The 144,179-nt window shown below is 42.1% G+C and overlaps 1 protein-coding gene across 1 annotated transcript; it reads right to left on the bottom strand.

Moving 5' to 3' along the window:
* Positions 1-84,013: 84,013 nt before the first annotated feature.
* Positions 84,014-137,692, bottom strand: LOC142210797 (potassium voltage-gated channel subfamily A member 7-like). Its single transcript, XM_075280220.1, has 2 exons — positions 136,647-137,692; positions 84,014-87,232 (listed from the first exon to the last, which is right to left on the bottom strand). The coding sequence occupies exons 1-2, from the start codon at positions 137,232-137,234 to the stop codon at positions 86,363-86,365; spliced, it is 1,458 nt and encodes a 485-aa protein (XP_075136321.1). The 5' UTR covers positions 137,235-137,692; the 3' UTR covers positions 84,014-86,362.
* Between the last annotated feature and the right edge of the window lie 6,487 nt (positions 137,693-144,179).

The following is a 144,179-nucleotide window of genomic DNA, read 5'->3' as shown; positions in this document are numbered from 1 at the left end:
ACAGGAGAAACATCACCCGTGTCATTCTCTCGGAAGTACAGATCAAGAGCGGAAGATACTGCCAGCGAAGTCGGGGTGTCCTGGAGGAGCGACTCATTAAGACGCCACTGCCAGGCCCGAGGTCGCGCAACAGGGGACGCTAGCACAGCATGGACCATCGCATGATCAGAAAAAGTGATGGGGTCTATCGACGAACCTCGCAGCAGGGGAACGTCAGAATGTCGAACAAAAAAGTAGTCTAATCTGGAGTAAACGTCATGGGGATGAGAGTAAAAAGAGTAGTCCCTAGCATCCGGATGTACCGTGCGCCACACGTCAATCAGTTGGTGGGAGTGAAGGAGCCTGCACACCCGGCAAAGCGCCCGGGCGGGCAAGTAAGACACACCTCTAGAGACGTCAACAGACGGGTCAAGGGCAAGGTTGAAGTCCCCTCCCACCAAGAGAGTGCCCTCAGCAAAGTCCGACAGCTTGTCAAGAATACAGTCAAGGGAACCAACCTGGTCAGAGTTAGGAAGATAGATATTAGCTAATGTGAACAAGGTGCCAGCCAACTCCCCCTTAACAAACAGGAATCTACCCGAGTCATCTGACACTGCAGCCCGGAACTTCCAGGACACTGAGCTACCAATAAGAATGCTGACCCCCCTAGACTTAGACTCAGAAAAACAGCTGTGGTAAACGTCAGGAAAGTGTCGGGAGGAAAGGGAGGGCGCCGAGCCTTCTCGGAAATGCGTCTCCTGCACAAACGCTACGGTAGACTTTTTGCTCCACAGCAACCGCAAGAGGGAGGAACGCTTTTCGGGAGTATTGAGCCCGTTCGCGTTGATGGAGGAAAAAACCAGGGAGTCCATGGTCTGGACCCAGGGCCCCCCGCCAAGGAAAGAGCAGAACGGGAGAAAGGGGGGGGAAGGGAAAGGGAGGGGAGGAGGGGGAAGAAAGGGGAGAAGAGGAAGGAGGGAGATAGAAGAGGGCAAGAACAAAGGGGGGGGGGGCAAAGAAAGCAAAGAAAACAAATACGATTAACAAAAACAACTAAACAAAACAAAACAAAGCCGAGCTCAGCTAGTCCAAGCTCGGAAAACACCAAACAGTGGGACAATCCCACTAGTGCAGGTCTCAAAGGCACACCGCAGTATACGCTCAGAGAGCCGCAAAGCCTAACTAACTGGGGGAGAGGTAGCTCAAAAACCAGAACAACCCATTCCCACAACGGCAAAAGCATAACAAAAGAAGAGAAAGAGATTGAAGGGGCCGAGGCCAAGAAAAACCCGGCATGACCGACGGTACCTTCAAGCTCACCAGTCCTCAGACCCCAGACCCATCGGAGCACCCAGCGAACGATATCTATATCCCTAGGTGCCCCGACCGGACCAGAGAGAGGAGGGGGGCGAACCACACCACGAGCGAGTAGCAAAGACCGCGGTCCGAGCCACCCACCCGTAGGGCACAAAACTTATCAGTCACTAAGAAGAGAGAAGGCACTGAAAAAACAGAGCAACAAGAGTGGCATCAAGGCGACAGTATACAAGTAATAACTGGCCGCGACGGGCCCGTCAAAGTCCTAAACAGCCGGCAAGGATACAGATGTGCGGAGAGGGTCCGCAGCAGAGTCCACAGCGCGCCGCCCCTGCCGCGGCAATGGAGGGGAAGACGGACCAGCAGTCGGAGGAGGAGGCGGGTAGTCCAACCAGTCCGGCAGGGTCAGACTCGGAACATCCAAGAAGTCGGCCAGTGCCTCCGCCTGATCCGGGGAATGTAGATTAACCCCTTAGCGACCCTTGACGTAACTGTACGTCATGGGTCGCATGGGGATGTATAGAGCGAGCTCACACGCTGAGCTCGCTCCATACACGGCAGATGCCAGCTGTATCATACAGCCAGGACCTGCCAATAACAGCAGCGGTCGGTGCCCGAGCCGATCGCTGCTGTTAACCCTTTACACACTGCGGTCAAACGCGACCGCAGCGTGTAAACAGCGCAGGCGGCATGGGCGCCGCCATGTTTCCCCGATCGCCGCCCTCCTGAACGTCACATGAGGGCGGTGATCGGTTGCTATGACAGCCGGAAGCCTATTGAAGGCTTCCAGGCTTGTCTCTGCCCGAGATCTATTAGACGATGCCAGAGGCATCGTCTAATAGAAGTGCTGGGATTCTGCTATTCACTGCAGTACTGTAGTATTGCAGTGAATAGTATGAGCGATCAGACCCCCTAGGTTTCAAGGTACCTAAGGGGTCTGATCATAAATGTAACAGAAGAAAAAAAAAAGTTTTTAAAAGTATTAAAAAAATAAAAAAAAATATAAAAGTTCAAATCACCCCCCTTTCCCTAGATTAGCTATAAAAGTAATTAAAGAACATTAAACATAAACATATTAGGTATCCCCGCGCTCCAAAATGCCCGAACTATTAGAATATTAAAACATTTATCCCGTACTGCGAACGGCGTAGCGGCAAAAAAAATAAAAACAGCCAAAAAGCGTTTTTTTCAACACTTTGCCTCCTATAAAAAATTGAATAAAAAGTGATCAAACCATCAGATCTTTCCCCAAATGGTATCAATAGAAACGTCATCTTGTCCCGCATAAAAAGACACCACAACCAGCTCCATACATGGAAATATGAAAAAGTTACAGGTGTTAGAACATGATGACACAAAAATTTTTTTCTATTTTGCAAAGTTTATCATTTTTTTAAAAGTATCAAAACATTTCAAATACTATATAAATTTGGTATCACCGCGTTCGTACTGACACGTAGAACACAGGTAACATGTCATTTGTACCAAACAGTGAACGCTGTAAAAATTAAACCCATAAGAAAATGGCGCAAATGCATTTTTTCTCCAATTGCACCTCATTCTGAATTTTTTTCCAGCTTCCCAGTACATTGCACAGCATATTGAATGATGCCATTACAAAGTACAATTTGTCCCGCAAACAATAAGCCATCATGTGACTCTGTGAACTGAAAAATGAAAAAGTTATGGCTCTTGAAATGTGAGGAGGGAAAAACAAAAATGCGAAACCAAAAAATGGCCTGGTCCTTAAGGGGTTAAAGACAGCACCGTTCCGGCGGACCTGTAGGTGGAAGGGGTGGCCCCATCGATAGGTAGCTCCTGAGTCCAGTATCGAGCGAAGAGTGGGCTTGAGGAGGCGCCGCATGGCCAAGGTACGTCGGGAGACATCTGGGAGAAGGGTAATCGAGCCGTCTAGGAACGGGACCGGACCATGGTGCCAGGCAGCCTGAAGAATATCCTCTTTCTCTTTATAGAAGTGGACGCGACAAAGGACATCCTTCGGATCCGAAGAAGAGGCCCGCCTAGGCCCCAACACACGGTGGATCCTGTCGATGTTAACCTCAGTGTCCATTGGCCTGGCGAGGACTGTGTTAAAGACCGAGACAGCGATGGAACGAAGCTCCCCTGTAGAAACCGCATCAGGGATGCCCCGCAACTTAATATTGTTCCGGCGACCCCTATTCTCTTGATCATCCACCTGCAGCAGCAAATGACGATTGAACTTGCGTTGAGTAGACAAAGTGTTCTCAACCTCCAGGAGGCGCTGATCAATGGAATCCGTACGGAGCTGCTGAGAAGAAACTTGAGTAGATAGCGAATGCAGCTCTCCCTTAAGACCAGATAACAGTTTATCCTGCCTCTCCTCCACTCTACGGACCATGGCCTCCATGTCCAGTTTAGTAGGCATGGCACGGAGCAACTCCCAGATGTCAGATAGCTTAGGGCGTTTAGGTTTCCCCCGGGACGGAGAAGCGGACGAAGAAGAATCAGAGAAGTCAGGGTCCATAGAAGCCCGCAGGGCAGCAGGAGTAGCTGAATAGTCCATGTCACCTTCAACATTTTGGGAAGGCTGTGAGGAGTGACCCCGGGGGGGAAGAGGTAGCAATGTCCCTGGAGAGGCAGAGAGGGATGGAGGCGCAGGGGAGGAGGCCATGGAAATTTGTGGGGAAACAGAAAGAGGCAGGAGAGGAGGCACAGCATGTAGGGCTGTAGGGTCAGCCTGACCAGGATCCAAGGTCTGGAGGAGGGGAGGCCTGGAGGTCAGAGAGGGGGATGCCATGTCAGGGCCAGTGGAGAGAGGAAGAGCAGCCCCAGGGGGTAGGAATATCTTATCTTATCTTATCTTATCTTAAAATGGGGGTCACCTGATTTCGGCAACCAATGACTTTTTTCGATTTTTTTCAATGCCCCCATTGTCGTAGTTCCTGTCGCAACTCCCCTGCGCTGTTATTGGTGCAAAAAAAAAGCGCAAGGGAAGGTGGGAGGGGAATCAAATTTTTTTGGAGTTTTCCACATGGTGTCCGTATGGAATCGAACATCTCGAACAGCCTGATATCCGATCGAACATGTGTTCGATAGAACACTGTTCGCTCATCTCTACTAAGGAATAATCTAGGAATAAATAACCAAGCCAGTACAACTCCTCCAAAAGGAAGATAGACCTAAACGTAGAAATGAGCCCTTATCCCATTAAAAGGGTTTGCCGTCCGCAAATTGATTTTTCTTACTGATCCACAGGTTTGGTCATCAGTATTTGATCTGCGGGGGTCTAACACATGAACCTTTTACAGATCTGATGCTGTAGCAGTCTCTGTGTGCTGAAAGTAACTAGTAGATGGGGAGCTGAAACAGCTGAACTATGCGGAGTGCTGGTGTCTGACCCTCTCAAATCACTCACTATAATATACAACAGTATAAAAATCTATTTGGGCCTGAAAAATCCATTTAAAATACTAATTTCATACATATTTTTACCCCCCCCCCCCAATTTGCTTATTTTACAGAATTATAATTCAATACCTATATAGCATAATACAGTATCACAAGGAGTAAGAATTTGGTGGCACCAAGAATGCCTACAATTAGGATCCTTTGTGCCACTTTGCAAGAACTGTATATACAAATCTACCATATGCCTACTGTTACATTTGGCATTAGTACCTGCCATGAGCATATCAGACCTCAAAAGGAGCCATAGAGAATAAGTAAATAATTGAATTATTTATGATGACTAGATTATGACTTTCCCACCAAGGACTTTCCTACATAAGCCCCAATATGTTGTCAGCTAACGGTGAAGGCTGAGCATGACGTTTCAGTATTATCTAAGTGTTTAAGAGGAAACCTGCATGGATTTGATGCAAAGTGGAAGAAAACTCAGTAGATAACTGAAAAATGATAACTGAGTACTTTGTGAATTATGGGACCTTTCTAATACATGACCAACCTTGAAGCTATGTGATGTCTGGAGCAGTGCAAGGCCATAATAGGAGCCTGTAAAGTTCTTACCACTGAATTGCTCCAAATCCAGGCAGGTGCGTGCATCAATAACCTCCTGAGATAAACAGGTCAATGGAATTTGTCAAGCCAGTATTCTTAATGGAGCTTCTCATTTACAAGTAATCACATTAGTGTATATTATCAATTAATACCTGATGAATTATCAGACTACGATGACGCAACTGCCTGCCTCACTGAAAGATAGCACTGTAGATATATCAGCTCCTTTCGTCACTGAATTAACCTGATATTTATTGGTATGACATTTAAACGGTTGCCCCCCCCCCCATCCCTCAGCGACTTGGCTTCTCGATGGTGAATTTAATATGCAGACAGACAGCAGTGGCTCACAGGCCTCTAAACTGCACTCAGACTCAATTAGCGAGAGAGTTCCGACGTTTGATCTGGTCCCATGCACCACTCGACCTTGGGTGAGCAGATAACCCCACAGTACATTCTTATACCTTCTTCTCTCATCCGCATAACACTCAAATGAGTATTGATTATTTCTTCTGGAAAGCCCCTCCCTTAGGTTACTTGTTGAATCCGATATCGGCACCCTCTCCTGGTATGACCATGCTCCAGTAATGGTGACCGTGTTCCCTACACCAACACCTACACGGCGATGTCATTGGCACATTAGTGAATCTTTAATTAAGAACCCCTCCACTTTGACTGTGTTGAAATCCCATTTGGCAGCATATTTCCAGGATAATGTCGTTTCTGTAGCTTCTGATGCGGTCCTATGGGAGTTCCACAAGGTTATGCAGGGATTTTGTATTGCATTGGCCTCTCAGCTTAATAAAAACAGGCAACTGCAGACACATTGGTTGCTGAACCAAATCCCACCCCTCTCATACAAAATGACTGAATGCCCCTTCCTGGGGGTTCTTCACCAATTGGTGTCAGCTCGTGTGGACCTCTGAGATTTGGAGATTCACCATGTACAACACCACCTCTTATATACTCACCAATGCTTCTATGAGAGAGGCAATAAAGCTCACATGCTGCTGGCAAGGAGCCTTAAGAATCGCCACGAGACTTCTACATCCCATACTGTACGTCACTCTTCTGTCCACTTGCAACATCACTCAGAGGCCATTGCATCACTTTCCAATTTTACTGTTCCAAATTATACAACTTATTCTCCCCTGGTGTGTCGGAGCACACTGATAGACACCCCTAACTCATGCACTACCTTTGTGACTGTCATTTGCTGTGGCAACCACCAGAAGCCCTGCCTTCCCTTAATGCCCCTGTCACAAGTGAGGAATTAGAGAATGTATTGAAGAAATGCCCAACTGGTAAGGCCCTGGGCTCTGACTATTACAAAACTTTTCCTGGCAAACTGTTGGGCTACCCCCTGGATTTGTTTAATTCATTCCTATCGGGTTCCCCAAACCACCACTCCATGCTACACTGACACATTACTCTGGTCCCTAAACTGGGTAAAGACCTCCAGAACTGTTGTAGCTACCACCCTATTACCCTGCTAAACACTGACCTGAAGCTCTTCACCAAAATACTGGCTAATCGACTGAATACTTGGCTTCCTTCGCTTATCCACAAGGACCAGGTGGGTTTTGTCCTCAGTTGTCGGGGAAATTACAATACCAGAAGGACTCCTGCCCTGCTCTTAAGTTTAGCCAAGAAGGCCTTTGATCGCCTTGACTGGTCATTCTCACTCCTCCTTAGCTCCTTTCCCCATTTATAACAGAACAAGACAAGGCTTTCCCCTCTCACCTCTTATTTTTGCTTTTTCCATCGAACTCCATGCAGCTATGATCCGATGGGACTCTAATATTAATGGAATCAGTGTTCAGGAAAGGGAATTTAAGATTTCCCTCTCTGCAGATGATGCAGAGTCTGTAGTAGCTTTCTCAGAACATAAGATTAACATCTTACAAAACTGAAGCACTGCCCCTCAACATTCCCCACGACCTCCAAGCTCTCCTCTGTGGTAACTATAATTTTCATTGGAAAACTACCTTCATCCATTATCTTGGGATCCATATCATCTCCATGTATGCAACCCTATACTGTGAACTATCCGCGGCTTTTCTGCAAACTCAGGACCCTCCAGGTCCTTTGACTACCTCACCTCTACCTTGAATCTCCCGAACAACGGAATGGCTTCATTATCAGCAGGTTGTTCACTTTGTACGTTCCCTATGTGGCTCCTTAGTAGTCTCTCTTCCCACTTTATTTGAGAAGATTTCTTGAGATGGTACCACCACTAAGGGCCTTATCTCCACTATTTATCAGATACACTCTTCTCCAGAAGGCTGCATACCCCCTATTCACAGTTACATGTCTGAGTGGGAGGAAGCAGTGGGCAGACTGATCTCTTTGTGGCAGGTTGTGTGGTCCCGTGCCATGAAGTCTTCTATTTGCGTGGCTTGGGTTGCCCGGTTTAGACCAATGGTTCTCAACCTGCAGTATATGTAGCGCTGGGGGTACTCCGTGCAGTCTCAAGCGATACGTGCTGTAGTTGAGAAGCACTGCTCGGGAAGTTGCAGATTTAGTGAGTGCCTCTGGGGAACTAGTGCCACCCAAACCACCGACAATCTTTAAATATTGATGCAAAGCAGAGGAAAATGTCTGAAGACATCAAGTCAGGGTTAAGAGGGCAAATCTCCTCTACAGCAGCAAATAGACTGTGCTGAATAAACAGATAACTTCTGAGCTATAATTTGATGAGTGAAAAGCTGGTTGGAAGTTAAAAAATCCTATCACAGATGACCCCATAATCAAAAGGATTTACTGGGCAAGCTACTGTTTGTGTGCCAATTCTTCTTCACAACTTGAGATTGGGAGAAGCATCTGTCACGTGACGGACACCATGATGTTTATTAGGGATACTTGATTGGAACTTTTGAAAAGACTGAGAAACACTGCTCTTGACAACCCCTGTCAATATGCCTGTAGTATATATCAAAGTAGAGCGTCCTCTCACTCAGGATCCGTCTATACCATGCTTACCAACATTTAAAAAACCAAACTACTGGACATTTAATCCTACTCATTGCTATTCTGACTCACAGTCTCTTTTAAGGTAAATTAGTATTAAATATTAAGAGACACCATAAAGCCTATTGCTTTGGTGGACTAAGTACATCTTCAGTCATCCACGTGCCATGCAGTACTACTTTCCTGTGCAGTATTATCAGTGTGTGGCTAGAGGTTTTCAATGTTCCGATGCTCACTTGCCATAGGAGTGCAATTCTAACAAGATATTAGGGCTTGATATTTATTTACTATCACATTATTATAGGTATATCATAAGCTCCCTAAATATTTCATAACCCTTTTTAACATTCATTTTGGATTGGCTTCCACATACTGGGCATGTTTGCTCTAGTTTTACAGCGTACGAAAATATCAGTACTTTAACTAATCAATTAACACAGTGCATTGCATAAATAACCAGGAAATTACTATCTAATCCCTTAAATAAAGGTAGAAGATAAAAAATGAAATCAGAGAAGTTATTGAAGAAAACAACCGTATAAAATATGGAGAAATCGAGATGAGAAGACGCACATGCTCAGCTTTAGGGAAGTTCTGCTCAATTATGTACTATAAAATCCCACGAAAAATTAGACGTGGTGCAAAAGACAACAACAGCTGATGTGGTGGAAGGTGAAAGAGCATTTATTATCCAATGCCTAAGGATATGTAACTCATGTAGCACACCAAATATAAGCTTAGAAAATAAATGGACAGGACGTAGATGTTGTTTTTGGTCATTTGGATCCATAGAAGACTTCCATGTACTTGATCAAAAAGAGAATTGGGTCTGACCTTACAGGGTTTATCGGACTTTGAGACAATTACCTTGACAGTTACAATCTCGCTTGTAGGTACGAAAAGGTTTAATGGATAAAATACATCACTTTTTATAGATGCAGAATACTTAGCAGTTATATTTCTTATCAGAGACAAGATGATCAGTGATTACACCTTGAGCAACAAGTTTCTACTGAGCAAGTTCAGTACTTGCACTCCTATGTGGTATATCTATTTCATAGGCTGTCAGGCATATTAGGTGGCAATCTTACTTGGCAGGGCTCTTTCTGTATACAGCCCCTTGCAATCTGTCATTCAAAATGAAGTACATATGTTCTCTCAGTGCGATTTGTTAGCCACATACTGGGGAGTTTCATCAAATCCCCGACACCAAATAGTCACAAATTGGTTATTTGCAACTATTTAGTGTCACTTGCATCTAAAATAGTTACAAATGGTATCTTTGTTCATGCCACTTTTATGGCCCATGCCATATTCATTATCATTTATGCCAAATTTTGTGACTTTGAACCTAGTTGGCTTCTCAGTCGCCCAATGTATCTACAGAATATAAAAATAAACTAGGTAGTTTCTTAATGTACCCAGTATATTATACTGTATACTGATACATAGCCTGGTAACAATACTGTTCAATGAGTATGAAGTACATTGAGTGTGCTTGGCTCAGGCACCCTTCGGGGATTCACCTGTTCACCAGTCCAAGCCTGTGCAGATATATACTGTAGCACCCATAAGACTGCCATGGACAAAAACAGTTTGCCTCCAGTTTTATATGGCACAAATCAATTTATTGTCACAGAGTTATGTTCAGGTATTCTTTCCTTGAAAAATATATCCTATGGAAGGCAAATATGGGAGCTCCTATAATTGTGACTTATAAACCCATACGACTTCAGTGTGCCTCTGTACAGATTTTGTGTGCATAGACCTAAAGTGTTGGGCTCAGGATTACACTCTCATGTAATTTTCAGTTCGCTGTTCTAACATATATATATGGGCAGCCAAACAGAAACCAAATCCCTTATGTCCAAATAGTCCATTCTTACAGAACAACAGTTTTTTTCCCTGTGGAAACTTGGGATTTAACCAGAATCTTCTCTTCTCATCTGTTTTAATAATTTTTATTAAAACAATTTTACAATAAATTGAACCCAGTAACTTCAGAGGACTGCAAAGAAATAACCGCAATGAAGAACAAAAAATACAGACGGTAAAATGTGGACACATTTATCACTACAGATGTAGCATACATGGATAGTAACCATTCCCTCTTATGTGACAAGCCGTATGGTTTAACTCTATTACTCACGTACACCATTTTACCATATGAATATAGAATTATTATATACAAAAAAGATTTGCCGCTTTGTTAATACATTACATAATTTAATTGTACAGATCCTGAATTACAGCCTGTATTACACGTTAAGGCAGGGTTCACATTACCATTGAATCTCGTTATGAAGGTGTCCGTTAAAAAAAAACAAAAAAAAACAGACACCTATCATAACAGACATTAACGGACACTAACTGATGTTAATGTGTCTGTTTTTTTAACTGATCCATTTAATGGATCAATTTAAAAAAAAACACACACTAGCATCAGTCAGTGTCCGTTTTTTTATATACTGTTTTTTTTGTTTTGTTTCTGCTCATGTGCAGAAAAAAATAGACACAAAATAACGAACAGTAACTGATGGCTTCAATGTTAAAAAAATAACGGACACTTGCCGTCCATTTTTTCAAATGGACACAAAACGGACTTCTAACAGATTGGGTGTAAACAGACACTAACAGACACAAGATAAAATCCCATTGAAACGAATGGAAATTTTAGCAGATTTCTGGCTGTTCAGCTAGTGTCCATTCTCCAAGACGAGACTGTTACATGTGAATGGAGACCTAGGGATTTATTCTTTTATAGGACCTCCGTTAGCAACTACTATCAGCTATTACATTGACTAAATATTTAATTGGAGGAATGGGTACACAAAGGAGTATGGGCTGCTAATTTAGCCATACTAAAATCCATTTCAACCAGCATTATATTTATATTGTCCTTCTTTTAGATATCAGTAAAGACATTAGTCTATTGGTTGCTAAATTTGGAAATATATTATCTTTTCCAGTTTAGTAAAATATATACCCTATCACCTTTGGTATAAGGGGTTAGATACATCTTGAAATATTGAAGATTACTCTTTTTTCTGGGTGAACAAGTGGGAAAAATAAATAAGACAACAATTTTCACCTCTTAGGATTAATACCCAGTAATTCTAACTCAATAGAGTGTAGGGTATGTAGTGAGTTCATTTATTTTATTTTTTGATACCCGGGGATAACATTTTATTAATATATTAATAAAAGTTACATTTTATGCCTTTTTTGGAGAACACAGTTCAATAATTGGTTGATTCAAGTGGAAGTTTTTTAAATGGTAGAATCCCTTTAAAATCTTGTAACAAACAATAGCTATGGACACTGCTGATCGTCACCAACGGTAGTGTGAACACCCCCTAAAGGTGCATTCACAATTCTGTGTACTTTAAAACTGAAATTTCCCAGCATTCCATGCTAACTGAGGGGGCTTTCCCACCTGCGCTCGTTCTCCGGTTTGCGCATTCCACCAGGTTTCCTCAATGGATTCCCCGCGGACAAGCAGAAGACACACATAGGCAGTCACCTTTACAAACCTATTCAAGTGAAAGGGTTTTAAAACTCACCGCCGGGTTTCCTTCCCCTGTCCGGTTTCGCCACTGCTGAAGACAAAAACCGGTGGAATGCACAAACTGGACATCGGGTGTAAGTGTGCATTGCCCCTTAATCAGCAAAGATCGGACACTACATATTAAGAACAAAAGGGTTTCATCTCATGTATGCTATGTGTTTACTTACAACACCAAGCAAGGGCATCTGATAGGTAAATTGGCTCTCCATATTGGGTCCACTATGGGACATTATACTGTGTGAAGGGGCCTCTATGGGACATTATACTGTATGCAGGGGCTGTTATGGGATATTATACTGTGTGCAGGGCTCCGAGGAGACATTAAACTGTATAAAGTGACCACAATGGGACAGTATACTGTGTGAAGGGCCACTGTGGGACATTATAATGTGTAGAAATGGGGCAATATACCTTGAGGAGGCCAGAAAGGAGAGCGCTATTGCGAGCACCGATTTCAGGTTTTTTTTTTTTTGCTGTGGTGCACATGAATTTCTCTAAAAGGTCCCCACTGAGTCTTTGTCGTCCAATGGTCCCACACAAAACTGGAGCCAGCCATGGACTTAGCCTTACTTGGTCCCAATATACATGACCTTGCTGTTTTGTGGTAGGATACTGTATTCCAATATCTCCAACTTAAAGAGGACCTTTCATGACCTCGGGCCCATGCGGTTTTATATACCGCTAGAAAGCTGACAGTGCGCTGAATTCAGTGCACTGTCGACTCTCTAGCAGTATACAAAACTGCATGTGCCCCAGGACATGAAAGGTCCTCTTTCTAATAGAATGATAACAATAGGCTAAGCTGTGAGCATGGAGTTCATGCGGTAGTACTCAGCACCCCTATAGTTACCTAGTATAGAGCTATAGGCACTCATGTCAAGCACTTCATGGTCCATATATTTTCATGGGCGGAACATCATAGCTCTGATCCACCAAAAGGCTATATGAGTAAGACCTAGCTTTTTTAATTGAGCACTCCCTGATCATGGTTGTTACACAGTGCGCAGGCTTACTTTGTTGACAGTCCCCTGTTTTTGTCAGCTATTCTGCTGTACAAAAATCTCATGGCATCATATTCATAGAGCCTACATTGTATAAGATTTTACCATGTTTATTAATATACTGTTAATCAAATTATTATTCTGCAATTATTAAGAAACAATGACATTATATAATGGAGACATTACATAGGGACCTAAAATCCTGCAGTTGTTAAACTTTTATGTTTCAGGATGACACACATTATCAGAGTATTGTGCAAGATGGTGAAATTGACTTTGCATGATGTATTGTGTGATGATTTGATTATTGTCCACACTGCATTGCAGCAATTCTTCACACTTTAGGAAATAATCCTTTAAATAAAGGTTGAATTTAAGAGGTGAAAGAGGAGACACTGTGAAAAAAAAATCTGAAATGCAAGGAATAAAATGACTTAAAAATATATATATTACATAAATCATCTGGCCGAGGGTTACATTTAGGTGCAACAGTGAACCCTACTGGTGGACTGTGCTACTAATGAACCAGGTCATGTATACTGTATATATTGCAGAATGTAACTCCCATGCCAGTCATTCCCACTTCTAACTGCAAATTCAATTCAGAATACCATAATTCACAAACACCCGACAAAATTGTGGAAACCATGTCTTATCATTTTAAAGGTTTTTCAACAGTTTTTAATAGCACCCAAATGATAAATTGGTAAATAACAAAATACCCTACTATTGGAACATTGATAAACCTGGGGGAACTTGGCAGCAAGTGGCCAATTCATCCAAGAATTCTCAAAAGTTCTCAAATCACTGGTTTTAATGTATGGGTTGCTTCAGTTTTGGGTTCCTATAAGTCCATACTCAAGATGAGCAACTCAAATAGGCACAAATCGAACTTACAATGAATTTCAAAATGGTGTGAGTCACTGACTAATGTGAGTAGTTCACAGGCTCTAGGAGTGAGTGCTGCTGCAGCTACGCCATTCTTAGTATTTTATGAATTACTTTTCTTTATTATGACACATTATTTACAAATCAAAACAAAAAAAAAAATCACAAAAATGGTGTAGGATACAGTACTAGGAGAGCCATGTCCACATTTTCAGGGCAACTGGGGTACTTTTGATTCAAATCAGACCCTAAATGAATTTCAGGAAATCTCTAGCCCACACCATGGAGCTTTAGTCTCCCCATTTCTTCCATAGTGTACCTTGATATGATATCTCTGACTTATCTTGCAGTGGAACGTGCTTCAATGGATGTACAGTATGGGCCCATTGCATACCTCCCAACCATCCTGGATTCAGAAGGACAGTCCCGGATTCCGCCTCCTGGCCTGCTGTCCCAGTCGGTGTTAGATATGTCCCAGCTTCAGCTCATCTTCGTCTGGAGGGTGCAGATGAGTTGAATACAATGGTGAAGCAGAAGCCGTCCACTCCCTGCTTTACTATTCAGCCCCTGTGTGCTCTAGGAGCTGTATCTGAGATGACGTCATTCCTCCATCTCCTACGGTAGCAGAGATATCAGACAGAGCAGCAAGGATACAAGGAGAGGTGAGTATCAGTGGGGGTTTTTTTAAGTTAAACTGTGGGGGTCAATGAATGGGGACATTAAACTGGGGCCAGTTGGAGGGAGGTATGCCATTGATTCCTAAAGGTGCTGTATTACAAATTTGTTAACGCACTTGAATGTGCTTTGGCCCCATTTAAGGGAATTGTCTAGAATTTTTTTAAAAAAATGGTGTGAAATTGGCAGGAAATGGTATGGAATAACAAGCTACCTATTAGATCCCCTGCCATTTCACCACCACCATTCCCTAAACACCGCTGGTGTTTATTCCCTGTTTCTGCAGGACCAATGTCACAATGACACACATCATCGCTGCAACCAACCACTGGTGAACCACAGCAGAGTACTGGCCTGGAATCTTGATCAGCAGTGAAACAAGTTAGGATGAGGCCCCACATTGCAGAAACACAGCTTTTTTGTTGCAGATTTTGCTGTGTTTTATTTGAGCCACAGCCAAGAATGACTACAAAAGGAATGGGAAATATATAGGAAGTTCTTATTCCTCTACTTACTGCTCAATGCACAGCAAAAACTACAGCAAAACAAGCTGACTTTCCCCAACATGGGACCTCAGCCTTACAGAGTGTTGACCTGCAATGATCAGAAGCTGTAGGGCTTATTCTCTTATACATGGCTATATGCTGTCCATGGTCTCCACAACCCACGAACCGAACAAATTGCCATGCTTTAGAATTTCTTTGATTCATGAAAAAATGGACAGCATGTGACAACCATGTGCCGCCTATGATTTTCCCAGACCTGTACACGTTGAACAGATGTTTGCAAGTACCCATTTAATATCAATAGCACTGTGTGCTATCCACAAGGAACATCACACATGACATATGATAATAGCTTACAAATAGTATGTAATATAATATTGTGATACAATAGAAAATAACAGCTGTGAGGCCAACAAGATATAAATATTAATAGTTCTGGAATATAATGTAATTCCTAGTGATGGCGAAGTAATAGGTACCCTTCTGGTGAATTTAGATAAAAAACCTATATATATAAGGCCCTAGGAGACTGTGCTTTACTTAACTGTCAGTAGCTTCATTTACGCCTAAAGGCTCATTCACATCTGCACCCGGGAGTCTGTTCTGCACGTTTCCTTTTCCTGCACAAAACAGGGCAGGAGACAGAAACCTGCAGGCATCTTTTCAAACCCATTCATTTGAATGGGATTGAAAAGTGTCTGGCCGTGAGCGCCGATGAGCGTTTTATGCTCTCCGCGGCTAAGCCGTTTTTTTTAAACCCGACACAGAGTCGGACATGCAGTACTCTGTGTCCGGTTTTAAAAAAATGGTTTTGCCGCGGAGAGCATAAAACGCTCACCGGCGCTCACAGCCGGACTCGGCATGGCAGGTTTCCGTCTTCTGCATGCTGTTTTGGGGTACATGTTACTTTTTGATCACTTTTTATAGTATATTTTGTAAGGAGAGATGGCGAAAAATCATTGCTTTTGACTTTTTTTGCCTTTTTTTCTGATATTCACTGTGTAGGTGAAACATTGTTTTATAATAAAACATAGCAAACATACCAAATTTATTAAAAATAAATAATCTTGTCCTGTTTTCTCCATTCATGGTTATTACAACAAATGGGTTAAGCATTTTCTCATTGAGCCTGGCGTTTAAGTAATTTCCTATAGCGTTTGGTTCTTATTTATGCCACAGCCCAGATGGAGGGAACCGAAGTTTGGAAGTAGTAGTGGCGATACCTGTGTCACTGGATAGGCCAAGTGCCCTCACCCAATCTCCGCCAATACACCTCTTAGGCCAGACATCGAAGAGGGGGGCTTGTGTGCTACTGGATGGTGGTGGTATTAGTATCCCTGGGGCGCTTCCAGTTGGAGAGGGGTCCTCTCTTACCCTGAGCCAGTGTGATGGCTTTTGGAAGGACCTTGATGGTACTAGTAGGAACAACTCAGGAGGCAGTGACACAGTGAAACAGAATAACTTACTGTGGTAAACTGTAAACTCTGAACCTGTGCAACTTCCCAATGGGGGTAGTAGTCTCTCAACAAAAGTGGAACACTCTTACCAACAAAGTAGTGAAATCTCAAAGGGCAGTATGGGAATGAATCATTTTACCAGGAGTCAGAATGGTAGGCTTGGCACTGGAATAGCCCTATACCTTTCCCTAACGCCCCATAAAAAAGACTCCCGCCCTTACAAGGGCAGTCTCACAGCTGTCCCTGAAAAAGCCCTAATGTGTCACATTCTGACACATTTCAACCCATATCAATGCTGCTCCTTAGGGGATTATCTGGAGAGTACAATGGTAAATACACAGTAGTTCATACAGGGGAGCAGGCAAGCTATGTTCATCTCACAGTGGTGAGACAAGCACTGAGTAAAAAATAAAAAGAGCTTACAGGGCACAGGCAAAAACACCAGGCTCCACGCCTTTTCAGACACTTAATATCACAATGGACCATGGGACCGATGCGTGTTAATAGACTACTGACCAATCTATACACAAATAGCCAGCACCGCACCCCATGAAAACCGGGCAGCATCAGCCAATATCATTAATAAAAATGAAAAGAAACAAATGTACAAATATTTCAATGTACACAGCTCCGTACACTGAAATATAAAAAAAAAGTTACAGGGGTCAGAATATGTTGATTGAAAGTTTTTTTTTTCTCCTTCAATATTTAGAATTTTTGTAACATTATTAAAAAATAAAAAAAACTATATTAATTTGGTATCACTGTGATCATACTGACCTCCAGAATAAAGCTACCATAGCCATAAAAATAAAAGACATAAGAAAATGGCGGTACTGCAATTTTTTTTCTCAATTCCACCTCATTCTGAATTTTTTTTCAGGCTTCCTGTTACATTGTACAAAATAATAAATGGCTCCATTTTGAAGTACAACTTGTCACGCAAAAACCAACCCCTCAAGACTACATCAACAGAAAAACAAGAAAGTTATGGCTTTTGGAATGTAGGGACTAAAAAATGAAGACACAAAAATGAAAAATGTCTGCATCTACTGAGGGTTAAATGGAATTCCATGTCCTCCTTACGCTGGGTTCACACCAGCGTTCGGCACTCGGCATGCAGAAGACAGAAACCTGCCATGCCGAGTCCGGCTGTGAGCGCCGGAGAGCGTTTTATGCGAAACCGTTTTTTTTAAAACCGGACACAGAGTACGGCATGTCCGACTCTGTGTCAGGTTTAAAAAAAAAAAACGGTTTCGCTGTGGAGAGCATAAAACGCTCACCGGCGCTTACGGTCGGACACTTTTCAATCCCATTCAAATGAATGGGTTTGAAAAGATGCCGGCAGATTTCCGTCTCCTGCCCTGTTTTGTGCAGGAAACAGAAACCTGCAGAACGGACCCCCAGGCGCAGATGTGAACGTGTCCTTAGGCGTAAATGAAGCTACTGACAGTTAAGTAAAGCACAGTCTCTTAGGGCCTTATATATATAGGTTTTTTTTTAATCTAAATTCACCAGAAGGGTACCTATTACTTCACCATCACTAGGAATTACATTATATTCCAGTACTATTAATATTTATATCTTGTTGGCCTCACAGCTATTATTTCCTATTGTATCACAATATTATATTACATACTATATGTAAGCTATTATCATATGTCATGTGTCATTTATATGACACTATATTATGTCATTTTGTATGACATTATTATTGCATTTTTATTTCATCCATTTCTCACCATTTCAAACCATACCCATTTGTGGAGGTCAGGTCTGTCTATGTGATGGGGGGAAGGTGTTGCAAATTATGAAACCTTTGCATTGGGCTCACCCATGTATTTAAACGGTGTATTGAACAACAAAAACATAAAAACTAGGGGATAAATGCTTAGTATTCTGTCCTGATAGTTGGTAGTTTTCTACATAAGAACATGTATGAATGTTTTGATTCTGTCATGCACTGCCACCAAGTGGTGACTTTCAGAATTATTTTGTAAATTTAACTAGGTTTGCCTCAGAGCTGAATACAAATCGGTTGAGGCCTATGGGCAAGAAGATTTCCACAGAGCTTCTCCTGGGTAATGGTGTCATATAATATGGTATAATAATGGACGTCACACCACAATGTGCAAACGATTTGTCTTTTTATTTATCACAAGTGCAATGGTGACGTTTTTATTCAGATTAGTGACAAAGAAGCACCATAACAAGAATGTTAATGTCAGATAATATGCTACTTTACTTTGTATCCATATTTGGCATTTTTGTGGGCCCAAGTCTGGGACATCCACAGAGGTAAGCCCTACACAATGAGCAGAACGCTTCACGCAATGACCTCATATGGTATCGCATGTATCACTGTTCTCTTTCACTATACTATTGAAAAATGTCTACTGCATTGCCAGGATCAGGGGATAATCATACTCATTAGGGAGAGTGTGCATATACACAGGCGTACAGAGACTGACAAGCCATTTCTGCTCTGCTGGAGATTCTGGGTAAAATATGCAAATCTATTCTCCAGGATGAACAGTGCCTCTGTTTGCTGCCCTCTAGGGGCAGCCCCCTTAACACCATGCATGATTCGTTTAATGACCCTAATAACATAATGCGGGGATTATTGCCAAACTAGTATTTCAATTCCAAAAGGAACAGATTCCCAGCTATGGACAGTGCTGTTTCAATCTGTTGAATCTCCTCAGCATAGCTCAGGGATACTAGTTTGGCAGAGTGAGAGACTATTGACCAAGATCAGGGGATAATCATACTCATTAGGGAGAGTTTGCACCTACATAATGGTTTGGCAATAATCCCCACATTATGTTATTAGGCTCATTAAACGAGTCATGTATGATGTTAAGGGGGCAGCAAACAGAGGCACTGTTCTCCTAATTACATCCTGGAGAATAAATTTGCATATTTTACCCATAATCCCCAGCGGAACAGAAATGACTTGTAAGTCTTTGTACGCCTGTGTAGGTGCACACTCTCCCTAATGAGTACGATTATCCCCTGACCCTGGTCTATAGTCTCTCACTCTGCCAAACTAGTATCCCTACGCTATGCTGAAGAGATTCAACAGATCGAAACCGTGCTGTCCATAGCTGGGAATCTGTTCCTTTTGGAATATAAAAAACTAAAAATTTTATAGTCTTCAGTAGTTGATACCTTTTTAATGGCTAACTAATAATGATGACAGATTACAACGTTTCAGAACGTCTAGGCTCCTTTCTCAAGTAAATTTAAAACCATTTCTGAAGGATGCAAATTTATATACAAAAAAGGTAAAAAGGATAGAATTCCAGGAGGAAGGGGGTAGGGGTTTGTTAGTAATTGGTAGAAACAATGTAAACACTTACAGGTCCTTATCAGTTCTCAGGGTCTCAAGTCAGTGATTTCTGTACAAAGACATAAAACCATGTGACAAATTTAGCCCCCTCTCCAGTGTTTGAAGCAGGGTCATAAATTTACACTCATAAATGCGTCGTTCTCTCTTTGATTTGAAATTTCCTACCCACTGGCTAACACAGTACGAGAACAAACATTTTCCTTATACCTTTTGGAATAGAAATACTAGTTTGACAATAACCTCCGCATTATGTTATTAGACTCATTAAACGAGTCATACATGATATTAGGTGAGCTGGCCCTAGAGAGCAGCAAACAGAGGCACTGTTCTCCTAATTACATCCTGGAGAATAGATTTTACCTCTACTGCATTGCCAGAATTCATATGGTATTGCATGTATCACTGTTCTCATTCACTACGCTACTGTAAGATGTCTACTACATTGCCATAGTATTAACTGTATCACATCTATTTGTGGGGACTGGGATTATAGGCAACTCATATTATCTGACATTAACATTCTTGTTACCGTGCTTCTTTGTCACTACTCTCCGGGCTGTATGTGTGTAACTGGAAGTCCTACATACTATATACTTACCTTATTGAGCTATGCATTTGTTTCATCAATTTCAACTATAATACACACATATACCTATGGAATTCTGTGACAGATGGTAACATACCAATTTGATTTCACATTTTCTAACTTTCTTCATATACTTCAGATGCATATCGGTTATACATTGCAATGTACAAGTAACTTTCATTGTTCTGTTAGTTACACCTTTTGTGATGTTTAACTTGACTGCAATGGATAGATACTTTCACCGTAAACTGTTATAATATGCATACCTCCAGACCCTGATCCACACGGATTTTCTTGCATTAAACACGTTTCAGCATTGTGAGCTACATCCTGTAACCGTTTATCATGCCTTCGGGAAGAGGATGTTATATTCTATCAGGAACATTGCAGCTGAGGAGACACAGGAAGGATTGCTAATGTAGATCACACCTTATACTGGCAATTCCCTAATACCATTGTTTTACCTTATAGCTTCCTCATGCCTCCTGAGGAAGCCGTCTGGCGAAACGCGTTGAGGCGACCCTCCGGGTACCCGCAATTGTGGTGCATCTCTTCAGGGCAGGTGTTGCAGATATGGCTGCAGGTATTTAACCCTTTAGTATTTTGAATCTATGTCTGTTATGCTGGCTTTTTTTGACTAGGCATGTATACTCTTACACCACTTATGGGCATGGCATTCAAAAAGATATAGTGTGTACATGTATTCACTCCTTGTTATTTGGCTTAGATACCATTTGGTATTATTTACTCTTTGTTACTTGTTGTGGATTAAAAATCCTTTGCGATTGAAGGAGTTTGATATATGTCCAGGTGCTTGTCTCTGGAGCTAGCTATATATTCATTTACTAATTATCCATTCTACACCCATCTGTCCAGTATTTTACTGGTCGACTTTGTGTGTGTATAGAATTTTTGTACCTGTTATGCCTATCATGTCTGCAAAAATATACATTCTATGATAACTTGTGCATGATATTTATCTATATTTTCACCTGCCTTATATGTTTTTCTAGTGTTGTGTTGTCCGGATCATGTTCTTTACCATCTGCTGTTATTTTATGATATCTGACTAAATAAATATTTTGTATTTTACCTATTACTGTTTAATTATTCATGGCCACACATCTTTGGTTGTTGTGTTGTTTCCTACACCTGTTTGTAATGTCACTTACTTTGTATCTCTCATGTAGAGTCTGAGGTAGCGGTCCCACGTTTTGAATTCCGAAATCTCCAGAAAGGGATTTTTATGCTTTATTTGGAATGCCAACGATCATTGTATCCCTAGTATCGCCCAGTGTTGGCGGGGAGGGGGATGGGGGGCTTCATATGTCCTTTATATGGGCATGTCATAATAACCATAAAAAATCATCACTAGTATAAAGTTATTGTCCAAAAATCTGAGACTACATGCAGGCTGAGCTTCTGATTTTTGGTTTTTGTTACAGAGTTATTTAGTGTAGCTTTTTCTATGGATGCTAGCATTTGTGGCACATTTTATAAGGATTGTTTGATTTCCTCTGTTGGCAGGAAAATATTCTTGTCTTACATGAACAATTTTCCCTTGCCATTAAAGAAAAAATCCCAGTAATACTTTTGAAAGATGGATATAACACAAAGCAGAACTCCATAGTGTATACACTTAATGCTATTAATACCAGCTATGTATGCATTATATCATGATTTCATCTGTACCACTGTCAGGAGCAGTAAAGTCTGACATGTACAGACATGTTCACATTTCAAACAGTTTAATATATAAAATTGTTTTAGTAAGTCCAGCATAGGTTTTTTTTTTTTTATTTGAAGGGGATATTCTGGGAATACGGGGCACATGGATAGGACATCAATTTTAGATTGGCAGAGATGACCCCCACTGATCAGTTGTTTCTGAGAACTGGAGTGGTTGTTGGACTTGAATGGGAGTTAGTTTGACAGCCGTCATAGTACGCTCTGCAGCTACTACTCAAAGTACAGAGCACTGCAGCTGACTACAGCATGGGGAACAGCTGATTTCCAGGGGTCCCAACATTAAGAACTCCACTAACCTAACATTGATGTTGTATCCTATCTATACTGTAGATAAGAGTTCAATTTAACCGCTTTATGACGGCTGACTGTACATAAACGTCCTCACGGCATGGGCTCTGTGCCATGGGGATGTTTATAAACGGACCCTTCTAAAATGGGGACCCTCCCCAAGGGTCGGGAGCTCCATAGACCAAGCGCTAATAGCTGCTGGGGTCCACGGAGACATGATTGGGACCTGATAGATTCAGGTCCCGATCATTTAGCGGCCATATCAGGGAAAGTTTGTTGCATTAACAAGCGTTCCCTGGCATGAGATGCCACCCGCGGGCCCCAGTGCTGAAACACCGATGAGCGCATCCCCATTGCTGCCCAGAGCTCTTTCCTGCGCCGCCTCCTTCTTCTGCAGCAACTCCGCCTCTTCTGGCTTCTCTTGCTCTTGTAGTTCGATACAGGAGCATAGAGAGGCCACCCCAAAATGGCCGCCGGCCAGCTCCTGTATTGAACTGCAAGAGCGGCTACCCCAAAATGGCCGCCGGCCAGCTCCTGTATTGAACTGCAAGAGCGGCTACCCCAAAATGGCCACCGGCCAGCTCCTGTATTGAACTGCAAGAGCGGCTAACCAAAAATGGCCATTTTTGGGTAGCCGCTCTTGCCGTTCAATACAGGAGCCGGCATTTTGGGGTGGCCTCTCTATGCTCCTGTATCGAACTACAAGAGCAAGAGAAGCCAGAAGAGGCGGAGTTGCTGCAGAAGAAGGAGGCGGTGCAGGAAAGAGCTCTCGGGCAGCAAAGGGGATGCACTCATTGGCCTTTCAGCGCTGGGGCCCACCCTCATTGCTGCGGAGAGCTCATTTGCATACCGGTTAAAAACGGTATTTCTACGGAACAGCGCGGTGGAGACCACGTTTAAAGGTAGGAGACGAATAGCCTTTCTTAAGGCTATTCCGATGTGGTAATTAGAAAAAAAAGTAATTTAATGGTAGAATTTTAACTTTCATAAAAGTTAGTCAATATGTTAAAAACACCCAAAAATGTTATTACAAAATATATATCATACCGCAAACATCAAGCCCTCATGTGACCACATCACCAGAAAAATTTTAAAAAATGATAGCTTGTACAATGTGAAGACAAAACCCCCCTCAAAATCACCAAATCATTAGAACACAATTGGCTGTGGCAGGAAGGGAATGTATAAGCTGTGCGAGCGTATATTGGGGTACAAACCAGATTTAGAGCTTACGAGGGAAAATAAACCAGAACTACCCCCCTCAAACATAGGAGCTACTGGGGTCAATTCATGTGAATCCCATGCTCACTTTGCGGAAAAAATCGCAGCGCGCACACACTGTGATTTCCAAAACCGTGGCGGTTTTGAAAATCGCAGCATGTCAATTATATTTACGGAAACGCTAGAAGCTTTCCCATAGATATAATTGTAACAGAAAGTCCGCAGAGGAAAGCTTCATGAACTTTCTGTTCAAAGCGCTGAGGGAAGAACCACAATGCATTCACGCCACGGTTGTTCCCGCAGCTCTTTAGCACGGCAGTTCCTGCCCGTGGGGCCTTAGCCTCAACCAAGCAAAACAGTGAGTTTTTGTCTGCGGATTTTGATGCTTTTCCGCACCGTTTCTGCAGAGTTTCCGCAACACATTTATCATGCTGTGTTTTTCACACTCTCCATGGAAATCTATGGAGGGAAAAACTCAGCGTTTCCGCAACTATAATTGACATGCTGTGTTTTTCAAAAACACGAACGTTTTTGAAAAACGCAGCTTTTCCACCGCTTTTTTTCCCCCGCAATGTGGGGCTAGGATTAGACAAAATTTGCATTCACTATGCTGGTACTGTAAAACACAGCATTTTTTTCCCGCCGCGTTTGCCCAAAAACGTTGCATTTCTGCCCAGTAGGGCCTTAGCCTTAAAGGCTTATGCCACCAAGAATATGTATCAATGAAAGTTTGACTGCTGAAGGTTGAGGTTTGCTAGAGTCTTGCAACCTGGACCTTGCAAACCCTTTAGTTTAGACAGGGATCCTTGGGATTTACTTATTACAACCTCATACATATTGGGAGATTCAGGGGTATAGCTATACTGGAGTGGAGAGACTAGACACTGGGTTGCATACATATTGGGAAACTAGACCCATTTACTGACAATGATATAATCTGATTTAAAGTATTGTCATTGTGTTTCTTATGTAATACAAATTCCTGCAGGATGAGAGGGTCTAAGCACTAACATATTACAAATCACACTGTATAGCAAAGACCAGAATAGATGTGTGAATCGCGTGGTGACAGTGTAGGATATTACCATACATCAATCAGTTGTAAGTGCTGTAACTGAAGCTGCTGCATGGAACATTCCTTCAAATGAATCCAAAGAAAAATTATTACAGGGTCGAAAACCCATAGCAGCTATTACGTATTTGGGGTTCTACAATGAATGACTGACATGCATTCATAAGCCAAGACAAATGACTTAAAGTACTCATATGGTTTTCCTACTTTTCATATTTATGGTCTATCATAAGAACTGTAAGTTAAGGCAGTTTAAGTAACTAAATCCCTCCAAGTTAAAGGGGTTGTGCCGTTATGGATACTTATCCCCTATCCACAGGACAAGAGATTACTTCACAGTAAGAACAGTGAGGCTCTGGAACTCTCTGCCCCAGGAAGTGGTGATGGCGGATTCATTAAACAAGTTCAAAGAGGGCCTGGATGTCTTTCTTGAAGAGAAAAATATAACGGGTTATGGACTCTAGTTTTTAAGGACACGTTGATCCAGGGTTTTTATACTGACTGCCAGATTTGGAGTCGGGAAGGAATTTTTTCCTCTGAAATAGGGCAATTGGCATGAGCCTCATGGGGTTTTTTGCCTTCCCCTGGATCAACACTGTAGGGATTGTAGGGTTATAGGTTGGACTTGATGGACTGATGTCTTTATCGAACCTCATCAACTATGTAACTATGTATCTATGTAACTGTCCAATCATTGGGGACCCAATCACCGGGTCTTCCAGTGATCAGGACGATGGGGGATCAAAACTTCCCCTAAAGCTTCCTTTTGAATGGAGTGCTAATGCACTTGTGTGAACAGCGCTCTATTCACTGCCATGGGGCCGACGAGCCTGTAATCTCCGGCAGTACCCATAGCCCCATGGAAGCGAATGCCCATGAAAGATCACTGGTGCTCCAATCACAAGGGGGATTTAGGGGGACTTTTGGCCCCCATCCTCCTGATCACTGGGGAACCTCGGCGATCTGGCTGTCAGACCTTTATCTCCTATCCACAGGACAGGGGATATGTGTCCATAACTAGAGATGAGCGAACAGTAAAATGTTCGAGGTTCGATATTCATTTTGAGTAGCCCCTCAATATTCGACTACTCGAATCGAATATTGAACCCCATTATAGTCTATGGGGGGAAAATGCTCGTTTCAGGGGTAGGCAACGTTCGATCAAATTATACTTACCAAGTCCACGAGTGAGGGTCGGGCTGGATCTTCCGAGAAGTCTTCTCCGTGCAGTGTCCCCGCGGCGTCTTCCGGCTCTTCATTCACTCTGCCAGGCATCGGGCCTGGGCAGAGCCGACTGCGCATGCCCACACTACAAGCGGACATGCGCAGTCGGCTCTGCCCAGGCCCGATGCCTGGCAGAGTGAATGAAGAGCCGGAAGATGCCGCGGGGAAGCTGCACGGAGAATACTTCTAAAGGTAGGAGAAGAACCAGCATTGATTGGCCGACTGTATAGCATTCAGCCAATCAATGCTGGTTCTGCATCGAACTTTTACATTCGAATAGCGAGTGGTACTCGATCGAGTACGAGTATTTCGAATACCGTAGTATTCGATCGAATACCTACTTGATCGAGTACTACTCGCTCATCTCTATCCATAACGGCACAACCCCTTTAAGTCTGTTTAAGAAACTTAAATAGAGTAAGTTGCACACAGTTAGTTATTTCTCCATTCAGTCTTTTTCTGGATTTTGCCACAAATCGGCTTGCAGAACAGGGTTCAAGCCCAGAAGCTTGCTGTTTTATGCCTTGTAAGATATTGGCGGAGTGGTCACGATTAGAATGAACATTTACGGAACATGTAGGTTAAAACATAAAATTTCATTTTTTTTAACTTCATCCAGCAGCTGGATGGTTACAAATATCAAAGACATGGCAGCTTACTAGATGCTGTACACTCTAGGTGGTGCTATTTACTTGAACATTAAACAGGACCTTTCATGTACTTTAAGATGTACTTTATATACTGCTGAAAAGCCGACTGTGCACTAAATTCAGCGCACTTTCAGTTTTTTAGGTATGCGCCCCAGTGCCAGAGATATTGGTGCACGTATTTTCCGCTAACAATATCAGTGCACTGTCAGAGGGGCCGTACTCACAGCTCAGCGTCATCAATGGGCGTGAAGAACACCGCCTGACAGTACAAGTCTATAGAAGTGTACCGCCATCTGTATGTCATCAGAGAATCTACATCTGCATTCTGCTTGTCCACATGTGATTAGTTAAAATAATGGCAACCTCTTATCTGTCAAGAGCTGTAAGTAAGCTGTAGTGACTGACAGCCTGTGAGTCAGAGCTGATCATGGACTGCGTAAAAGGGACTGACTTTTTCAAAAAACATCTTACAGTGTGAACACAAGGGGCTGACTTTTTTCAGGGTCATGTTTTTTTTTGGCTCCTGGAGGTCTTAAAAATGTAAAAATATATAAAATATAAAAATACAAAAAATAGTTTAGAAGTTAGTTTTGCTAGTGAAGACATCTGTGTGTTGCAGCTTGGCTAGCTTGTTATGGTTCACTTCATAAGTTTACATACCTCTGCACTTTAGCCATGTTCATTAACACTCTAAAAAACTCATAAAACTTAATCCTATTCCACATTATCTCGCTCATGCCTGTTTAGCATTATCTCTGGGACAACACCTTGGGATTAAAAGGGTCTTTGTACCCCAAAATGAATGCTTTGAGAAGTGTAGTTTTATGGTGTCACTCCTCATCTCTAGGAAGTGGTATGGAAGTGGTGAACTAACGCTAAAATCCTACTACTTAGTGTATTTTGTGATCACTTAATGACAGATTTGCAGTCTTGGAAAGTTGAGTGATCATATTGGCTTCCATTCTGCTTTGTATGTCAAGTGCTCTTTAACCATCTAATATCTAACTGGAATATGTCTCCTTTAACCAACTTTTATTGTCTAAGGAGGCAGACCTGCTCACTGCCTTTCTCCACTTTCAGGCTCACTTTCCCTGCCTCTTTTGGGTCTGTACCAAGGGTGAGAATTTACCATGCTGTTAAATTTAGAAGGGGCTGAGCCTAGAGACAGGACTTGTTTACGATGGGAATGGTAACCTAGCCCATGGTTACAAAGCACACACCTGTCACTCCTTCTACTGGAGCCATGGGAAGGAGGGGGAGTCAGGGGGCAGCTCATTGCTTACTAGAGTCCCTGTGCTGGAGCAAGTCTGTGGCAAAATATCACAAGCATTCTGTTTCTTATCACTCAGTAGGGCATTGCTTTAATTGACTACAGGCTTTGGATGTTTCAAGGTCTGACCACTGTTTTTAAATAATAATGCGGTAAAGTTTTACTAGTGCTAAATCAATAGGCGTAACTATACCCAGCGAAACGTAGCTAGGGACAGCTACACCAGTAGGGACAGCTTACTATATCCCACTAAGTGCTACTAACTTCTCCTATACATCCTATACATCCCACTATTTGTAGCGTGTCTCTCTCCAGAGCGCTGGTTATTGATGAGAGAAAGTGAGTTTGAATTCTTCCCAATAACAAACATACATTGTTGCCAATAATCAGACCTTATTGAATATATTGCGGACGATGGGAAAGCTGGCACAATCCAGCTCTGTGACTTATCTTTGCGCCGTAGTCCCTCAAAGAATCCCGAGATTTCGGCTGCTTTTGCAAACACACATCATTTTTCTGTTAAAACTTAGGGCAGAGCATTTTCCAGGGCGTTTGTTAGCAGTGGGTCTGTGTTTGTATTGAAGTACAGTTGAGGACTGGGGGTGCAAACTCGATTTTGACAACAGTGGGCAAATTATTTTACCTCTGGCTTTGATCAATCTTTATTGAAATTTTTATCAGAGGCGAATCAGCAAGAAAATGGTCGTTTAGTACTTTTGATTTTTTTTCCCCTTCATGTTCACTATACAGGAAAATTATTTTCACAATGTTTTCAGACACAGGGATACCTAATGTGTATGCGGTTCACAGTAATTTTCTACTTTTATATGAATTCTAGGGAAAGGGGGATGATTTTTAATTCTATATATGTATATTTTTTGTTACACTTTATTTATTAGACCCCCTAATTCTTACAATACAAATGAATGTCTGACAAGCCTAGGAGCCTTCATTAGTCTTCCGGCTATTATGGCAACCGACCCCACATCTCATTCTGATTACTGGCAATCCTACCCAAAATGGCATCACTCACCTCAGAAAAATGGCACTTTGGTCAGCTTTGATCAAGGTGTCAGGGGCCTTAATGCCCACAATCAGTCCTGGCACTGATCTCAGGCATTATTGCCAGGTCTCTGCTGTATAATATTTAAAAGGGTTAATATATAGAGACTATGCCTCTTATAATTGCGGATCCCTTTGAATAGACCACATCTCCAGACTCGATCAAGCAGATGACTTGCAAGGGACTTCAGAAATGAGAATCTGCCAGCTTGCGCCATGTCATTAAGGAGCATGACAACACCACTGAGTGTCACAGGAAGAGTATGACTGTCAGAAAAGAGAAGGGTGTAGCCAACACAACTACCCAACAAGTGTGCATGCAAACTGCCGCTGAGATGTTAAGCATACATTTCCTTATAATGCCAGGACAATCCTGAGAAACATTCCACAAATGGGGTGGATCATATGTAAATACCACCGAAAGAGGGCATTCTTGTGGCATTCCCAGTCCTAATTTTGGTCAATAAAATTTCTGAAAATATGGCAGAGATGTAGCTAATGGTTCAGCATGGGTGGGGGACACATCCAACTGGGCCTCCCAGCTCAGGTATGCAGATCTTATTACTACACAGCCCTCATATCTCAGCAGATCATTGAGGTGAATAGAGTGCAGGAAATATTTAGTGACTTACAGGTGACGCTTCTGAGTGTAATCGTGCACATTTTCTATTCAGATCCCAATGACCACTTATTCCAGCTGTGACTTGTTTCTGTAAAGTTTGTCACACAAACATCTTTGGCTCACTTTCTACCTGATCCACATTTTGCTGCAATAGTTCCAGGTGCATCTTTAAATGAATAATTTCCTTGTATTCCCCTTAAGGCTGAGGCCCCGGAAATGCAGCTTTTTTTTGTTGCAGATTTTACTGAGGTTTTTGGAGCCAATGCCAGGATTGGACTGAGCAGAAGGTAGAAGTATAAGAACTTCCTATATATGTCCTATTCCTTTCGTAGCCATTCTTGGCTTTGGCTCTAAAACCGCAGCAAAATCTGCAACAAAAAAAGTGACGTTTCCACAACATGGGGCCTCAGCCTAAGGCCGGGTTCATATCTGCGCCCCAGCCTTCATTATGCAGGTGTCCATTTCCTGGCCGAAACTGGACAGGAGACGGAAACCAGCAGTAAAGTGTTTGTGCAAGTAAAGTTTTGTGCTCTCTGCGGCGAAACCGTAGGACATGCTGGACTTTGTGTCCAGTGTAAAAAAAAAACGGTTTCGCTGCGGAGAGCACAAAATGCTCCCTGGCACTCACTGCCGGACACTGTCTGTCGGGTTTGCGTCTTCTGTCTGCAGAAGATGGAAACCCAACAGACGGAGATCGGGCGCAGATGTGAACAAGCCCTTAAAGGGATCCTATCATAGAAACCCTTTTTTTTTTTATCAGTAACACGTCGGAATAGCCTTAAGAAAAGCTATTCTTCTCTTACCTTTCGTTGTCTTCTCCATGCCACCGTTCCATAGGAATCCCAAGTCTTGTCGGTACGCAAATGAGTTCTCTCAGCACTGTGGGCAGGCCCCAGCGCTCAAACAGCACTTGGGGCATCCCCAATGCTGCGAGAGAACTCTCTCCAGCACCGCCTTCATCTTCGTCAGCAGCGTCTTCTTCATCCTCTTCTTCCGGTGCAGGTTTCCAACACTGCACATGCCCACAGGCCACGAGAAAATGGGCGCTTGCACAGTATTGTAAGCTGCCATTTTCTCGTATATGTAATACATCACTTGCAATATGCCACCTAAAGAGGACCTTTCATCAGATCGGGCATATGCAGTTTTATATACTGCTGGAAAGCTGACAGTGTGCTGAATTCAGCGCACTATCGGCTTTCCCGATCTGTGCCCGGTGTAAAGCGCTATCGGTCACTGGTACCGTAGCGCTTTAGTGTCAGAAGGGCATTTCTGACAGTTAGCCAGGGATGCCCTTTTGCCCAGCAGCGCCTATCGCGCTGTACTGTGGAGCGGAGAGGAACGCCCCTCTCCCCTCTGCTCACACAGCTCATCCATAGACGAGTATTATCAGGAGCGGGAGGGGGGAGTTCCTCCCCGCTCCACAGTACAGCGCGATAGGCGCTGCTGGGCAGAAGGGCGTCCCTGGCTAAGTGTCAGAAACGCCCTTCTGACTGTAAAGCCCTAAGGAACCGGGACCGATAGCGCTTTACACCGGGCACAGATCAGGAAAGCCGATAGTGCGCTGAATTCAGCGCACTGTCAGCTTTCCAGCAGTATATAAAACTGCATGTGCCCGATCTGATGAAAGGTCCTCTTTAACACATACCATATACAGTATAAGATAAGATAATCCTTTAATAGTCCCACAGTGGGGAAATTTCAGTATGTTACTGCAGCATAGTAATACAGATACATGATAATACACAGTAATATATTACAGAAGTAGTAGACACACAAATGCTGAGAAAGATATACTAGGAGTCCATATCAGCTAGGGAACAGAGAAGAAAGAAGGAGGACATTCATAGTCATTTAGTTCTCTGTACGGAGTGATCTTCGCTTGGTCTGATGTAGATTATACAGCCTGATCGCGGTTGGAAGGAAGGACTTGCGATAGCGCTCCTTCTCACACTTGGGGTGAAGCAGACGGTCACTTACAGTGCTGCCAAGTCCCATCAAGGTCTCATACATGGGGTGGGATTTGTTCTCCCGCATGGAGGTCACCACGGAAAGTATCCTTCTGTCACCCACCACCTGTACTGGGTCCAGGGGGCTCCCCAGGACAGAGCTGGCCCTCCTGATCAGCCTGTCAAGTCTATTTCTGTCCCTGGTTGATATACTGCTCCCCCAGCAGGCCACTCTGATGAAGATGGCTGAAGCAACCACCGAGTTGAAAAAGGCCCTAAGAAGTGTCCCCTGGACTCCGAAGGCCCTCAGCCTCCTGAGCAGGTAGAGTCTGCTGTGGCCCTTTCTGTGCAGCGCCTCCAGGTGATCAGCCCAGTCTAGTTTATTATTGAGGATCACGCCCAGATACTTATAGGTCCTGACTATCTCAATGCATGTCCCCTGGATCTCCACCGGGATCGGAGCACTCCTCCGTTTCCCAAAGTCCACCACCATCTCCTTGGTCTTCCCAGCATTAATCCTGAGGTGGTTCTGCTGGCACCATTCAACAAAATCCCGGTTTAAGTCTCTATATTCCCTATCGTCGCCATCAGTGATAAGGCCGACTATAGCAGAGTCATCGGAGTACTTCTGTAAGTAACAGCTGGGGGAGTTGTGCCTAAAGTCAGCAGTGTACAGTGTGAAGAGAAATGGGGCAAGAACTGTACCTTGCGGTGCCCCCGTACTACAGATCACAGTGTCAGACACACAGTCCTGGGCTATATAATATAATATAATATAATACAATATAATATAATATGTCACTTACAGTATGACATTTATAACATACCACTTATAATATAATGCATTACTTATAAGTGGAATATCGTAAGAAGCATGTTATATGCAGCATATTATAACATACCACTTATATTAAAAAATGCCACTTATAAAATGTAACTTCTAATATAAAGTGTCACTTATGCCATCTATAATATGCACAAAACAAGTGAATGAGCGGCTCACTAATGGACATATTAAAATCAGAATCTTTATTGGTATGCATTAAAAGAACTCCAAGCACATTAGGTGACCAAAAAATGCAGTGTCCCATCTATTGACATTCTTAACTGCATACATTACAGGCCACTAATGTGTAGGATACACGTAGGGAGACTAACGAACAGGGCAGGGACACCATAGGGAAAGTGGCACTTAGACCAGCTCTATAACTCTCACTCGCTGGATATTGTTTAAATGCCCTCCTCTTCCCAAAATTGTATCACTAAACGCTACCTGTCCGAAAGCTAAAGGCTAGCTTCTTGCCTATGATTCATTTATTGCTTGTACTGCTTGACGCGTTTCAACTCAGGGCATAATATTTTCAGTAGCCCATAGTCTCATCAGAGTCATTTCTAGCATCAAGTCTACCCACAAGTTTGAAAATTGCTGGTGCAGATCCTCCTGCTCCCTATAACGGCACTAATGCTCGGCCGAGTCTATTGGACTCGGCATGCCCCCATGCCTCTTATTTTACAGTCCTATGAAAAAGTTTGGGCACCCCTATTAATCTTAATCATTTTTAGTTCTAAATATTTTGGTGTTTGCAACAGCTATTTCCGTTTGATATATCTAATAACTGATGGATACAGTAATATTTCAGGATTGAAATGAGGTTTATTGTACTAACAGAAAATGTGCAATATGCATTAAACCAAAATTTGACCGGTGCAAAAGTATGGGTACCTCAACAGAAAAGTGACATTAATATTTAGTAGATCCGCCTTTTGCAAAGATAACAGCCTCTAGTCGCTTCCTGTAGCTTTTAATCAGTTCCTGGATCCTGGATGAAGGTATTTTGGACCATTCCTCTTTACAAAACAATTCAAGTTCAGTTAAGTTTGATGGTCGCCGAGCATGGACAGCCCGCTTTCAAATCTGAAAACAAAGATTGTTCAACATAGTTGTTCAGGAGAAGGATACAAAAAGTTGTCTCAGAGATTTAACCTGTCAGCTTCCACTGTGAGGAACATAGTAAGGAAATGGAAGACCACAGGGACAGTTCTTGTAAAGCCCAGAAGTGGCAGGCCAAGAAAAATATCAGAAAGGCAGAGAAGAAGAATGGTGAGAACAGTCAAGGACAATCTACAGACCACCTCCAAAGAGCTGCAGCATCATCTTGCTGCAGATGGTGTCACTATGCATCGGTCAACAATACAGCGCACTTTGCACAAGGAGAAGCTGTATGGGAGAGTGATGAGAAAGAAGCCGTTTCTGCAAGCACGCCACAAACAGAGTCGCCTGAGGTATGCAAAAGCACATTTGGACAAGCCAGCTTCATTTTGGAAGAAGGTCCTGTGGACTGATGAAACAAAGATTGAGTTGTGTGGTCATACAAAAAGGCTTTATGCATGGTGTCCAAGAAAACCAGAATTCCAAGAAAAACACTTGCTACCCACTGTAAAATTTGGTGGAGGTTCCATCATGCTTTGGGGCTGTGTGGCCAATGCCGGCACCAGGAATCTTGTTAAAGTTGAGGGTTGCATGGATTCCACTCAGTATCAGCAGATTCTTGAGAATAATGTTCAAGAATCAGTGACGAAGTTGAAGTTATGCCGGGGATGGATATTTCAGCAAGACAATGATCCAAAACACCGCTCCAAATCGACTCAGGCATTCATGCAGAGGAACAATTACAGTGTTCTGGAATGGCCATCCCAGTCCCCAGACCTGAATATCATTGAACATCTGTGGGATGATTTGAAGCGGGCTGTCCATGCTCGGCGACCATCAAACTTAACTGAACTTGAATTGTTTTGTAAAGAGGAATGGTCCAAAATACCTTCATCCAGGAACTGATTAAAAGCTACAGGAAGCGACTAGAGGATGTTATCTTTGCAAAAGGAGGATCTACTAAATAATAATGTCACTTTTCTGTTGAGGTGCCCATACTTTTGCACCGGTCAAATATTGGTTTAATGCATATTGCACATTTTCTGTTAGTACAATAAACCTCATTTCAATCCTGAAATATTACTGTGTCCATCAGTTATTAGATATATCAAACTGAAATGGCTGTTGCAAACACCAAAATATTTAGAACTAAAAATGAGTAAGATTAATAGGGGTGCCCAAACTTTTTCATAGGACTGTAACTGTATTGGTGCCCTGAAGATTCCAATACAATTGAAGGGGCCACACATTGTTTGCAGTGGCCCTGCGGTGAGCCCAAAAATCAGTGGGCAACTGCTGCTTAATAGCTAGGCCCTGGAAAATGGTCAAGATTAGCAGTGAAAGGGTAAAATGTAGTCTAGAAATGAGAAGGAACCCATACTAGGAACCAGGAATTAGAGGGAAAGCCATGCTAGAGACCAAGAATGTGAGAGGGAGCCATGTTGGGGACCAGGATTAAGAGAGGAGCCATGATAAGGAACAGCGATGATAGGGGGAGCTATGCTCAGGACAAAGAGAGTGGAACCATGTTTAGAACAATATAGAGATGTCACCATGGGAACAAAGAAAAAGGCGGGGGGGGGGGGGGGTCACTTGTACAGTACCATATCTGTTTTATTAGTCCTTGTCTAGGCCTGGTTCTGTGTGATATGACACATAAAATACATAACTTTGGGCTCTTCATTATTTGTGCTGTGTAAAGGTTTATATTATTGGTGCAAGTTCCTAGGCAGAGAAATAGCAGTCCTTAAGAATCTGTAATCTACTCCCAGCCAATTTCCAGTAAAGATAACTAGCCTTCTAGTGTCCTGCTGAGGATTCAGCCTGTTTTCTGACTTGTCCAAAGAACCTACTAAAGCATCTCCTTTTGTCCTGTCTGCCTGTGTTTGAGCACTGCTTCTATACTGTAGCAACTTTCTGCTGCATGCCCTAACCTCTGTCTGTATAACTATTATGAAGAAACTCTGCCTGCACTGACCTCCGCCTATACCTCGACTATACACTTGTATTTTCCCTCAATGACAGACACTAATGTCTCTTGACATTACCTATACTTCTAGAGGTAGTCACCTATTGTTTTCCTGCAGTGAAGAGCACATTCCTCTATAAGGGTTAATGGGTGAAATTCAGAGGACCACTTAAATAATGTCCCTAAGTCAAAGCCAAAAATCAAACCAGTTAGGCAACACAGTAGGTCCACATCTACAATGTATTACACCACTGCAACACTATCACATTTTTTTAAGCACTAACAACTAGTTAGATATTTTTTGGTAGATCCTGATTAGGGTAAGTTCACATTACCGTCATTACAGTCCGTTGCTTTTATCCATCATTGGATGCGAGTAAGAAATTTAAATGGCAATAGAATGATTGTTACAGACATAACCACCTCTGCATTCATTGTAATGTAAAAACCATGATCACTATTCCTATTATTGTAGCTTATCCCATTTAACGGGAGTTCACATTACTGTTACTAATGTCCGTTGCTGTCTTCCAAAATAGGATGATTGCAACGGACATTAAACTGTCACAAAGAACGATCACAGACTGATTCTGTGTCTGTTCCCATTGACACTAATGTAAACAACATGATGGAATAATAATAATAAAAAAAAAAATTATTTATATAGCGCCAACATATTCCGCAGCGCTGTACAATTTGTATGGTTCAAATACAGACAGAAAGATACATAACAAAGAAAGTCATTTCACACAATGGGACTGAGGGCCCTGCCCGCGAGAGCTTACAATCTATGAGGTAGAGGGGGTGACACAAGAGGTAGCAGGGGCGGCATTGCTGATACAGAGGTCAGACACTTTTGTAATAGAGGTGACTGTCATTACATAAACATAAGACTTTATGAGACGTCGACAGTCGTGTCCTTTAACATGTGGATGGAGCTTGGACCTATAAAGTTAGCATGAGATGACATCATATCATGTGGAGAAATGTGGGAGCGGGGACAGAGGAGGGTTAAGGGTTTACGTTAGACATTGTGATAGGCTTGTCTGAAAAGATGTCTCTTTAGTTTGCGTTTGAAACTGTAGAAATTGGGAGTTAATCTGATTGTCCGGGTAGAGCATTCCAGAGAAGTGGTGCAGCTCGGGAGAAGTCTTGTATACGAGCGTGGGAGGTTCTGATAATAGAGGATGTAAGTGTTAGGTCATTGAGTGAGCGGAGAGCATGGGTTGGGCAGTAGACAGAGATGAGGGAGGAAGTGTATGGATGTGCGGCATTATGGAGAGCCTTGTGGATGAGAGTGATAACTTTATATTTTATTCTATAATGAATAGGCAGCCAATGTAGCGACTGGCACAGACCAGAGGCATCACTGTTGCGTCTAGCCTGATAGATGAGCCTGGCCACTGCATTCAGAATAGATTGTAGAGGGGAGAGTTTAGTGAGGGGAAGACCGATTAGTAAGGAGTTACAGTAGTCAAGGCAAGAATGAATCAGAGAAACAATAAGTGTCTTTAGTGTATCTCTGGTAAGGAAAGGGCGTATTCTGGAGATATTTTTGAGGTGGAGGTGACATGAACGTGCGAGTGATTCAACATGAGGGGTGAAGGAAAGGTCTGCGGCAAACATGACCCCGAGGCAGCGGGCCTGCTGCCTAGGAGTTATAGTAAGGCCTGAGACTACAATGGATATATCAGGGACAGATCTATTAGATGGTGGAAACAGTAGTAGTTCGGTCTTAAAGAGATTTAGTTTCAGATAGAGTGAGGACATGATATTTGAGACAGCAGAAAGACAGTCGCTGGTGCTCTGTATTAGTGCAGGGGTGATGTCCCGGGAAGATGTGTATAATTGGGTGTCATCAGCATAAAGATGGTACCTGAAGCCAAATCTGGCAATGGTTTGTCCAATGGGGGCTGTGTAGAGAGAGAAGAGCAGGGGGCCTAGGACCGAGCCCTGAGGAACCCCGACAGCAAGGGAAAGAGGGGAAGAAACAGAGCCCGCAAATGATACATTGAAAGTGCGGTCTGAGAGAGAAGAGGAGAACCAGGAGAGCGCAGTGTCCATGAGGCCGACTGAGCGGAGCATAGTGAGGAGGAGATGATGGTCAACAGTGTCAAAAGCTGCAGAGAGGTCCAAAAGAATAAGAAGAGAGAAGTCACCATTGGATTTAGCCATTAGGAGATCATTGGAGATCAGATGGAAGCTATCTTCTGTCATATTTGTTTACTTTTGTAATGGAACATAAAGTCCTGCATGCATAACTTTATCTTCCGTAAAAAAAACTAAACAAACTTGAAGAAAGGTAGCGATCCTTACATTTGTGATTTACTGCTTTCAAAAATGTCTTTATTCTCAGAAAGTACAACACTGCAGCTAATGGCAAGGCTGTCCATACCAGGAGTAGTGTTGCTGTAGCCATCCACATTCTTATTTTTAGTACTTGTACAAATGTTTACTCCTCTCCCTCCTTTTGTCTGCTCCCTACCCTGTTTTTTTTTTTTTTTGCAATCATTCAATCATTTAATTGCACACTGCTTAATTATAATAGTGATTGCTAACAATTCTGGCACCATATGTTTGGTTTTTTTGTTTTTTTTTAACTATTTAAAACTATTGTGAGAAGGTGAAGGTCTTTAACTTATGTATGGTTCAGGACAGGTCTTGAGTAGGCCTCAGCTCCAGGTGTGAGTCATTGGCTCATTACTGGGCCAGAAAGAGGCTGCAGACTCTGCACGCCAATGAAAATCCATGGAGTAAATGGAGGTGTGTGGGTCTGTTCTATAATCCTGAGTCCGGTGAGACTAAGGGAGCTTTCACATCATGTTTTCACATCAGTTTAACTGATCAGTTAAACGGATCCGTTATTTTAATCAAAAATTGGTACAAACTGATGTCAATTCAGGCATCAAAAACACTGATCCGTTAACAGATGTGCATCTGTTTAAATCAGTTTGCATCAGTTTTTTGCTAAAAAAAAAAAATCTGTTTTTTTATGTTTACCTTGTGAAACACTAATTAAGGTTTGTTGATAGAAAGAGGAGCTGTCCCCCAAGCACTACAAGTCACAGCACAAATAACTAAAAAAGAAGTGTTCAGACTTTTGCTTGGGGGGACAGCTCCTCTGCCACCCCCCACATGTGCTTCACATAGTACCATTAGTGGTAGCACATGTGGGGGAGGAACAGCCAAGTGTGCTGCTCCTAATGGCTGCTACCCCTTCCCCCACACCTGGCCCAGCACTAGATATTCTGTAATTGTGATCCCCTTAGAGCAGTCTTTCTCAAAGTGGGCGATAACGCCCCCTTGTGGGCGCTGGAGGCCTATAGGGGGGCAGTAAGGGGCACAGAGAAGATTGGGGGGTGTTGAAGCGGTTTAGGGGGGCAATGGCTAATTTAAAGGGGTTGTCCCATCACAAGGATCCTATCTATACTGCTTGTTAATGTGGATTTAATACTTTTCCTAAATACACTGCTTCAGCAAAACTGCTTTGTTTGTCCACTATCTTACTTTATTCACTTCATTATGGACACTAGCACCTGGCCCCCTGCTCATTGCTGAGGGAACCACATGACGTAGCTCCCTGCTGTGTGGGGGGAGAGGGGGGGGGGCTGAGTGTATGGAGCCAGCCTGTGTCTGCACCACACATACACATCACATACACATCACCTAGCTCCCTGCTGTGAGATAGAGGGGGTGGGGGGGTGGAATAAGTGCTGCTATCTTATATAAAGCAGTCTAAATCCTACTGGGCTAAAGGACCTGGTCTCTCTGTTCACTAGGATAAAGCTTTATTATATAGAGCAGGCTGCTAGTGGGCAGAGGAGCCAGGTCCTTTAGGAAACTCTGTACAAGGTAAATCCAAGTCTACAGGACCTTTTGATGACATCACAGGCCCTTCAGTCAACCCATAGGATCACGCTATGTGGTGGGCGGAGCTACATGCTAATTTGGGGGCGGGGCTAATTGACGCGAGCAAACAGGAAGAAAGAAGATTTTTAGGCAGCTTAGAAGGCAGATCAAGCTTCATGAGGCTACCCCTTTAAAATTGATTTTATTTTGCTTTTAACACAAACTTTACCGCTCCTTTACGCTTAATGCGTGTTTCCTCGTGTAACGCCATCTGGGGGACTAGACAGTAACTATTTCCTGTCCAAAAGTTGTCAAACTGTACCATAGATGGCGGTAAGCTCCAATGCGAAGCGAGAAGTTTCTAGTCCATTCTCGAAAGTACTAGGCCCGCCCGCTGCCTCATATAAAAGCGCACGCGCCATCATGTCACAGCTAGTCATGTCATTCGACGATATTACGAAAACAAGTGAATTTAGCCGCTAAAAAAATTTGGGGGGCGCTAGAAAATAATTAATTCTCGAAGTGGGCGGTAGACAAAATAAGTTTGAGAACCTCTGCCTTAGAGTAATGTCTGCAACACACACACACTTGTGCTTCACAACACCATCAGGGATAGCACATGTGGAGGGAGGCAGCCATTAGGGATTTATTGTCTCCCCATTATGTGCTACCCCCTAGAGCCTGCTACCCCCTGCCATATGTAATCCCCATTACAGAAAGGGCTGCTGCTGCCCCTTCCCCATTTCTCACCACTTTTTAGGCTCCTGAATGCCTACAGCATCATGTCCATGCTTCTCTTCACTGGCACTTCACTGCTAGCTTGTCCCGGCTCCTGGATGGGGTGGGGGACGGGGGGTCGTGGGAAGTGAAGTGAAGAAAGCATGGGTATGATACTGCAGACAATTACACTATCAGAGGTGGAGGAAGGAGGGCAGCACAATGATATTATCACTCTTGCTGGGAACAGGGAAGGGAGGAAGGGATTGGACTTACTTTACCCTGAACTCCAACTTCTTCTTCCCATGAGACCCTGCAGTTTCTGCCTGCAGATAAGGGGCGGGGTTATGGTAATGAGGGAGGAGCTCCTATTCAGTGAATGAAGTGAGAGGCTCTAACGGACTGTAGTAAACGGATGCACAGTGCTAGCATCCGCTCACATAGGAAACTAAGGGGAAAGGACACTGAACCGTCACGGATCCGTTATGTTTAAAGGACAGAAAAGCGGAGTAGTACACGCTTTTCTGTCCATTTGAAATAACGGAGAGGGATATTTTCAAGTCACAACGGAGTATTTTTTTTTTCATTGGAGTCAATGGGTCCACTGACTGATGTTTTTATAAGGTAAAAAAAACTGTAAAAACGTGTCAGTCAGGCGGACCTACAAAACGTGATGTGAAAGCACCCTAAGTTGTGCTTATTTTGTTTATGTGGCTGGTTATAAGCCATATGTATAGTTAGGTTAACTTTACTGTTTAATAGTTCACAAAAGAGAAAAAATGGGGGCACTCACCCAGGCACTTTTCATAAAAGAATTTCTTTATTCACCGTTCTTAAAAGCATAGGAAGAGATTGACGTTTACATCAGGGCATTCAGAAGAAAAGGCAACAGCCGTTTCGCGCAAACAGCGCTTTTTCAAGCCATATTGATGTGAACTATTTTGCAAGTACTTCTCTGGGTGTGAGTACCTCCCTAAAAAAGGCACAGACAGGTATATCCTGCACTTCCTCCTATATATATATATATATATATATATATAAAAAATGTCAAGTCTTTTGAGCTATATACGCAGTGCCACTGTTATTTCTCTTTTGGTAAATTAACCCCTTAAGGACCAGGCCATTTTTTGGTTTCGCATTTTCGTTTTTCCCTCCTCACATTTCAAGAGCCATAACTTTTTCATTTTTCAGTTCACAGAGTCACATGATGGCTTATTGTTTGCGGAACAAATTGTACTTTGTAATGGCATCATTCAATATGCTGTGCAATGTACTGGGAAGCTGGAAAAAAATTCAGAATGAGGTGCAATTGAAGAAAAAATGCATTTGCGCCATTTTCTTATGGGTTTAATTTTTACAGCGTTCACTGTTTGGTACAAATGACATGTTACCTGTGTTCTACGTGTCAGTACAAACGCGATGATACCAAATTTATATAGTATTTGAAATGTTTTGATACTTTTAAAAAAATGATAAACTTTGCAAAATAGAAAAAAAAATTTGTGTCATCATGTTCTAACACCTGTAACTTTTTCATATTTCCATGTATGGAGCTGGTTGTGGTGTCTTTTTATGCGGGACAAGATGACGTTTCTATTGATACCATTTGGGGAAAGATCTGATGGTTTGATCACTTTTTATTCAATTTTTTATAGGAGGCAAAGTGTTGAAAAAAACGCTTTTTGGCTGTTTTTATTTTTTTTGCCGCTACGCCGTTCGCAGTACGGGATAAATGTTTTAATATTCTAATAGTTCGGGCATTTTGGAGCGCGGGGATACCTAATATGTTTATGTTTAATGTTCTTTAATTACTTTTATAGCTAATCTAGGGAAAGGGGGGTGATTTGAACTTTTATATTTTTTTTATTTTTTTAATACTTTTAAAAACTTTTTTTTTTCTTCTGTTACATTTATGATCAGACCCCTTAGGTACCTTGAAACCTAGGGGGTCTGATCGCTCATACTATTCACTGCAATACTACAGTATTGCAGTGAATAGGAAAATCGCAGCACTTCTATTAGACGATGCCTCTGGCATCGTCTAATAGATCTTGTGCAGAGACAAGCCTGGAAGCCTTCAATAGGCTTCCGGCTGTCATAGCAACCGATCACCGCCCTCTTGTGACGTTCAGGAGGGCGGCGATCGGGGAAACATGGCGGTGCCCATGCCGCCTGCGCTGTTTACACGCTGCGGTCGCGTTTGACCGCAGTGTGTAAAGGGTTAACAGCAGCGATCGGCTCGGGCACCGACCGCTGCTGTTATTGGCAGGTCCTGGCTGTATTATACAGCCGGCATCTGCCGTGTATGGAGCGAGCTCAGCGTGTGAGCTCGCTCCATACATCCCCATGCGACCCATGACGTACAGTTACGTCAAGGGTCGCTAAGGGGTTAACTTTACTGTTTAGTTAGTCGCTCAGACGAACAGGTTTTTATTTGTTTGTTTTTTTTGCCTGAAGTTAAGGCTGTATTTTATTTTGCCCATTTTGTGCCTGATTTTGTGTCCCTGTCTTACTGTTTGAGTATGCACCACTGCTTCTACCAAGCTTCCTTCCCCACACTATATAAAAACAAAGAAAAATAGCAAAGCAGTAAAAGCAATAAATGGATGACTGTGAGTATTTTTAGACTAGAGCTGCATCAGTCAGATATATTGGGTACCCAAAAAAAACCTTAACAAACTTAACAAGATTTGCAGTCTGCGTCACACTGTGTATTTGCTGGAAAAAAAAAAACACTTCAATAAGAGTATTTTTTTTTAGATTAGTGCAGGCTGTAATACTGTATATATGAGCAGCAACAAAAAAAAAAAAAACGCTTAAACAAATATTTTTTCAGATTAGTACTCCATCATGTGTTTGTTGAGCAGAAAAAAGACATTCCATAAAAAGAGATTTCTTTTTTCAAATTATTGTAGACTGTATATTGGGTGAACAACAGAAAAATGCTTAAATAATGGATTTTTTTTTAATTAGACTTGTGTAGGTGGAATCAGCATTTTGCTGTTAGAACAGAAGTTTGTATGTATATACTGAAAGAAAAAAATTAACTCTTGCCCAAAAAATTTTTTCACTAGCAGAACTGTCAGTAAAAAGTACAGCAACACAGATATGCTTCATCACTCCTATCTATTTCAATCTGTCTAAATATTCCTATTCCTAACCGTTGTTTGAAATTGTAAGCTTTTCATAATTGAGTGTACCAGAACTTTGTATGATGCAGTGGGATGAAACACAGACCCTTCCCTATCCCTACCATTACTGTAATGCCTTGTATTCAAGGCCAGAGAATTTTATATAGTTGACATGATATCAGCACTGTAAGGTGTCCAACTACCACTGTCTATTAGCTAAGAGGCTGTCAAATGCTGCTAGAATATTATAGTGACTCATACACACATCTCTTCTGTAATTCCAGCTCAATAAATTTGGTGGTGGTCATTTTAGTTAATCTGAGATGAATCGGCATTTGTTTGGTTTCATTAAAGACCATACAATTTGGAATATTCGTGACAAATCAGTTTCACCCATCTCTGCTATTCACTGGTTATGTTTGGTATTGCAGCTTAGTCCCATTCACTTCAAAGTAGCTGAGCTGTAATGCAAGGCTTAGCCCATGGACAATGCAGGATGACCACTTGAGTTTTACATATATATTAATGAAGAATGGTATACATATGTGGTTATGTGTTGATACTTATTTACTATGCATTGTATGTAGCCCAAGTCTGTCTCTTCAGCTTTATTTCAGGGGTTGCCCCAATTAAACTACTTCTTCTGCTTCCAAATTTCGGCATCTATAAAACTCCAGAGAGAAGTTCACTGAACCACCTAGAACAGCTGTTCTCCTTCGTCTTGTTGACAAGACATGAAGCATGGTGAATATTACTGAAACAAGCAGGTGCCCAGCAAGATGAAGTACTGTGTATGTAACTGAAGAGCCAGAGTCGTGTGTGCAATCATATGCTGAGTGTCAAGTGATCACACTCGCTGTCATGTCACTGCCATCAAGCTTGAACCCCTCTGTAAGGTAAGATGGGAATTCGTCTTCAGTCATTTGTCATTTAATATAGGGATTCCCTTGCAGAGTTCTCAAAAAAACTTGTGTACCACATAAGAAAACACCCTTTCTTGGAAAACTTTTTGCTTGTCTTTTCTCAGTACTAAATGTATGCAATCACAAGGCTCACTGAGAATTACTATGAATGACTTTGCTATATAAATAGAAATAGAAAACTTTTAATAGAACCTAAAGAGGAGTTGTAAAGAGTTAGAAAAACAAAACTGCTTACTTCCAGAAACTGTGCCACACCTGCCCATAGGTTGAGTCTGGTATTACAGCTCAGCTCCATTGAAATGAATGGGGTTAAACTGTAGTACCCCCACATGACTTGTTGACATGGTTGGCACTGTTTTTGTTAAAGTGATACTGAAAAAAACCTTTAACTTGAGTTATGATCTTGACAGACACTTAAAACTAGCAACCCATACATAGGCTATTGTTAGGACATTTGTAGTAGCATACCATCCAGCTTTTTAGATGGTAAAAGAAGCACATTTATGATTCTACAAATGAAAACTGGTATAAATATCACAATACAGAAAGTTATGACGCTGCAAAAAATCAAGTTAAAGGGATATTCCCAACTTAAAGGGGTTGACCACTTTCAGACTAATATTGACAAACAAGTGTACAATAAAAAGATATACAGTTTTCCAATATACTTTCTGCATCAATTTCTCCCGTTTTCTAGATCTCTGCTTGCTGTCATTCATTCTGTTACTTCTAGAGGATAAAACTCTGACCATGGTCATGTGATTTACGGTCCATGGTCATGTGATGTACACAGGTGCACAGCTGATTACCAGGCTGATGTCTGATTACTGGGCTGTGACTATAACGAGCGGCACCTGTGTGCTCATCACATGACCATGGACCGTATATCACATGACCATGGTCAGAGTTTTATCCTCTAGAAGTAACAGAATGAATGACAGCAAGAAGAGATCTAGAAAACCGTGAGGAATTGATACAGAAAGTATATTGGAAAATTGTATATCTTTTTATTGTACAATTGTTTGTCAATATTGGTCTGAAAGTAGCCAACCCCTTTAAGGATTCTATCAAAACTGCTAGCTTATTTATATTCTAGAGTTTTCCTTAATAGTGTTGAGCGAATAGTAGATACGAATACCTCGCTCTCATAGGAATGCGTGTTAGTGGACGACAAATCTTTGCAGCACTTAAGACTTGGTGCTCGGCCGCTTCCACGCATTCCTATGGGAGCGAGGTATTTGACGAATAGCTTCGAATACTATTCACTCAACACTAATCCTTAATATATTGCTTTAGAAATGTTGCTTCATTTACCTATGTTAGGCCATTCCTCCCCTTTGATCTAGCAGTATAGGTTGGATGATGTGACTCACTGCTCTCTGAAGGGGAAAAGGAGCTGAGTGCTCAGGATCAGACTTGCTTTCATTGCTGTTATCTCATGCTCTGCAGTCTGGGCAATCAGGTCAGCTAATTAGTTTGTTGATAAAGGCTCGGACAATGTCAATTATCTCTGTATATAAACACAAAGTACAAAACCTATGTAATATAAAAAGATCTCTCAACCTGTGTAATGTAATATACATTTACTGTGCATATTTGATATGCATTATTATACATTTCTACTTATTATAATAAATAATCTTTAATGGTAAAGGAAATGTCTATCCATCTGACAGTCAAAGCCCGCCCAACAGCTTGTTGAAAAATATAGGGAGTGAGAAGAATGGAAAGCATGCAAACTGGTGAGAGAGGTGGATTAGAAAACCACCTTAAAGAGGTCCTTTCAACCAACATTGTCCACTTCTTTATATCATTTGATAGGTTGCTCCACTGATTCAGGCAAAGTTGGAAGTTTTTTTTCTCTAGAATCCGCCATCTTCAAGCAATCAGTGATGTTAATTTTGGTGCCTGATATACTTATTTAGGATCTGTACTGTCAGGAAGGAGCAGACAAGGGTTGTGATTCTGGTTGTGATTCTCCTGCTAACAACTTGAATTGTACGTCTGTATCCCTCCATGTAGAATCCACTAATATATTTTATACTGTACATACCATGTTTCCCCCAAAATAAGACAGTCCCTTATATTAATTGTTGCTCCTAAATATGCGTTAGGTATTATTTTCAGGGTATGTCTTAATTTTTCATGCTTTCCCCCTCCAACACTAAACATTAGCATTATCTCTTTAAATAAACAAGCCGCGCAAAGAACGTATAAAAGAAAGAAAAAAGAAAAACCCACAATGGTCACAGAAATAACTTGAATCTGACAATAGTAATGAATAAAAATTCTTTGAAAATGAACAAATGAAAGCCAGACATTTCTTTTCAACCATGCTGCAACAGGTTAAAAAAAAAAAATAAAATAATAAAAATAAAAATAAAACTCATGAAACAGGCCTGGACAGAAATGATGGTTCCCTTAACTTAATATTTTGTTGCACAACCTTTTGAGGCAATCACTGTGATCAAACAATTCCTGTAACTGTCAATGAGACTTCTGCACCTCTCAACAGGTATTTTGGCCCACTCCTCATGAGCAAACTGCTCCAGTTGTCTCGGGTTTGGAGGGTGCCTTTTCCAGAAGGCATATTTCAGCTCCTTCCAAAGATGCTCAATAGGATTTAGGTCAGGGCTCATAAAGGGCCACTACAGAATAGTCCAATGTTTTCCTCTTAGCCAATCTTGGGTATTTTTAGCTGAGTGTTTTGAGTTATTACCCTGTTGCAAGACCTATGACCTGCACTGAGACCAAGCTTTCTGACACTGGGCAGCACATTTCTCTCTAGAATCCCTTGATAGTCTTCAGATTTCATTGTATCCTGCAAAGATTCAAGACACCGTGTGCCAGCAGCCCCAGAACATAACAGAAGCTCCTCCATGTTTCACAGTAGGGATAGTGTTCTTTTCAAGATATGCTTCATTTTTTCCATCTGTGAACATAGAGCTGATGTGCCTTGCCAAAAAGTTCAATTTTTGTCTCATCTGTCCATAGGACTTTCTTCCAGAAGCTTTGTGGCTTGTCAATAATTTTTATTTATTATTACTCTTGTCAGATTCAAGTGATTTCTGTGATCATTGTGGGTTTTTCTTTCATTAAACGAGGGGTACCAACAATTTTGTCGACGTGTGTATGTTCTTTGGTACCAGTAAGAAATTGTTTATTTAGTCAGATAACGTTAATGTTTAGCGGGAGGCAGAGCAGGAAAAGTGAGGCAGCGTTGGGATGACTCTTAGCAATGTCTGCTAGACCACTAGGTCTTATTTTCAGGGGAGGCCTTATATTTCTTAATAGGTATTATATTTAGGGGATGTCTTACTTTTGGGGAAAACGATATGTATGATAGTATAGTCAGTAAAGAAAGTATTGTTATAGGATAGCCTTTATTATCCTTTTTGCAATCCTTTTGTATTTCTATTTACAATTCGAGGGTTGAGGGGTATGCTTGCACACAGCCGCCAAAGGAAGCGCTTTCCCCTGGTGTATTCTCAATCTCAATGGGCACTGGCTGCTACATTTTCTCTTATAACAAACAACACTTAGCATAAAACATAACTTTTAATGTCAAATATGGTCAGCTAAAATCTTTCAACGGTATAGCTAGGGCTAAGATTAGAATACATAACTCAATAAGAAAAGTAGGGAACACTATAGAGATATAGCTTTTTGCAATGTTCCTAGATACTGCAGGGTAGTTCAGCTTAGGGGAGTGATAATCACAACTTAACAGGTGATGGTTAGCATTAAATAGGTGCCTAGATGATGATAGTCTCACTGATACTGTAGCTGATAACAATGTTGTATAGAATAAATACCTTCTTCCCCCCTACTGTTTTGATGCTGTTCACACTGCCCTAAAGCGTCCACTCAATAGCAAAGTTAACCTGACACCTAAACATATAACTAGTGTCCCTGTCCATTTGATAAATATGCCATTCTATAGGGTTCACACTAGATATGCTGTAAATAATTAATCTCTCTACGCGTTTCGATTACATATTCTCATCAGGAGAGGATAAGGAAAAATAATAAAGAAGATGTTGCGGTAAAGACCGCATTTCCCGGTTCCCCGATGGTGGGAGCCAGTACTCAGTGTCAGACGCTGACCGCTCTCATGCTGGGGTTTAAATAGAGCCCTAGCACTCTCACGGGCACGCCCACCATGCGTCATGCGGACCTCCACCAATGAGCTTGCAGAGTGTCCAAACAGGGGAAACTCCACTTCCGTGGGCGTGTACATACTCCCGCGGCGCTCTGTTATCCAGCACTTATACTATACTATGACAGGAGGAAACCAGAACGTACGTAATTTCTCATATTTATGCAGGCAGAGTATCGGACTGGGGCTACAGTAAGTCCTATTACTGGTGACATCAAGTGGGCATCGGGCTTACAATATCTGATTTTAGTCTCGCATCATTGGATCATTTAGACCCTAATAACATATCAGAGACATAGTTTATATCTCCAAGATACGATACCACATTTAGGACTGGAGGAGGTTATCGATCTATTATTAAGCCGTTCGACACCTACATTGTGATCTTACATCCTGATCACAGTCCCTATCCTGCAGTGACCAATCCTACAGGAAAAATGCAACCCCCCCACTGCCAGTGTGAATAGTGCTTATAATGATGCTTTGAAAAAACTCAATCAATCAAGCTAGGTACCTAGTAGTCATGTATGGTTCTAACTTCTGATATATGTGTGAACAATGTTCAACACGAACACCTCTAAGATGACCATATATAACTAGGGTGTTCACATTAACACTTGTAGCTGGTTAGAGATGAATATATCCCTGGTCAATGCGGTTCAGGTTCCTACTATCAATGTGAACAGGGTCTAAACCAGATTCACCAAAGATAACCCAAAACAAAGTCTCCACATTAACCCTCATGACTGGTCACACATGGGTATGTCTCTGATTCAAAGAACATATCTCCAGCCAATTCTACTTGCTTCAAAAATAAAAAATAAAAAATCAATAAGACTGAAACCAAACTTGATTTTTGTCATTCTTTATCATTGCACAAACATCACACCTGGTTGCACCTCCTCCATGACCGATCCTACAGGAAAAACGCAACCCCCCACTGCCAGTGTGAATAGTGCTTATAATGATGCTTTAAAAAACTCAATCAATCAAGCTAGGTACCTAGTAGTCATGTATGGTTCTGACTTCTGATATATGTGTGAACAATGTTCAACACGAACACCTATAAGATGACCATATATAACTAGGGTGTTCACATTGACACTTGTAGCTGGTTAGAGATGAATATATCCCTGGTCAATGCGGTTCAGGTTCCTACTATCAATGTGAATAGGGTCTAAACCAGATTCACCAAAGATAACCCAAAACCACAAAGTCTCCACATTAACCCTCATGACTGGTCACACATGGGTATGTCTCTGATTCAAAGAACATATCTCCAGCCAATTTAACTTGATTCAAAAATAAAAAATCAATAAGGCTGAGACCAAACTTGATTTTTATCATTCTTTATCATTGCACAAACATCACAACTGGTTGCACCTCTTCCATATACACTGCCTATTCATAATTTAGATAAATGGGGCAAAGGAAATCTGGTCATTAAGACCTTTAGGTTTTACACATTCAAATTTGAAAATCCATCTCGCCTCATGTTGTAAAAGGAGGCGGTCCCAGTCACCACCCCTTACTGGTTCAGGTATATGCTCGATCCCTTGGAATTTCAAAACTCCAGGGTTCCCCCCATGACATTGCCACACATGATTGGAGAGGGTCTTGTCTTCTTTTCTATTTACATAGCCCACATGTTCAAGGACCCTCTTTTTTAGTTCCCGTCGGGTCTTACCAACATAGTTCAGTGGGCACGGACATGTGACGCAATAAATCACTCCTGCCGTCCGGCAGTTTATGAATTGTCTCGTATCATAAAACCTATTTGTTGTCACACTCAATACCGAGTTCCCTTTTTGAATATAATCACATGCTCTACATGTACCACATTTGTACGTGCCTTGTGGAATATCTCGGTTTAGCCATGTCCTTTCGGGAACAGTGGGTCTAAGATGACTATGGACCAAAAGATCCCGTAAATTTTTACCTCTCCTGTAAGTGACACTCGGTGTATCGTTTATAAGGGGTTTCACCTCTGGGTCCATTATAAGAATATCCCAATAAGATCTCAAAATACCTAAAACATTTTTGTATCCACGGTCATAGCTGCCTATTAACCTGATCACCCTATTGTTATCTCTCAAATGTTGTCTTGGTGTCAGTAATTCCGCTCTATTACTGCACTCTGCAAACTCCTTTGCTTCAGATAGCAGTGAGTCAGGATAACCACGCTGTTTAAATCTGGCTCCCAAGTCATGTGATTTCTGATGGAAATCCTGCAAATCGGAGCAGTTCCTGCGAACCCGCAGGAATTGTCCTTTAGGTATCCCCCTTCTTAGGGGTGCCGGATGGTAGCTATCCCATCTGAGGAGGGAATTCGTGGCTGTTTCTTTACGAAAAAGACTTGTTTCTAATCTGCCAGATTTATCAATAGTGACCGTGATATCCAAAAACGTTATGGTGACCGGGTCAATGGTTGAGGTAAATCTCATATTGATGTCGTTGATGTTCAATTTTTCAACGAAAGCATGGAAACTCTCAACTGTACCTGTCCACAACACTAACACGTCATCAATATAACGTAACCATAGCGAGATATCTGGAGTCCACTGTTTGTGCTGATCTGTAAAGACTAGGCGCTCCTCCCACCAGCCTAAAAATAAATTTGCATATGTCGGGGCCGCTGAACTCCCCATAGCGGTCCCCCGCTGCTGGTGGAAGAAGCGCCCGTCAAATGTAAAATAATTCCTAGTCAGCACGAACTCCAATAACTCCAAGATAAACTCGCCATGGTCTGTAAGTTGTGTTCTCCTGCTCTGTAGGAAGTACCTAATAGCTGCACATCCCTTGTCATGCGGGATCGAGCTATGAAGCGCCTCTACGTCTAGAGACGCCAGAAAGGAATTAGGTGGAAGATGGACGTCCTGTAACTGTCTCAGGACATCCATCGTGTCTCGGGCATAGGAGGAAAGTGATGACACAAATGGACGTAGTACCTTATCCAAATAGATACTCGTCCCCTGTGTTAGTCCCCCTATGCCCGAGACTATGGGTCTTCCTTTAAGAGGTGACACCCCTTTATGGAGCTTGGGGAGACTGTAAAACGTAGTTACAGTGGGGGATTTATTTTCCATGAACATCAGTTCCTTCTTACTTATTAGGCCTTTATCAAACGCCCTCTTTAAGATAGAATCTAGTTCTTTTTTGAAAATGCTCGTGGGATTTCGGTCAAGGACTCTATAGGTGTCCCGGTCCTCCAAGAGTGACAGGCACATTTTGACATATATTTCACGATCCATAACAATGACGTTCCCGCCTTTGTCTGACGGTTTGATAACGATTTCTCCGTTGTTCGATAGATCTTTTAATGCCGTCATCTCGGTATGTGTCAGATTATTGCCTTTAACTAGATCAGATGTCCTAAGTCTAGTCAGATCTCTGATTACCATCTGTTCAAAAATTTCTATGGACCCACTCTCATTCACTGGGGGTACTTTTCTTATTGAGTTATGTATTCTAATCTTAGCCCTAGCTATACCGTTGAAAGATTTTAGCTGACCATATTTGACATTAAAAGTTATGTTTTATGCTAAGTGTTGTTTGTTATAAGAGAAAATGTAGCATCCAGTGCCCATTGAGATTGAGGATTGAATTTGTATCCCAGTTAGGGATAGAGGTGATTATAGTAACATCACGAAATATCCTGTATATCATGTCTAGTTTTTTATCAGAAAATTTTGAATCTGAGAAATGGCTTGAGGAAGCCAGGAATGTTTTTTCTGAGAGAGAATATGTTGGTAGTGAGCTGCCCACATCTATGAAGGATACCTTTAAGCTAGTCACCAAGGCTTATAGAGATTATGTCAGTTCGTGGTGGGAGTTACAGGGTTTGAAAAACTATCTACAACATAAAATAGTACCCAGGGGACTCAGAAACACCACCTTACCAGCCAAAAGAATACGTTCACAACAACTTATGCTAAAATGGGAGAAGGAGGTTACTGAGTCGTCCCTGAGACTAATTACTTTGCTAATAGAGGAGGAACAGGAGAACTTACAAAGATTATCAACTAATCTGAAAGATCTGATCACTAAAGTAAAGACCTTTTCAACAGAGGCAGAATTTACTAAAAAGGAAAGAGATTTACAATCCAACATAGAGAGATTTACAAATCAAATAAAATCAAGGAAACATTTTCAGTTTCAGCGTGATTTGCTTGAATTTAAAGAAAATAGAGCATATGTTGGCTTGAACACTCGCAATCAGAGCGACATTTCCTCCAGTGAGTTTGAAACATCTGATACTGAGCATAATCAACGTCCTGTGACTAGGTATAGGAACAGAGTGAGAACTAACAGAAATCAGTATCGCCCTGATAGTCCAGGTACACGAACTGTAACTAACCCACAACAGAATAGTGAACAGGGGGGTTTTATCAAGAGGTCCCCCGATTACACAATATTTTTTGCGGGGTCGGGGGGATCAAAGATCACTACAGAAATAAATAGAAATACTCCCTTACCTGAAACACAACCAAGAACTGATGAAATGCAGGTTGTGAATCTTTCTAAACATGAACTGACAGCAGCCGAACTTAGGGTACTCAAGAAAGGTTTATCATTTGTACCAACGACACAGTTTGACTTATTCTCATGGGTTAAGGATATATCATTATTTACACGCAAGCTGAAATGGGTGAAACACATGAACACAGTTAATAAAAGAAAATGTGAGGAAATGGGTATTGATCCTGAAGATCTGGAGAATCTTAGGTTACTTGAAGAACTATGGAGGGAGGGGGAGGGAATTGAGGAAGTCGGGTCCCTCACTGATCTCCAACCAAAAAGTACCAGTGCACCCCCAGTGAATGAGAGTGGGTCCATAGAAATTTTTGAACAGATGGTAATCAGAGATCTGACTAGACTTAGGACATCTGATCTAGTTAAAGGCAATAATCTGACACATACCGAGATGACGGCATTAAAAGATCTATCGAACAACGGAGAAATCGTTATCAAACCGTCAGACAAAGGCGGGAACGTCATTGTTATGGATCGTGAAATATATGTCAAAATGTGCCTGTCACTCTTGGAGGACCGGGACACCTATAGAGTCCTTGACCGAAATCCCACGAGCATTTTCAAAAAAGAACTAGATTCTATCTTAAAGAGGGCGTTTGATAAAGGCCTAATAAGTAAGAAGGAACTGATGTTCATGGAAAATAAATCCCCCACTGTACCTACGTTTTACAGTCTCCCCAAGCTCCATAAAGGGGTGTCACCTCTTAAAGGAAGACCCATAGTCTCGGGCATAGGGGGACTAACACAGGGGACGAGTATCTATTTGGATAAGGTACTACGTCCATTTGTGTCATCACTTTCCTCCTATGCCCGAGACACGATGGATGTCCTGAGACAGTTACAGGACGTCCATCTTCCACCTAATTCTTTTCTGGCGTCTCTAGACGTAGAGGCGCTTTATAGCTCGATCCTCATGACAAGGGATGTGCAGCTATTAGGTACTTCCTACAGAGCAGGAGAACACAACTTACAGACCATGGCGAGTTTATCTTGGAGTTATTGGAGTTCGTGCTGACTAGGAATTATTTTACATTTGACGGGCGCTTCTTCCACCAGCAGCGGGGGACCGCTATGGGGAGTTCAGCGGCCCCGACATATGCAAATTTATTTTTAGGCTGGTGGGAGGAGCGCCTAGACTTTACAGATCAGCACGAACAGTGGACTCCAGATATCTCGCTATGGTTACATGGTTACGTTATATTGATGACGTGTTAGTGTTGTGGACAGGTACAGTTGAGAGTTTCCATGCTTTCGTTGAAAAATTGAACATCAACGACATCAATATGAGATTTACCTCAACCATTGACCCGGTCACCATAACGTTTTTGGATATCACGGTCACTATTGATAAATCTGGCAGATTAGAAACAAGTCTTTTTCGTAAAGAAACAGCCACGAATTCCCTCCTCAGATGGGATAGCTACCATCCGGCACCCCTAAGAAGGGGGATACCTAAAGGACAATTCCTGCGGGTTCGCAGGAACTGCTCCGATTTGCAGGATTTCCATCAGAAATCACATGACTTGGGAGCCAGATTTAAACAGCGTGGTTATCCTGACTCACTGCTATCTGAAGCAAAGGAGTTTGCAGAGTGCAGTAATAGAGCGGAATTACTGACACCAAGACAACATTTGAGAGATAACAATAGGGTGGTCAGGTTAATAGGCAGCTATGACCGTGGATACAAAAGTGTTTTAGGTATTTTGAGATCTTATTGGGATATTCTTATAATGGACCCAGAGGTGAAACCCCTTATAAACGATACACCGAGTGTCACTTACAGGAGAGGTAAAAATTTACGGGATCTTTTGGTCCATAGTCATCTTAGACCCACTGTTCCCGAAAGGACATGGCTAAACCGAGATATTCCACAAGGCACGTACAAATGTGGTACATGTAGAGCATGTGATTATATTCAAAAAGGGAACTCGGTATTGAGTGTGACAACAAATAGGTTTTATGATACGAGACAATTCATAAACTGCCGGACGGCAGGAGTGATTTATTGCGTCACATGTCCGTGCCCACTGAACTATGTTGGTAAGACCCGACGGGAACTAAAAAAGAGGGTCCTTGAACATGTGGGCTATGTAAATAGAAAAGAAGACAAGACCCTCTCCAATCATGTGTGGCAATGTCATGGGGGGAACCCTGGAGTTTTGAAATTCCAAGGGATCGAGCATATACCTGAACCAGTAAGGGGTGGTGACTGGGACCGCCTCCTTTTACAACATGAGGCGAGATGGATTTTCAAATTTGAATGTGTAAAACCTAAAGGTCTTAATGACCAGATTTCCTTTGCCCCATTTATCTAAATTATGAATAGGCAGTGTATATGGAAGTGGTGCAACCAGTTGTGATGTTTGTGCAATGATAAAGAATGATAAAAATCAAGTTTGGTCTCAGCCTTATTGATTTTTTATTTTTGAATCAAGTTAAATTGGCTGGAGATATGTTCTTTGAATCAGAGACATACCCATGTGTGACCAGTCATGAGGGTTAATGTGGAGACTTTGTGGTTTTGGGCTATCTTTGGTGAATCTGGTTTAGACCCTATTCACATTGATAGTAGGAACCTGAACCGCATTGACCAGGGATATATTCATCTCTAACCAGCTACAAGTGTCAATGTGAACACCCTAGTTATATATGGTCATCTTATAGGTGTTCGTATTGAACATTGTTCACACATATATCAGAAGTCAGAACCATACATGACTACTAGGTACCTAGCTTGATTGATTGAGTTTTTTAAAGCATCATTATAAGCACTATTCACACTGGTAGTGGGGGGTTGCGTTTTTCCTGTAGGATCGGTCATGGAGGAGGTGCAACCAGGTGTGATGTTTGTGCAATGATAAAGAATGACAAAAATCAAGTTTGGTTTCAGTCTTATTGATTTTTTATTTTTTATTTTTGAAGCAAGTAGAATTGGCTGGAGATATGTTCTTTGAATCAGAGACATACCCATGTGTGACCAGTCATGAGGGTTAATGTGGAGACTTTGTTTTGGGTTATCTTTGGTGAATCTGGTTTAGACCCTGTTCACATTGATAGTAGGAACCTGAACCGCATTGACCAGGGATATATTCATCTCTAACCAGCTACAAGTGTTAATGTGAACACCCTAGTTATATATGGTCATCTTAGAGGTGTTCGTGTTGAACATTGTTCACACATATATCAGAAGTTAGAACCATACATGACTACTAGGTACCTAGCTTGATTGATTGAGTTTTTTCAAAGCATCATTATAAGCACTATTCACACTGGCAGTGGGGGGGTTGCATTTTTCCTGTAGGATCGGTCACTGCAGGATAGGGACTGTGATCAGGATGTAAGATCACAATGTAGGTGTCGAACGGCTTAATAATAGATCGATAACCTCCTCCAGTCCTAAATGTGGTATCGTATCTTGGAGATATAAACTATGTCTCTGATATGTTATTAGGGTCTAAATGATCCAATGATGCGAGACTAAAATCAGATATTGTAAGCCCGATGCCCACTTGATGTCACCAGTAATAGGACTTACTGTAGCCCCAGTCCGATACTCTGCCTGCATAAATATGAGAAATTACGTACGTTCTGGTTTCCTCCTGTCATAGTATAGTATAAGTGCTGGATAACAGAGCGCTGCGGGAGTATGTACACGCCCACGGAAGTGGAGTTTCCCCTGTTTGGACACTCTGCAAGCTCATTGGTGGAGGTCCGCATGACGCATGGTGGGCGTGCCCGTGAGAGTGCTAGGGCTCTATTTAAACCCCAGCATGAGAGCGGTCAGCGTCTGACACTGAGTACTGGCTCCCACCATCGGGGAACCGGGAAATGCGGTCTTTACCGCAACATCTTCTTTATTATTTTTCCTTATCCTCTCCTGATGAGAATATGTAATCGAAACGCGTAGAGAGATTAATTATTTACAGCATATCTAGTGTGAACCCTATAGAATGGCATATTTATCAAATGGACAGGGACACTAGTTATATGTTTAGGTGTCAGGTTAACTTTGCTATTGAGTGGACGCTTTAGGGCAGTGTGAACAGCATCAAAACAGTACGGGGGAAGAAGGTATTTATTCTATACAACATTGTTATCAGCTACAGTATCAGTGAGACTATCATCATCTAGGCACCTATTTAATGCTAACCATCACCTGTTAAGTTGTGATTATCACTCCCCTAAGCTGAACTACCCTGCAGTATCTAGGAACATTGCAAAAAGCTATATCTCTATAGTGTTCCCTACTTTTCTTATTGAGTTATGTATTCTAATCTTAGCCCTAGCTATACCGTTGAAAGATTTTAGCTGACCATATTTGACATTAAAAGTTATGTTTTATGCTAAGTGTTGTTTGTTCCCCTGGTGTATTGTCTGTCCTTTTATTGTTGGAAAAAGAGGGACAGATTTTGGTTTATTTTTCCAATCTTGATGTGCAGTGCAGAATTCAGAGAGGAGTGTTGAGATTGACATTAATTACATTTATTCTTGTGTTAACAAGCCATATGGTCATGCATATCTATATGCTAAAGGAATTTTTTCATTTAAACAGAAATATAGATATTTTTAGACTCAATCTGTATCAAATAATAAAATAAAAAAATTGTGGTGCAATATGCAGAATCTTAAAAACCTTCTCAGGTATAACTTGGCTCCCAGACCCCAGAGCAAAACCTATACCAGGGCACCCACCCTCCACATGAAATTACCGTATACGACTTCTTTCTTATTATATGGCAGAGAAGCTAAAATAAGAAGAAGGTATTTAGATAAAATTAGGGATTATCCCTGCAAAGGAGGGACACTTCCTCTATTCTTTTTTTCTTTTTTATTCTGTATATTTCCATGAATCCAGAAATAAAACCTGTTCCTACTTTCTATTAGTACTAAATAAATGTGTCCATGTACTCTCTAAATAATTCCTGAGACACCAGTCTGCATGTAAATAGGGGAATAGCACAATATATATGATGATGTATGTATATGTTGCCCCAGGACTTTATTGACAGCCCTAAGCACCTTGTTGTTCCCCTGGATCAGCACTGTAGGGGATTGTAGGGTTATAGGTTGGACTTCATGGACTGATGTCTTCATCCAACCTCATCTATGGCCAAGCAGCCTTACATCAACAACTAGAATGCCACTCATCAGACAAAGGGCCCCTTCACACGGAGTAAACGCGCGTGTATTGTGGCAAAATACACATGTAAAAATCAGACTCCCATTGACTTCAATGGCATTTTTTTTACACGTGTAAAAAAACACGTCAAAATACACGAGTAAAATGTCATTGAAGTCAATGGGAGTCTTATATTTACACGTGTATTTTGCCAAAATACTCGCGCGTTTACTCCGTGTGAAGGGGCCCAAAATGGTAAAAAAACAAAACAAAACATGTCACCAGTGGACTTTGGAGTGGTGGAAGCGTGTCCTGTGAAGTGATGAATCCTACTTCTGATGGACGAAGTGATGCTAAAAGACTGTTACCTGCCTGACTATATTGTGCCAACTGTATTTTGGCAGAGAAGGGATAATGTTATGGAATTGTCTTTCAGGGATTAGCCTATGCCCCTTAATACTTCATTATGGACAACTGAATGCTTGCAACTTTGATGTAACAATTCCAGATGGCTATTTTCCAGCATGACTGTTCCCCAGTGCACAAAGCCATGTACATAAAGGTATGACTGTGTGAGTTTGGTGTGGAAGAACTGGACTGTCTCACACATAACCCTGATCTCAAACATACTGAACAACTTTGGGATGATTTAGAACAGATATTGCCATTCAGGCCTTCTCATACAGCATCAGTGTCTGGCTTCACAAATGGTTTTTGTGGTGAATGGGCAAAAATTGCTACAGATATGTTTCAAAATGTTGCAGAAAGCCCTCACAGAAGAATGGAACCTGTTTTTGTTGCAAATTCTATATTATTGCCTATGGATTTGTAATGGGGTGTCATAAATGTTCCTGTAGGTGGAATGTATAGCTTTCCCAATAGCATATGGACAAACATACTATGTGATTTAAAGTCCTACTTTCTGTTGTTGACAGTGTAGGTGTACTATTATAGCTGATACCATTATATGGTACTGTATAAGCAGCTGCAACTTTTCTTTCCTTTTTCACTCTTTTTCTCTGTATCTTCAAGAATCCGGTAACCAAGCAATCTAGCACTATGAATTTAGCAACTATAAATCGAATGGAAGACCCTGTGGAGTTTTTTTGTTCCTTTTTGTTTCCATTGTAAAGCATGGACTCAAGACCTGGTTCAGCTGGTTTCCACATGTGCCTGTTACCATCCCCCAGCTAGGACAGCATGGCTCAACATGCGGCATGGAAGAGAACCCTACATGGAAATGCGGACTTCTTCGTTCAAGGAGATGATTTCTGGCGTCAATTGCTGATGTGTGAAGATGCTACAGCTGACTGGTATTTCTTTCTATTACTGTGGACACGTGGGACACTGTTACAACCTGGGAACCTACCATCACCCACCTACCCCAGGAGTTATGGAAGCTTGGCAAGAGAGCAGCACCATGTATACCTGGATGGTCTCTGACTTCCTTGGGGCAGTAGAACACTGTAGTAAGGAGGAGGAGGACGGCTTGTGATGAAGGACATTTGGGGCATTTTTTGTGGTTAAAAGGACAATAGTGCTGATGCAAGATACCGAACTATCAGCTGTGAGCAGGAGATCTCACCACCTACCAAAGGAACTACCACATGTTATCATGATAGCTGCATATGTCCCCCACCTCTGCAAAAATTTCTGCTTGTTATATCCACATGCTGTGACCCCCCTCCTCGTGTCCTACAACCAAGTCGGCTGTATTATTATTATTATTATTATTATAATTATTATTATTAACATCAATCTGCACAGAGAACTAAATGATCCTGCAGTGTGTCTGTGTTTCTTTCTTTTTTAGTTGCTATGATTCCTAGGATTTCTCTATCTGCCATGAGCTTCTATGTGTTTCTCTCTTGTTATATACTACTGTACCATCTATGAAACTGTATCACTGAAATTTCCCCATTGTGGGACTATTAAAGGAATATCTTATCTTATCTTATTGTATGATTACCACTGGTGTACTATAGGAAGATTCACGGAGTATCTATAAGCAAACTAGATAGATACAGATTAGAGCTGCAGAGTATTTTAACTGCATAATAGTTCAGGGTGACAAAGTCTAAACCCACCAAAAATAGGACCCACACTTACCAGATGCTAATAACAAGGGAGAGGTCTTTTATTTGATAAGAACAAACTGCTTCAAGGACTTGTCATAATTGTATCATACATTACATATCCGCTTTCATACATCAATTTCCTGCAAGTTGTCTCTGGAATGTTGTGACTTGAATATCCAGAAAAATTTAAGTCGTCTTCTTTAGATCTTGCTTTCCTCTACAGGAAATCCCTTGAGAGTGTCATCTGAAAAATAGCTTCTAAATCAGGTCCAGATGATATCAAATGGTAACTAGCATAAGTCTTAGATAAGATGGGTGCGGGTGGCACCATGTATTTGGCAGGCTCCTACATGTGGAGAAGAAGGCATTTGGCTCATAAGTATGGTCAGTGAAACATAGATTTTCTCAAAATATACTCACAAATCTAAGTAAAAATCCTTTTTTCTCATATATTAGTTGCCATGATTGACGTATGATAATAAACAAGTAATGGAATAATATCAGATTTATTTAAATTGGCAGCAATGAAGTTGCCAAGGAGGCAAAGAACTGGGAAAGCAAGAAGAGTGACAGTGACTCACTAACAATCTAGGAATATGCTTCAGGCAACATTGCTGAGTGGGCTACAGATGAATATTTTCATTTTAGGTTATTTTAAAGTGTACACGTCAAGTCATTAGACTTTTCAGGGTAACCTGTTATGTGTATATAAGGAGTAACAGTGCATATCAATAGGGGTATTCTGGTCACAAAAAGTTACCCCGTATCTACAGGATAGGAGGTACCTTCCTGTTTATTGGGGGTCTGACCACTGGGATGCTTGCCACTCATGAGGTCTGTGCCATTTTGCACCCCAACTTGAATAGAGAAACAAGTTGGAGCTCCATTTATTTCCGTGTAATCGGCAGAGATAGCTGAAGTACAGTAAAGCATTGGGCTAATTCCAACAGTTCCTATTAAAGTGAATGGAGCACAGAATGCATTTACCTCCAATCCTATACAAATTGTGGCGCAGAACACTCCAGTTCTTATGATTGGTTACAGTCCCAGCATTTGAAACCCCAATGCTTAGAAAGTTACCCTCAATCCTATAGATAGGGAGTAACTTATTTGTGATGTGTCACACGCACATTTGACTAAGGAATAAATAAGCTGTTATATTTTCATGTAGTGGTCATCCTGTTTTTGCTAAAGAGGTCCCCCAACAATAGACTTATCAGGGTGAGTCCCACTGAAAGAAAACCCTGGTGTTCAGCTTTCCTGGAGAGTGACTGTTCATGGATGACTGTTAACCCCTTCCCGGCATCCGCCGTAAAAGTACGGTGCATGCCGGGTGTTTAACTATGGCAACCGCCCGGGAACCGGGCAGCCACCATAGCAGCTGGGTGTCTACTGCTTTAAGTAGACAACCGGCGCTAATGTCTCCGATCGGTTCCCAGACGATTGGAGGCATTAACCCCTCCGTGCCATGATCAAAGGCGCCGAAGGCGCAATTTTCCTGGCGGGGCATGGGAAGCTCCAAGGCCGACGTCACGTTGCACTGACAGCCGGGTGCCTTGTTAAAGGCTCCCGGCCAGTCTGCAATCTCTTTCTTTTGCAGGCTGGTAAATGCAGCCTGCAAAAGAACGGATGATTTTTTGCAATGCATTGCAATGCATTAGCATTGTAATGAATTGCATTAGTGATCAGACCCCCTGGGGTTCAGCACCCCTAGGGGGGTTTAATATATGCAAAAAGAAAATGCAAAAAAAAATCACCCCCCCTTTCCCTAGAACACATTTAAAAGTAGTTAAATACTGTGAAACACATACATGTTAGGTATCCCTGTGTCCAAAATCGCCCGCTCTACAAACCTATAAAAATATTTTTCCTGTTCAGTAAACGCCGTAGCGGGAAAAATAGTCAAAATTGCCAAACCGCCGTTTTTTTCACTGTTTTGATTCTGATAAAAATTTGAATAAAAAGTGATCAAAGCAATAGCATTTCCCGAAAATGGTAGAACTAAAAAGTACACCCACCCCGCAAAAAAAGACGCCCTATGCATCCCCGTACACGGACGTATAAAAAAGTTACGGCTGTCAGAATATGGCGACTTTTAGAAAAAAAAAAATTTAACACAGTTTTGGATACAGTTTTCGTACCGAAACAAAGAATACAGGGGACATGTCATTTTGGCTGCACAGTGAACTCCGTAAAACCGAAGCCCGTAAGAATGTGGCAGAAATGCATTTTTTCTTCAAATCCACCCCATTCTGAATTTTTCCCAGCTTCCCAGTACATTATACAGAATAATTAATGGTGGCATCATGAAGAAAAATTTGTCCCGTAAAGATTAAGACCTCATATGGCTCTGGGAGCGGAGAAATAAAAAAGTTATGGGGTTTAGAAGGAGGGGAGTCAAAAACGAAAATCAAAAAATGCCATCGGCGGGAAGGGGTTAAAAGCTGCCATTAGAGCTCCGTAGTAATCTGCTCCACTAACAACTATAGAAGTGCCCGACCCTCTGCCTGTAAGAGGTATCCAGTAAAGAAAAATGATACTTCTGAAGACAGCATGCTCTACTTTTTTAATATTAATATTTGATCTAACAATGTTCAGTGATCTTAACATTATATGAAAGGTTTTCCTTCTTTAAAAGGTTTGTCCAGTTTAGGTTGCAATTCTTCAAACCCATTCACGACATGCATTCAGTACAGACAAACACTAATGTCTAATAGAGATGAGCGAACAGTGTTCTATCGAACACATGTTCGATCGGATATCAGGGTGTGCGCCATGTTCGAATCGAATCGAACACCACGTGGTAAAGTGCGCCAAAATTCGATTCCCCTCCCACCTTCCCTGGCGCCTTTTTTGCACCAATAACAGCGCAGGGGAGGTGGGACAGGAACTACGACACCGGGGGCATTGAAAAAAATTGGAAAAAGTCATTGGCTGCCGAAATCAGGTGACCTCCATTTTAGACGAATAGTGGATTTCAAATCCGGGTCATATGAGAATGTGAACTTTGTGACTATGAGACAGGGATAGCTGTACAGGCAGGGATAGCTAGGGATAACCTTTATTTAGGGGGGAATGTTATTAAAAATAACTTTTTGGGGCTCTATCGGGTGTGTAATTGTGATTTTTGTGAGATAAACTTTTTCCCATAGGGATGCATTGGCCAGCGCTGATTGGCCGAATTCCGTACTCTGGCCAATCAGTGCTGGCCAATGCATTCTATTAGCTTGATGAAGCAGTGTGTGCACAAGGGTTCAAGCGCACCCTCGGCTCTGATGTAGCAGAGCCGAGGCTGCACAAGAGTTCAAGCGCACCCTCGGCTCTGATGTAGGAGAGCCGAGGGTGCACTTGAACCCTTGTGCACCCTCAGCTCTGCTACATCAGAGCCGAGGGTGCGCTTGAACCCTTGTGCACACTCTGCTTCATCAAGCTAATAGAATGCATTGGCCAGCGCTGATTGGCCAATGTATTCTATTAGCCTGATGAAGTAGAGCTGAATGTGTGTGCTAAGCACACACATTCAGCTCTACTTCATCGGGCTAATAGAATGCATTGGCCAGCGCTGATTGGCCAGAGTACGGAACTCGACCAATCAGCGCTGGCTCTGCTGGAGGAGGCGGAGTCTAAGATCGCTCCACACCAGTCTCCATTCAGGTCCGACCTTAGACTCCGCCTCCTCCGGCAGAGCCAGCGCTGATTGGCCGAAGGCTGGCCAATGCATTCCTATGCGAATGCAGAGACTTAGCAGTGCTGAGTCAGTTTTGCTCAACTACACATCTGATGCACACTCGGCACTGCTACATCAGATGTAGCAATCTGATGTAGCAGAGCCGAGGGTGCACTAGAACCCCTGTGCAAACTCAGTTCACGCTAATAGAATGCATTGGCCAGCGCTGATTGGCCAATGCATTCTATTAGCCCGATGAAGTAGAGCTGAATGTGTGTGCTAAGCACACACATTCAGCACTGCTTCATCACGCCAATACAATGCATTAGCCAGTGCTGATTGGCCAGAGTACGGAATTCGGCCAATCAGCGCTGGCTCTGCTGGAGGAGGCGGAGTCTAAGGTCGGACCTGAATGGAGACTGGTGTGGAGCGATCTTAGACTCCGCCTCCTCCAGCAGAGCCAGCGCTGATTGGTCGAGTTCCGTACTCTGGCCAATCAGCACTGGCTAATGCATTGTATTGGCGTGATGAAGCAGTGCTGAATGTGTGTGCTTAGCACACACATTCAGCTCTACTTCATCGGGCTAATAGAATGCATTGGCCAGCGCTGATTGGCCAGAGTACGGAATTCGGCCAATCAGCGCTGGCTCTGCTGGAGGAGGCAGAGTCTAAGATCGCTCCACACCAGTCTCCATTCAGTGCCGAGTGTGCATCAGATGTGTAGTTGAGCAAAACTGACTCAGCACTGCTAAGTCTGCATTCGCATAGGAATGCATTGGCCAGCCTTCGGCCAATCAGCGCTGGCTCTGCCGGAGGAGGCGGAGTCTAAGGTCGGACCTGAATGGAGACTGGTGTGGAGCTATCTTAGACTCCGCCTCCTCCAGCAGAGCCAGCGCTGATTGGTCGAGTTCCGTACTCTGGCCAATCAGCACTGGCCAATGCATTTCTATGGGGAAAAGTTAGCTTGCGAAAATCGCAAACTGACAGGGATTTCCATGAAATAAAGTGACTTTTATGCCCCCAGACATGCTTCCCCTGCTGTCCCAGTGTCATTCCAGGGTGTTGGTATCATTTCCTGGGGTGTCATAGTGGACTTGGTGACCCTCCAGACACGAATTTGGGTTTCCCCCTTAACGAGTTTATGTTCCCCATAGACTATAATGGGGTTCGAAACCCATTCGAACACTCGAACAGTGAGCGGCTGTTCGAATCGAATTTCGAACCTCGAACATTTTAGTGTTCGCTCATCTCTAATGTCTAACAAGCCGTTTTTGTGAAAATTCTGATTCAGATGTTGCAACCCTATGTTTGTCTGAGAGCATTGCAGACCAAAGCTCTACATGGAGCTAAGAGGGCAGAAATGTGATGAGGTTCATGAGATTTTTGTAACATTCTTTGGGGACACAATTTAGCTTATCACAGGTTTCTTTTTTTACCCCATTTTATTTTCCATTGTTTGTGTGTATATCCTATTAATATTATAAATGTGAAAGTTTGTGGGTTTGTGAGTTGGATGTTCGGATGTTTGTTCCTCAATCACGCAAAACCCGCTCCACCGATTTGGCTCAAATTTTCCACAAACATAGTTATTACACCCGATTGCGCAATAGGCTACATTTCGTCCCGAAAACGCACATCCGTTTCGCACAGGACCCTCACAAAACACAAACTTACAGCAGAATCAATGCAATGTCACACATTTTGGACCACAGCAAGCCCCAAAACTTCATATTGCCCTCTATAGCCTAGCCCCTAACCTCACACACTCACCTTTATAGACACTTTAGGACTTTCACCCTCACCTAATCCCATAAAGCAGGAGGCTATCTCTTTCACTGTCCGGCACAGCCATCTTTGCCGACCCCCACCGCTGTGAGGATCCGCGGCACCGCCCACCCAGCCACTACACTGTCTTCCCAGGAACAGGCGCATCTCAGCCATATACACAACGTGTTTCCAGCACGCCACCATTTTGCGCCTCCACCTTAGGCCGCAGCACCTGAAAGCCTCGCTCCAGCCCGCAACACTCCCCGACGGCACTCACACCTCCCGGCTGCTTCGTCTGCACGATCCCTCCACCTACCCGACACTGGTAAGTTCCCCTAGCATGCTTTCATTATCAGGACTTCTGGCCTCTACACTCCGCTCTACTGTTTCCACACACCACTAACACATTACACCCCATAACAATAATAACACCCATCTCCCTCACTGCCCTAGCCATCTAATTCTCCTCCGCAAAACACCTCACAATAACTTGCACCTCACTTCACACTTTGCCCACATACGCCGTACTACCAGCTCCCATACCGTCGGGGTTGTTATGGCGCGCGCTCGCAATATACGCCGCCTCCTATTGCAATACCAGCCATCGCTTCCCCTTTGAAACCCTCTGCACCATGGCTTAATACGCCGCTGTTGGATGGCTTATGTCGGCACATTGGCTATGGCAGGTGCCCGGGAGCCGGACACCCGCTATAGCCCTCCGCTTGCACACTGAAGTTATGTCGGCACATTAGCTATGGCAGGTGCCCGGGAGCCGGACACCCGCCATAGCCCTCTCCTTGCACACTCTGGTTTAAGTCGGCACATTGGCTATGGCAGCGGCACATTGGCTATGGCAGGTGCCCAGGAGCCGGACACCCGCCATAGCCCTCCGCTTGCACACTGAAGTTATGTCGGCACATTGGCTATGGCAGGTGCCCGGGAGCCGGACTCCCGCCATAGCCCTCCCCTTGCACACTCTGGTTTAAGTCGGCACATTGGCTATGGCAGGTGCCCGGGAGCCGGACACCCGCCATAGCCCTCCCCTTGCACACTCTGGTTTAAGTCGGCACATTGGCTATGGCAGGTGCCCGGGAGCCGGACACCCGCCATAGCCCTCCCCTTGCACACTCTGGTTTAAGTCGGCACATTGGCTATGGCAGGTGCCCGGGAGCCGGACACCCGCCATAGCCCTCCCCTTGCACACTCTGGTTTAAGTCGGCACATTGGCTATGGCATTGTTTGTGTGTATATATTGAATATGTCTTCTTTTTTGTTACTGTACATTTTTGTGTATATTAAATCTAAAATTTAATAAGGTTGTCCTTGTCTCTAAACATCTTCACAATCCAACAGAGGATAAATGTTGCTTGGCCTTTGTATTACCATTGGTTCTAAGAATAGTGACAATGATAAGTAATTTAATAAAAGGACTGAGAATAAACAAGCATGTACAATCAAGTAAGTAAAAGTCAATAAACAAGAATATAAGCTCATTTACAAGCTGACACTACAAGATAACCAGGCAAATCACAGCTGATGGGACTTCAAGCAGACGTCTAAACAATGGGTTGGCTGGCATAGAATACCTCAAAGTTTGTAGTGTTCTATATCCAGTTCTACATCCCTTTTTTATGTATAGAGTATGCATGCCTGGTGGTCACTGGTTTGGAATTTGACCAGACATTTTAGCAAGCTTACAATGCAACTAAGCTAACAGATAGCTGATTGAAGTCAGAGAATCATTAAGGGCTGGTTCACACTAGCGTTTGTATTCCGTCCGGAAGGAGTCCGCATGGTCACCCCCCAGATGGAATACAATCGCAATTGGAAGCGTTGTTCTGTCAAAGCACACAGACCCCATAGACTACAATGGGCTCCGTGTGCTTACCGCGCACTGCCCGCACAAATGATTCGTCCATGCGGACTCTTTCCGGACGGAATACAAGCGCTAGTGTGAACCAACCCTAAGAAGTCATTTTTAATCTTTTGCAATACATCTCACCCCCAGTTCTACCACTTCAATTTGCTCTAATCAGTAACAAATCTAATACCATGCTAACAATGATTACATATCGTGGTATGCCACAACGCACAAATCAGTTCAATACATAGAAACACTTATATGGGTATTACAAATTGTCATAAAACCTTCCTCCACAAAATTATGCCCTCAACTTTATTGAACATTGGAATCATTGTCTCAATCTGTTATCTATCTTACTATTAGCAGAAAACCATTGCTAGTTGGGCTTCTTAAAAAAATAAAATAAAATAAAAATATATTTTTTTTTTAAAAAAAAGGTATATACAGTCCTATGAAAAAGTTTGGACACCCCTATTAATCTTAATCATTTTTAGTTCTAAATATTTTGGTGTTTGCAACAGCCATTTCAGTTTGATATATCTAATAACTGATGGACACAGTAATATTTCAGGATTGAAATGAGGTTTATTGTACTAACAGAAAATGCGCAATATGCATTAAACCAAAATTTGACCGGTGCAAAAATATGGGCACCTCAACAGAAAAGTGACATTAATATTTAGTAGATCCTCCTTTTGCAAAGATAACAGCCTCTAGTCGCTTCCTGTAGCTTTTAATCAGTTCCTGGATCCTGGATGAAGGTATTTTGGACCATTTCTTTCTACAAAACAATTCAAGTTCAGTTAAGTTTGATGGTCGCCGAACATGGACAGCCCGCTCTCAAATGATCTGAAAACAAAGATTGTTCAACATAGTTGTTCAGGGGAAGGATACAAAACGTTGTCTCAGAGATTTAACCTGTCAGTTTCCACTGTGAGGAACATAGTAAGGAAATGGAAGACCACAGGGACAGTTCTTGTTAAGCCCAGAAGTGGCAGGCCAAGAAAAATATCAGAAAGGCAGAGAAGAAGAATGGTGAGAACAGTCAAGGACAATCCACAGACCACCTCCAAAGAGCTGCAGCATCATCTTGCTGCAGATGGTGTCACTGTGCATCGGTCAACTATACAGCGCACTTTGCACAAATAGAAGCTGTATGGGAGAGTGATGAGAAAGAAGCCGTTTCTGCACGTACGCCACAAATAGAGTTGCCTGAGGTATGAAAAAGCACATTTGGACAAGGCAGCTTCATTTTGGAAACAAAAATTGAGTTGTTTGGTTATAAAAAAAGGCGTTATGCATGGCGTCCAAAAAGAAACAGCATTCCAAGAAAAACACATGCTACCCACTGTAAAATTTGGTGGAGGTTCCATCATGCTTTGGGGCTGTGTGGCCAATGCCGGCATCGGGAATCTTGTTAAAGTTGAGAGTCGCATGGATTCCACTCAGTATCAGCAGATTCTTGAGAATAATGTTCAAGAATCAGTGACGAAGTTGAAGTTACGCCGGGGATGGATATTTCAGCAAGACAATGATCCAAAACACCGCTCCAAATCCTCAGGCATTCATGCAGAGGAACAATTACAATGTTCTGGAATGGCCATCCCAGTCCCCAGACCTGAATATCATTGAACATCTGTGGGATGATTTGAAGCGGGCTGTCCATGCTCGGCGACCATCTAATTTAACTGAACTTGAATTGTTTGTCCAAAATACCTTTATCCAGGATCCAGGAACTGATTAAAAGCTACAGGAAGCGACTAGAGGCTGTTATCTTTGCAAAAGGAGGATCTACTAAATATTAATGTCACTTTTCTGTTGAGGTGCCCATACTTTTGCACCGGTCAAATTTTGGTTTAATGCATATTGCACATTTTCTGTTAGTACAATAAACCTCATTTCAATCCTGAAATATTACTGTGTCCATCAGTTATTAGATATATCAAACTGAAATGGCTGTTGCAAATACCAAAATATTTAGAACTAAAAATGATTAAGATTAATAGGGGTGCCCAAACTTTTTCATAGGACTGTAAAAATTAATAAATTGTCCTCCTTCTTTTATTTGATATAGAAGATACGAGTAATTGCAAGATGGGCCGCGCTAATAGAAGTTTGACGAACAGTTCCTTAAGATGTCCTTTAGCAACTTTATAGATTGCACAAAAACTTGCTTTTGCGGCGTAGTCAAGTAAAAGATCACCAGCTAATAAAGGGCAGCGTTTTTGGTCCTTCGACACTAAGGTCGAGATAGTATCAGGGTTATAACTGGGGGGTATATTCTCAGATTTGGAAGACCGGCTTCGCGCTCCTTGCGGTGGAATGAGTTACTGATAGATTGATGTTTTTAAACAGTGGTTTATTATAGATAACTCGTTTCGCGTTTTTTTTAGTACTTCACACGTACCACCCCTTCATCAGATCTTTATTGTTCTGCCTTCAGTTTTATGTGTATAGCATGTTGTTTTACCCTGTCGCCATATAAACTCTGTTGTTATGTAATTTAATGATGCTCAATCTTTCAGCTTCAGTCAGATTGTCTGACAAGGGTGTGGAAGATGCACTCTCATGAAGATGAACCAAGTCTTTTTCTATAGCCATTTGAAACTGGTCAAATACCGCTGTCCTAGCTGCTAATGGGTTTCATATATACTGTCAAGAAGTTGTGTCTTTATATGGATAACATGAATATACATCGTCAAGATTTTCTTTCCCCCCACCAAACAAAAAATGCATACATCATATTATATATAATATGAGTGCAATGATCCACATATTTTATTTCATTTTAAACTCACTTTGTTTCTTTATATGAAGTGTTTATGCATTGATTATAACTATGGGATACATGGTTGTAGGTGTCAGCCTCCTTCGTCTCCCTTTCACATCGGTTGTCAATTGTAATTGATTATGTTTGTTTATATATTGAGCAGTTACTTTGTCTGCATCAGGCTACGACTAAGGAAGTGTTTTCCGAAACGCATAAGCTAGTCACTATGTGGCTCAATGCACCAATTTATTAGCGCATAATGTTTGTTGAAAAAGAACCTTGGATTTTAAATAGAATTTTCATTAAAAGTTAATTTTTATTGAAGAAGGTAATGCTGGATTTTTTTATACCTCAAATCATCTCATATACATCTTGTTCTTAATGACATAGCGGGCTATGATCTGCTATGGGGGCCTAGTATTGCCCTGCTGTCTCTGGGGTTGGGGGACTTACTGATCAAAGATAGCACAAATATTTTTCAAGTATTAACACTCACTACAGCCTGCGTGGCCAGAAAGTGGAATCGTAAGGAGTGTCCATCAAGGCAAGAGATTTTCCAAATAGTGCAGTTAATGCTCATGGGAACACTTGACTGCTAGTAGATATACACACTAATAATTCATTTTGCCATAAGTGGAAAATATGGAATTTTTACCACTATTCCTTCGTAAGGTTTTGCAACTGACGTGCATGAGAGAAATGGGACTGCATTATAATTCCTATATTACATAACCTTATCCTTAATTGGCTCTATGACAGGACCTGTCTTTTTCTGTTTCTCAATTACGTTTGGCAAGTTTGTTAGGCTCTAGTATTCACCTTTAGAGATGAGCGAACACTAAAATGTTCGAGGTTCGAAATTCGATTCGAACAGCCGCTCACTGTTCGAGTGTTCGAATGGGTTTCGAACCCCATTATAGTCTATGGGGAACATAAACTCGTTAAGGGGGAAACCCAAATTCGTGTCTGGAGGGTCACCAAGTCCACTATGACACCCCAGGAAATGATACCAACACCCTGGAATGACACTGGGACAGCAGGGGAAGCATGTCTGGGGGCATAAAAGTCACTTTATTTCATGGAAATCCCTGTCAGTTTGCGATTTTCGCAAGCTAACTTTTCCCCATAGAAATGCATTGGCCAGTGCTGATTGGCCAGAGTACGGAACTCGACCAATCAGCGCTGGCTCTGCTGGAGGAGGCGGAGTCTAAGATCGCTCCACACCAGTCTCCATTCAGGTCCGACCTTAGACTCCGCCTCCTCCGGCAGAGCCAGCGCTGATTGGCCGAAGGCTGGCCAATGCATTCCTATGCGAATGCAGACTTAGCAGTGCTGAGTCAGTTTTGCTCAACTACACATCTGATGCACACTCGGCACTGCTACATCAGATGTAGCAATCTGATGTAGCAGAGCCGAGGGTGCACTAGAACCCCTGTGCAAACTCAGTTCACGCTAATAGAATGCATTGGCCAGCGCTGATTGGCCAATGCATTCTATTAGCCTGATGAAGTAGAGCTGAATGTGTGTGCTAAGCACACACATTCAGCACTGCTTCATCAAGCCAATACAATGCATTAGCCAGTGCTGATTGGCCAGAGTACGGAATTCGGCCAATCAGCGCTGGCCAATGCATTCTATTAGCCCGATGAAGTAGAGCTGAATGTGTGTGCTAAGCACACACATTCAGCACTGCTTCATCAAGCCAATACAATGCATTAGCCAGTGCTGATTGGCCAGAGTACGGAATTCGGCCAATCAGCGCTGGCTCTGCTGGAGGAGGCGGAGTCTAAGATCGCTCCACACCAGTCTCCATTCAGGTCCGACCTTAGACTCCGCCTCCTCCGGCAGAGCCAGCGCTGATTGGCCGAAGGCTGGCCAATGCATTCCTATGCGAATGCAGACTTAGCAGTGCTGAGTCAGTTTTGCTCAACTACACATCTGATGCACACTCGGCACTGCTACATCAGATGTAGCAATCTGATGTAGCAGAGCCGAGGGTGCACTAGAACCCCTGTGCAAACTCAGTTCACGCTAATAGAATGCATTGGCCAGCGCTGATTGGCCAATGCATTCTATTAGCCCGATGAAGTAGAGCTGAATGTGTGTGCTAAGCACACACATTCAGCACTGCTTCATCAAGCCAATACAATGCATTAGCCAGTGCTGATTGGCCAGAGTACGGAATTCGGCCAATCAGCGCTGGCCAATGCATTCTATTAGCCCGATGAAGTAGAGCTGAATGTGTGTGCTAAGCACACACATTCAGCACTGCTTCATCAAGCCAATACAATGCATTAGCCAGTGCTGATTGGCCAGAGTACGGAATTCGGCCAATCAGCGCTGGCTCTGCTGGAGGAGGCGGAGTCTAAGGTCGGACCTGAATGGAGACTGGTGTGGAGCGATCTTAGACTCCGCCTCCTCCAGCAGAGCCAGCGCTGATTGGCCGAATTCCGTACTCTGGCCAATCAGCACTGGCTAATGCATTGTATTGGCGTGATGAAGCAGTGCTGAATGTGTGTGCTTAGCACACACATTCAGCTCTACTTCATCGGGCTAATAGAATGCATTGGCCAGCGCTGATTGGCCGAATTCCGTACTCTGGCCAATCAGTGCTGGCCAATGCATTCTATTAGCTTGATGAAGCAGAGTGTGCACAAGGGTTCAAGCGCACCCTCGGCTCTGATGTAGCAGAGCCGAGGCTGCACAAGGGTTCAAGCGCACCCTCGGCTCTGATGTAGGAGAGCCGAGGGTGCACTTGAACCCTTGTGCACCCTCAGCTCTGCTACATCAGAGCCGAGGGTGCGCTTGAACCCTTGTGCACACTCTGCTTCATCAAGCTAATAGAATGCATTGGCCAGCGCTGATTGGCCAATGTATTCTATTAGCCTGATGAAGTAGAGCTGAATGTGTGTGCTAAGCACACACATTCAGCTCTACTTCATCGGGCTAATAGAATGCATTGGCCAGCGCTGATTGGCCAGAGTACGGAACTCGACCAATCAGCGCTGGCTCTGCTGGAGGAGGCGGAGTCTAAGATCGCTCCACACCAGTCTCCATTCAGGTCCGACCTTAGACTCCGCCTCCTCCGGCAGAGCCAGCGCTGATTGGCCGAATTCCGTACTCTGGCCAATCAGCACTGGCTAATGCATTGTATTGGCTTGATGAAGCAGTGCTGAATGTGTGTGCTTAGCACACACATTCAGCTCTACTTCATCGGGCTAATAGAATGCATTGGCCAATCAGCGCTGGCCAATGCATTCTATTAGCGTGAACTGAGTTTGCACAGGGGTTCTAGTGCACCCTCGGCTCTGCTACATCAGATTGCTACATCTGATGTAGCAGTGCCGAGTGTGCATCAGATGTGTAGTTGAGCAAAACTGACTCAGCACTGCTAAGTCTCTGCATTCGCATAGGAATGCATTGGCCAGCCTTCGGCCAATCAGCGCTGGCTCTGCCGGAGGAGGCGGAGTCTAAGGTCGGACCTGAATGGAGACTGGTGTGGAGCGATCTTAGACTCCGCCTCCTCCAGCAGAGCCAGCGCTGATTGGTCGAGTTCCGTACTCTGGCCAATGCATTCTATTAGCCCGATGAAGTAGAGCTGAATGTGTGTGCTTAGCACACACATTCAGCTCTACTTCATCAGGCTAATAGAATACATTGGCCAATCAGCGCTGGCCAATGCATTCTATTAGCTTGATGAAGCAGAGTGTGCACAAGGGTTCAAGCGCACCCTCGGCTCTGATGTAGCAGAGCTGAGGGTGCACAAGGGTTCAAGTGCACCCTCGGCTCTCCTACATCAGAGCCGAGGGTGCGCTTGAACCCTTGTGCAGCCTCGGCTCTGCTACATCAGAGCCGAGGGTGCGCTTGAACCCTTGTGCACACTCTGCTTCATCAAGCTAATAGAATGCATTGGCCAGCACTGATTGGCCAGAGTACGGAATTCGGCCAATCAGCGCTGGCCAATGCATCCCTATGGGAAAAAGTTTATCTCACAAAAATCACAATTACACACCCGATAGAGCCCCAAAAAGTTATTTTTAATAACATTCCCCCCTAAATAAAGGTTATCCCTAGCTATCCCTGCCTGTACAGCTATCCCTGTCTCATAGTCACAAAGTTCACATTCTCATATGACCCGGATTTGAAATCCACTATTCGTCTAAAATGGAGGTCACCTGATTTCGGCAGCCAATGACTTTTTCCAATTTTTTTCAATGCCCCCAGTGTCGTAGTTCCTGTCCCACCTCCCCTGCGCTGTTATTGGTGCAAAAAAGGCGCCAGGGAAGGTGGGAGGGGAATCGAATTTTGGCGCACTTTACCACGTGGTGTTCGATTCGATTCGAACATGGCGAACACCCTGATATCCGATCGAACATGTGTTCGATAGAACACTGTTCGCTCATCTCTATTCACCTTACTTATATATGTATCCTTTTCATATATTATGTCATAGCTTAATTTTCTCAATGACGGTGTCACACATCATTCTACTTTGAAATAAATCAAGACACCTTAGTGTTATCCCCCTCCCCCCCCTTCTTCAGTCCCTAGCCATCCCTAAAACCCACCACCAGCACCTTTTCTGTCTCCGCCACAATCCCGCACTGGCTGTTACTGCTACTACTACCTGTTTCTACACCAGCCTTATTTGAGGTATACATAGTGAAATGTACCATTTTATATTGCATTTATCTGTTCTGTCTTCTTGTTGTTCTACCAATTCTAGCAATGTAATTAAGTATAATTTTTTTTTTATAAAACTAATCGTGACACATTCCCTTTAAGTAGAGGTTGATGTCTTTCATCTCCCTTGTCCAAGGCATCTTCAACAACAAATAATTAGGTTGGGAGTATTTTTAATTTTCTTTTTTAGTGTAACGGAAATATTAAAGAGCGGAACTGCGCACATAGATATCTACAAGAGGTGACTGAAACTTTATAGCGCTGTCACTTTGAATGAAATCATGTTATTAAAGAAGAACCACTTAAAACCTGCATGGTGTGAAGAAACCTTCCTGAGTCCTGACCAGTCAACCTTCTGAAATGTCGTTTGGATCTTAACTTGCTGCCATGATCATATTATGATGGTATTTCCATATCTAAAACATCTCAGATCTAAAAGAATTGTACTGATAAGTCTGAGAGGTTCAGTAAGTCGTGATACATAGGACAGATCATATATGATGAGAAAACAGGCTTGTTCAGTACTGTGAACACCAGGTCATGTAGACATCAACTATAATGCATTCGTTTCTGGAGTTAGGCAACAATGATCAACTTTTCCATCAAATGGGTTGTCTCATCAATATTCCTTTATACCAACATGGCTAACCATGCACTTAGAACCTGATATTATAAAGCACTAGAACTTACTTTTTTATTGTATTGAAATGAGAGCAGGAGTTAGCTGGCCTCCAGGTTACTAGTTACATTTTCCTAACAAGTGCACCATGTAGACAGAAGATACCATACTGCCTATACTGGCAGCATTTCAGTGGACCGTTTTATTGTATATTGTGCCAGTGTGTAATATACTTTGCATGCTTCCAGATTTTCTTACCCCCTGTAAGGGATGATTCCATTGAAGCTACACCCCTCCTTTTGGGAAGAGCTTGGTTCAGCTCAGTCCACAGTCACCTCGTGGCAATCTGTTACAGCTACTGTTAAGCCAGAACTCTGCTAGTGACAGCCATTTTTAAATTATTACTGCTGTAGCCCTGAGAGAGAGGAGAGAAAGGGCCAGTTTGGAGAAGTTGAGATGTCTTGGAACCTCACAGTCATTAATTCACTTATCGCCAGAGTCCTCACTGCACTTACCATCATGGGCCCTTCCAACCACCATATCCTGGCTCAGTAAGGCTGAGGACTACCAGTAGCTAGAAGCACCCTTGGGAAACTACCACCACTACCAGGTACCCTGCAGGCTCCCACTGCACTACACTAATCCAAGAGGTGACGTGGAGGAGTAGGTTGTCTTCAGTGGCCACCGTTGACAACTACTACTTCCCTCCTATGGTTGCCTCTAATGGATTGTTTCATCTTGAAGAACTTACATATCGTAGTAAAGCTAGTAAGAACAAAAACATGAAAAACCTTCATGTAGTAAAAACATGAAACCTTCACAATGATATATTTGCTTTATAGGCAAACATTGAGAAAAAAACATGCTCACCAGACAAGAAGCATTCAAAAAAGTATCACATTATGGCTGTAGTTTTATGTTCAAAATAATTTTTTTTAATGTACAATTATGATTAATAGCAATATATTTAATTCTTCTATGAGGAATATTACTTTTTATTGTGCTACTGAGTCATTTTTCAGAACTCTTAGTTAAAAATGTTGTCCTGTTTAGACAATTCATATTTGTCACTCACTAAGGGCTTACACTAGGTTCAGGCTAGTGTTGTATCTCTGTTGTTTGGGTCTGCTTGGGAACCTGAGCAATGGAGAGGCAGATCACTCGAACGGTAATTACACACGGAGCCCGGCAGACCGTATTAACTATAGTGGGGTCCTCTTCCCGCCCTAAGCACAAAAATAAGATAAGGGAAGATAAACTAAAATCCCAGGAAGCTGTAAGTACTTGTTCAGTGTACTTACAAACTCAGACAGCAATTCAGTGAAGTCAGGCGGGAACTATATCACTGAAATGACAGCTCGGTCTGTGTGCAGGGCAACTGAGCTGATCAGTGAAACAGCAAGAAGAAGCTCCGCTCCTCCAATCAGCATATCCTTCTGAAGAGCAAGGAGTGCAACTTCCTCCGTCTCTGCTGTGTGTTCCATCTATGCCGCTCACCTCAGGAAATACACCATATGTTATGTAGTATAGCAGAGCAAAGCAGGGGCCCCTGTGGGAGTTGAGGCCCTGGGCAATTGCCCAGTTTGTTGCCCCTCCTAATGCCAGCCCTGGCTGTTCGGAATACATTGGGAACACCAAATTCTCTATTATTTTCCAAGTAGCTGATTCTGGTGTCTTTTCCCTCGTAAGCTCAAAATCTGGGGTATACTCTGATATATGCTTGCGCAGCTTGCATATTCCCTTCCTGCTGCAGCTAGTTATATCCTGGCAATTTTTGTCTTCACATTGTGCAAGCTATATTTTTTTTTTATGTTTCTGTTGATATAGCTATATGAGGGCTTGTTTTTTTTGTGGTATCAGATGCATTTTGTAATGACACCATTTTGCGGTGCCTAAAACTTATAGAATAAATTTTATTAACTCTTGTTTTGGTGGATTAAAAAAAAAATTCTGGCATTGCGTTTTAACTTCTTTTTTTTTTTTCCATTTTACCTTTATTCTGTGGGTAGGTACAATTGCAGAAATACCCAAATATATATATATATATATATATATATATATATATATATATATATATATATATATATATATACACTCACCGGCCACTTTATTAGGTACACCTGTCCAACTGCTCGTTAACACTTAATTTCTAATCAGCCAATCACATGGCGGCAACTTAGTGCATTTAGGCATGTAGACATGGTCAAGACAATCTCCTGCAGTTCAAACCGAGCATCAGTATGGGGAAGAAAGGTGATTTGAGTGCCTTTGAACGTGGCATGGTTGTTGGTGCCAGAAGGGCTGGTCTGAGTATTTCAGAAACTGCTGATCTACTGGGATTTTCACGCACAACCATCTCTAGGGTTTACAGAGAATGGTCCGAAAAAGAAAAAACATCCAGTGAGCGGCAGTTCTGTGGGCGGAAATGCGTTGTTGATGCCAGAGGTCAGAGGAGAATGGCCAGACTGGTTCGAGCTGATAGAAAGGCAACAGTGACTCAAATAGCCACCCGTTACAACCAAGGTAGCCAGAAGAGCATCTCTGAACGCACAGTACGTCGAACTTTGAGGCAGATGGGCTACAGCAGCAGAAGACCACACCGGGTGCCACTCCTTTCAGCTAAGAACAGGAAACTGAGGCTACAATTTGCACAAGCTCATCGAAATTGGACAATTGAAGATTGGAAAAACGTTGCCTGGTCTGATGAGTCTCGATTTCTGCTGTGACATTCGGATGGTAGGGTCAGAATTTGGCGTCAACAACATGAAAGCATGGATCCATCCTGCCTTGTATCAACGGTTCAGGCTGGTGGTGGTGGTGTCATGGTGTGGGGAATATTTTCTTGGCACTCTTTGGGCCCCTTGGTACCAATTGAGCATCGTTGCAACGCCAAAGCCTACCTGAGTATTGTTGCTGACCATGTCCATCCCTTTATGACCACAATGTACCCAACATCTGATGGCTACTTTCAGCAGGATAATGCGCCATGTCATAAAGCTGGAATCATCTCAGACTGGTTTCTTGAACATGACAATGAGTTCACTGTACTCCAATGGCCTCCACAGTCACCAGATCTCAATCCAATAGAGCATCTTTGGGATGTGGTGGAACGGGAGATTTGCATCATGGATGTGCAGCCGACAAATCTGCGGCAACTGTGTGATGCCATCATGTCAATATGGACCAAAATCTCTGAGGAATGCTTCCAGCACCTTGTTGAATCTATGCCACGAAGAATTGAGGCAGTTCTGAAGGCAAAAGGGGGTCCAACCCGTTACTAGCATGGTGTACCTAATAAAGTGGCCGGTGAGTGTATATATACTGTATATATTTATGCATTACTAATTTTGCAGAACAAAAACCCATTTGAGGAGAGAAATTAATTATTTTTGCGTCTTCTGAGATTTGTAACATTTTTATTTCTCTGTTGAAAGAGTTGGTTCGGGGCTTGTTTTTTTATCAGGCAATCTGTGCTATTTATTGGTACTGTTTTTGGGTACATGTTACTTTTTGATCACTTTTTATAGCATATTTTGTAAGGTGAGATGGCGAAAAATCATTACATTCTTTTTTTTTTCCATCATTCATCATTTTAGTCATATACAGGTTATTACGGACACAGCAATACCAAATATGTATTGTTTTTATTAGATTTTAGGGCTTTTTTATATTATTTATTTTATATAGGAGAGGGGTAATATTGGGGGCTTTATTCATGTTTTCATTTTTTGAACATACAGCGTTGGCCAAAAGTATTGGCACCCCTGCAATTCTGTCAGATAATACTCATTTTTTTTCCAGAAAATGATTGCAATCACAAATTCTTTGGTATTATTATCTTCATTTAATTTGTTTTCTATGGAAAACCACAAAAAGAATTGTCAAAAACCAAAATTGGATATAATTCCACACCAAACATAAAAAAGGGGTGGACAAAAGTATTGGCACTGTTTGAAAAATCATGTGCTTCTCTAATTTGTGTAATTAACAGCACATGTTACTTACCTGAGGCACCTAACAGGTGTTGGCAATAACTAAATCACACTTGCAGCCAGTTGAAATGGATTAAAGTTGACTCAACCTCTGTCCTGTGTCCTTGTGTGTACCACATTGAGCATGGAGAAAAGAAAGAAGACCAAATTACTGTCTGAGGACTTGAGAAGCAAAATTGTGAGGAAGCATGAGCAATCTCAAGGCTACTAGTCCATCTCCAAAGACCTGAATGTTCCTGTGTCTACCGTGCGCAGTGTTATCAAGAAGTTTAAAGCCCATGGCACTGTGGCTAACCTCCCTAGATGTGGACGGAAAAGAAAAATTGACGAGAGATTTCAATACAAGATTGTGCGGATGGTGGATAAAGAATCTCGACTAACATCCACGTGTATTGCAGTATATACAGGAAGTCAGGCTATACAGACACATTTGCTGACTTCCTCCCATCGGCAAGAGGATCAATCAGTTATGTGGGGCTCCTGGCAGACTCTGGGCTGCCATAAATATATATATTAGCACCCCTTATCTCATCGTGGGGAGGCATAAGGGAGACATTATTATGGTGTAACCTCATAGATGCCGTAGCTATGTTTGATCGTGGCATGTAAGGGATTAACCCCCGATTGGAGCTCAGCTCCAACTGGAGGAGAATGGAGTAGCTGACAGCTAACACCCACTTCTAATGCCACCCGCTCAAATAGTGAGCAGGTGGCCATCACTACTATTACGTTCACTTGCGTTAAGGCCCAGGTGGTCAGGGTGTAAGGGCTTGTTCACATGGGGCTAGTGGGGCGGAATTTGGATGCGGAATCTGCCTCCAAATCCGCCTCCATACAATAGTGGTCTATGTAGACCACTAACGTTCGTTTTTCCGCTAGCATAATTTGCTGCTAGCAGAAAAAAGAAGCGATATGACCTTTCTTGAGGCAGATTCCACCTCAGGAAATCAATACAAGTGAATAGGAGGCGGAAAACCGCTAGTGTTTTTTTGCCAAAAACTGCGACGCAGTTTTTGGCAAAAACCACCTAAAAAAAAAAAAGCCAGGTGTTTTATCAAGGTCCATGAACTGTGCTGGAGGGGGAAAACCGCCTGGCGTTTTTTTGATGCTTTTTTTTTTTTTGCCAAAAGCCACTCCAAAAACCGCCTAATTCCTGAAGCGGTTTTTTTCAGGATCAAATTCCGCCACCCCCTATTCACGTGTGAACTAGCCCTGATAGTATGTTGTGTCATTACGGGGTTAATATTGGTCTGAAACTAGACAACCCCTTTAAGGAATGTTTTATATAAAGTGGAACACTCTATAAATACATACCAAATCATATCAATTCCCCCAAACAAAAATAGAAGATGATTTATTAAGTTACCACTCTGAATGGAAACATTTTAATTTGTTTATTTTTCAAAGTTGCTGGTGTTTTTGGCACAAATTCTGACAAGGGATCCCCAAGGAGAATTTTAATGAGAAAATACAAAATCAGTGGTCATAAAAAATCCTTTATGAGACAGTTAAAACTATACATAGTTATGTCCTCAAGTATTCAAGTAAATATGTATTAGAAATAGTTACAGCATACAGACCCACTTACTAATGCTGTAAGACCACAAAAAAATTCTGTCTACCTGAAGGGAATGCTTTTGCTGTTGGTGTCATCAATTAAACGCTCCGTTCTGAGCGTTACTGCGCATGCCCGAGCACCATTTTCTTGTAGCTACCTAATGAATTCAGCATACTGTTCAGTATTCTGTGCTATAGCGAGCTACACCAAAAAGGCGCTCGGGCATGCGCAGTACTCGGTGGGCCTCATTAGCATGTCGCTTTTACTGATTTTTACTAAAAACTGCTCACAGTACTCGTCCATAGATAAGTATTATCAGGACTGTGAAGAGGTACTGACAGCTCTTCACCAGGGGCACAGATCGAGAAAGCCAACAGTGCACTGAATTCAGCACACTGTCAGCTTTCCAGCGGTATATAAAGCCGCATGTGCCCAAATCCATGAAAGGTCCTCTTTAAATTAATAGTGTCCCTCAATTAATAATTCCCCCTGTGTCTCCCCCTAATAATACCCTGTATGTCTGCTTAAAACAATAATGCCTCAGTTAATAATGTCCCCTAATTAATAATTCTGTATACTCCCTTAAAGGGGTTGTACAGCAAATTTAGACTCGGGGCAGGAAGCTGGGAAGGTGAATTACAAAAAAAACAAAAACATACTCACCAGCGTCCAATGGTCACCCGATGGCTTGTTCTGCTGTAAATCCTTGCTGCACGTGATATCAGCGGAAAGGACCCGAGACGTCTCTCGCATATATCATTGGCCTCAGCAGTCATGTGTGGAGAGGACTGCCAGAACAAGTCCCCGAGTGGCGCTTAATTGGAGAGCAGTGGGGGACATCAGAGCACTGGGACAGGGGTGTATTTTTTAAATTCTTTAATGTTTTTATATTCGGATGGGGGCAACCAACAGGTTATAGCCCCCACCCACATAAGTAATGCTGTTACCTGTGGGGGTGCATTATTACCCCACAAGTAATAGTTCCCTCTCTCACATAAGTAAAGATATTACTTATGGGGGCACTATTACAGCAATAGTGCCCCCCCCCCAAACAGGTTATAAGGTTATAGCCCCCACCCACATAATTAATGCTGTTACCTGTGCGGGGCACTATTACTGTAATAGTGAGCTAACAGAGTTCCCCTCCCCCACATACCATTCTGTTGCTCTGTATAGTTTAATGTACATATAGAGCAGTGACGGAGTGGGCGGGATCTTCTCTTGCACGCAGCCTGTGCACCTCTTCTATTTTCTTTCCTCTGGAAACATAGAATAAGGGTCAAGGTTCTGGGCTGAACCTCCTCTTGCATGCAACCTGTGCGCATCTTCTACTTTCCTCCTGGAACCTTGACCCCCTATTCTATGGTACAACTGCGAAAAAAAAGAGAAGAAGCGCACAGGCTTTGTACAGGAGGAGGTACTGCTCACCCCATCACTGCTCTGTATGTACAGGTTATAGGATGGCAGAAGAGGAAGCAAATAACTTTCTGCTCTTCCCTGTATTTTAACTGCATCAGTGTCCTGTATATGTCGATACAGTTGAAATTCTTGTGATGGGTGTGGATGTTTGAGCAAGGCACTGAACAGGCTCAGATGATGGCAGGCTCAGACTATATGAGGGGCTGTAACATTTTCAGCAATGGAGGGTACAGCCAAAAAACTATGCTAATCTGTTGAATTTGTAAAGCTGAATAATACTATGCCCTGTCAATCTTGACCAGAACTCAGCATGTGACCTTTCTGACCTAGTCTAAAAAATAAAAAAAACATAAAGGGATTCTGTCATTGGCTCTAGTGATTTTTAACTAAGCATATATTTGCATAGCCTTTAGAAAGGCTATTCCAGGTATACCTTTTGTTTATTAATCCTCTCAGCCATTGTTGAATTAGCTCGCTTTTATTGATATGCTAATTAGCCTCCAGGGTGCACCCGAAAGTTCACTGAGCACTGTCTGATGTATGTAAATACGGGGGAGGTGAGCACAGGGAAGATTGATGAGTCATCATCAGCAGCAGCCTCCCTGCTCTCACCTCCCCCTGTTTACACACAGCATACAGTGTTCAGTGAACTTCCGGGTGCACCCTGGAGGCTAATTAGTATATCAATAAAAGCGGGCTAATTCAAAAATGGCTGGGAGGATTACTGAATAAAAAGTATGTCTGGAATAGCCTTTCTAAAGGTTATGCAAATATTTGCTTAGTTAAAAATCACTAGAGCCAATAATAGAATCCCTTTAACTGGAGTTGTCCCTGGATGGAGTATTGGAATGGTTCTGGATTGGTGCCCTATAATAAGGGATTAGGGCCACACCCAGAACTGATTATGGGCATTTGCATGAAATATATGGTCTTAGATAAATAGTAAACTAACATGTCACAAGTAAATATACAATGGTTATTATGTTGTATGTTAGTAATTGGCAAATAAGATTGCCAGATCAAAGATGAATAATTAAGAAGAATTGCTAACAAAAATAGCTCCAACTTCTGACTATATCATTATTCTTAGGAAACACATGAGGAGCCAATTCATCAAGCTTAGATTTCTACATCCTATGGGATTGTATGTTACCAGAAAAAGAAATGCCCTCTAGAAGAATGCCAGACAGACTCTCATAAGGGTAATGTCATTGCTCAACAGCTCAGATGTCTGTCTATCAGACAACTATGCATAATGCCAATATACTTTATACATGTATGCAAAATGTGATTATGGTGGAAGTCGTGTCTAAGCAGCTAGTATGTGTTAATAAGAGTACATCATTAATATGCTTGACAGCAGCCAGATAGTCCTTATGGACCTGTAGTTGAGAGATGATTTATTGACATCTGTAAGTATTGTGGCATGTGCAGCAACCATTGCAAAGATGTTTAATCCTGTGTTATCTGACTCAAGCTTTGTAATAGAGGTATTGCCTTTCATTGCAATACCGCCTTTTAATGGCAAGATGACTGCCCAAAAAACTGAACACCACAGAACAGGACATGTCAGCCCATTATGAGGCTCAGTTGTCAATGTGGAAAATTTCTATGAGGCACAAGGCACTGGTCAACTGTATAGGAAAGAGCAGCAGCCTGTTCCAAACATAGCCTTAGTTCTAGGAATCAATTGATGATCCACAAAAGGATCCCCCAACAACTTCTTACAGTCACCCATATGTAAAATCAATAATAACTCCTTAATACTTTAATAGACCTTGTGTTAATTTGAAACTGTAAAAAGCAAGAAAAAGAGTAATGACAAAGTATTTAAAAAGTCACAAAAATTAGAAAATTACACTTTGCAATAAATAAATGTTTTATTATTAGATAAATATACATTTTTCAAGATGACGTTGTGCTCACATATACTATATTAAGAAGCGGCCTGTTGCACTGGCCAATGTATCTTTGGCACTTTGATATAGTAGCCCTGTGTAAACAATTTGCATAGTATTTTGCTCTGTTAATTAAATTATAACAAATTATATATATGCTAAAAAGCACTCAAAACACCACCGTGGCTCCTTTACAAACATAATAAATGCAATTTGTAATAGTTATAAGAAATTCAAAAGCAATGCCAGCTGTAATAGTTCACTCTTAAGCAGAAGTCACTGTTCACCTTCCTCACATGCTTTGAATGCATAGATGTTTTATTTTTCTACGTGTCATCGAGGCTTCACATCACACAACCCGCCAGCCCCCAGGAACAATCTTCAGCAAATCACTTTGCCTCATTACTGTCTTGCTGAAGTTAAAGGCTCATTATAACACAAGAATGCTGTCTATCCTGTCTGGCCTTTCCTAAGCCACTTGATTGAACCAATTATAGCCTTCTTGTAAGTTTGTAATGATCATGACCCGACTGCCTTCGGAAACGTCTCAACGAGGTAGAGGTAATAGGCACACCCTTCCACTTCACTTATATCATTTACAAGTGGAGATATGCAATATTTCTCCCAGCGTAGCCTTATCTATATAGATATGTAGCTATACTTCATGTTCTTGTGACCCCTTATCTATGGTGGATGTTAGACCCATGTAAATGTTGTTTAGGGTAGCTATAGTAGGTCAAATTTTGAACACCTTCACTGGAACATCCAACTGCATTCCCAAAGATATTTTGATGTCATTTCCAGTAGGACAACTTCGATCAGAAGGAGTTACCTACCATGGGTCTTACACAATATATAGTTACTCTAGCTGCCCTTGTGCCACACAGGTTTCCATCAGTGTTATAAGCAGCTACGGGTACCGACTAAGCAGGTCTACAGTTTGTAAGGACCATTGAGAAGTAGCTATAAGGATGGTAGGAGAAGCTAGAGGAGGTAAAACTTTGTCCCTGGGATGCTGAATGGTTCTACATGTACGTGGTGGCCCTATTAAAGAGTCTACCTTGTGTCCTAGGACCTTTAAGTAACACCCCTGAGGATTTTGCCAAACAACTCCTCATACTGTACCTCATCTTCCTTAAACCCTAAGAATGTCATGGGATGGGTGTGATGTCAGCTGCATTCAAATATTTTGGGCTATTACAAACCATAATAAGAGGTCATAAGAAGTGATGTAAAGATGTACAGCTCAGTGTGAACATTGGAGGGGATAACTTGTGCCTTGATTTCCAGGGGAAAAAAATAAGCTTCATTTTTATATTAGAAAATAACTGAAGACTTTCAGCAAAAATTAAGACAAAATATTTGACTGACGTTTGTATAGCATTCATTTCTGGAGACTTTCCACAATTTTCCCAATGTTGTACCAAACCGCCAGTGACCAAGGAAATAACAACTGAGAGGAAGAAATCATGCCATTAGAAGCTTTTATCTTGGGAATCTTTCTCCAGACTCATACATATAGAGATTACTGTCCTGTACTGCAATGTTCTTCAAAGACAGAGCTCATAAAAAAATGACATGTAATTTGTAAACCCAAAGACTTCTAAAATGGATTAAATGAAATATTCCACAAACAAGTTTTCTGGTTCCCTTTTAGGTGAACACCAAATTTTCCAGTCTTTGAGGATCACATTATGATAGTAGATAACATTCAGCAGTGTAGTATAATGATTGCTTTATACAAATCCATACACTTTGCCCCTTTGCCCTCAGTTATCTTTTCTGTCCTACTAGTAAATTTAGCCACGAGCCATTATTTGAGCCTGATGTCACTATCTGTTTCCCTCTTCAGCACATGTGATTTAATAGTAAAGTCTTCCGACTTCATTCTTCGACTTCTTGTAGAAGTTTCCATTGGCCGTGAGTAAGTATTAAATTTGCAATCCATTATTCTTCACTGCAATGCTTATGTTATTATTTTATTTTTCAAAAAATCCCATATTTAATGTCATGTCCACCTCAGTTCTAAATCTTACAGTGATGAAACTTTATCTGCATCATCTCTGGAAATCTTGTTAATCTAAAGATTGCTAAAAAGCCATTAATATACTTGTAATGTTCTTCCTAATTTAAAGTAATCCAAGTATTTTAAGAATTCAGCGCGGTACTATGTATATTTTCTCCAAATGATTGGACACCAAAATACTTCATTTAAGACTCCAAAATAAAAGATCATGATAGGATGATGATGAGGATGATGATATTGATGAGGATGATGAAGTGATATTAGGAATAAGCCACAGTTGCAAATGTCACACTTCAGTTATTATATGTGACTGTCCAGTATTTAGACGTTTATCATCCATAGGGCCCAGTCCATCCAAATATTCTGCCTTGGAATTGCTATATAAATTCTTAATTTTATCCAGTATGGGACTCTTATCTTTCCCTCTGGTCTTTGGAGTATGGGGTGGACCATTAGGACATGAACCAACATGATTATACTGGCCTATATCAGAACACTCTGTCTCACGATGGTAGAAATAACTAAAGTTGGATACAATGACTGGCACAGGAAGAGAGATGGTCAACACACCGGCAATAGCACAGAGTGAGCCCACCAATTTACCACCAACAGTCTCAGGAGACATATCTCCATAGCCTACTGTTGTCATTGTGACCACAGCCCACCAGAATGCTTCGGGGATGCTGGTAAACTTGGTGTCTTCATGATCTGCTTCTGCAAAGTACACAGCACTGGAGAAGAGAATAACTCCGATAAACAAAAAGAATATCAGAAGCCCAAGTTCTCTCATACTTGCTTTTAGTGTCTGTCCCAAGATCTGTAGTCCCTTAGAGTGTCGGGACAGCTTAAAGATACGGAAAACTCTCACCAAACGAATTACCCTGAGAATGGCTAGTGACATAGCTGGTTGGCCTACTCCTCTGTGGCGGGCAAGCTCTGTGCCTAGAGCTACAAAATATGGTATTATAGCCACAAAGTCGATCATGTTCATGATATCCTTGAAGAAGGCTGCCTTGCTAGGACAAGCAATGAAACGGACAGAGAGTTCAAAAGAGAACCAACAGATACATATTGTTTCCACAATGAAGAAGGGATCCTCAAATGGACTTTTTTCTTTAAAGGTATGAGTGCTGTTACTCCTATGATGGGGCTGCACCTGCAACAAAAAGAAAACATAGCTTAGGACATTTAGAATATATAGTAGTGGAGAACTTTAATAAATTGATAAGTGAGAATTCCCTGCCTAAGGCAAAGGCCCCATGTAGCGAGCCACAGCCAAAAAAACGCTGCGTTGCAGTTTCTTCTGCAGCGTTTTTTTTAAAAAAGTCGGCAGAGTTTTCCTTTTGCTTCTATTATATCTAAATGGAAAACACCAGGATTTCCATACGTATAATTGACATGTTGTGTTTTGCAAAACGATTATGTTTTTGAAATTGCGGCATTTCCGCTGTAGATTTTTTAGCCAGAATCTCATCCACTTTGCATGTAGTGTAAAACGCAGCATTTTTTCCTGTGGTGTTTCTGCCGTGGATGGGAATGATATAATCCTGCTTGGGTAGTTTCTGCCTAGCTTGCTGGTTTTACTATACAGGTAAAAATGTTATGAACTGGCCTCTGTGTTGGCACTGAACATGCGTAGCTAGTCCGAAAGACTCTAATAACCAGCATGGGCTAAACTGTCCACATCCATGAAACTGTTGTTTATCAGGTGATCTTTTGTTTCAACCATTAACCTAGTAATGTCTTGGCTCACACCTGCATTCGGGGAATCCGTTCCCCTCTCCGTATGAAAAATGCAGAGAGAAAAGCGCTGCAAGAGGAAACCGAGCGGAAAACACACTGACACCATTATGGTCTATGGGGTCCACGTTTTCCTAAGGCAACCGCTTTTTTATGTGAATTAGGTTTCAGCAAGCAGTCCCCCAAACGGAAACCCATGCGCAGATGTGAATCAAGTCTAACGTATATGGTCACCTTAATGTGGATACATACATGGTACACCTTCAAGTCGAGGAATACTGAAATGGGAAGCTCATTGAGAAGTCATGATAGGGTGACATACAAGAACTAGGGTGAGCATAACTGTGGACAACGTAAGTATTTTCATCTGAAGAAATATTAATTGGACTAATGATTACCAAGTAAACTGTATTCCATTACAATATAACATGTTCTGTACAAATCATTACTTAAAGGTTAGTTATCCTAGAACTCTACGTTCAGAACCTGCCGTACTATCTTCAGACTTGAAAACAGACCCTGTGCGAGTGATGAGCACTAGTGTAAAATGAAACACAAGTTGGTGACTCTTGAAGGCAATGTGCCATGAGCTTCAAATAAATACTGCTGGGCAAACACCCTCCCAAAGTGGCTTTTTAGAGGTCATAACATGAAAATAAGATTTATTTTTGGATGCTTAATTCTCTGTAGAGCTTCAAAAATGTCCCCAAGCTTAACCGTACAGTCACAAAGACTTCATAATTTAGTTCTACCCCTGACCTCAAATACCAGAACATTTTACCAGTCATGTAAATAATATGGGTCACATCAGGACATAACCTTTCAAACTTTAGACATGGGGTATTCCTTCCCAACGAATGAGTCACTAAGCCTATACACATAGCAATGTGTGTTTGATTCTATGATACAATCGAGAAAATGGAATATATGAAACATCTTTATCGGACATCTGAATGTGATCTGTGTTCTAGCTGCATTTACTTGATAAAACCAAATATGACATTTTCAAACCAACCTGCAAAACATATCAACCATTCATAAATTGTCCTTATCACGCCCTTATAGCTTCCATTCAAGTACAACATTTATGTTCATGTCAAATGGACAAAAGGTAAAGCTAGACAAAATAGGTTTCTGTGTGAAGATGCCCAGACTTTCCACCCCCAGAAGTCCTACAACTCAATGGTATCTGGTGTAAACCTGGAATACATGGCTACAAGACAGCACTGTAATGACCCCATGGTCTTGCAAGGCTATTAATATGCAGTAAAGAGAGAGTTACAGATGACAAGATAGACTATGAGAATGCGTGAAGGTGGCATCACTACTAAGCTAACCCTTGCAGGAGCCAACAGGATAAACATAGTCTAGTTTTTTAAGTAAGGGGTAGATTGGAGGTCCACATAAATCTGGAGTAGCTCTGACAAGGATATTTTTTAATTATTCCCTAAAGAAAGCTCACTGGAAAGCTGCAGAGCCTTAGACAAGGTTGCAGACAACCATGCTGCAACTGGCCGGCCATGGATTGAAAGTATGGGCAACACACAGGGCACACAGGGATGTCCCCCGTGTGCCGCCCGTGCATGGGCCATGCTTCCACGGCTCCTTTCATTAAATGAAGAGGAGCCATAGAAACAAGAGCTGCAAAGTAGGATGGGAATAGGACCTGTTTTATGTATTGCGGTCCGGACTGTCGGCCCATACATAGGACCATGAATTTCATTGAAATAAATGAGTCAGTGTGCTATCCGTGCCATACACTGATAGCACATTGAACAAGGCCACAGTTGTCTGCAACTGACCTTAGTAAGATATATTTTCTTTAAGAAACCTTAGACTGCATAAATTGCATGCAAACCATAAATTCCTTACAGCTCTGTTATGAGGCACCTGTCCATCATTGCCTAAAGTAGTGGTTCTAAACCTGTGGTATGTATACCCAAGGGGCTATGCCCTGCAGTCCCTGGGATTACCTGCCAAAGATAACTAGAATACTGTCCTCTGCTCAGTAAGGATTAAGGCTGTGTGTGAGGTTACTGGGTTGGGGGCCTTTCCTTCTTTTGCACAATTATATGCTTCCAACCCAGACCTCACCTTAACCTGGCTGGAATAAAATCAGCTTGTCAGAACTGAACTCCCTGGGTTTTGAACCCTTGACTTCTCAGCCACATTCTGTAGCCTTGAAGACTGTATCATTTAAGAAGTCTGTCTGTTCTTTGAAATGCTTTACCTGAACTTTTCTAGTGGAATCATTAGCTTATGGATATCACCTAGAGATGAGCGAACACTAAAGTGTCCGAGGTTCGAAATCCGATTCGAACAGCCGCACACTGTTCGACTGTTCGAACGGATTTCGAACCTCATTATAGTCTATGGGGGGAAATGCTCGTTTCAGGGGTAGGCAACATTCGATAAAATCATACTTACCAAGTCCATGAGTGACAGTCGGGCTTGAAGTCTTCTCCCGGCGCAGGGTCCCAGCGTCCTCTTCCGGGTGGAATTCACTCTGCCTAGGCATCCGGCCTAGGCAGAGCCGACTGCGCATGCGTGTGCGGCTCTGCCCAGGCCTGACGCCTGAGCAGAGCCGACTGCGCACGCGCTTGTATGCGCGTGCATGCCCGCGCATGCGCAGTCGGCTCTGCCTAGGCCGGATGCCTAGGCAGAGTGAATTCCACCTGGAAGAAGATGCAGGGACACAGCACAGAGAAGACTTCAGAAAGGTAAGAGAAGAACCAGCGTTGATTGGCAGAATGTATAGCATTCTGCCAATCAACGCTGGTTCTGCATCGAACATTAAACTTCGAACAGCTAGTAGTGTTCGATCGAGTACGAGTATCTCAAATACTGTAGTATTCGATCGAACACCTACTCGATCGAACACTACTCGCTCATCTCTAATATCACCTAGTCTTTGGCCTATCACAAGGTAGCTATCCCTATATAAAAACCCACAGCTTACTCCATCTTGTGCCTGATTTTACTGGCTGTTTATTCCTTGTTGACCCTCAGCCTCACCACTACTCCACTGCTCCTGTGTACCAAACTCTGCAAATGTCTGTCTTTGGCTGATCCACTGCTCCTGTGTACCAAACTCTGCAAATATCTGACTTTGGCTGATCCACTGCTCCTGTGTACCAAACTCTGCAAATGTCTGTCTTTGGCTGATCCACTGCTCCTGTGTACCAAACTCTGCAAATATCTGACTTTGGCTGATCCACTGCTCCTGTGTACCAAACTCTGCAAATGTCTGTCTTTGGCTGATCCACTGCTCCTGTGTACCAAACTCTGCAAATATATGACTTTGGCTGATCCACTGCTCCTGTGTACCAAACTCTGCAAATTTCTGACTTTGGCTGATCCACTTCTCCTGTGTACTGAACTCTGCACACGTCTGACTATGACTTATCCACTGCTCCTGCATACCGAACACTGCACACGTCTGACTATAGCTGATCCACTGCTCTTGTGTAGTGAACTTTGCACACATCTGATCTACTGCTCCTGTATACCAAACTCTGCAAACAACTGACCACGGTTTCTTATACTCCAGAGGTACTATTACTATATCTCCTACTGTTAAAGTACTGTACGGTTTGTCTCACGAATTGGACTCCAGATGTGAAAACTAGCATCATTACACAGCTTCTCTGCTTTTTCTACCAGTTCTCCTTGTCTTCCTTCTTTTTCTTTGACTGCACTATGCTGGAGAAGGTTCTGCTGCAGCCTGACACCCCTCCCCCCACGTGAGTACTATACTTATTCTACAACATTTTCCTGACTGACCCCACCACAGATACCCCACGTATACTAGGTCCTGACAGTATGACCTACTGTTGTGCCTTTCTCCTGTTGATTGGTCCGGATCTTTCCTATTTGCTCACAAGCTTCAAGACACTTACTCACTCACTTACTTACTGTGGTATCTCTGTCCAGACCTCTTCCATAATATTTACCCTGGTATATTCAATTGGTGTTGGCACTGTGGCAATGGGAAGGGGGGAGGTCTCTTTTGGACTTCTGTGTTTACCTATATGTCAAAATTAGCATTTTTCTAAGGTGAAGAGTGACTTCCTGCATCACTTCCTCACAACAGTCAGAGCAGTCATCCCCAGACACTTACACTGGCATAGTGCCATTATCCCCACATTACAGGAGTGACTCCAGGAATTTCTCCATATACGGAAGATGGAAACACTGGTAGTGGGAGACTCTTCCAACTACTTCATTTTTGACACTCTCTGGTGGCCGTGGCTGGAGTTCCAGGAATTGACTGATTTTATTAATTTCTTCTGAGTCATGATGTAGGGTTCTGATCCAGGCTCTAGATCAGGGGTCCTCAAACTGCGGCCCACCAAGCACTTCTGTCCAGCCCGCCAACAACACCGGCAGGCGTGCATTTATAATGAAGCTCCTGGGGAGATTGGGCCAGGCAATGGAGCGCACTTCACTTTACCTATTGGAGGGCACCGCTCCTGATGTCTGTGTCACCTGCTCTGCCTCCGGTGTCCACCTGTGTCCTACTGCCACATCATTTGTATGCGATGTAAGGAGAATACAGGAGGCACTGCTCCTTATGTCTGCGTGGCCTGATCTACCTCCAGTATCCTCCTTACATCGCACACATGCAATGTGACAGGCGGACATCGGAGGCAGAGCAGGTCGCACAGACATCAGGAGCGGTGCCTCCTGTATCCTCCTTACATCGCATACAAGCGATGTGTCAGGAGGACACAGGCGGACACCGGAAGCAGCGCAGGTCGCACAGACATCAGGAGCGGTGCCCTCCAATAGGTAAAGTGAAGCACGCTGTCTCCATGGCCTGTCCCAATATAGTCAACTGTGCCCCTTCGTCACTTCGTCAATCAAGTCACCCTAGCAACGTGACCTGACCTGACGCAGCCCAAATTACAGTAAGCAAAGCCACTACTGTACTACAGTTTGCTGTGCCGCTCAGCAGTGGTCTCACTGGTCAGGTTTAGTGCCTGCTGCCTTCCTGGACGGACCCTACCTGTGCCCCCTGAAGTAAGCAGTATAATATCTTACTGTAGGATAAATAACACCTCAGGGGGCGTTCACTCTTGTGCTCTGTGTCTGGTGTATGCATTCCATCAGGTTTCCATCTTCAGTCCAACGAAACTGGACAGGGGACGGAAACCCGGCAGTCACCTTTAAAACCCATTCAATTGAATGGGTTTGTAAAGGTGACCACCAGTGTCCGCCTGTGGCCTGTCTGTGGGGAAACCTTTTTGGGGTTTTTTAAGCCGGACACAAAGTCCTGCATGTCTGACTTTGTGTCCGGTGGTCACCTTTACAAACCCATTCAATTGAAAGGGTTTTAAAGGTGACTGCCGGGTTTCCGTCCCCTGTCCAGTTTCGCTGGGACTGAAGATGGAAACCTGACGGAATGCATACACCAGACACCGAGCACAAGTGTAAACGCCCCCTGAGATTGAAAATTGAGTGTCCCCCTCCACCCCACGGTTGCATTCATCTCAATTTTTTCTCAATAACACATAGGAATAGCTTTAAGAAAGACATCTAAAGGTAGGAGAAGAATAGCCTTTCATAAGGCTATTCCTACGTGTTATCGAGAAAAAATGTGATTTTAATGGTAGAATCCCTTTAAACTATATTTCACCCCTCCAATGGTCTGAGGGACAGTGAACTGGCCCACTGTTTAAAAAGTTTGAGGACCCCTGCTGTAGATGATAGCCCTCACTGTTGCTATGATCCCTGTTCTATCCTTCCACCGCTTATACCCTCTGTGTTCCTGTTTGTCTTTGTGTACCTGTTCTTTGTCTATCTTTCTCTTCTTCACAGTTCACAGAGACCCAGTAAGTGTTAGAACAGGATCAAACACCATCTCTCTGTCTGGAGGACTTCAACACTCCTCTTGCCACTTAGACCCATACCATCTCCTTTCTGTACCACCCCATGGATTAAGAGTTAAAGCTGTTGTGCCATTAGAGACTCTTATCCCGTATTCCCTGGACCAGCTCTTCATTCACTGCTATGAGTCTGGTGGGGCTGCAATCTCTGGCAGCCCCATAGAAGTGAATGGAGCACTGGACACACAAGTACACTGGCGCTTCAATCACAGGAAGACTTTTGGTCCCCCATTCTGCTGATAGCTGGTATTCCATCTGCTGGATAGGGGATAAGTATTAATAATGGCACAACCCTGTTGATACTCCTACTGCTATGACATCACACATCCTACTTGAGCAGCATTAGCAGTGCTCCCAGTGCTGAAAACCCTCCCCTGGTGCACCAGTTGCCTCATTTTCATAAACCTCCAAAGTTGTTTTGCTCCAAATCAACAAAAGTGTAATACATAAGATAGGTATGTTGTGTATAATGGAATGTCCATCTTATAAGGGTCTTTCTGTCAATGGCCACCATCTTGAGACTTCAGGGAGGAGACAGGCTTGCAAGACTAGTGACAGCTATTTTAGATAAGGGCATCTTGTCCAACAATGTGCTATTTCATGCTGCTGAGTTCTTGCCAAAAGATTTATTGCGATCAGTTGTACCATTAACTCAAGGGATTGTATTTCCTGAGTGATTTCTCCCTAAGTGACTGTGGTATTCAAGATAAATAGACAATTATCTCCAGGTCCTTTCTGAGCATTTTTTTTTTTTTTTTTAAAGAGGACCTGTTTCCATGTGGGATAAGCCCAATGACATATCACCCTAGTGTTTATGCAAATTAGGGTATACTAGTCAAGTGGGTGGTAACACTGTGGTTTCTCTGGGGTGGCTTTCTGTGTCCTGTATGTCATTCACTCTTATAACCCACTTGGCTAGTATACCCTAAATTGCATAATTATATACTATAAATCTGCTCAGATCCTCCTTCTCTATAACATGCTGGCTGCAGATAGAACTGCATTTTAATGTTGACAAGTTCCCTTTAAACAGGTTTCCTCTATATTCTATATCATGGGGTCCTGACACCTGATAACCCTATAGATCATCTGGTAGCAGAGGCTGCTGTTCAGGTGAGTGTGCAGCCAACTCACTGAATACCCAACACAGTACCATGCATTGCATACAGGCTGTACTTTGTATTGCATCTGAGCCACATTCACTTGAATGGGACTGAACTGTTGCTGTACTTTGTAACCAATAACACGCACGGCATGTTGCAATAAGAGAAAGGGGTCCAAGACAAGACAATGGAGTGTTGGGAATATGTGAGTATATATTTTTGGTCTTTCAACTACCCCATTCACCCTGAGTTTGCTCTATAGGATAGATAATCAATATGTAAGTCTCAGAAAACCCTTATGAGTATAATAATTTATTGTATTCTGTTATCTAGGATATAATAGGAGAAATTATTGAATATTTATAATTATCCATTATCATTCATCAAATCTTTAATTCCAAAATATCCGGCCGACAGTAAAATCCGCTATAAATTATGCAAGAACTAATAAACTTCCCTACCAATCCCCTAACACCCTTCCATCACTCTGAAAAGAGGAAAAACAATGTAACTCCTATATAAATCAATCATTCTGAATCCATAACTCCTAGAATTTATTTTCTAAGGAGATCTACGACTATATAAATCTCCCAAATTCTATACTTTTAACTACTTTGTCCAACCAATCTAAAATTGTCCTAAAGTACTATCCATTTCTGTAAGGCATGGCTTGAGCTTAGCAGCACAGTTTAAGGCTTTTAAGACTGATGACCAAATCCTTTAGATAGGTCATCAATTGAAGATCAGAGAGGATTTGACACCTGGAACCCCCATGGGGGGTACTGCTTAATAGAGTATGTGACCTCATGCCTGTTTATGACTCCGTCCAATTTAATCATCATATTGGAAGGGTTTTTTTTGGGACTTGACAAATTGATGATCTACCATGATTGGTCGGGGTCCAACACCTGGGATCACGTGCCAATCATCTGTTTGTAAAGGCGACGGCATGCATGAGCGCTGCATTCTCTTCCCTGTGCCAATTACATCATTTTCATATGGTACAGCACCAGCTCTGTTCCATTCATTTACCAAACACTGTGTACTGTCTGCTGTGCGCAGTGCCGCACCTCTAATGAGGCGAGGTGAGGCGACAGCCTCAGGCAGCACTCCGGAGGGGGCGGCAGCCATGGCGTTTTTTGGGGTTTTTTTACTTTTTTTCCCCTAAACTAACACAGGAGAGCTACCTCTCTCTTGCGCTGGTTTAGACCTCTGCGTCTCAGCGCAGGCGGTGTCATTACACCACCTACGCTGAGACGCAGACGTCTTACTGACAGGAGAAGAGGAGACGGCAGCGGGAGCAGCAGCGAGATTGGTAAGTAAAATAACTATATATATATATATATATATATATATATATATATATATATATATACACACTCACCAGCCACTTTATTAGGTACACCTGTCCAACTGCTCGTTAACACTTAATTTCTAATCAGCCAATCACATGGCGGCAACTCAGTGCATTTAGGCATGTAGACATGGTCAAGACAATCTCCTGCAGTTCAAACCGAGCATCAGTATGGGGAAGAAAGGTGATTTGAGTGCCTTTGAACGTGGCATGGTTGTTGGTGCCAGAAGGGCTGGTCTGAGTATTTCAGAAACTGCTGATCTACTGGGATTTTCACGCACAACCATCTCTAGGGTTTACAGAGAATGGTCCGAAAAAGAAAAAACATCCAGTGAGCGGCAGTTCTGTGGGCGGAAATGCGTTGTTGATGCCAGAGGTCAGAGGAGAATGGCCAGACTGGTTCGAGCTGATAGAAAGGCAACAGTGACTCAAATAGCCACCCGTTACAACCAAGGTAGCCAGAAGAGCATCTCTGAACGCACAGTACGTCGAACTTTGAGGCAGATGGGCTACAGCAGCAGAAGACCACACCGGGTGCCACTCCTTTCAGCTAAGAACAGGAAACTGAGGCTACAATTTGCACAAGCTCATCGAAATTGGACAATTGAAGATTGGAAAAACGTTGCCTGGTCTGATGAGTCTCGATTTCTGCTGTGACATTCGCATGGTAGGGTCAGAATTTGGCGTCAACAACATGAAAGCATGGATCCATCCTGCCTTGTATCAACGGTTCAGGCTAGTGGTGGTGGTGTCATGGTGTGGGGAATATTTTCTTGGCACTCTTTGGGCCCCTTGGTACCAATTGAGCATCGTTGCAACGCCAAAGCCTACCTGAGTATTGTTGCTGACCATGTCCATCCCTTTATGACCACAATGTACCCAACATCTGATGGCTACTTTCAGCAGGATAATGTGCCATGTCATAAAGCTGGAATCATCTCAGACTGGTTTCTTGAACATGACAATGAGTTCACTGTACTCCAATGGCCTCCACAGTCACCAGATCTCAATCCAATAGAGCATCTTTGGGATGTGGTGGAATGGGAGATTCGCATCATGGATGTGCAGCCGACAAATCTGCGGCAACTGTGTGATGCCATCATGTCAATATGGACCAAAATCTCTGAGGAATGCTTCCAGCACCTTGTTGAATCTATGCCACGAAGAATTGAGGCAGTTCTGAAGGCAAAAGGGGGTCCAACCCGTTACTAGCATGGTGTACCTAATAAAGTGGCCGGTGAGTATATATATATATATATATATATATATATATATATATATATAATAGGCCGCTACCTGCTGGACTATCCCCAGCAGGTAGCGACCTATTTACCAACCCCCCTGATCCTGCTCACTGCCCCACTTCCCCTTGTACTATAGGCCACGGAGGGCGGTAGTGAATAGGCCCAGGCCACGTTCCCACTACCGCTATTATTATACTCAGGGGTCTTTTAAGACCTCCGAGTATAATAATCAGAGCCCCAGGGGAGGTGAGGGAACATAATAAACAGTGTTACTTACCTCTCCGGGACCCGATGTTAATCCTAATAGGCTTTGGGCCTGTATGGTAATGTGTCAAATGTCACGTGGTCTCAGATATTACCATATAGGCCCAAAGCCTGTGCTAGCAGTACCATATAGGCCCGAAGCCTGTGCTAGTAGTAATAGCCTGTTACTGCTACCACAGGCTTTGGGCCTGTATGGTACTGCTAGCACAGGCTTTGGGACTGTATGGTACTGCTAGCACAGGCTTTGGACCTATATGGTAATATCCCAGACCACGTGACGTTTGACACATTACCACACAGGCCCTAAGCCTGCTAGGATTAACATCGGATCCCGGAGAGGTGAGTAACAGTGTTTATTCTGTCTGATTTTATTCATATGCTAATTAGCTTTCTGAGTGCACTGGAAGTGTCTGTGTCTGCTATTCTCTGTGTATGCTAGCAGGGAGATGAGTCATCAACACAGCAGCCTTTGCTGTGCATACACATAGACAGTGCACAGTGAGCACGCAGAAAACTAATTAGCATATGAGTAAAAACAGACTTATTCAAAGACTACTGAGGCAATTTACATACAAAAGGTAGGTGTGGAATAGACTTTCTAAAGGCTATGCAAGGATGTGCTTATCTAAAAATGACTTTTCCCAATGATAGAGCCCCTTTAAGTCTTGTTTGCCAGAGGGATTAAATACTTATTTCTCTATGCAAAATGCAAATACATTTATAAAATTTATACAATGTGATTTTCAGGATTTTATTTTTGATATTCTATCTCTCACTGTTATAATTAACCTATCCGTAAAATTATAGACTGTTCATGTCTTTGTCAGTTGGTAAACTTACAAACTCAGCGAGGGATCAAATACTTATTTTCTTCACTGTATATACCCCCAACTATAAACAAATAACTTTGCGGCTAAGGCCCACGTTGCGGAAATGCAACATTTTTTGTTGCAGATTTTGCTGCACTTTTTTTGAACCAAAGTCAGGAGTGGCTTGAAATGCAATGGAAAATATAAGTGAAGTACTTAAATGTTTCCTTACTGTTTAATCCATTTTAGACTTTGGCTACAAAAAAACCCCCACAGCAAAACCTGCGAAAAAAATGCAGTGTTTCTGCAGGGTAGGGCCTTAGCCTAAAGCTACATTTACGTGACTGATAGAAACTGACGTTATGGAAAGTTTTATATGGCTTGTTAAAATGGGCTGTGAAAAAATAGTCATGTGAATAGCCCCATTCAGATGTGTTGAAATTTATGTAGCCTTGCAACAGATATTAAAAACAGCCATCACATGGCTATTAATATTGATTGTGTGACTAGAGCTTAAGTGGTCTTACAATTCCGTAGGACATGTGATACAAGTATGATTGCTGATCGATTGGCAAACTTAAAGGGTTCGGTCATTTTCAGACCAATATTGAGAAACAAATGTTATTGTTTGTATAATATAAAGATGTGCAATTATCTGATATACTTTCTGTATCAATTCCTCACAGTTTTCTAGATCTCGGCTTGCTATCATGCAATCTGCTTAATTCTAGTGGATAAAATTCTGACTATGGTCATGTGATATACAGTGCATGGTCATGTGATGTACACACAGGTGAGGAGCTAATTATAGTCACAGCACAGTAATTAGATATTTGCCTGGTAATGAGCCATACACTTGTGTATCCATCACATGACCATGGACTGTATATCACATGACCATGGACTGTATATCACATGACCATGGACTGTATATCACATGACCATGGACTGTATATCACATGACCATGGTCAGAATTCTATCCACTAGAATTAAACAGAATAAATAACAACAAGTAGAGATCTAGAATTGATACGGAAAGTATATTGGAAAATTGTATTGCTTTTTATTATACAAACAATAACATTTATCTCTCCATTTTGGTCTGAAAGTAATCTACCATATTAAGGCTGAGGCCACACGTTGCAGAAACGCAGTTTTTTATGTTGCAGATTTTGTAGTTTTTTGAGCTAAAGCCAGGAGTGGATTGAGCAGAAGGTAGAAGTACAAGAACTTCCTATATATTTCCCTATCCTTTTGAAGACATTCTTGTAAGCATCACGCCACCATCTTATGTCTAGTTGTTGCCATTTTCTAACATATAACAAGGACTGTTTTAGCCACCAGCAGTTTTAATTTTTAAGAACTTCTATTCAACTAATGGATTGTTATTAGATTCATTTACTTGAATCCAGAAATTGTGCATTTTTGGATTAATCCTATCAGAAATTTTGTATGGGCCTCCAAATTCTCCACAACTAACTTTTCTTTACTTGTGCTACTATTGGTACGTGCAACCAATGTTGTCAACAAAGACTATAATTTGGAAATATTAAGTTATTAAACTTCAAAAGACCAGTAGAAAATAGCTATTTTATGAGTTTTTACAAGATAATCTAAGGTTTCAAAAATTCTGTCTCTGTATCTGAAACCAAGCACAGTCAACACACTGTCTCATCATGTCCCTGGATTAAGTGACACCAAGATGTCGGTACACCTCAGAATGTTGTTAATCCTGTCAAGAATAGATGTGTAACTATGATGACCTGTCACCCGATCCCAGCACACATCATGAAAAGAGAGGGATATCTCTGTGGCAAGGGAGGTGAAAGCAGAATCCTCAAAAAGCCTCAATATCTTTCATATAGAAATACATTTTTACTAGTTTTTGTAGGAAATTTACTCTAATCTAAAACCAACCACAACCATCCAGTACATGTAGGGCTAAAAAAGGTAGATGTAAACGAACTTAGAGTAAACCCTGTTGTGAAAAGTGACTTTTCTGTATACATATGGTGAAATACAGGTGGTGTCATGTTAGCCATGGTGACTCTCATGGCATGCACATGAAAGAAGTGAGAGGTATAAGAAGAAATCAGTGCTCCATCAAGATATAGATAAAAATAGTTTCTCTTCCAGCATAACTTAAGTCACTCCCAGCTGGCATTTAGCTAAGTGTCATATGCCCAACGCCAGACAGACTTCTCAAGCGTAGGATTTTATGTAAGGTCCATAAGCATGACCATGACAAGAATATAGACATAATAGTTCCTAAAATTCGGAAATAATTCAGACCCAATGAGCATAATAAGTATCTATTTACTCTAGTTCCACTGCTTACATTTTTACTTGATGGATATAACAGATCTGTTATAATCAGATCTGTAATGAATCAGAAATCTGATGAATACCAATGATTTATGATGTGTCCATAGGATAGAAATAGCATATAGCTTTATCCTGTCCATTAAAGAGCAATAAAACAGGCATAAAAACCAGGAATTAGAGCAATCTGTGGGGTGGTTGGAGACCTCAGCAGTTGCTGGAAAGTGATAGTGACTTCAGGCACAGGACTTCTGGCAACAAGACCCTGGCACGAGCCTGAATTAACACTGGTGGTGGACAACTGAGCACCTAGTAAAGACCACTTCATTGCATTGCCCATGTGGTTTCCTGACCAATATCTGGCTATCATTGCATCTGAGACTATAGTAGGACTAATTTCTGAAGAGGACAGACCTCTATTCCAGGCTCCATTGCTGTCCTGCTGTGTACTTGAACCGATGTAAGGTGAGGTCAGTGGAATACCTGTAACTGGACGTTTGTCTCACAGCCCAATGTCATGCAAATGTCTGATGGCTTGTGTCAACATTGTCAACACCATCAAACGTCATCTGATGGCTTGTGTCCACATTGTTTTCCACCCTGGACTTAGGATGTGACATCCAATTTCTCTACAGAATGGATCACCATGCACCATTCTTACAATCGGATGATCCATCCATGCTGAGATTCACCTCCATGCACCCTTCGCTGTTATTTCAGTTCATCATTATTTTCTGTATCACTGGGACATGCAACATTGACAGTGCTGACATTTTGGCCTCAGTTCATAGAGATCTGCCAGAGTAATAAACCATGGATTCTGTCCCTCTTAGTTTCCAACAAATGTCAGTAACTGGCACGTCAATGAATAGGAGACATCACGCAATAATCCCACAGCACTTTGATTTGTGAGGTTTCATGTGGCTAAAACACTCTGCTTTCAGCAAAAATGTTGAAGTTTCAATGTCTTTTTTCAATGTCAGCTTTTTTTTATTGGAGATTTTGCTGCATTTTTTGAGCCAAATCCAGGAGTGGATTGAGCAGAAGGGAGAAGTATAAGAACTTCCTATATACTTCCCATTCCTTTTGTAGCCTATCTTGGATTTGGCTAAAAAAAAAATGCAGCATCTGCAACAAAAAAAGCTGCGTTTCCACAACATTGGGCCTCAGCCTTACAAAGCTTTGAGGGTTACTTGTGAGAGGAAGAGGTTTTCAAATAGGATTTATACACATGAAAAGCCTTGGATTAGAGAGTGTGTTGAGGTCTTTCACGTGCCTGACAGTGGAAATTCTGTACAGGTTGTAGGTTTTAAACCCATCCCATTACAGCCATTTTTCAATTTATATTTTTTTTTACTCCCCTCATTCCAGAAGCCATAACTTTTTTATTCTTCCATACACGGAGCCATATGGTAATTTTTTTTCAGTACAAATTTTACTCCATTTAGTACATTTTACACCATTTAATATTCCATACGATGTACTCCAAGACTGAACTACTACTGTTTCCACCATCTAATAGGTCTGTCCCTGATATATCCATTGCAGTCTCAGGCCTTACTATAACTCCTAGGCAGCAGGCCCACTGCCTCGGGGTCATGTTTGCCGCAGACCTTTCATTCACCCCTCATGTTGAATCACTCGCACGTTCATGTCACCTCCACCTCAAAAACATCTCCAGAATACACCCTTTCCTTACCAGAGATACACTAAAGACACTTATTGTCTCTGATTCATTCTCGCCTTGACTACTGTAACTCCTTATTAATCGGTCTTCCCCTCACTAAACTCTCCCCTCTACAATCTATTCTGAATGCAGCGGCCAGGCTCATCTATCAGGCTAGACGCTGCAGCCAATGCCTCTGGTCTGTGCCAGTCGCTACATTGGCTGCCTATTCATTATAGAATAAAATATAAAGTTATTACTCTCATCCACAAGGCTCTCCATAATGCTGCACCTCCATACATTTCCCCCCTCATCTCTGTCTACTGCCCAACCCGTGTTCTCCGCTCACTCAATGACCTAACACTTACATCCTCTATTATCAGAACCTCCCACGCTCGTATACAAGACTTCTCCCGAGTTGCACCACTTCTCTGGAACGCTATACCCCGGACAATCAGATTAACTCCCAATTTCTACAGCTTCAAACGCAAACTAAAGACACATCTTTTCAGACAAGCCTATCACAATTTCTAACGTAAACCCTTAACCCTCCTCTGTCCCCGCTCCCACATTTCCCCACATGATATGATGTCATCTTATGCTAACTTTATAGGTCCAAGCTCCATCCACATGTTAAAGGACACGACTGTTGACGGCTCATAAAGTCTTATGTTTATGTAATGACAATCACCTCTATTACAAAAGTGTTTGACCTCTGCATAAGCAATGCCGCCCCTGCTACCTCTTGTGTCACCCCCTCTACCTCATAGATTGTAAGCTCTTGCGAGCAGGGCCCTCAGTCCCATTGTGTGAAATGACTTTCTTTGTTATGTATCTTTCTGTCTGTATTTGAACCCTACAAATTGTACAGCGCTGCAGAATATGTTGGCGCTATATAAATAAAATTTTTTATTATTATTATTATTATTATTATTATTACTACTGAGAAGCTAGAAAAAAATTCTGAATGGGGTGAAACTGCGTTTGTTCCACATTCTTATGAATTTTGTTTTTATGGCATATACTGCATATTCTGATGATCATTACAGTTATGGTACCAAATTTATATAGTTTTTCTTATTAACACATTAAAAAATACAAAACTTTGAAACAAACATTTTTTTTTCTTGGAGTTGCCATATTTCGATATCCATAACTTGTTCATATACTTGTATATAGGGTTATGGGTTTTTTTTTGTTTTGATCTTTTTGCTTAGCTGTACTTTTTAATTATACCATTTTGGGGAATGTCTGATGTTTTGATTTCTTTATATTTACATTTTTGGGGAGTCGAAACGGCAAAAAAACTGTGACTCTGCTCTTTAGATTTTTTTTTTCTGCCATGGCATTCACCTTATGGGTAAAAGATTTTTATAAGTTTGAAGTTCTGGCATTTTCAGATTCCTGAATGCATAATGTGTTTATGTTTAGATATATTTTTATTTCAGATCTAGGAAAATTCTACGTACGAAACCTCTTAAATAGACGCTAAGTTTTCAGACAACTAAGTCTCAGATCATAGAGCATGTGATTCTGGACCAAAACATAATGCATTTTAATTAAATGTGGCTGCTTTCTGCCTGAAAAACCTCTCTAAGGCTAGGGCCTCACGGGTCGGAGATGCCGCGATTTGTCTGCGGCGAAAACACCGCAGGAAAAATCGCAGAGTTTTACAGTAATTGCAAAGTGGATGGGATTCTTGTGAATTTCATGCCCACTTTGCGGTTTAAACTACAGCACGGACATGCTATGATTTCCAAAAATGTTGCGATTTTGGAAATCGCAGCATGCCAATTATAACAACAGAAACGCCCGCTACTTTCCCATTGATATAATTGTAACAGAAAGTCCATGGAGAAAAACGATGCGAACTTTCTGTTCAAAGCGCTGCGGGAAGAACCGCGATGCGTTCCCGCTGCGGTTTTTCCTGCAACACTTTAGAGCTGCAGAACGTCCCGTGAGGCCTTAGCCTAAAATTCCTGTCACTAGGTGTCTCCCTTCTAGCTAATTGCTGCTCGCTCTTTCGTTACAAAAGAAGTCTGTCTATAGATACAGTAGATAAGCAAGAAAAAAGATAGGGAATGTAGAGGGTGGGTTCTTTTCTGTCTTCACGCAGTGAATGGAGGTAATTATCCTTATAGCATGCACAGACATGTTTACATAGGTTGATCACAGGGCGACCCCTACTGGTGCCACAACAATGATATGTAAACTGCAGGAAACACTCTTTTAGGCTAATTCCCCATGTAGTGGGCTGCAGCAAAAAAAACTTTGCAGGAAATACTGCAACGCATCACTTTTTTTCCCCACAGCACTTTTCAAATTGAAATTTTTACTAATAAATTAAAATTTTATCAACAGGTCAGGAACAGAAGGAAAGAAGGGACTTGAGTGGTACAAATATCAACAAGTTACAGTCATATGATGGGACGACAAAACACCATATTCACATTACATTATACTACATGTGCTGAACAAAGTCTAGAACAAAAAGGAGAGCCTGCAGATGGTAATCTAGACCAATATCAGGTAGGGGGAGAGAGGAGGGGGAGGGAAGAACAATGGGAATGAAAAAAATATAAAAAACAGATCCAAGCAAAGTAACAAACTGGATAAAATTACATCAAAACAAAACGTCAAAACATAACAGCTCACACAACTGATCTAAGGAAATAACCTACAAGTACGTATCAACATCAGTTTCAGGACAGACTCAGGGGGTGCACTGCGAGAGAGGGCCAAGTCGATTGCGCGGAGGATCGCCCATGCGAGCTTTATAATCAGACCATAGCGCCCATTTAGAGTGAAAACTGGGGTATCTATGGCCTTTACACGCCAGCATCTTTTCCAGAGTGTAGGCCAAATTGACATGCTGTATGAGTTCCACCACTGTCAGGCAGAGCACACTTTTCCATTGGTGCATGATCGTAGCTTTAGCGGCTATGATGATTTGTCTCCAGGACAACCTCCATGCCATGCAGAAAGAGGTCAGCATCCAGAAGACAAAGTGCCAGGCCTTGAGACAGCGGGATATCGACACCCTCCAAAGAAGACATGAATCGAGAGGTAGCTGTCTAGAAAGCAAACACTGGGTAGTCCCATCACATATGCAGGCGAGTACCCAACTCACCACAGTTCCTCCAACACATGTTTGAATAGGATGGTTCTATATGAGATAGTTAAGTGGGAGTCCTATACCAACAAAGGGGTATCTTACATGCTGTACCCGAGTGGGCAGCGCCTTTCAAGATTCGTCTAACCATTCCGGGAAAGAAATACTCCTAGCGAAGTCAGATTCCAAGCGCGTTAGACAGAAAGGCTTAATCTGGCACAATGGGAGGGAAATAAGTTTGTAAAAGGCTGAAGAGCCACCTTTAGTAGGAGCCAATGGTCGCCACAGTCTGAGCGCCAGTCTAGGAAAAATAGGGGCTATGACTTCTTGAGATGGAAGTTCCACCATCAACCTAGAGAAAGACTGTAACTGACCCTTCGAGTACAACTTATTAATTATTATAATTATTTGTAGACCAGAGTCTGACCACCGTCACAGGCTTGCATGGTGCAACAATGAAGACAAGTAACAAACAGGGAGGTCTGACATGGGTGCTAGCACCTCCACAGGGACATGTAGTGACAGGTATCTCTATGCCCAGACAGAAGCTTTCATACTCAGCAGGGGAAGTTGGGAGCATGGCGGGCATTGTAGCTTGCAGCATAAAAGGCTCAGAGGTAAAATACCTAGTGAGGACTCCCTAATTTCCCCGCAACGGCAGCCAGTGAATCCACCCCACAAAACCATTACTTGCTCCAATATTGTCGCCATGTAGTATTTCTTTACATCAGGAGCGCCATCTCCTCCGCCAGACCAGGCACTAGTCATAACTTGGAGGCGAACCCTTGATCTCTTTTCTTCCCAAATAAAGTCAGAAAGCAGTTTTTGCTATTTGGTCAGATAGGAATGAGGGAGAGGGATGACCACAGTTCAAAACAGGTATAATATTATGGGAAGTACCACTATCACAATCCTACTCACCCAGGACAGCATAGGTCTAGAAAAGCTAGCTAATAGGGAGGACACCTTGGATAGCAATGGGATATAATTCAGGGAGAATAAGTTAGAGCTCGGAGTGGTCAACAAAATCCCCAAGTAGGTAATGCTGTTCCCACCTCGTTGGAATGGGAATTTGGTACTCAGCTCCACTTTTAGAGAGGGCAAAATGCTAATAGGGAGGATCTGAGACTTAGAAGGGTTTACTTTGTAATAGTAGACTTTACTGAAGACCTCAGAGGCTTTGGTGGTCGCAAGCAGGGACAGTATAGGGTTAATTAAGGAGAGGATAACATCATCAGCGTAAAGCCCTATCTTGTGCTGAGATTGCCCAGTAGAAATACCTGTAATGTTACGGTTAAGTCTAATGGATTCTGCCAGAGGTTCCATGACTAAGGCAAATATAAAGGGGCATCCTTAACAGGCACCTTTTGTGATATGAAGTCAACACCCTAGCTGATGGATGAGAGTACAGAGCGAGGATAGCAGCTTTAAAGGGGTTACCTATTCCAAATGTATCCAACAGTCGATCCAGATAGTCCCAGTGAACCCTATCAAAAGTTTTTTCGGCGTCAAGAGCTAAAAGAAGAGATGGCACTTTACTGTCTTCCGCTCTCTGGATTAAAATGGATGATAAATCTGCGAGTGCCATCTGGCGCCTGTCGGCCCATAACAAATCCCACTTGGTCTGGTTTAATTAGATGAGGTAGAATGTGTAGGAGGCGTTCCGCCAACATTTTTGCATATAGTGTGCCATCTACATTTAATAAAGAAATAGGGTGGAAGTTTGCCATGTAGTAGGGGGCTTGCCTGGCTTGGGGAGGGTAACTACAGTGGCAGCAAGTATTTCTTCTGGGATTCTCTAGTCCTCCGCAGCCTTCATAAATACTTTTAATAAATACAGTGACAGGATGTCTTTGTACTTTTTATAGTAAATGCCAGGGAAACCATGCGGGCCAGGGGACTTTACTGGTTTTAGGGAGGAGATAGCATTATGTACGTCCAGCAGAGACATAGGGGCAGCCAACAGTTGGTGCTGATCTGAGCAGAGGCGGGGGAGAGAGACAGAAACTAAAAAATCTATATTCTCTGATAGGGGCTGGTCTATCACTGTATCCTCTTTCAGATTATATAAGGAATTATAATACATCCGGAATTGATCAGCAATAAGGCGGGGGTCAATGACCTTATCCCCTTGGGATCTGGGTTGAACTTGCATGATTTTCCTCAGCAAAAAGTCACTAGCCTTATTATTATGCATGTAACCATAGCATTGAAATCTTTTAAAGGCCAGATCCTGTTGATGGGCCAGTAGGCCTTGCAATTGTAGTTGGAGCTTCCTGATCTCATTAGAGAGGGATGGGGTGGGATGCAGTTTATCGCAGTTAGCGCAGATAATTTGTGAAGCAAGGCATCAATGTCTTTAGAGAGTTGCTTCTTAGCCCTAGAGCAGGCTTGGATAAGGACTCCATGCATAAATGCCTTATGGATATTCCACAGAGTGTAGGGATCAGAGTAGGTAGGTATTAAGCTCAAAGAATTCCTGTAAGTCTCTGCGGAGATGGGCACTATAAGATGGATGATGTAGAATATACTCATTTATCCACCATTGGGAAGGCAGGGCCGTAGCAAATTGCTTGCGGAGAACCAGAGACTTCTCATAACACTTCTCACAAAAAGTCCACAGAGATTTCTTCTACGGACTTTGTGCTTCAATTATACCTATAGGGAAATCACCAACGTTTCCGTAGGTATGATTGACATGATGCAATTTCAAAAACTGCAACGGTTTTGGAAATTGCAGCATCTCCGCTCCACGTATTTTTCCGAAATGTGCGGATGGAATCTACAATGATTGTAAAGTGACACTTTTTTTTTCTGCAGCATCTCCGCTGCAGTCAAACTGCAGCCTTTTTTGATCATGGGAAGAATATGCAATTCTGTCTTCCATGATGTAAGTAGGAAGACAGTGCCTCAGTCATACTGCCCACAAGGGGGAGCTCCCTTTAACATCATGCTAGACCTTCCCAGAGGCCTTTGCTGCAATGATGTGGGATTTTACCAAGTCAGTCACTCAGCCGAGGACAGCTGTTTCGATCTATTTGGATCTCTTCAGCCCGGTGCAGAGAAGACTAACTTGGCAGAGGTGAGAGGATTCTAAACACTGTCTTCCTACTTACATCATGGAAGACATATTTGCATATTCTTCCCATGATCCCTCACTATGGAGCGCAAATGGCTAAATATGACTCCACACACCTACATGGTGGTCTCTCCCTAAGGAGTGCAATATCCCCTTAACCCTATCTAGAAGCCTCTCACCTCTGCCAAGTTAGTCTTCTCTTCGCCAGGCTAAAGAGATCCAAATAGATTGAAACAGCTGTCCTCGGCTGAGAGACTGACTTGATAAAATCCCACATCATTGCAGCAAAGGCCTCTGAGATGGTCGGGCATAATGTTAAAGGGAGCGCCCCCTTGTGGGCAGCATGACTGAGGCACTGTCTTCCTACTTACATCATGGAAGACAGATTTGCATATTCTTCCCTTGATGGTTTTAATGAGCTTGTGAGTCTGGTTGTCAATCGTGACCTACATTTCTAAACATAATATAAAAGTAACTTTTCTATAAAACTCATCTATTACATGGCAACCAACTGTCCGTAATCTCTAGAGATAATCCCAGGTTTTAAAGATTTATACCTGAACATGTTTCTGTCTACTTTTTTACTCTTATAATTTGTTCCCAACCAATCATCCAGAGATTTTCTTCATCTTCACTACTCAGTTCATTGTATAAATTCATGTTCAGTGTTTTTTAATAATATATTTGTGATGTAGTGATTGGAAAACAACAGCAGATGTTGTAATAAGATTCAGTAACCCTAGTTGAAGGGTTAATTTTGTGTTTGGTCTCCTAAATCAACTTAGCTTCTAAAAGTTTGTCAGTCGTGAAGAAGGAAATGTTTTGGGAAAATGTAAACTAGTATTACCCATGGCTTTGGACTTAAGCGAAAGATAGCCCCTTTTGTCTCTACTATACCTATATCGAAAGTGCCAGCATTTCCGTAAGTATAATTGACATGCTTCGATTTACAAAAATGCAACGTTTTTTGAAATCGCAGCATTTCAGCTGCAGATATTTTCCTGCAGTGTGTGGATGGGATTAGCAAGAATCCCATTAACTTTGCAGGTACTGTTTTTGCCATAAATGTGGCGTTTATTCTACATGGGGCCCCAGCTGGCTTCCAGCCCTTCTATGTGGTTTATTATGTTAGGTTATTCATCGTTGCAGCTGTTGTTGTATGTCTAATGTGTATAGTAATTCCAATTCCATTTCACATCCCAGGATGCATATAGTGAATTAATTTGCATACAGGAGTATGGTCAAAGACACATGGAAAAGCACAAGGAGGGATATTAGACTATACACTGAATATTCTAAATATAAAAATAGAATTATGCATGACAATACCTGTTATAATATGTCTGCATGTATAATGTGGGAAAGTCCACACAAAACCTCATACATTGCACATAGATAAAATATAAATGAACAAATGTTCAAACATATCCCATATACATCAGGAAAATATCTCATTATATAAACAATAATATATGTTAAGTCATCTAGAGTCTATCAGATAAAGCAATGCAGCCAAATGCTACCAATATAAATGTATATACCTATAAGACTCTGATATGCAAAAGGATATCAAATCCTTATATAGGGCTAGTTCACACGTGAACTGCCCGCGCGGGTTTTGACACAGAGAGAGACGCGGCGAGCCGCGTCTCTCTCTTGTCAAAAACCCGCCCGCCGCGACCATCGCTGTCGCGGCTTAACCCTCTGCTGTCGGCTCAAATGAATGAGCCGACATAGGAGGGAGCTGCCGGGGGCGGAAGCCGCGCGGCTGAGACTGCGCGGCTTCCGCCTGAAGAAAGGACATGTCCTTTCTTTTCTCCGCTAGCAGCAGCTCGCCGCTAGCGGAGAACAGAAGCCCGGCGGTCTCCATAGACCACCATTATAAGGGGAGGTTTTGGACGCGAAATCCGCTGTCAAAAACCTCCCCTTATACTCACGTGTGAACTAGCCCATACAGTCTAATCACAACAGTATACAAGAGGTGAACAGGTCAGCAGAATAATGTGACCCTGAGACATAGTGAAATGTTTAAACTGAGCTCCTAGTTAGCAACCCAACCTGCGTTTCCTCTGAACACAGACTTCGACAAATCCAGTAGTGACACAGCTATGTTATATATACTTTTACGCTGTTTTTACATATGTTTTGCTGCTTAAACATCTTTGTGTATTGGCATATATTTATATTTTTTGTAATAAACATTTTTTATATGATTTTGCTTTTGGTGGTTTTCATTATATAATCTTTTATAAATGTGGCTCGTTTTTGTATCGAGGTATCGTTGTAGGCATTGGTGCTTTCCTGTGCAGTGCTGGAGGAAGAGTGGAGAGGTTGCTGTACACAATCCAATCTTGAGGTCTAGTGTGAAGTTTCCACAATTTGTAATGGTTTGGGGAGCCATGTCATCTGCTGGTGCAGGCCCACTGTGTTTTATCAAGACCAAAGTTGCAGCTGTCTACCAGGAAATTCTAGAGCACTTCATGTTTCCCTCTGCTAACAAGCTTTTTCGAGATAGAATTTTCATTTTCCAACAGGACTTGGCACCTGTCCACACTGCCAAAAGTACCAAGAACTGGTTTAATATCCACAGTATCACTGTGCTTGATTGGCCAGCAAGCTCGCCTGACCTTAACCCTATAGAGAATGTATGGGGTATTGTGAAGAGGAAGATGAGAGACCCCAGACCCAGCAATGCAGACGAGCTGAAGGCTGCTATTATACAACCTGGGCTTCCATCACACCTCTGCAGTGCTACAGGCTTATCCCTCCATGCCACATTGCCGCATTGATGCCGTCATTCATGTAAAAGGCACCCCCACTAAGTATTGAGGGCATTTACTGGACAGACTTTTCATTTGGCCAACATTTCTGTGTTAAATAATATTTTTACATTTGGTCTTATATAATATTGTTATTTTCTGAGATAATGACTTTTGGGTTTTCCTTGGCTGTAAGCCATAACCATCAATATTAACCCCTTAGCGACCTTTGACGTACTATTACGTCATGGACGTAATACGTACTTTTACCGATCGAAGGTTTTAACCCTTTGATTGCGATGGTCAAACATGACCACTGCAAACAAAGGGTGCCGCGATCTCTCCCCCCCCCCCCCCCCGCGGCGAGATCGGGGGGTGCCGGTATCTGTAATATGTGGCCTGGGGTCTGGTTAGTGACCCCAGGCAGCCCTGAGCCCTCACTCACCTGGTGATGCTCCCGGCGTCTTCTGGAAGTGAGTCTGTCCCGTCCGCACAGCTCACTTCCTGTTTCTAGAGTGAGACACGTGCAGGCTGTCACTGCAGCCTGTGTCTCAGTCTATAGTAGAGGATTAGTGGTGCAATCATCACTGATCCAAGTGTCCCATAGAGACACAAGAACAAGTTAAAAAAAAGTGTAAAAAAAAAATAAAGTATTTGAAAACAATTAATAAAGTTATAAAGTCCCAAAAATCCCTTTTTTCTATAAAAAATGAATTATGTAAAAAAAAACCACAAAAAATTAATAAAAACAATACATATTTGGTATTGTTGCGTCCGTAACAACCTGTACAACAAAACTGAAACAATATTTAATGTACACAGTGAACGGCGGGAAAAAATAACGGAAAAAATCCGCCGGAAGTAGTGATTTTTCGCTATCTCACCTTACAAAATGTGCTATAAAAAGTGATCAAAAAGTCATATGCACCCCCAAATAGTACCAATAAAATGCACAGGTTTTCCCGCAAAAAATAAGCCCTCAACCAACACTGTCAAGCGAAAAATAAAAATGTTAAGCCTCTCAGAAGATGGTGATGCAAAAATCACTGATTTATGTCCCCAAATGTGTTTTTGTTCTGCAGACTTAGTATCGCATAAAAAAATAACATAAATGAGGTATCGCCGTAACCGTACCGACCCACAGAATAAAGGGAACATGTTAATTATACTGTACGCTGCATGGCGAAAAATGTAAAAGGTAAAACTCAATACCAGAATTGATTTTTTCTCTTTTAATGGATATATGACGTCCCTCAGGGTCTGAACCCAAACAGGTGTGGAGGTGTGGGGATAAGTGCGCACAAACACCAATGGTCAGCCGGAAATTCTTCCAAAACTTTAATATCAGTATACAAGCACAACGCGTTTCGGGCTAGTCGCCCTTCCTCAGGTGCATTAACAACTATAAAGAATGTATACACACAAAAAATGTAATATACACACATACATCCACATACCAATTGGAAACTTCATAGTAAAAACCAAAATCTAAAAGACAAAGTGATTTCACTACTAACAATAGTATTTTTGTTCCCCAATAAACATTAGGAAAAGTGCATATATATTTTGTATAAAACAGTACATGTCAGACTGTACAGTAAAGACCAGTACCTAAGACATTTGTTTAGAATAAAAAGACATAAACAAAACTAGGATAGGTATCCACCATTAAAAAGGTTCCATGAGGGACTGCCATCACCACCTTATATTTTGACGAATTCTACTAATTGTGACAACTTGTCACGTGAGAAGGTAAGAGGCCATAATCTTGGTCTTTTTATCTCTCCACGTGCGAACAGACTATACAATCATTGGCGCTCGGTGTTTCTCCCCTTTTTGTTTTTATATTTTTCTCTCTTAAATCCAGCAAAAAAAGAGTTAATAAAATGTAATCAGTAAGTTGTAGGCACCCAAGATGGTGTCATTACAAAATACATCGCATCCCGCAAACAACAAGCCCTTATATGGCCACGTCAGCAGACAAATAAAGAAAATATAGCCTCTACCAATGTGAAGACAAAATCCCGCAAAATCGCCAAATTATTAGAACACAACTGGCTGCCGCAGGAAGGGAATATATAAGCTGTGCGAGCGAATATCAGGGGACACCCCAGATTTAGAGCTTACGAGGGAAAATATACCAGAAGTGACCCCCAAAGTGACCCCCAGAGCAACTCCCCCAATCATAGGAGCTACTGGGACATAGTAGGGAATTTGGTGTTTGCAATGTACTCCGCAAAGTTTACACATTCCCTCTTCGCCATCCGCTGTGCAGTCACGTCTGAGATACTAATACTCACTACACCCCCTGATAAATTCTTTGAGGGGTGCAGTTTTCAAACTGCGGTCACTCCTTTGGGGAATCCACTTTTCTAGTACCTTACAGGCTCTACAAACATGACATGGCATCTAGATACCAAACATCAGAATCTGTGCTCCAAAAGCCGCATCGCGCTCCTTCCCTTCTGCCCCCTGCTGTGCGCCCAAACTGCAGTTTATGACACATGTATGACACTGGTGTACCCCGGATAACGTACGTAATGTCATATGTGGGTATAAACTGATATTAGGGCCCAGCCGGACACAGAAGGGAAGAAGGTTATTTGGTTTTTGGAGCACAGACTTAGACGGTTTGGTTTTTGGATGCCATGGCACTTTTGCAGAGACTCTAAAATTTCCCCTACAAAATGGGGTCACTTCTTGGGGAATTCCAGTTTACTGGCACCTCCAGGGCTCTGCAAAAACAACATGGCACCCAGAAAGTCCCTCTAAATCTGTACCCCAAAAGCTAAAAAACGCAGTGCTCCTTCCCTTCTGAGCCCTGCTGTGTGCCCAAGCAGCATTTTATACCCACATATATAATTTTTTGTCCCTCGAGATGGCCCACTTAATAGTTTTAGAAGTGCAGGTCTCTGACAACACAAAGTGGGTGCAATGTATAGGGCACCAAAATGGCATATTTCTTTAAAAATTTCAATTTTTGGGAAGCATTTTTAGTCTCAAAATCATAATACCACTTGATACATTCCTTTACGGGTGTAGTTTCTAAAATGGGGTCACTTTTGAGGGGTTTCTATTGTATTGATACTTTAGGGGCTCAGCAAATGCGACATGGCACCTCAAAACTATTCCAGCAATATATGCCCTCCAAAATCCAAATAGCGCTCTTTCCATTCTGAGCCCCGCCATGTACCCATACAGCAGATTATGATCACATATGGGGTATTGCCGTGTTCAGGGGAAATTGTGTAACAAACTGTGGGGGGCTCTTAATTCTCTAACTACTTGCAAAAATTAAAAATATGGCGCTAAATGGACGATTTATTGGAAAAAAAGTAATTTTTCATTTTCACATCTCAATGGTAAAAAAATCTGTGAAACACCTGTAGGGTCCAAGTGCTCACTAAACCCCTTGATAAATTCCTTGAGGGGTCTAGTTTTCAAAATGGGGTCGTTTTGGGGGGGTTTCCACTGTTCTAGCACTTCAGGGGCTCTCCAAATGCAACATGGTGCCTGAAACAGATTTCAGCTAAATTTGCCCTCCAAAATCCCAATAGCAATCCTTCAGCTCTGGACTTTACAGTGTGCCCACACATCACTTTACATCCACATATGGGGCATTTCTGTAGTTGGGGCAAAGTGCTTGACAATTTGTGGGGTGCATTTTCTCTTTTAACCTCTTGTGGAAATGCATAATTTGGGGTTAAAGCTACATTTTATAGCAAAAAATGTCACTTTTCCTTTTGTTGGGCCAATTCTGTTACACTCCTGTAGGGTCAAAGGGCTCACTAAGCCCCTTGGTAAATTCCTTGAGGGGTATAGTTTCCAAAATGGGGTCACATTTTGGGGGTTTCCACTGTTTTGGCACATTGGGGGCTCTGCAAAAGGGACATGGTGCCTGAAAAGTATTCTAGCAAAATCTGGCCTACAAAATCCAATTAGTGCTCTATCCGTTCTGAGAGCGACCGTGTGCCCGTACATTAGGGTACCAGCACATATGGGGTATTGTCGTGTTCGGGAGAAATTGTGTAACAAAATGTGGGGTGCAGTTTCTCCTTTAACCCTTTGTGAAGATGAAAAATTTGGGGCTACAGTGACATTTTATTATAAAAAAAAGTAATTTTTCATTTTCACATCTCAATGGTAAAAAAATCTGTGAAACACCTGTAGGGTCCAAGTGCTCACTATACCCCTTGATAAATTCCTTGAGGGGTCTAGTTTCCAAAATGGGGTGACATTTTGGGGTTTTCCACTGTTTTGGCACCTTGGGGGCTTTGCAATCGGGGCATGGCGCCTGAAAAATATTCTAGCAAAATCTGGCCTACAAAATCCAATTAGCGCTCCATCTGTTCTGAGAGCGACCGTGTGCCCGTACATTAGGGTACCAGCACATATGGGGCATTGTCGTGTTCGGGAGAAATTGTGTAACAAAATGTGGGGTGCAGTTTCTCCTTTAACCCTTAGTAAATGTGTAAATTCTAGGGCTAAATGAATATATTAGTGACAGAAATTGAAAAATGTAAATTTGACCTACATTTTGTTTTAATTGTTGTGAAATGCTGAAAGGGTTAAGAAACTTTCTAACTGCTGTTTTAGATTCTTTCAGGAGTGCAGTTTTTACAATGGGGTGACTTTTGGGGGGTTTTATTAGAGAGGCCTTTCAAGTTCCCTTCAGAACTGAACTGGTCCCTTGAAAAATGTGTTTTGGAAATTTTCTTGCAAATTTGGAAAATTACTGCTTGACTTGTAAGCCTTATAATATCTGAAAAAAATGAAAGGGTGTTTAAAATTTGATTGCTACATAAATCAGAGACATGGTTAATTATATTTATGAAAAAATTCGGGTAGTATGACTTTCTATTTGAAAGGCTTGCAATTTCAAAGTTTGAAAACTGCATTTTTTTCAAAATTTTCACCAAATTTCCTATTTTTTCATAATTAAAGACAAAACATATCGACGAAAATTTACTACTGACATGAAGTACAATGTGTTACGAAAAAACAATCTCAGAATCACTTGTGTAAGTTAAAGCGTCTCAAAGTTATCGCCATTTAAAGTGACACATGTCAGATTTGAAAAAAGAGGCCTGGTCCTTAAGTCACTTTTGGGCTGTGTCTCTAAGGGGTTAACAGAAATAAACACTTGAAAAGTTCTCTCTGTTTGTAGTGACTCAATATAATATATGGGCTTCACTTTTTCAATTGAATTACTAAAAAAATAAATAAATAACTTTTTGATGATATTCTAATTTATTGATATGCACTTGTAAATCTGGCATGGCATACAATTTAGTACATATTTATACATAATTTCAGGTAGTAGTAGTAAGGTCTGGTATTCATAATACCTATCCATATGTTGTTACATAGCTTTCAAAATCCCTGAAAGATAGATACATAATATTGTAGGGATATATGAAGGGGGAATTATCAAAGCCTAACAAAACATATTTGCCATTCATCAGTTTGAGAAAGCTGAGTGACAGCTTCAAGCCTGTACTAACTCACAGTTACAATATAATCAAGTACAGTGACCCAGCAGTCATTCTGTTTATGCTTCTGCTGGCATTGTTACTGCTGGTACTAGTGGTGCTACTGTTCATATATTAATAGTGTCAGTTATTTGAGGGACTTCTTAGGGGACTCCTTCCAACAAAATGGCCACACACCGTATAGATAAAAAACCTGTAGCCTAAAGCCAGCATTCTCCTCCTAAACTTCTTGGATCATCTTCTCTAGCATTATGGGGGGATGGGGAGGGGGGCATGGCTGTTGCCACGTTGAAGAATATATTGCTTTTCTCATTTCTTTTTCATGCTTTGTTATTATAAAATAAGAGAAGAGGAAGAAAAATCAGGAGATGAAGCGAGGAATAGGGAATTGTTACTATTTTTTATTTGTTTGGATTCCAGGTTACCTATGAATCCACTCGAAAACTTGTTGAGAGAAAGGGGGTAAGGCAACTATCAACACATTTTCCCCTGCCAATTGCCCCTCTGGGGAATCTGCCCTTTTTCCATCTTCAAGCCTGCCTATGACACCTAAGTACAACTTGCCCAGAGAAAAAGTGAACCTCCCCATGACCAAGCCATCTGTTTCTACACCAGCTGTTTTGTTTTTGGATGGGGTTGAGGGAAACCCTAATAACAATTTCCAGTATGTTATGGTGGGCAATGCTATCATATTTTGGTTTAGACATACTGGTGCTGAGATGACTCTGGTCTGTCCTGTACCTGTGTCTTCTGAGGACAAAATCCCAGGAAAAACCCTGACAATCACTGGTATTGGGGAGACAAAAATCCTTTGCCCATGGCCTGGGTGCATCTTGATTGGATTGGAAGGAAGGGGGTAAAATAAGTGGGGTTGGCAAACGGCATAACTAGCGGGGGGCAGAGGGAATGGCTGCCCCGGGCCCACTGACTCTGTGGGGCCCACTCCAGGGCTACCATTAATACATGTTTTACTTTGAACTAGATTGGTGTCTACATTCACCAAAGGATCACAGGTAGGTGAGTATAACTTTGTTCGTTTTTAGCACAATTATGGGTGTTTTAACAGTACAAGGAGGTTGTTAGGAGGGGGAGTTATAACTATAAGGGAGGATTCATTAGGGGCATGACAATGGGGGTCAAGTATATAAGGGGGCATTGGGAACAATAGGGGGTTCATTTATATAAGGGCTAATAAGGGGCATTATGAATACAAGAGGGAGATTATTTTTATAAGGGATCATTTGGGGGCATCATTTATAGAAGGGGTCATTAGGGGCACAATATTTATGTCGGGGAATTGGGGCATAATATATGGGAGCAATTCATTTACTTGAGGTGGCACTTGGGCTTTATTAAAGTTAAGGCCGCACATAGCGTCCTGCAGCAAAAATGCACTGCAGGAAAAAGTGCAGCAGTAACATTGTGGTTTTTCCCGTGGTGCTTTTCACAGAAAGTCCACAGAGTTTTCCTCTTTGGACTTTCTGCTTCCATTATTACTATAGAGAAATGGCCAGCGTTTCCGTAGGCATAACTGACATGCTGCAAATTCCAAAATTGCAACATTTTTGGAAATTGCAGTATTCCCAACTGCGTGTATTTTTCCAAAGTGTGTGGATGGGATTCGCTAGACTTTAATATGCTGTGTTTTTTCTGCAGTTTTTACACTGTGGCGTTTATGCCATGGGGCCTTGGCCTTAAGGATTTTTCCAGCTCACTCTTATTGATGATGTATCCTCAGAATAAATCATCAATAAGAGATCAGCTGTATCAAGCGGCCATGGTGCCTGTTTATATCACACGCTAATTACAGTCTTGTCACATAGACGTGTATAGACCAGGCTGTAGTTAGATGACTTGGCTGCTATGAAATGTATGATACTATATAAACAGAGAAGGGATCACAGTTCATTCAAACAGCTGATCACTGGGGGGCCCGGATATTGGAACCCCACAATTTTTTTTATTTTTTTTTTACCCTTTAATTAGGAAACACCTGGGGTATTATTAATAAGGGGCACTATTAGGGTTGAGCTGATCTTGAGATTTCAGGATCATTTTTAAAATCCGATTTCCGATCATTTTCCATTCGAACCTGATCCCGATCCCAATTCCGATCCTAATGCAAGTCAATGGGATTTTTTTAATAATCGAAGATCGGATTTTAAAAACCTATCCTATTCACTACACAGCATGGAGTCTAAAAATTTCAACGCTTTAATTTTTAGACTCCACGCTGTGTAGTGATTAAAAAATCCCCTGGCTACTTAAGTCCCCCTGCTGTCCACTTACCTGCAAAGAAGCGCTGCCCTTGCAGATCCACGCTGCTCTTGCTCCTCTTCTTTCTACTTCGCATGTCTGCAGAGCACAGTATGTGCCTCCTAGGCTAGTGTTACTGATGCTGGGAGTAGGCAGGGCTTGTTGTGGCTTAGGAGAGTGTGGGCGGGTACAGGGCAGGGAGGCGTGAATGCATCACTCACATCTCCCCTCCCAGTACCCGCCCACACTTTCCTAAGCCACAAGCTCCGCCTTCTTCCTAGATCTGTAAACACTAACCTAGGAGCTAGGGGCGCACACGGACCGAGAAGAACGGGGAGCAACAGCGGCAACGGATCTGTGCAGGTAAGTGGACTAGTCTGTTTCTGTTTATAGTGGACTATACTATTCTGTTTCCTCTCTGCTGTGCCGTATACTGGACTCTGCTACATCTGCATTACTGTACATTGACTTGTCTATCTACTCTTCTGTTTCCTCCCTTCTATGCTGTAGGAATGAATGGACGCAGCCAGCGCACAGGAGGTTAAGCAGCCGGACACTGGCACAGGCTGTGTGCTGGCTGCATCCATTCATTTCTAGGGGAGCGTGCTATTCAAAACAGCATTTTCGAATAGTACTCGCTCATCTCTAGTAGCTAACATTGTTAGCTTTTCCCACCAATGCTTGGCCAGTAGCAAAGCATTGTGGGAAATAACCTCCGACCTCGATCCCGCCTAAAAAGATCGGGACCGGAATTCCGTTCGCGATCGTGAAATTTACTCGATCGCTGATCGGAATCCGATCTTTTCCGATCCCGATCGCTCAACCTTAGGCACTATTTACAAAGGGTACACAGGGAAGTTATTCATTTAAAGATGCTCTTGGGGATATTATTCATTATGGGGGGGGGGGTTATATTATATATTTTATAATTGAGGGTAGCATTAGGATGGGTGTGCAGGTGAGGACAATGTGAGTCAGATCCCTAGAAAAGTGAAGAGCCTAAAATGTGTGTGCTGCAGACTGGAAGACGTAGTCATGGCGGTCCAGATGGAATAGACAGGGAAATGTGAACAATTATTCACAGACTTCACCTGTAAGTCATTAAATTTAACTACACTGTATTGTATTCACCTAAATCGTCTGCAGAGCCCTGTGTAGACCCGATATATAGCACTATATGGTCACCGTATAGTGATGATATCAGTATACCTAAGTTGGGCCCACTTGGACATGTTTGTCCCCCCCTCCCCCGTGCTCAACCCCAAGCTACACTTCTGAGGGGGACAGAGCTAATGAGCTATTGGTTACTGATCTTGGATGTTTAGAGGTTTGCTCTTTATTTTATTTATTTTATTTTGCATACAGTTTGCTTGCATTTATGTCTTTGTCATTGCATCTCTTTTCTATAAGCATTGTATTTTTTGTGTTAAAGGGATCCTAACATCATGGCAGCACGGTGGCTCAGTGGTTAGCACTGCAGCCTTGCAGTTCTGGAGTCCTAGGTTCAAATCCTTCCAAGGGCAACATCTGCAAGGAGATTGTATGTTCTCCCTGTGTTTGTGTGGGTTCCCTCCAGGTACTCCAGTTTCCTCCCACACACCAAAGACATACTGAAAAGGAACGTAGATTGTGGCCCTATATGGGACAGTGACTGACAATACCTGTAAACGCTGCAGAATATGATGGTGCTATATAAGTAGGCATAATAAATAAATCATTCACACACTATTTTTTCTAGGTACCACATCAGAACAGCCTTAAGAAAGGCTATTCGTCTCCTACCTTTCGTTGTGTTCTCCATGCCGCCGTTTGCGTACAATCCCGGCTCTTGTCGGTATGCAAATTAGTTCTCTCACAGCTTACAATACTGTGCAAGCGGCCATTTTCTCATGGTCTGTGGGAATGCACAGTCTGCTCTGCCCAAGGCCTGAGGCCTAGAAGTTACAAGCCACCACCGGAAGAAGAGGCTGAAGAAGACGCTGCTAAATAGATGGAGGCGGCGCTGGAGAGAGTTCTCTTGCAGCATTGGGGACGCCCCAGTGCTGTCTGAGTGCTGGGGCCCGCCCCCAGTTCTGCAAGGGAGCTCATTTGCATACCGACAAGAACCGGGATTGTACGTGAACGGCGGCACGGAGAAGACAACGAAAGATAAGAGACGAATAGCCTTTCTTAGTGTTCTCGTGTTACTCAGAAAAAATAGTGTGTGAATGATAGGATCCCATTAAATCTTAAAATTTAATAAGATTGATCCCACAATCCCAAGGAGGGGAGAAAAAAACTTCTTAGCTTTGTTAACATTTTGTTTAGTGGTGTGCTAGAGGTTGACTGTGTAGTGTCAGAGGGTTGAGATGTGAGAGATCTTGGTAAATCTTGGTATATTGGTGTCAAGGTACGCTCACCAAATCCATACATTGACATGGAGGGTGCTATGCATTTGCTCATACATTACTTAATGAGTTCAGAATGGTTTTTCTAACCCAGACAAATCTTTTCTTCAAGTTATATTCCTAGAAACAGCTTAACTGGACATTATAATGGAAGATTACATTTCCATCTGTCAGAAAGGTCAAGACTCGGAGATAGAATTTTCAGGCACTGTTTTCCATCTCTTCCATTTACTGCTTCTCCCACCAGACACATGACACGCTGAATATCTCATGTTTTTCCACAGTACATCAAAGAATGACTGCATCCCCAGCCAGCACTAGAACGACAACAGCTCTCATACTAACTATGCTACATCAATGGATAGGAAATAAAAATTACAACAGTTATTTGTAAAATATTTTGCCATCAGGTAATTCAGGTACTGTCCTTATTTTTCCCTGCCAACTGGATTGGTAGTTTGACGCCACATCATGCCTAAGGCTATGTTCACATCTGTTTTTCTTAGACTGCGCCAGGAAGGCAGGGATAGTAATAGTGTGTGTTTGTGTGTGTGTATATACTGTATATTGTAAGCCGATGGCTGGTCAGGTAATGGAGGGGGTGTACATCTCACCCAAGACTACTCAGGGGGGTGAGATGAGAAAACTCCAGGAATGTTTGTTCTCCTCAGTACTGAGCTGGATTTTTAGGAATGACAGGTAGGTTTGGTAGTGGGACCTGTCATTCCACCCCCCTCCAGTCCACACTTTGGAGATGATCGGCAGCGACTCAGCTGCAGAGAGTCTCCTTGTCTAGGAGGCTTAAGAAGTCAACTCCAGCAGCAGACCTTTGGCAGTGCTTGGCTGGAGAGCACACAGAGAGGTCATAGTTTTGGAGCTGTGTCCTGAATGAGTCTACTGGCTTTTGGATTTCTGGTATTCTAGGTGAGGTAACCTATTCTATGTTTAGTTAAAGCCTAGCCGGGCAGGGATTTATTTTTGTATTTTTTCCTTTTGTTGCTGCACTACCTTTTTCAGTGAAAATAAAATCTACCTTTGTTTTGGACTAAATGAAACTGGATCTGTGTGTCTATGCCACCCCACCTAGCAACCCCAGACCCTGACAAGAAAAAAAAAATTAAAAAAAAAAATAAATATATATATATATATATATATATATATATATATATATATATATATATATACACACACACACACACATATATCCTTGAAGGGTTAAGAGTAGACAGCCCAGACATATATAGTCTATGGGGGGGGGGGTAGTCCGGAAGCATTTAACTACAAAACATGCTTTACTGATTTTACTTCTCATCATTGCAGAAGCCCAGAGATGATTGATGTGACCCAAGCACTTGGCTATATTATTTATTCTTATTGTAAGGAACTGAGATGCTTCTGTACTGTGTAACTGATGAATTTGACGTCATCGGTTTAAGGAAAAGGCTGCAGCACTTGTGAGCATGGCAATGTTTTCAAATAATTGGACCCCCACAGATCAACTCAGTAAAATTTCCTTCAAATATGTTGAGCAGATGATTCCCCCTTCACACAAAAATCACAACATTTTATTTTCACCTTCTTGCTGATCTCTGTGTAGTTTTGTTGAACTGATGCTGACAGGGCTTTTGCTGGTTGGGATTCACAATGTAAAGAACATAAGCTACCATGATTCCTCTCATAGACATAATGGGAGATTTACTGATCAAAATACGCTAAAATTCTGGGGCAATTTGCACAAAAAAACTGTTGTCCATGCCATCAATGACATCAAATGGGTTGTCTAGAACAGGACAAGCACAGCTCCATACACTGTGTGGTGGCTGGGAAAAGTACTACAAGAACAGGTCATCAAGACCAGATCCAAAGAACTGACCTTGTAGTTCTTTTCCCAGCCGCCATTCAGTGTACGGTGCTGTTCTAGTTCTGGTACACTATGGCATCTACAAACAGCTGACCGCCAATCTGCTACTGAGAAGCTATTCTAAGGATAGGTCATCAAGGACATACTCCTGGACAAACTTTGACTTAAGTTTTAGACCTTTTTTTTTGTGCCTTGCAGGGCAAGGGCCATGACTTTCTTTGGCTTAGATGAAAAGTGGCATAGTTAAGATGAAACAATATGCAGTAAAATGTGGTAATCTACTTAATAGGTGGTGTAACCTTACAGAAAAGTGTCTTAGCAAACACCATACTCATCATCCAGCATGAGTCATTATTTAGATAACCTTCTTACAATGTCTAAGAATAAGACAATATTAATAAGGCTGGATTCACAGCCTAAAATTGAAATCTCTCTGGTTTGAAGGAGGTTCTACCAGGAGAGACCCGGCGGACCCCATTATAGTCTATGCAATCTGTGGTTTTCTGCAAGTAACTGCTTTTTAAGTAGCCAGGGTCTCCGTCTTTCGAGTCCCTATGTGAAGTATAAACCTAGTGTAAGTCTACCTCATTGCCTGCATTTACCACTACGTGCATGCCCCTCTACTTCACAATACAGATACTGTGACACTGCTCTGCTGCTGCATAATCTGCTGCTCACAATGTGAAATACTTATTCTTCAGCAGATACAGGAAGACTTAGACAGCAGCAGGGATAGCAAAGGAGAGAGAAGCATGTGATATGTGATGTCCTATACAACAGGTAGGAGAGAGCGGAGATGATCACTTGTTCAGAGTACAAGGACTAGAATAAACCAGCAACATGGTCATGTGAGTACATGTGAGACTCTTACAGAGACATTACAGCTGCAGACAGTACATAACTAAGTTATATTTACTGCATGGAAACACAGCTGCTTTAATACATTGGTGGGCCCATTGCAAAGGTTTTGCCACCACCTATGTACCTCACCCACACAAATTATAATGCCTCCTCAGTGACCCTAACATAGTATAATGTTCTTTAGTGGCCCTGCAGTAGTATCACACATTAACCTGTCTCCCCAGTAGTTCCTCAGACATTATATTATAATGCCCCTGTCCAATTGCCTACATAGTGTAATACCCTCCCCCATTTGCCACCAAAGTATGGGCTAGTTCACACGTGGGCAAAGGGGCGGATTTTGACAGCGGATTTCGCTTCAAAATCCGCCCCTTTACAATGGTGGTCTATGTAGACCACCGGGCTTTTTTTTTCCCGCGGTGGGCTGCTGCTAGCGGAGAAAAGAAGCGACCTGCCCTATCTTCAGGCGGAAGCCGCGCGGGCTCAGCTGCTCGGCTTCCGCTCCCGGCAGCACCCTCCTATGTCAGCTCATTCATTTGAGCCGACAGCGGAGGGGAAAGCCGCGACCGCGATGGTCGCGGCAGGCGGGTTTTGACAAGAGAGAGACGCGGCTCGCCACGTCTCTCTCGGTGTCAAAACCCGCGTGGGCAGTTCACGTGTGAACTGACCCTATAAAGTCCCTCTGGTGTGCCACAGTTTCACGTCCCCTTTCAGTTGCCTCCACGGTATAAAGTTCCTCTCCTGGTGCACCCACAATATTATGTTCCCCTTCCTGGTTGCCCCCACAATTTAATTTCCCTATCCTGGTTGCCACCAATATCAAGTTACCTCCACCTAGTTACCCGCACAATTTCACATCCCCCTCCAGGTAGCCCCCATAATGTAAAGTCCCACTCCAAGTGCCATCATAGTTTTATGTATGCCTTCAGGTTGCTCCCCATAGGTTTATGTCCCATTCCAGGTGGCCCCGACAGATTCATGTCCAATTCCAAGTTGGCACCATCATTTCATATCCCCCTCCAGGTTTCCTCCATCAGTTTCATGTCCCCTCTACATTGCCTCCACCAATTTCATGTCTGCCTCCATGTTGCCCTTACAGTAGATATCAAAATAAAAAAGCTAATACAAAATTTTTCCCAGTTCCCCCATTCTCTTCTGTCTCTGCTCCCAGAGGCTTCAGGGAGTAATAGGTAATATATAAGTGATGTCACTACATTGACTACCTAGGCATTCTGATAGGGAATTTAGATTGTGAGCCTTTTATGGGACAATGCCTGTTGGCGCTATACAAGTAAGAGCAATAAAATAAATAATGATTATAGTCTATGGCACCTTTATCTCTGTATCTGTACTTTATATCTAGTCCTCTTTCTCATTACCGCTAGAGTAATTTTCATTTGGAAGAGTCCTCATCACTTATGCAGCTCGGATCCAGTTCCTTTGTGGTATGAAGTATCCGATTTTGTCTTCAGAGCCAGCTTGAGGGTTGTGTGAAATATGATCAGAGCTGTATTTAGATTTTCTGCTGTGCTAGTCTTCCTATATAAAAGCACAGTAAAGTTGCTCTGTCTGACTACCCTGGTCTACTAGGTGAGAGCTAAACAAAGGTTTAGCAGGGGCAATGAAGTTTATCCTTTAATCTATAGTTTGAATATATTAAATTATTTTGTTATGAGGACCATAGATTCAGTATCAACCACCAGCCTCCAAGAACCACACACCAGGTTATCTTGTACTGGTAACAACCACCCCCTGCCTTGTTTTAAGGATTTTGTCACTTACTTACAGTGTAAAAAAATTGTGTTGGTATACAAAAACATAAGAAAGTACTTCTATATCTAAATAGCTCAAACATGACTATAATATTCATGCTAGAATGTAAGATCATTTCTATCATTGGTTCTCAACTTGTAGTAGGAGTCCCCGGGATGCGTGCCACAGCTGAGAAAAACACTGCTCCATGACACCACCTGCCATGTATCTGTCCTAGCAGCGTAGAAGTGCAATGAGAGTTTCCATCAGTACATATGGAGGCATTCATTCCCTTTACAGCATGTAGTGAGCTGGATTCATTATTCACCACTGTGCTCTGGGCACTGAGTGATAACCCATCAGTCCCCGGAGCAGAGAATTAGTGGGGAACAGAGCAGTAAGTGAGGAATCCAGCTCACTAGTTTCTCCCTGGATTTCATGCCATGTGTTGGGGCAGTGATGGGGGCATTATACTGTGTGCAGGGGCAGTGAGGGGGCCAATATGACATATTTAGGGTCGCTATGAGGGCCATCATACTTTATGTGGGGGCACTGAGGTGGCATTATGCTGTGTGGGAATGTATGCATTTGTACCACCTTACAGGTCAGCACATGGATGCCATCTCTGTGCAATCTGCTTTTTTCACAGATCCAATGTATTCAAGAAACACTTACACACATCTTGAACTTGGACCTTTGCAGATGTGAAATTTGGATGCCACAAGGTTTATGATTTTGCATCAGTAAAACAGCCACAGATGTGTGAATGAGGACTTATGTTTTTCCCACAAAACTATGTACCAATCTGCTCAACTCCTCATGTGACTGCAAATAGATTATCATTTTCTATGTCACAGGGTTGCTTTAAAATTATAGTCCCATTCCCCCACAACAGTATAATGCTCCACAGTGTAGCCCCACACATATATAATAATCCCCAGAGGCTCGCCCTCTGCAGTATAATACTCCAAAGTGGCTCCACACAATATAACTTGCTCACCAGAGACTCCCCCGAATATAATACTCCACAGTGGCCCCACACAGTATAATTCTCCACAGTGGCCCCACACAATACAACATTCTCCCCAGAGGTGCCCCTGTATAATGATTCACAGTGTAATACAGTATAATATACTCCCCAGCAGCCTCACACAGTATAATATGCTCTGTAGAGGGCCTTCCCCAATAAAATGCTCCACAGTGGCCCCACACAGTATAAAATAATCCCCAGAGGCTCGCCCTCTGCAGTATAATACTCCAAAGTGGCTCCACACAATATAACTTGCTCACCAGAGACTCCCCCGAATATAATGCTGCACAGTGGCCCCACACAGTATAATTCTCCACAGTGGCCCCACACAATACAACATTCTCCCCAGAGGTGCCCCTGTATAATGATTCACAGTGTAATACAGTATAATATACTCCCCAGCAGCCTCACACAGTATAATATGCTCTGTAGAGGGCCTTCCCCAATAAAATGCTCCACAGTGGCCCCACACAGTATAAAATGCTCCCAAGAGCCTTGAGCCACTTCAGGTCAACCCTTCAAAATTCATTTTGACGAATATACGTGAGGTTCGGCTCTCCAGTTCATTTTGGTGCTATTATTATACTCTGGGGTCTCAGTAAAGGCCCAGGGGAGGTGACGGAAAATAATAAATACCTTTAGTCACCTTGCCTCACCTCTCCTAGGCATCCTCGTGTTCCTCCACTGTCTCCGCCAGTTTCCTCTTTAGGTCTGCAGCTAACATCATGTGTCCCAGATGTCATCGCTAAGGCCTGTGATTGAGCCTCAGTGGTCACCTGAGGCATGCTGACGTTATCATGCCAGTGCACTCCATGTAACCTCTGAGGACCAATTACTGGCCTCAGCGGTGATATACGGAACACTTGACGTCAGCCACAGGCCAGAAATGGGCAGAAGATAGTGCTGGACACCCAGGAGAGATGAGTGTAAATGATTGTTATTTCCTCTCCTGGGTAGGCTTCTATTGGAAAGGGGCCCGGCATCATGCGACTGTGCCCGTCTTGGCTCCTCCATTGGGTCAATGGGATGCTGGGTGTGGATTCTCCAGAGAAGCGAGCCTTGCTTAAATATGTAATGACGCACCAAAAATGCCAGCGAGACCACCAAAAATACTCTAGATTTATCATCCAGTATCAGTTACTGTGATAAATCTGGTGAATTGTCAGACTGCCTGTCTAAACTTGAACTGTTTAACTATTAGTAAATATGGGACACTATGTCCAATTTCCTAAGAAATCAGTTAACCTATTGGTATGGTTTGTAGTGTCAGAGGAAATCTTCATACTCTTCATGTTGCTTTGATTCATCTCCGATCTTGTGTCCCAGTTTTTCAAGGCAACAGTACTTCCAGACACATGGCAATAGAAATGTAAATAAGTACAGTGTAATCTACATTACAACATTGAAGTGTAGCAAGTGTTAGGCTCCAAAGTCGGCTACAGGTGGGGTTGTCTTTTTTTTAACCTTCTGGGCCTGAGAGATTGGGACCATCTGAGGATCCGCTAGCCTTCTGGTGAACCAGACCAACCTTGTTTTTAGCCTCATTTTGCTTCTGTTGATTTTTGCTGACATTTACTGTGTCTATGTCCATGTGTGACTGATTCTCTATGCACTCATGGGTCTCTGCAGATCCAAACTGTAGGAAAGGGCGTTGTGATTGATTTATTTTGTGCATTGCCCATACAGATTGGATTTAGGTAGGCAAGTCCTTTCCCCATGCTGCTGTAACCTCTTCTAGATCAGTACTCTGGGACTGAATTCTAGCAGGGTATATATTAGGAAGTGTGAGTACATCAAGTGCTCTGTTATTGGAGCTATATTTATATATCCCGGAGAACCCCTTTATTATCATGTTACATGTATCCAATGTAATTCCTGATGTGGTCATTTCGGTGCCATTTAAGCCTTTGATCCTTCTTCTGCATAGACTTAGGATGTGATAATGTCCAGTGTTCTAATGCTTCCCTCTAAGTACCTGAACACAGAATTTGCATTTTGCTTCTTGAGTAGTTCTTTTCTGAATGTTTACATGGATGATTAGATTCTTGCGGTCATTGCTCATGTCTGGTATTGTAACATATCTTACTTGAGATATCATAAATTGTGTATAAATATAGTATCTCCTGGCTCTAAACATGTAAACCTATGATCAGTTACAACAGACTTAGGTAACTGAAGACTTCCTATGCTGGTAGCTAAACTACAGATATTGGCATACAGAATTCCCAGGCAATAAGTCATATGCTGCCGCTGTCTGCAATACACATCAGGTAAATGCCTGCGAAACTCATTCATAGAAGTTTCCATACACCTGAATGAGATTGTTTGTGTAGCATGTACATGGATTTTTCCAAACTAATCTGTTTTAATTTATTTTTTAACCTATTTGTTTCGTAGTTGTCATGCACCTTCTATGGCTTCATGATACGTCCGTCATAGCTTAGGTACTCTTTATTTCTGTATATGTAAGGAAGGTCACCCAATGTTTATCTGTAATCTCTTCCATCCAACGATCTTGATATGTCAGTCAGTCTCATCTTTCTATTTTAGTTTAACCATAAGGAGACTCAGTGGAGTAACTAGGAATGGCAGGGCCCCATGGCGAACTTTTGACCACAGAGTATAATAATCAGAGACCCAGGAGAGGATGCAAAAATAAAAAAAACACTGTTACTTACCTCTCCCTGGCTCCGGTGCACTTCCTGCTGCTGTCGGCCATCTTCAGTGATGGAAGAGATGTCATGTCAGCTAGGGCCAACGCATAAAGATGAAAATCCAGTCCATGTGATGTCTGTGATATCATCAAGTAGCTCTGAAGCCTTCCGGAGCCAGGAGAGTTAAGTATCAGAGTTTTTATGTTCCATCATCTCTCGTAGCCCTCCGATAATTATACTCGGGGGTCTGAAAAGACGCCCCCGAGTATAATGATAGTGTTTGGGAGATTCGCAAGCCCATGGCCACACATACCGATCCAGTCTCCTGCTCACAGCCGCCTCCGCAGAAGGGCAAGTGCTGACGGCCGTGAGCAGGAGCCAGGATCAGTAAGCAAATAGGTCCTGTTACCTACTGGAGTTACTTCATCAGGTAACGGACTATTAAAAAAGAAAAGAAAAAAATAATGCAGTGGTAGCAGCTGCCGCCGGGCTCTCTAATGTCCCCGGCCCGGTGGCAGCTGCTGCCCCAGTAGTTACGCCCCTGAGGAGACTGCAAACATAGATAGTTGACATAGTAGGTGCATGTACTTATAATTTAGTAAGTCCTTGTATGGCCATGTTAATAGAAAAGTGAAAAGGTTATGTCTTTCAAAATCCAGAGATGAAACAAATGCAGCTGTTATTAGGTGAATACTTTTTTTGTGAATACATTAACAGAATGAGCCTAAAATACACACTAGTTCTAGAAGTGTATACCCAATACTAGTGGATGTTTTGTCTTCAACAACTAGCTCTTAACATGGACTTGTCACCATACCTGACATGCTGTACTATTCCTCTGTTATTGCTCCTTGAAATCTATGAATAAATTGACAACTGGGTTTTAACATTTCACTTATCAAAGGCTGGTACTAGCAGCAATGATTGGACTCTGTACGGACATCCATCCCCCAACTGGTAAAAAACTGGTATCATTTTAAGAAAAGATGCTTCAAAATCGTTATTTCATGGGAAATGCAATTACTTATTAAAGAGACATGTCCAGAGATGACAGTTTCTCCGTTAGGCAAATCTTTTTTCTTATGGGGTGATTTACTAGTAATCCATTAGACTTTATTGATCCCCTGTATGTACAATTATAATAACAAAGATTATAATGTAGTTATATTGTAAGCGGATGTGTACATGTCCTGTATAGAAAGATGGTGGACCCAAGAAGTCCCAGTTGGATTTTGGGGAACTATACCTACTTGTTCAGCAATTTAGGATTAATGGACGTATGCCTCCAGATATACAACAGTAATGTACCTACTTAAATATGAGTGGTATAGAAGCAATGGATGGACCTACCTATGTATGCATCAGTATAGGAGTAATGGATGTATTCATCTAGACATGCAGGAGTATTGGCTGTATCCATCTAGATATGCAGGAGTATTGGCTGTATCCATCTAGGTATGCAGGAGTATAGGAGTAGTCTGGATATGCTGCTATATTAGAATGAGGGATTTGTCATTCATAGGTTGGAAAAAATGTGTCTTGAACTAATTCACTTTCTCTAGAATGCAGCTTCATCTAATTTTACACATATGATTGTCAGCTTTGGGCAATTTCTTATTGTTAGCTCATCCAGAAATAGACTGATCACAAGATGTCACACTGCTGAGACAATCAGCTTTAATTTGTAGAATGGAACTTCCTAAACTTTTTCTATTTTGGCCTAAGCCGGGGCCTCACAGCAAATAAATACTACTGTAAATGAACAAATGTCACCATGCATTGCACATAATATTCTCCAGCAGCCACAATGCAGCACCACATACGTCCCAAGCAGCTCTGTACATTACAATGCTCTGTAATACAGTAGCTCACCAGTAGTCCTTGCCCAATAACACCACATACCACAGTGCAGTTCATAACACCTCCTCCAAATACCACAGTGCTTCCCTCATTGACAGGATTATTGTCCCTCTTCTTCCCATCCTTCATCAACTAGCAGGAACTTCCCCACTAGCAACAGAATTGTTCCTCCCTTTACCACTCCCCCATAGCAGCAGCATGAACCCCTTTAACCTCTCCCCACTGATTATAGCTTTGTGACCCTTCCTCCCACCCCACTTAAAGCAGCTTTGCCCTCCTAACCACCATTGCTCCTAATGCAAACTTAATTCATTCTTCTTGCGACTTCTATCTAAAGAAAAAGCCTAAAAAATAAATTGCATAATTTTATTTGCATAATTTAACAATCTCCATAAATAGCATGGCTTACTGTATTACTGTATAGTTCAGGTTGATTCTATTACGCGGATACTCCATTCTCCTGCTACTAGCTGCAGTGGACATCTCTCCAAACCCTTGTCCTCCTTCTTTTGCTAACCTCAATTTCTTACTTGTTTCACCAAGAAACCTGCTAACCTTATTAATATTCGCTATCTGCCATCTTCTTCTCCTCCACCAGACCCTTTCTCTTATGTACTCTAAAACGCCCGTTCAGTGTGGAACAAGCTTGACATTACTCAGGATCTCTTTATTTCAAAGTCTTTTAACCTGCTGGTTGTAACAGAACCCCGGATTAAACAGAACCCTGATACAACCCCCCTGCAGCTCTCTGTATGATGGCCTATGCTCTTCACACCACCCTAGACCTAATAATATGCAGGGTTGGGGGTAGGCATCCTTCTTTCACCACAATGCACTTTTTAGGTCAGTACCATTGCTCTCGTTTCCCTCTTTTGAGGTCCACATTATCAGAATTTACGGCTCTGTTCTCTTTCTGACTATATCAACTCTTGCTTACGAATTTTTGACCACAACTTTATTTCCTTTGCTATCAGATACCCTTATCAAAACACACCGACCTACCACACATGCAGGAATCTATGAGCTGTAAGCAGAGCCCTGGATAAAGTAGCAACCTCGACTTTCCAAACCTCCCAATCCAGACATTGGCAACCTTGGCACACTCCACAAACACATTTTCTTTAGTGTTGCTGAAAATCTGCTAAAAGTCTGTGTAGAAAATTGAACACATCTGCTGAGTTACTTTACTTCAGGTTTATGCTCAACATCTAGAACTCTGCCTTTCACCTCGATATTCAAGTCTACTTCATGTCTCTCATTTCTTCTCTCTCCAATAACCCTAAACAAGTCTTCAATACGGATCACTCCTTCCAAAGGTGTAGGCCAAAGGTGCAGCAGATACCTGTCACAGACCTGAGTGCTCAAGACATGGCCACATACTTTAAAGCCAAAATTGACTCCATCAGTAAATAACCCAATCTCCACGCAGTATCTGTCCTCTTCACTTCTTTGTTCCTCATTGTGAACTCTTATTCTTTAAGCTAGTAGCAGAAGAAATCTCCTGGCTCCTTTCTTCTTCTCGGCCTACTACTTGCACAAATCCCCTCACACCTTCTCTAGTCTCTCTCCCCTGCCGTTACAACTCTCTTTACTAGGATATTTAACCTCTCTATTTCTTGTGGAGTCTTTCCCTACTGAAAAAACCCTCCCTTGACCCGTCCTGTGCTGCTAACTATTGACCCCTCTCTAACCTCCGCTTCATCACTAAGCTCCAGGAATGCTTGGTATATTCTCACCTAATGTACTGTACTATGACGATTTCAATTTGGCTACAAAAAAATTGGGGTGTTCTCTTATTTTTTGTCTAAAGTCTGTATACAATATATATATATATATATATATATATATATATATATTATTTTTCATAAATCGAGCATTCTCTACAAAGAACAATGAATGAATGAAACATGAGAAATTCAATGTACATACACAGATTTTATGAAGAAACAGGCAGGAACGTTTGCAGTATAGATCTTATTCCCAGGTATTCATGAGATTGTCAGTATGTATTTAGTATGTTGTTAAGTAGAAACACGAGTGTGTGCCTTTCATTCAGCAATGACACTACATTAGAGATGAGCGAGTACTGTTCGGATCAGCCGATCCGAACAGCACGCTCGCATAGAAATGAATGGACGTAGCTGGCACGCGGGGGGTTAAGTGGCCGGCCGACGTCAAAGCGGAAGTACCAGGTGCATCCATTCATTTCTATGGAGCGTGCTGTTCGGATCGGCTGATCCAAACAGTACTCGCTCATCTCTACTCTACATCAATAAGCATCAATGTGCATCGAAGCATTTATTAACAAATTCAATACATAGTATTACAACCACTACATTTTTATGAAATTCAGAGTCTTATCAACTAGGGCAGTTGAAGCAGTGCGATAAATATTGCAATGTGTACATTGTCTTGTGCTGTTTTTTTTTTTTTAGAATAGCAGATGTAACTATATGATATAAAGATACATACAACCAGGCTTTGTATCCAATGTACAAGGAAACAGAGTCATTCTGTAACAGTGCCAGCTACTAGCAAGAGATATGTGGAAGATAAAATATACCTATTGCAATCTTCCTCATCATCCTTAGGAATATTCTAATATTTGGGCCTTATACAATATACTTGGGGTTATTATCTACAATGCCATGAATACTGGTCAGATTATGCAAATGAAACTCAGATTGGTAACATAGTATTGTTTTGTTTGTTTTTTTCTTTTTGTTAAATCTAGATTGTGAGCCCCATATAGGGATCACAATGTACATTTTTTTCCTATCAGTATGTCTTTACAGAATGAGAGGAAATCCACGTAATCACGGGGAGAACATACAAACTCCTTGCAGATGTTGTTCCTGGTGGGATTCAAACCCAGAACTCCAGCGCTTTAAGGCTGCAGTACTAACCACTGAACCACCGTGTTGCCCCTACACAGTATTGTTTGTATTACTGGATTCAGGTATTAACTGCCCATAAAATTAGCAAAATTGCAAAAAAAAAAATGATTTCCAGACGGAGAGGCTGCATACAGACACCAGCGGTCACCTTTAAAAACCCATTCAAATGAATAGGTTTTAAAGCTGATTGCCGGCAATCTGTCCCTTGTCCAGTTTCCCCAGGGTTTGGGATGGAAACCCTGGGGCGGACAGCAGTGGATGTGTGTGAATGCCCCCTAAGAAATTTCCACTGAAATTAGTCAGATTGTTAGTGTAAACTCTCATGGTGAGATGTAATAGCAAAATCTTAGGGCTATCGCCACATGTGGCAAACAGAGTTTGGTGTTTGTCATAGGATTAACCCCCGCAGCAACAGCTGCAGAATCCACAGTAATGAGTGATTTTGCATTGCATGAAATCCTATCCACTTCACTGCTACTGTAATTCCTAGCAGGTTAGCTAACGTACTCACATTGTGTGGTCCTGGCCTTAACATGTATATGACCAACTTAAGACAGTGGCTGGAATTTTGCTTGGCATGCTTCACTGCCTCAATTCGTCCATAGATGTAAGGCTGAATTCATATAAAGAGTTTTTAGTTTGGTGTGGATCCTTATTTGTGCCTATGCTTTCTATCCTATTTTTAAAAACCTGTAAAATTTAATCAAAACTGCATTTCTGAGTTCAGCCTACTGGTTATTCACACAAGCTTGTTCCATGTGTGAAACACAGTCCATGTGACAGTCATATCACTACAGCTGTGGGAGTGGAACTCACTGCATTATAGTGAGTTATGGTCCAATGAACTCCAGAATGGCGATACTGTACTTAATTGACAAAGCTGTCACATGGCAGTAGTCAGTCCAACAAATACAACCAGACTGAAAATGGTCATGTGAGCAGCCATTTAGCAATATTTCACATTATTCACTTGCTAAAGTCATCATTGTTACAAATCTGTTCATTGTATGGCTCTATTGTGACGAGTGTATTATTGCAGCACATATTTTGTGAATTGACTGATAATAAAAAAGTTACATATCCACACGGTGGCTCAGTGGTTAGCACTTCAGCCTTGCAGCGCTGGGTCCTGGTGTTCAAATCCCGCCAAGGGCAAAAGCCCATCTGCAAGGAGTTTGTATGTTCTCCCTGTGTTTGCATGGATTTCCATCCCATATTCCAAAAATACATACTGATAGGGGGAAAAAATATACATTATGAGCCCTATGTGGGGCTCACAATCTACATTAAAAAAAAAAAGTGAATTATTCAAGGTTTCACTTATTAACTGTTTCAGGTCCTTGCAACTAGGTCCAGTCAAGAAATCACCAGTGAACACATTTTCTTAGTATTTTTAGATTAAGGCTCCACATATAGTGAAATCCAGGGAAAAAAACTATGGAAACGTATCACAGTTTGTTACACAGTGTTTTCCATCGAGATTTTGCAGAGTTTTACTCGGTGGACTTTCTGTCCCTAGTATACCTGTATGGAAAATGCCAGCGTTTCTACAGGTATAATTAACATGCTGCCATTTTCATAAATGCAGTTTTTTCGCTGCACATTTTATTCTGTAATCTGTGGATAGGATTAGCCAGAATCCCATTTACTTTGCAGCTACTGTTAACCACAGCGTTTTCGCAATGAGGGGCTTCAGCCTTAGAGTTCTCTTTAAAGTTGATCCCCTGGGATTATGGTTTGTGGCTAATATAGTGACATAAACCACAGCAACTATTATTAAATTACACAAAGAGCTTTAGTCATTGTTACTCCAAGACGACCATACGGATTGCCTGGATCAACAGTGTAAGCAAATGCATATTGTACCTGTTTGAGCGACTACCAGCATATTAATACTGTCAGTCCTAAGCTTTGACATCTAAGACTGTTGCTGTGAAATTTGGAACTTTTTGTAAACTCATACTTCCCTAACTATAAGTAACAAGATTACTATGGCATTTTGGATAACTTTTCCATCAAATTCAAGTTGTCCCCTGCAGAATATATCCAGCATTAAGAGATCATCCTCAAAGATATGAGCATGAGTTAAGTGTTTTTATCTAAAAAATTTTCATGCTCTATTATTTGCTCAATAACAGCCAAATCAATTGGTGTGAATGAGATAAGTTATAGCTCTTACCGGTAAGGACAGATCCCTTTCATCCCGAAATTCAGGTAGTGTTTCTAAGCAGAAGATGACTATAGAAATCAGGATGACCATGACAGAGATAATGGCGATAATACGAGCAGCAGATGAGCTGTCTGGGTGTTCAAAGAGGAGCCAAACTTGCTTCATAAACTCACATTCAGGAAGAAGTCTTTCCTCCTCTTTAAGAAATCCTTCATCTTCCCTAAATTTCCTTATTACATCGTCTCCAAGCTGGTAAAACACCAACTCCTCCATGAAGACATCAAGAGGTACATTAGTAGGCCGTCGTAGTCGACCCCCTGATTGATAAAAGTATAATATTGAGTCAAAACATGGCCGATTCCGGTCAAAAAAATACTCATTCCTCAGAGGATCAAAAAATCGCATTCGTTTCCTTGGGTCTCCCAACAATGTGTCAGGGAACCGACTGAGTGTCCTTATCTGAGTCTCAAACCTCAACCCCGACACATTGATAACCACTCGTTCACAACAGTCTTTCTGGCGGCACACTTCATACTTCTTCTCATCGGAGACCACCATGAGGTTTGAGCTCCCAATCACTTCATCTCCGTTCTCCATGACTGAGAGCTTATTAGTGTCCTCAAGGTAGTCCTGGTAATGTTATCATATCCATAGCCTGTTATTAGTTATTTTTATTTACTTGTTAGTCTTCTTTGCTATGGTTTTTCACATTTTCTTTTATCCTCTTCACATACTTTTGAAAACTTTTTCTCTTCTGATCTTGGACGCATTTTACATATTAGGTCCAGTTGACTCTCATTCAAAGTTTGCCTAACGCTCTTGAAATCCCAGAGTTTTCGCTATAAGCTTTACTTCCAGTGGCGTTTTCTTCCATTAAGCGAAGAGACGCACAAGCCTTCTCTCACAAGCCTGGTCTCTCTGTTTTGTGATCCTGCCTGCCTGGCTCAGGGGATTAACATTATGTCACATTTGCTCTTGCTGTCTGTATACTTCTTTCCAGACCTTCATACCAATAGCTGCACTTCACTCTGTGCTGTAAACAGATTCGCAGAGCTCAAGGTATCAGGTTCTCTCTACTGCATAAGCTAACAGTTCCATGCAAAATAAAAATACACATCTGCAGCTCCTCCCTCCTAACTCCCCTTCCCCTGCTAATGTCCGGGAACCCACTGAAGGCTGGAGGTCAGCCCAGCCCCAAATCCTCCACCATTCAGCCTCTAAAATAAGAACTTGCTATATAATATCATAGAACAACCTACTATGATTTATTCAATATTTTTTAGTTATATTCTAGGGCAAAAAGTTGAGCATATTAGTAAGAAATTAACTTATAACATGTTTAGGAGTCTTCAATTATCTGCAAAGATCTAAAATCAGTGTCTATTGCAAATACTTAAATGTTGTGAACTATCTTAAGATATTTTTGAAAAAAATAATATATATTTATATATGTTAAAACTTCATTTTAACTATTATGGGAAGTATATGATATGGAAGTAATGATAGTGCTGCTTATTCTTCTTCACAGTTTCTTTGGCTTTAAGCAGCCCTTATGGAAATGTGCACCTAGGGCTATGTTCACTGATCACTGATGGTTTGGGGAGCCATGTCATCTGCTGGTGTAGGTCCACTGTGTTTTATCAAGACCAGTGCAGCCGTCTATCAGGAAATTCTAGAGCACTTCATGTTTCCCTCCGACATGCTTTATGGAGATGGAATTTTCATTTTCCAACAGGACTTGGCACCTGTCCACACTGCCAAAAGTACCAAGACCTGGTTTAATAACCATAACATCACTGTGCTTAATTGGCCAGCAAACTCGCCTGACCATAACCCCACAGAGAATGTATGGGGTATTATCAAGAGGAAGATGAGAGACCGCAGACCCAGCAATGCACATGAGCTGAAGGCTGCTATCATAAAACCTGGGCTTCCATAACACCTCTTCAGTGCCACAGGCTGATCCCTCCATGCCACATTGCCACATTGATGCCGTCATTCATGTAAAAGGAGCCCCCACTAAGTATTGATGGCATTTACTGGACAGACTTTTCATTTGGCCAAAATTTCTGTGTTAAATAATTTTTTTTACAGTTGGTCTTATATAATATGCAAATGTTCTGAGATAATGACTTTTGGGTTTTCCTTGGCTGTAAGCCATAACCATCAATGTTAACGGAAATAAACACTTGAAAAGATCACTCTGTTTGTAATGACTTAATATGATATATGGGCTTCACTTCACTGAATTACTAAAAAAAAAAAAAAACTTTTTGATGATATTCTAATTTATTTCGATGTACTAGTAGCAGGAAAGCATCAAGGTATGCTGGAAAACAGGGCAGGATTAAGATGAGAACAGATATATTATTCAGTATCAGCCACTGTAATAAATCTAGTACCTTTTTACAATGTCTAATTTAAATTTGCACAAAATTTTTTACACAATTAGTAAATCTGCCCCATTTTGTACAAGGGCCTCATTATTTCCATTTTACTCATTATTTCACCATTGTTTCCCTTTTAATGTGTTCTAGTTCATCTTTTCCGAAAACTTTTTTGATCACTCTTTTGTAATACAGCAAAGCCTGACCTCTCCAGTAGTAATAGTTTTTTTATACTTGATTTGGGGGATCCATAAATTCATAGTTGCTTTTGTGGGTGCTAAATAAAATAAGGATGTGTTCACACTGACTTTAACACTAAGAAACTGTAAATAAGGGCCCCACTGATTTCAAAATGTATGCACTTTTTTTCAGCATAAGGCAAAATTTGTGATGGATCTACTCAGCCATCATGCCCCATTTATAGTAGTGCAGATGCAACACCAGATGCCTGCACAACTGTCACAAGTGATTTTTTTTTTTACATCTTTTGCACGCAGTAATTGTGCTTTGCATTGTTGTTATATGTGTTTTATATCAGAGGTTCCATTATCCTTCTTGCATTAAACGAAATCTAAAACAAATTTTTTGAGGAATCTTCAGCAGTTGATACCTTTTTTAATGGCTAACTAAAAATGACATATTGCGAGCTTTCAGGATAACTAAAAAGGTCCCTTCATCAGTAGTCCCAAAAGCTCGCAATCTGTCATCATTTTTAGTTAGCCATTAAAAAAAGGTATCAACTACTGAAGACTCCTCAAAAAAAAATGTTTTGTTTTTTTTTCAGATCCACTGGCTAATGGTACAAAGATATTTTTCCTTATGCATTAAACGAGTCACTTATGCTCCTGCTTCTTTTGTGACTGTGGAGAATGTGCTGGGTCACGTGCCGGCTCATAATGTTGCATATATATGTAAAATGTCTGGTTGTCTACTGTGTGAATAGAATTTTCAGTAAGAACTTTATTAATGAGTTGTTACATCATGTTCCTTCCACTAGGTCCCAGTCTAATGCAGCTGACTTGAGCAATTGTGAAGTGATTATACCGAGTAATACAAGGTATTAACAAAGAATTTCTTCACAGATACATTACAATGGGACTGATCAATCTAAGCGCATAGTATACGAGTTTTCCTTTTCAATGTGTAAATCCTCCAGATCTGAATGTACATAATCCCGTCTGGCAGAACAAAAGATAATGCTTCCGAAATGTATCAGCTTGCAAAATCTACACTACAGTAAAATCAGAGGGTGACTTTAGAGTGGATGCCACCGAAGTGTACATAGCGGATGTGCTATCATGCAAATGGCAATACAAAAACTATGCAATGCAAAGAATATGCATTTAAGAGTAGTTTTGTAAAGTATTGTTATGAAAAAAAAATTCTTACTTAAATATCACAATTTTTTGCTTTTAATATCCATCCCTTAGCTTGGTCTATACATGTCACTCTAGTGAGGCTCAGTTACTCATGCATGCCGGAGGCCGCCTCAGGTTCCGGTCCAAAATACGGGTAGCTGTGACTGGATGCCGGTGCAGTGCACCGACACGGCATCCAGTCGCACACTCCGCTCCAGATTAGGCCCAAATGAATGGGCCTATTTGGGAGGAGGGAGTGTCTTCAGGCGGATTCGTGAGGTGACTCCGCCTGAAGAATGAGCATGTCCGTTCATTTTTCTGGGAGCTGGAAAAAAAACGGCTCCCAGAAAAAAAGAACTGACCAGCTCCCATTGATTTCAATAGGAGCCGTCTTTTTGGTCAGGATTGTGAGGCAGATACGGCCTGCAGTCAGAGATAAGTCCGATCCTTAGATGTTGCAGTCAATCATGGCAGTGCTATCTATAAGGGGTTTTATAACACTGTTGGGAAGCCTAATTAGCATATTGGGTTCTTAAAAGTAATATCACCAATTTCTCAGGAACAGTAGGAGCTGGAGAAAAAATTCTAACTGTACCTAAATCAGTTAGAGTGTTGAATAACACGTATAACTGGTGAAAGACCTTTTTAAAGGGGGGCAAAAAAAACTTTCTTTTTTTTTAAATGTCTATTAGTGCTATTAATGGGTTAATAAGTGCACCTAAATACCTTTAGTTGTGTTTTGAGTGATTTCTTTTTTTTTCTATGAGCGCTTGGCATCCTCTGCATTTGTTTACATTGTGTAGATTCCTGTTCTTCTATCCTACAACTAACATGATGCATTGCATGAGCTGACTCTCTCTACCTCCCTTCCCCTCCCTCTCTCACTCCCTCGCACCACTTCTCTGTCTCCCTAGCTATCCTGCCCACTACTAACACTTCCCAACTAACTAACTCCTCCAGCCTCCCACACCTGCGCAATAGAGATGGAGTGCCAGCTACAGTGCAATGCGAGGACTAAGATTCTATTACACGTGTTCCAGTAAACATTGAAGAAGAGGAGGAGCCATCCCCACAGAAGGAAGTATTTTCCTGTGCCCAGAAGACCTAGACAGGAAGACAGGTAAGTATGATGGGGTGGGGTGGTAGCATTGCTGATGTTCTGTTTCCAGAAACAGGGAAACAGAACTTAACCAAATTATCAGAAAGTGGGTAAATATACATTTTTGCTAACGTAAGTAATTTAGAAACTAGGGGAGGGTATTTAGATTAGTGTAGAAATTGCATTTTATCCTGGATAACCCCTGTAAGTTTTGGGAAGTACTCCTGGAGTCAAAATGGTCACTATACTCCCTATAAATTCCTAAACAGCTGGTGTTTCACAGTGGCACAGAAATGGCATATGTCTGGAAAAACTTTCATGTGATTTTGCACCATCTGCTGCTCATTAATTTTTGGAAAGCTTCTCTGTTACAAATGGTCCGTTTAGAAATTTCTTAACGGCTGTAGCTTCCAGATGTCATGGTATCTGGAAACTATTTTGCGTTAATGCATGTGCAATGCTTAAAGGATTAATAAACTTTCTAAATGCTATCTTGAATGGCCTGTGGGGTACACTTTTCAAAATGGAGTGATTTATGTGATTTTACAATATAGACCTTTGACTCCTTGCCAACATCCACCATAATATTACAGCGGATGTTGACATAACCCTATTGCTCCCATGCTTGTCATTAGTATAGTTCTATGGCACGCTGCTGTAGTTCTATGCTGTCATAGCTCTATAGTTCTATGGTTAGTAAAATACACTGCTATGCATTAGCATTGCAATATGTTGTACTAGTGATCAGATTTCCTGGGATTCAAGACATAGGGACATCACAGATCTCTTCCGCTGATTGGCCTCAGCGGTCGCTTGACACCACCATGATCCTGACCCAGTTCTTCATCTTTTCCAGTTGCTGCTGGAGTTCCTCCTGGTTTCACCTAATGATGGTGACCAATAGGGGGAAGCATTTCTTCTCCTTCTATCCCTTTTTCTTCCATCCCTTACTGCACAAGTGTAAGTGTTTTCCAAAAGATATATATTAAAGGGGCTCTATCACTGGAATTTCGCTATTTTAGATTAACATATGCCTGAATAGCCTTTAAAAAGGCTATTCAAGTCCTGCTAATCATTTGTTAAAAGAAACCCCCGTTTTAATGAATTACCTTTTAAACGTATATGTAAATGAGCCCCTCCGTGCACCGTGGGCGCTCCCGTGCACCCCTCACGTCATACTCTGATTACGCCTTCCTCTGTGGTTCTTCTATGTAAGTCCCTCCTGCTTTCGATTCACTGCCTCCCAACTGTCTCTTCCCTGCTTCTGGAAAAGTACCTGTGATGACGTCACTACTGCTCTGTGATTGGCTTGTTCCTGTGATGACGTCACTACAAGGTCCCTCGTCATCTTCTAAGTATACAGATCAGGGGCTGCAGCTCCCTGTGTCTATCATAGCATAGCTCTACTGTGCACATGGAGATCTATGCTATGATAGACACAGGGAGCTGCAGCCCCTGCTCTGTATAGATCACTACTTAGAAGATGACGAAGGACCTTGTAGTGACATCATCACAGGGACAAGAGACAACTGTCTCTTTCCAAAAGCAGGGAAGAGACAGTTGGAGGCAGTGAATTGAAAGCAGGAGGAGGGACTTATACAGAAGAACCACAGAGGAGGGCGTGAACAGAGTATGACGTGAGGGGTTCACGGTAACGCCCACGGTGCACGGAAGAGCTCATTTACATATACGTTTAAAAGGTAATTCATTAAAACCTTTTAAGGTCTTTTAAGGTCTTTTAAGTCTTTTAAGGGCCCCTTCACATGGAGTAAACGCACGTGTATTTTGGCAAAATACACATGTAAAAATACACGTGTAAAAATCAGACTCCCATTGACTTCAATGGCATTTTTTTTACACGTGTAAAAAATCACGTCAGAATACACATCAAAATACACGTCAAAATACACGTGAAAAATGTCATTGAAGTCAATGGAAGTCTTATTTTTACACGTGTATTTTTACACGTGTATTTTGCCAAAATACACGCGCGTTTACTCCGTGTGAAGGGACCCTAACAAATGATTAGCAGAAGTTGAATAGCCTTTTAATAGGCTATTCAGGCATATGTTTAGGGTGCATTCACACTGAGTAAACGCGCGTGTATTTTTGCAAAATACACGTGTATAAATAAGATTCCCATTGACTTCAATGACATTTTACAGGCGTATTTTTACAGGCATATTTTTACACGTGTAAAAAATATCATTGACGTCAATGGGATAGCAAAATTTACAAGTGTAATTTTACTCTACAAAATAAGCTAGTGTTTACTCAGTGTGAACTTACCCTAAAATAGCAAAAATCCAGTGATAGAGCCCCTTTAAAGGGAAGACATCACTGATGCTGCAGTTGTCCCTGTTGACAAATTTGGTGGCCTCCTCAAAGGGCTTCAGAGGATGACTCCAAAATGGATTTCAAAATAACATTGTCCCTGTGGTCTGCTGCATGCAATAATCATTCAGAACCTTATGCTGACACAGATGCTCCTTTTACACTTGAGAAAGGGGTGCATACCCCGAAACGTGCATTGTGTGCTGTGACTTTAACAAAGACTTTACTGATCTCATCATTGTTTGGAAGCGCAGTCCCTTGTCGATTCCAGGTGAATCCTTCCTTGTCCATGGTGTATTGCTATGCTGATGACACTCAAATATATCTCTCTGGAGCAGACATTACCTCTCTATTGGCCAGAATT

Source organism: Leptodactylus fuscus, chromosome 6 (genome assembly GCF_031893055.1).
Source record: "Leptodactylus fuscus isolate aLepFus1 chromosome 6, aLepFus1.hap2, whole genome shotgun sequence".
Taxonomy (NCBI): domain Eukaryota; kingdom Metazoa; phylum Chordata; class Amphibia; order Anura; family Leptodactylidae; genus Leptodactylus; species Leptodactylus fuscus.
The sequence above is the reverse complement of the archived record's forward strand: the minus strand, read 5'-3'. Positions and strand labels throughout refer to the sequence as shown.

Coding starts and splice junctions, on each gene's coding strand:
- LOC142210797 (XM_075280220.1), bottom strand. CDS start 137,234: ATGGAGAACGGAGATGAAGTGATTGGGAGCTCAAACCTCATGGTGGTC. Junction 87,233..136,646: donor AAAGGGATCTGTCCTTACCG/GTAAGAGCTATA, acceptor TTTTTGTTGCAG/GTGCAGCCCCATCATAGGAG.